At 32.5% G+C, this 127808-nt stretch overlaps 15 protein-coding genes and 1 pseudogene across 21 annotated transcripts; 5 read left to right on the top strand and 11 right to left on the bottom strand.

The window, feature by feature from the left end:
- Window positions 1-12808: 12808 nt before the first annotated feature.
- LOC129303301 (wound-induced protein 1) lies at window positions 12809-13744 on the bottom strand. The gene has a single exon (XM_054942521.1). The coding sequence runs from the start codon at window positions 13476-13478 to the stop codon at window positions 13146-13148; it is 333 nt and encodes a 110-aa protein (XP_054798496.1). The 5' UTR covers window positions 13479-13744; the 3' UTR covers window positions 12809-13145.
- Window positions 13745-21452: 7708 nt separating this feature from the next.
- On the bottom strand, window positions 21453-24225 carry LOC129303331 (uncharacterized). 2 transcript variants are annotated; one of them, XM_054942584.1, is made up of 2 exons: window positions 23963-24225; window positions 21453-23652 (listed from the first exon to the last, which is right to left on the bottom strand). In XM_054942584.1, exon 2 carries the CDS (start codon window positions 23580-23582, stop codon window positions 21960-21962), a length of 1623 nt encoding a protein of 540 aa, XP_054798559.1. In that variant the 5' UTR covers window positions 23583-23652; window positions 23963-24225; the 3' UTR covers window positions 21453-21959. The 2 variants fall into 2 exon arrangements, with proteins under 2 accessions (XP_054798559.1, XP_054798560.1); XM_054942585.1 differs by having other exon boundaries at window positions 21453-23595.
- Window positions 24226-28851: 4626 nt separating this feature from the next.
- Window positions 28852-33685, bottom strand: LOC129304234 (alpha-soluble NSF attachment protein 2). The gene is made up of 9 exons (XM_054943927.1): window positions 33286-33685; window positions 32628-32677; window positions 32451-32523; window positions 31742-31821; window positions 31415-31566; window positions 30222-30381; window positions 30091-30138; window positions 29747-29827; window positions 28852-29120 (listed from the first exon to the last, which is right to left on the bottom strand). Exons 1-9 carry the CDS (start codon window positions 33428-33430, stop codon window positions 29040-29042), a joined length of 870 nt encoding a protein of 289 aa, XP_054799902.1. The 5' UTR covers window positions 33431-33685; the 3' UTR covers window positions 28852-29039.
- A 4539-nt stretch (window positions 33686-38224) lies between these two features.
- On the top strand, window positions 38225-40401 carry LOC129303345 (amino acid transporter AVT6C). Its single transcript, XM_054942616.1, is given in 6 exon segments — window positions 38225-38654; window positions 38964-39113; window positions 39186-39389; window positions 39496-39964; window positions 40050-40069; window positions 40072-40401. Coding segments are annotated over 6 exon segments (1308 nt in total). The 5' UTR covers window positions 38225-38293; the 3' UTR covers window positions 40176-40401.
- A 3709-nt stretch (window positions 40402-44110) lies between these two features.
- Window positions 44111-44707, bottom strand: LOC129302543 (protein LURP-one-related 14). Its single transcript, XM_054941484.1, has one exon. The coding sequence runs from the start codon at window positions 44705-44707 to the stop codon at window positions 44111-44113; it is 597 nt and encodes a 198-aa protein (XP_054797459.1).
- Window positions 44708-49931: 5224 nt separating this feature from the next.
- LOC129301820 (uncharacterized) lies at window positions 49932-53707 on the bottom strand. Of its 2 annotated transcripts, XM_054940422.1 has the most exons (7): window positions 53402-53707; window positions 53177-53243; window positions 52768-52875; window positions 52578-52676; window positions 51425-51550; window positions 50789-50946; window positions 49932-50097 (listed from the first exon to the last, which is right to left on the bottom strand). In XM_054940422.1, exons 1-6 carry the CDS (start codon window positions 53429-53431, stop codon window positions 50801-50803), a joined length of 576 nt encoding a protein of 191 aa, XP_054796397.1. In that variant the 5' UTR covers window positions 53432-53707; the 3' UTR covers window positions 49932-50097; window positions 50789-50800. The 2 variants fall into 2 exon arrangements, with proteins under 2 accessions (XP_054796397.1, XP_054796396.1); XM_054940421.1 differs by lacking the exon at window positions 49932-50097 and having other exon boundaries at window positions 50571-50946.
- On the bottom strand, window positions 50432-50540 carry LOC129304281 (U6 spliceosomal RNA; annotated as a pseudogene).
- A 15344-nt stretch (window positions 53708-69051) lies between the features above and the next one.
- Window positions 69052-70699, top strand: LOC129304142 (transcription factor SCREAM2-like). Of its 2 annotated transcripts, none has more exons than XM_054943812.1 (4): window positions 69052-69300; window positions 69855-69983; window positions 70120-70290; window positions 70402-70699. In XM_054943812.1, exons 1-4 carry the CDS (start codon window positions 69223-69225, stop codon window positions 70495-70497), a joined length of 474 nt encoding a protein of 157 aa, XP_054799787.1. In that variant the 5' UTR covers window positions 69052-69222; the 3' UTR covers window positions 70498-70699. The 2 variants fall into 2 exon arrangements, with proteins under 2 accessions (XP_054799787.1, XP_054799788.1); XM_054943813.1 differs by having other exon boundaries at window positions 70381-70699.
- Window positions 70700-74085: 3386 nt separating this feature from the next.
- On the top strand, window positions 74086-77433 carry LOC129303963 (uncharacterized). 2 transcript variants are annotated; one of them, XM_054943561.1, is made up of 2 exons: window positions 74086-74375; window positions 75256-77433. In XM_054943561.1, exon 2 carries the CDS (start codon window positions 75389-75391, stop codon window positions 77171-77173), a length of 1785 nt encoding a protein of 594 aa, XP_054799536.1. In that variant the 5' UTR covers window positions 74086-74375; window positions 75256-75388; the 3' UTR covers window positions 77174-77433. The 2 variants fall into 2 exon arrangements, with proteins under 2 accessions (XP_054799536.1, XP_054799537.1); XM_054943562.1 differs by having other exon boundaries at window positions 74086-74447.
- Window positions 77434-77572: 139 nt separating this feature from the next.
- LOC129303957 (BTB/POZ domain-containing protein At3g56230) lies at window positions 77573-79092 on the bottom strand. 2 transcript variants are annotated; one of them, XM_054943552.1, is made up of 3 exons: window positions 78649-79092; window positions 78289-78465; window positions 77573-78212 (listed from the first exon to the last, which is right to left on the bottom strand). In XM_054943552.1, exons 1-3 carry the CDS (start codon window positions 78826-78828, stop codon window positions 77763-77765), a joined length of 807 nt encoding a protein of 268 aa, XP_054799527.1. In that variant the 5' UTR covers window positions 78829-79092; the 3' UTR covers window positions 77573-77762. The 2 variants fall into 2 exon arrangements, with proteins under 2 accessions (XP_054799527.1, XP_054799528.1); XM_054943553.1 differs by having other exon boundaries at window positions 78654-78821.
- Window positions 79093-80195: 1103 nt separating this feature from the next.
- LOC129304232 (uncharacterized) lies at window positions 80196-80956 on the bottom strand. Its single transcript, XM_054943925.1, has 3 exons — window positions 80797-80956; window positions 80626-80719; window positions 80196-80518 (listed from the first exon to the last, which is right to left on the bottom strand). Exons 1-3 carry the CDS (start codon window positions 80840-80842, stop codon window positions 80353-80355), a joined length of 306 nt encoding a protein of 101 aa, XP_054799900.1. The 5' UTR covers window positions 80843-80956; the 3' UTR covers window positions 80196-80352.
- Window positions 80957-87926: 6970 nt separating this feature from the next.
- Window positions 87927-92364, top strand: LOC129304076 (protein NRT1/ PTR FAMILY 5.1-like). Its single transcript, XM_054943713.1, has 4 exons — window positions 87927-88194; window positions 88499-88716; window positions 89204-89763; window positions 91056-92364. The coding sequence occupies exons 1-4, from the start codon at window positions 88080-88082 to the stop codon at window positions 91888-91890; spliced, it is 1728 nt and encodes a 575-aa protein (XP_054799688.1). The 5' UTR covers window positions 87927-88079; the 3' UTR covers window positions 91891-92364.
- A 572-nt stretch (window positions 92365-92936) lies between these two features.
- Window positions 92937-93748, bottom strand: LOC129304077 (uncharacterized). Its single transcript, XM_054943714.1, has 3 exons — window positions 93511-93748; window positions 93337-93430; window positions 92937-93239 (listed from the first exon to the last, which is right to left on the bottom strand). Exons 1-3 carry the CDS (start codon window positions 93554-93556, stop codon window positions 93074-93076), a joined length of 306 nt encoding a protein of 101 aa, XP_054799689.1. The 5' UTR covers window positions 93557-93748; the 3' UTR covers window positions 92937-93073.
- Window positions 93749-106943: 13195 nt separating this feature from the next.
- LOC129303278 (peroxidase P7-like) lies at window positions 106944-108761 on the top strand. Its single transcript, XM_054942493.1, has 4 exons — window positions 106944-107233; window positions 107592-107783; window positions 107873-108038; window positions 108126-108761. The coding sequence occupies exons 1-4, from the start codon at window positions 107021-107023 to the stop codon at window positions 108515-108517; spliced, it is 963 nt and encodes a 320-aa protein (XP_054798468.1). The 5' UTR covers window positions 106944-107020; the 3' UTR covers window positions 108518-108761.
- Window positions 108762-113402: 4641 nt separating this feature from the next.
- LOC129303279 (LOB domain-containing protein 15-like) lies at window positions 113403-115549 on the bottom strand. Of its 2 annotated transcripts, none has more exons than XM_054942494.1 (3): window positions 115342-115549; window positions 114754-115003; window positions 113403-114633 (listed from the first exon to the last, which is right to left on the bottom strand). In XM_054942494.1, exons 1-3 carry the CDS (start codon window positions 115353-115355, stop codon window positions 114232-114234), a joined length of 666 nt encoding a protein of 221 aa, XP_054798469.1. In that variant the 5' UTR covers window positions 115356-115549; the 3' UTR covers window positions 113403-114231. The 2 variants fall into 2 exon arrangements, with proteins under 2 accessions (XP_054798469.1, XP_054798470.1); XM_054942495.1 differs by lacking the exon at window positions 115342-115549 and adding an exon at window positions 115092-115242.
- A 4856-nt stretch (window positions 115550-120405) lies between these two features.
- LOC129304237 (uncharacterized) lies at window positions 120406-121505 on the bottom strand. Its single transcript, XM_054943930.1, has 2 exons — window positions 121383-121505; window positions 120406-121217 (listed from the first exon to the last, which is right to left on the bottom strand). Exons 1-2 carry the CDS (start codon window positions 121400-121402, stop codon window positions 120638-120640), a joined length of 600 nt encoding a protein of 199 aa, XP_054799905.1. The 5' UTR covers window positions 121403-121505; the 3' UTR covers window positions 120406-120637.
- Between the last annotated feature and the right edge of the window lie 6303 nt (window positions 121506-127808).

The following is a 127808-nucleotide window of genomic DNA, read 5'->3' as shown; positions in this document are numbered from 1 at the left end:
TCAATTGGGACCCAAAATCATGAGTTTTAAAACTCAAAAGTAAATTTTGTGCAGAAAATGACAAGTGTGCTACGGCTTACAGCATATGCACCACGGCTTGTCTTCTCTATGCCATGCGCCATGGCACATTACATGAATTTGACAGCACAGGGAGCAAACTTCCGACACATCTAAATCTCCGTCCGACATTCAATTAAGGTGGTTTCAGTGTCTACATGGAGCTTTCTCTTAACTCTAACTAATGACACTGGTTTCGCACTCAAACTCATTTTTCATAAGAAGTTGGATACCAAAACCCATTTTAACCTTTTTTTTAACAAAATTTCACAAATGGGTGTCCTAACTTAACTACTCGTGCTAGTAGCTCACACCAATCATCTGACCATACTCAATAGACTCTCGCAGGCCCATGCAATGCACCACACACAAACAAAAATACTCATATCATAAAATCACAACTCAACCCCAATTTTCATAAAACATTTAGGGGGAGGGAATATTGCACAAAATCATCAATTTCATTCCAAATCTTTCAAAATACATATATATCTACTTGCACAAGTATTTTGCCTTATTCAAGAGTTTACAACCAAAACTCACTAACTTAGGGCACAAAATACACAAGTAAGACACGAAATCATGCAAGTAGTCCATAAAACATGTCAAATGATCCTAGTTGGCAAGTACATCAACAAATACACATGAAAGTAACAAAAAGAGGCATAAAGAGAATTGCTTTACAATCCTAGGCCTTGTGTGCTTTCCCCGATTTGGATCCGATGAGCTAGGTCTTGAAAATATTGAGAATTGAAAGGTGACTACAACCACTTAGTAATCAAGTTTCAATTAACCTATACAATTGCACATCAGTTGTAATTAGATGCAAATAAGTAAATAAGCACAGATATCATAAATAAACACTCAACTATGGTTCACAAAACTAACAACCATGTGACCAGGCTTACCATAACACACTTTATCATGACATTTTACCAAGCATAACACAAGGTCACAAAAATAACAATCATGCACCCTCAACACATGTCGGACCACAAAACTAACAACCATGTGGCCAGCCTTATATGCATGATCATATGCCAACCTTATATCCTCTCGTTACCTTCAACACAAAACCGGTAGCTATCACATGGCTACGTCCTTCACGGACTAACCCTGCCTTCTACTTGTGAGGAGTTACCAGGCCAGGATTAACTCACTTACTTATGTAATTTGATTTCCCCTAATACTAACAACCATGACTTGTTGTACCCCTAATATAGCCTCCTCATAAACCGGTGAAGACTAGTTAGGTTCAAGTCCCTCACAAAATAAGTGGAACAGTCCTGAATCAATCATGGGATAAGGGCTACCTTCTGATTTCAATGATTGATGCCAAGGCTAGTTCTTAGTTCCAACAGTCACTATCAATACCACATGGATTTAAATCAATCTACTCCTCTCCCTAGATGAACTCCCACCAATCATCATGCTATTCACATTTCTCACATAATATGCATTTTAACAATCAATTTATAGTACACGAACTCACATAAACTCAAATACTCCACAAACTCAACACATAATACATTGCAATTCTCTATCCATAATAACAAATCACAATCAATTTTGTAAAATATAAAGGGTGGTATAATCAAAATTATCTTTCCAAAACCATTTCACAAGTCAAACACATTGTCAATATGCATCATTGATTTAAATCATAAATCACATTTCACAAGAACAATTAACATTCAACTATAAAGATTAAGTTTTTCTTGGTTACCTCAAACCTTTAAGAGGTCAAAGGTTTACCCCTCACTTTACCAACTTCTCAAAGCTTCAACAAGCTTGAATGGTAATAAAATGAACCACACTACAATCATACCACAAGAATATCATTATTGTCTCAATCTTGAAAGTTTATTAACATATAACTTCACACACTCTATTTTATCAACCCATAATTACTATTCATTCATACCCAATAGGCTCATTAGATTCTATTAATGCACATTATCACTAATAACACCTCAAATCATCATTAATGCAAATAAACCTCTTCTAACTAATATCTTTATATTAATTGTCAGATATTAAATACTCCCATAGACCAACCACTTCTAAAATCATCAATGTGGTGTTCCAATACTTTAAAAAACTTTCATTATACTCATTCTAACCAATGGAATTGGACCCATAATTTTATAGACTAAAAATTCATCTTTCAACTCAAACCCTACATAACTTATCATAAATGAGGGAGAGAAAGGAAGAAGAAGGCATGATAAACTTACCTTAAGTGTTTGAGAGCTTCAATCTAGCCTCAATGTGATCCTATAATGTGCCCTAGCAGAGCAAAAGTAGAGCTCTTTGGTTTTTTTTCTTTCCTCTCTTATGTTTCCTCACGCAGATACAAACTAGATATATCTGATTTCTGGCCATGCACCGCTGCCCTCCACTACGGCACATGGTACAGAGGAGCCTATTGCATTTAAATTTATCTCTGTGCACTGTGGTGGACTGATCATGTGCCACAGTATGTGGTACAAAAGATAATTCTTCACTTTTTCTTCCTCTTTCCTTGCTCGGGTAGCCAGCCATTAATTCAGAATCACTTCTAGGGCTGAAATCATCATAAATGCACCAAGTGAAACCCCTCTAACCACACACCTTATTAACTTACTAATTACTCTCATTAGATTAATAAATCAAGATAAAATGTTCTCAGATATTACAAGCTTGGACCGAACATGTGGTTTGGTCCTGTGGGTAGCCTATAAGTTTAGTCTAGAGTATCAAAGGTTCGAATGGCTATGGTCATGCATTCTATTGGGGTGATGTTATTGATCAAATTCATGTGTTTATATACTTGCTTTGATTACTTGGTTAAACTTGACATGTTAATTAATAATATAGATTATCTCGATTACTGATATTTTCATCTCACCTTATGGTTACTATTTTACAGGTTTAGAGTCAAAAAAAAATATAAGGGAAAGAGACAAGGAAAAGCTAGCTTTCTCGTCACACTTCGTAACACCTCACATGCCTTTGAGTCTATGTACATCCGTGTCTTAAAGTTGCCAAATAGGAATGCATGTAATTTTGATGGTTGTATTTGTATTATAGCATATATATGTTGTATTTTAGTCCCAAATTTGTACGTGTGGTTATTTCATGGCAATTTTGTAGTGATAAGTGAAAATACTAGTACAAGTACAAGGACATTACATATATATGGTGATGATGTAAATTTGGTGTGATATATGAAATTATACTTGTATAAAATTCATTTAATTATAAGTAAGCCTAATTGGAATGTGTAATGCAATAATATGTTATTAGGCTCAAATAGAGATACAAGCATATGTGTGATATTTTTGTATGCTGTGTGGTGATGATTTAGCCAATTAGTGATTGTTAGTGGTTTTCATGGTATTTGGCCTTATTATATGAATTCAGGCTTCAAGAGGCTTATAACATCCTATATTTTTACATCCAATTGATTAAGATTAATAAGGGTAATTAGTGAATTGATGAGGTGTATGGCCAAAGAGGTTTAATAAGTGTATATGATTGTGATTTTAGCCTAAAGGTGAGTCCAAAGTGAAGTTAAGCCATCAGGGCATGGAAGGAAGAAGAAAAATTGAAGAAAGGCCCTTTGTGCCACATGCTGTGACGTGTAGATGATCCGCCACGGCATACAGAGGCAAAACCATGAAGAAGAGCCTCTCTATGCCATGAGCTAGAGTGGGAGGCTATGTGTGCCACAACACATGGCTGAATTTATGCATAAGTCTGTTCATGTTTTCATGAAAACTAGAAGAGGAGAGTGGGAGAAAATGAGAGGCACAATGTTGTTTTGCTAGAGTATGAACTTGGAGACCATTAGTGTTATTGTGGAGCTTCCTAACCTATAAGGCAAGGTTACGAAACCCATTTCTTCCCCTTTCCTTCCATTGTTATAAGGAATAAAGTTAGGGTTTAAGTTGGGAGAGTAATTTTGAGTCCATATGAGTTATGAGTTTGAACTCATTAATTAAAATGAATATAATAGGAGTTGTTTAGAATATGTAAACCCTACATTAATGGTTTTGTGAGTGGTTAGTGGTTAGAAGCCATTAATATCCAAAAATTAGTATTTATTGAGGTTGTTAGAAGTGTTGATGACAATTAATAGCAGTTTAATGACTTATTAATGATAATATAGGTTAATGGAACCTAGTAAGCCTATTAGATATGATTGAAAGTGAGTTTATAATTTTAGAAAAATGGAAAATGTGGAGTTATAGTAGTGAAAATTATCAAAAGTGGAATAATAATGATATTTTTATAATATGATTGTAGAGTATGGAACCATTCAAGCTAAGTTAGAAGTTTTAGAAGTAGTTATATTGAAGGGTAAACCTTTGACCTTATAAAAACTTAAAGTAACTAGAGGAAATCTAGTTTATATAGTTGTATCTTAATTAGTTATTTGTTGGAATTAATAATTTAAAACTTATTTGATATGTAAAAACTATTGATGCAATACTAGCAATATGATAAATTTATGTGAAATTGTTTTAGAAAATAGAGAATCTTATGCATGTTGCATATATGTGATTGGTGATTATCACCGATATCATGTCATTGTGAAAATGAGGAAAATGTGATATGTGACATGTGGAGTATGATGAATGTGTGAGTGAGGATATGTGAGTTGATCGGTGATGAATTATGTCAAAATGATGTGTTAAATGTCAAGATGTGCATAGCATGATCAATGGTAGGAGTTTACTTAGGGAGAGGAGTAGATTGGTAAATTTATGTGAGCTTTCCTTAGCACCGATCATTGAAATCAAGAGGTAGCCTTTATCCCATAGTTAATTCGGGATCGTCCCATTTGTTCTATAAGAGATTTGAACCTAACTAGTCTTTATCAGTTCATAAAGAGGCCAGATTAGGGATACAACACCCCATGATTGTTAGTATTAAGGAAATCATGATACACAAGTGAGTGAGTTAAGCCTGGCCTGGTCCTATAAGTAAAAGGCTAGGTTAGTCTGAGTCATGGACTTAGCCACTGGTTTTATGTCATAGGGAACAGGAGAGTATAGGACTAGCATTAATCATGCATTTACTTCTAGCCACATGGTTGTTGTTATTATGGTCCGGCGTGTTTTAAGGGCACATGGTTATTATTTCTATGACCCTATGATGTGCATTATTGATATATATGTAATACATGTTTCAGGCCTTATCACAAGGTTGTTATTGTTGTGGTTGAGGCTAGATTTGCCTTATGTGCGTTATATGTAAAATTATTGCCATTTGCATTTGTTTTTAGTTGATATGCAACTTATAAACTAAGTGGACCTTGTTTACTAAGTGGTTGTACTTACTTCTCATTTTTTAATATTTTTAAGGTCTAGCTCATTAAACCAAGATTATGGAAAACGTGCCAAGGCTTAAGATTTCAATGTAAATCCTACTTATAGGCCTCTTTATTTGTTTATGTGTATTTAATGTTTTTAATTTTCCAACTAGGACTCATATCATTATTTTGATATACTTGCATTACCATTATAAAAATTATGTGTATTTTGTGCCATGAGTTAGTAATATGTGATTGTAAAGCTGAGTAAAGTAAATTTTTCTCCCCCTTTTATTTTTGTGAAATTGGGAGTTAAGAGTTGAAATTATGACACATACATGTTGATTGAGTTGTGGTGTGTTACACGAATCCAAAATAGTCCATTGAGAGTGGTTTAAAGGTTGATGTAGGCTTTTGACACATGTATGTAAGTTTAAACACCCTAGTTGTGCATATTTGTAAAAAATAAGTGAAATTAGTGTTGGGTGTCCAACTTTTAATAGAAAATGAATTTAATTATGAAACTTATGCCATTAGCTAGAGCTAAAAAAAAGTTCTCTATAGATACTAAAATTACCTCAATTAAATGTTAGACGGAGATTTAAGACACATCAGAAGTTCGTCCATATACTGTCAACTGACAACAAAAGTTGTTGTAAAAAGATCACACAATATGCTATGGTGCATGGCGCCTCACACTGCAGTACATGGCACAGAGGCTCATGAGCTGTGGTACACATGCAGTTAATCACGGCGCATGTGTCATTTTCTGCATAATTCATAATTTTGAGACTTTATGCACATTTTGATTCTCTTTAATTTCTAGACTTCTACGATTGTCTTTAAAGCTCTAATTTAAGAATAATGGAAGTGTATAAGAGTATTTCGAATGTTGAAAATCTTAGGATTCTATGTTATTGTCAAAAATTTGCATGTCCCATTTGTAAATTGTTAAAGTTTGCTTATTCCATTTATGCAATTGTGAAAACTTGGTAATCTTCATTAGTTTTAAACCCTTGATTTCCTTGACTTTTGGAATTAATGGTGATAAGTATGAGGAGATTATAACTTGGAAAGGGCAATCTTATAAGGCCATTGTGCTTGACATTTTATATGTGTTTGTTTGGTCAATCAGGTATATAATAGTCTATTGGACTTCATTTAAGCCCTAAGTTGAGCTAATGGTATCAAGTTTGTGATTTGAGTACTTAGATGCACCAAAATGGTTTCAAAATCTGACTCTTACATCTGAGTTGTCAAAATTCACATACAATCTTATATCATTAGTTAAAGTTTTAAACAAGCTTCGTATAGGTGTTTATCGGACTTTGAATGTGAAAATAGTACACATCTAAAGTTGGGTTAGAAAAGCTATCATGAGAGGGCATGTGCGACACAGTGCATGATACAAAAGCAAGGATTGCCCTCTCTATATCACGTGCCACGCTGCATGGATTACATATTGCAGCATCTATGCCAGAATGGGTAAAACTAATAATTTTAACCCTATTTTCTTTTAGCTTGTTTTATTATTGCTTCTATGCTTCCTGTAATGTTTTAAAACTTTAAGTTGGAGCTCAAACGATGCTTTTGAAGGGTTTTTAGAATCCCAAATAAATTTAAAAGTATCTTCTAAATTAAATGTTATTAACCATTTTATGATTGGATATGCTTAGGAGGGCTAAGGTTCCTCCTAATAGCATTATGTGGAGATTGTTGGGTGGTGATTGGTGATAATATTGAGGTAGACATTACAAACTCTAAAACCTGGAGTTGCAACACACCCGCATGAAGGAAATCTTTATTAAATCATGTGTTTTGATTATCACAAAACTAAGAGAGGTGTTTGTTATTTGGGCATATTTTAAGAGCAATTAAAGTGACAAAACCTTCTAGAGCATGAAGATCAAGAGAAGACTTAGATTAATAGGTGTATTTATTTTCTTATATTGGATTCAACGAAAAAATTATGAGAGCTTAATCACATCTCTGTAATGGTGAGAATAAATCATGTTAGAACCAACATTAGGCTTATAAGTCCTTTAAATTTAAGTGTCAAATCTTTAGCATGAACCTTGATCTATTGTGCCAATCCACACTTGATTTTGGGATGATCCATGTGTGATTTGGCTACTCTAAGTACATGATAGGACTTAGTAGATGAAATAATTTGATAAATGACAAATTGTTTGTTACATGTAATAGTATATTTTGGGTGACTAAACCCCCATTTGCATGTGTTTAAATCAATCGATATACAACTGTATAGAGTAGATGTACCTTAGTTACTAATTGGCTAAACTCATCCATCTCTTTCAATATTTTACAAGTTCTAACTCCGGTGTAGAAAAGGAAAAGACTCCTATGGCTTAAGAATATAGGATTCTGTTTGTATAGCCTCTTGACCTCATTTTATTTTGTGTAATAGTTTAAATATTACCAATTAGGATGCATATTGTTTACATTTGCACTACATTATTGTTAATTAATTTGAGATGTAATTTAGGCCTTGGAATGTTGTGTGTAAGTTGTTAAGTATTTAATAGGACTAAAATACTAGTGCAAGTGTAAGAATATTGTTTTTGATTATAATTATGGATGTTGATTACAAAATACAATGTTAAGATTTCCCTTTGCTACTTTTGATACCATAGGGGTTGAGGAGTGAAAATGTACTATGATTAAAAATATGTGTATGTAGTGTGTTATACAAGTAATTCTAAGTCTATTGAGTATGATATGGGTGTTAGGAATGACTTTTGGCATATACGTGGGGTTTTGAATACTCTTAAGTTGTGAAAATTGTGAAAATGGTTAAAAATATGTTTTGGTATCCAACATTCTTGTGTGACTTAATTTGGAAGTATAGCACATACCATTAGCTAGTTTATAAAAAAAGTTTTCTATAGACACCAAGATCACCTCATTCGTACTTCGGATAGAGAATTGAAGCACATAGAAAGCTGCCTGAAATTGCTATAAAAAAATGTGTAACATGCTACTACACGTGGCACAGAGCATAACAGCCACGGCACACTACCCTGTTTTTCACTTGGAATTTCCTTTCTACAAGTTACAAACTTGGTAATCCTTTTTAGGTTAATCCCTTGATTACTTTGGATATGATAGCTAATTGTGATTAAGGGAGATATTACAACTTGATATTACAATACCTATATGTTAATGCCTTCACTTTTTTTAATCATAATATCCCATATCTCATTGACCAAGTGAAGTGTAAGGTTGTCTGTATCACAACCTCTCAGCATATTATAGATAGGCTCTATAAATTCCAAAATATATGCAATTTTGTCCGACCACATGTCATTTAAAATAAATTCGTTTACAGTTTGAGCCCTACACACATCATCCTCTCTATAAGAGTTCTATTGATCACTAATAACCATTCATTGCAAAGAACATTTCAAAAGTTTTAATCTTTTCGACATCACTATAACGGAAGCAAATCATGTTTCAGCAACAGCAAGGAGTTTCAAAAGTGAAAAGGTATTAAACATGACCAATCTCATAGAGTAGTTCATGATGAAGTTCTTAACAAAAGAAACATCATCAGCAACTTCAGTAATCTAGTGACATTCTCCATAAACAATCTCACTTCTTTCAATATTCTTATATGCACAAATGCTTTTCAATGCAAGATTCAAAGTGTGCACCACATAAGGAGTCTCAAAAATCTTAGGAAACAATGATTCAATTTTCATTTCAACAAACTTATAAATAGCTACATTATCTGTTATAACTTGAACCACATTTTCTTCACTCACTTCTTTAATAACTTCTACCATCCTATCTGTTATGTAGTGTTTGCTTTTGATTTCCCTAGAAGCATCAACAGCCTTTATAAAAAATGCACCTCCTTCAATAGTGACCATAAAATTAATTAAAGGCCTTATTTGTGAATCTGTCCATCTACTGGCAACTATACTAACCTTTTTTGCTTTTCAAGTCGACTTAATAGGTTTAAGCAACCTCTCAATATTAGCTTTATCTTGTTATAAGAGAGTTGTTCTTAAAGCATTATATCTAGAAGGGATAAAGCCATTAAGATTATGGTTCGCAATAAACAAATAAGAGTACACATAGTTAGGATTTCTAGAAAGATTAAAAGGCAACCTAGAAGAGTAAAACATTTTAGTAATAAGAGCTTTAAAATTATCTCTATCTTCCATGTTGAACGTTTTTCCTGAAGCTCTAAAATTTCTTCTTTTTAATGAAGAGTTTTCTTGGGTTTTATCAGTGGACAATGGGACATACTTCACTTTCACTCTTTTTTAAGCCTTTTCAACAATTGCTTTTAATTCACTCAAATATTCATCATTTATTTTTGGATACATAGAAATTCCACCCCTCAAAATTTTCAGCAAATGAGATTTTACTCTAGAGCATGAACTTCTAATCACCTTTTGACAAAAATTACAAGACTAAGTTTTGTTTCCACTCCATTTCCTTTATCTAATATCGTGACATAAGCCTAAAGAGGAGCATAATCATCTTGTAAATAATCAGAAGAAACAAACTTACTTGGAATTTTAAAAGTAGAACGAGAACTATTTGGTATTGTTGTTGACATCTTGAAGCATGTAGAAAAGCAAGTTGCTTGTCTTGCCGAAAGTTGATTCTACTTCCCTAAAAGTAAGTTAGGGTTTATATTATAAGTTTATAACTTTTTATATCATATTACATTCCCATACTTTTTTATATTATAATTAAAAAATTGTTTTTTTATTTGTTTATTATATCTAAAACTTATTTTTAAAAAAATTTTAATCTTTGACTTTAAAAGTAAATCAAAAAAAGATACTAGTAATACAAAGTTTAATATGGTAATCTTTAATTAAATTTAATTTCTTAAAAATTTTCTTGAAATATAAGCTTTAAAATATTAACTCACAATTTTAAAGTATTAGGTACGCATCGAAAACTATTTTTTTAAATTAAAAAAATAAAATTCGAATACTTTATGAATATGTATTGAAGAAATATTAATAAGTATTGATATTGAATATGATATCAATATGAATATGTAAAGCAATTTGAAGCATTGATGGGTAAAAATTATAGTGTAGTGTGATTTTTTTTTGAAAAAATAACAATAAAATCTTTCTAAAATATATAAATGATAATATGATTTTTTGAAATGCCATAATCTTTTTAAAGTTCTTAAAAAATTTTCTATTATTAATGAATTTATATAAATTATTAAATTATTCTTGTTGAAAATAAATTATTCACAAGTTTTGTTTAAGTATTCATAATTTTTCTTCTTTTATTCACTACAATACAACAATAAATAATTAATTTAACATATGAAATTGTGATTTGCTATTACATTATTGTGAATATAAGAATAAAAATTGTAAATATTTAAACAAAACTTGTGAATCATTTATTTTTAACAAAGATAATTTAATAATTTATATAAATTTATTAATGATAAAAAAAATTTAAAAATTTTAAAAAAATTATAACATTTAAAAAAATAAAATTATTATTTATATATTTTAAAGGTTTTTTATTTTATCTTTTCTTTTTCGTTTAATATATATATATATATTTTGGTGTGTGGAAGAAATCATAGTTTGTCGGAGAAGAAAAAGAAAGAACACAGGGATGTGTCCTCTCTGGCACTTCCTCTTTTTAAGCTTCAAGCGCTTTCGTCAGTGTTTTCCTTTCTGCAAAAACAGACCCAAAAAAAAAAAAAAACAGTCATCTCCTGTACTTTTAAATTTTTCGCTTTTAAATTTCAGTTCTGTGTCGAGCAAAAAATTTAAAAATAAACCCTATTTTAACCTAACAAACAGGAATATACAAATTAAATCATTTGTACTTTCGTTATACTCATAAGTTTATTTTTTTTCAATTAAAAAAGCGTTGAATATAAATTTTTTTTAGTAAAAATGCATTTTAGGCCTTTTAATTTTAAACAATGTTTTATTTTTAACTTTTAATTTTATAAAGCATGTTTTTTTCAATCATTTAACCTCAACAATATTAGTTTTATTTAAAAATATTGACATTAAAATTTTTAAATTTGATAAAAATATTCACAAATAACGACATGTTAAGTTTAATATTTTAAAATAATAATAATTGACATGATAAATTGTTATATAAAATTAATTATTATTGGGTTATAAGACTGAAAAAAATATTTTATACAATTAAGAGATCAAATTAAAATTTTATATAAAATTATAGGATCAAATGTTTCTGTAATCTTTGTTAACAATAGCGTGTTATGCATATGACTTTCATAAGGTTATAATAATTTAACAATACTACTTGCTAATTAAATTATAAACTACACGTATTATTATAAAAAAATTTATATTTATCAACTAGGAAAAGGGATGCCCGAAGAATTTCTTCTATTTTTGGGAGAGCCCACCCACAGTGATTTTCATTTGAGACTCGGGCTTTGACTGCGTCCGAAGGGAATACTTCCGGAGGTCCATGGCGAGAGGGTGGAAAGAAAGGAGAGTTTCGTCATTTTGCCTGTTCTAGGAATAATTCTAACGCTTTAAAGGACTAAATTGTAATTAATCAGATTCAAAGGACTTATTTGATTGACCGTCAATGGGAAAAAGGATTTATTTGATTGACCTCAAATGGGACAAAATTAATAAATTATGATTAGCCCTTTTTTAATGAAATTAGTAATCTAGTTATAACTTAAAACATGATTTTCCTTCATCACATATAGAACTGCCAATTAAAATTAATTTAACTTTAAAAAACTAACTCTTAAAAGGTTAAGATCTAAACAAACAAACCTTAATAAGTTTGATAATGTTTTCACATTTTTTTTACACCCTCAAGATTGAAGGATAAATCCTCAAGACCTCAACCTTTTTATTTACTTTTTTTAATTTAAAATTTTAAAAAATATATTTATAATCTTAAAAAAATTATTATACATAAAATTAAGTTTAAAAAAATAAATTTAAATTAATTTATACTATAATAAATAAAAAAATTTAAATATTCAAGTTTAATATCAAATAATAACATTAAAATTAATATCAATAAAAATTAAATTTAATTAATATTATTAATTAAATCTTAATAAATGAATGAAACACAAATAAATTTAATATATTTATTTTTTTAATTATATATTTAATCTTTTATTTTTTTATAATATATTATAATTTTTTTAAAAAAATAAAACTTTAAAAGATTGATCCTAATTGATTAGCTTTTTTATTTTTAAATTTGAAAAAACTGACATTAATTATTTTTAAACTTAAAAGAATCTCACAAATTCAACCTTAATTTTGCAACTCTAATAATAAAATTCAAGTAATTTTTGTTGATCAAATTTTAAAATAATATTCTATATACACAATTATTTTGTAGTTCATTCCTTGCAAAAGTTGCGTCGCGAATCATGTGTTTTTCCCAACATTATTGTGATTAGTTACAGCACCGTTAGTAAAACAACCACGCGCACATTTTATTAATGGACCATCAAAATACCAGATTATATTTTCGTACGGATACGATATCTGGGATATACCCATCTTCGTTCCAAACAACCCTCACACTACCAGAAAACTACGAGACGCCCAAACACCCGAAAACACACCCACGAAACAACGGCGAAACTGGGAAGGTCTCACATCTCTCCCAGTCCACGACGCACCAGAAGATAGTGTCCGTAAACCTAGCCAGCCAGAGACAGACACGTATGCACGGTGCCGTCTTTTCTTTATTGTTGTTGTTATTATTATTATTATTATTTACTGCACGTGACAACGACGCGGATTTATATCGCCAGGACGAGTCCCGGCACGGATTTCCCGGCCTGTTGCGAGACGCTGCTTTCCCACACAAAGGGACAAGGATGCCTGGCCGCAACGGCAGTGATCTCCGACGTCGGAGAAGAGTTAGAATCGCCGACGCGGGTGACGGCGAGGGAAGTGTTGAAGTACTCCCTGACTTGGGTGATTATCCCATCAGTAACGGTCCAGGCGTGAATCCACCAGATCGAGCGATTGTTGTCGCAGCCCTCAACTATGACGATAGGCCCAAAGGAGGCGAGAGATTGGGGAACGAACCGGAAGGTGTCCGAGGATGGTTCGCCGGTGAGCATGCGCATCAAATACTGGTCGGACGGCGGACCATGGAACCACCACTCTAGATCAGGCGCGACGAGCTTGACCACGGTGTCGGAGTCTCCGGAGCTTAAGGCCTCATATAGCGTGAGAACCAGCTTCTGGTTGCTGGGATCAGCGTCCAGACTTGCCGTAGAATTAGCCAGTTCTTGGGGAATGGGAGCTGGTGAAGGTTTCTAGCAAGAGCAGGGAAAGAGTTTTCGGGAAGGGTGTAGAAGATAAACCAGAGGCGCTGGTTGAGAGCTCGGAATAGGGGCAAGAGGGATTTATATAGGAAGGTGTGTGAAGCGAACTCGGGATTCACTGCATCCAGGTCTATGATAACATGGAAGCGATTCCATATGATGGCGGGAAGACGTGGAACATCGGGCGGTGTTCCGGAAGTGTCGAGGAGTGATTGGGCAGTTGAAAATGCCATCATACATCGCGATCGGATACTATATTGATCAAAAGTCAGGGAAACGTATCGGAGAATTTCATTTCAGGAGGACCCCACGTTGGTTAGAGGGTTACGTTATTGTGTTAATTTAATACGCTAACACTTTTTCGGCGAAAACCAGCATTGTCATTACCTTGAAGGAGTCAGATTTTCCCTTTTTTCCATGGGAGAATTTCGACTGAAAGCTAAGAATATAATTTAATTATTACTCAATTTTAAAAACTTTAAAATTTCAGTTCAATTTCAGAGAATTAAAATAAAAATAATTTTAATAATAAAAAAAATTAAAATACCCTTCACATATTAATTTTATTTAAAATATAAAATTATTAATTATGAATTTTTTGATTTTATTTATTAATTTATCAAATAAGTTGTAAATTATATCAGTTTGTCAAACAAAAAAAATATCAATTATTAAATTATTAACTTTATTTATTAATTTATTAAAATTAGTTATAAATTATATGATAATTTAACAATTAATGTTCAAGTCTTTTATGATTATTGATAGATCAATTTATGTAATTTACAACTCATATTGATAAATTGATAAGTGAAATAAAAAATTAATAATTAATAATTCTATATCTTGGACAAGATTAATAAGTGAAGGGTATTTTTATCTTTTTTTTATTAAAATTATTTTCACTTCAATCCCGCTGAACTGAACTAAAATTTTAAATTTTGTATTTTATTTATAAGTTATTTTTAACATATTTCATTGAAATCAAGAAAAATTTTGAATCTCATTAATTTTGTCTTAAAATTTAATAAATTTTCATCTTTACCTCTAATAAATATTATTAAATCTTATTATTAATATTTTTATTTAAAATATTTAATAAAAGTAAAAGTGTAAAAATAAACATTAAAAATTAATAATACCTTATAAATAAAACTAAAAATTTTTTCACTCCTTTCCCTGTCACTTTCTCTTCAAAGAGTTGATCAGATTTATTTTCATTTATGCTTTATTTGTCTGCTTTTATAAATATTTTATAAACACTTTATAAACCTCAAATCCAACAACTACATTTATTGATTTGTAGTTTTTTTATTATTGGACTGACATTTTACAAATAAAAGAAAGTGTAATGGGAAGGAATTTGGGATGGGGGGCATTTGTTGGTCCTGGATGGTCCCCTACCCTACAGCAGCGAGTCTAATGAGATGTGATGAGTCGATGAGAAGAGAGGCAGAGAGAGTGAGGGAGGGAGTTACAGCGCTGCAACAACTAGCCAAGTTGACGTGTGACATCTATCGAGAGAGACCATTGCTGCGTCACACAACCCAAATTTACCGCACGAACCAAACAACCAAACACGCTGAGAACAAAGCAATGGTCACATTTATTTCACACCATCTCGAGCCCCCTCATCAAAAGTTCGAAGACAACATACACTTGGGCTCTCTTTCTTCTATTCTAATATTCTATTCAACGGTCGGCACCGGCCCCCACAGAAAATAGTGACAATCCCAGTTTTTTTCCCTTTTTTTTTTCTTTTTGATGAAGCAAAACGAATCCACGGAGGAAGGTATATTGGCGGCAAATTTTTCCTATTTTCACTTCAGTTTTTAGCTTTCGGGATGACAGACAGAGAATCCGCAAGTCCGAAACGGCAGCTGAGAAATTATAAATGCGACTTGAGAAAATGACAGGTGTTTTGGGAGCTGAGGGCAGGGCGGGGACCACATCCCCTTCCGTGGGACCCACCCAACTCGATGGATCCAACCAGGCTTTTCGTCTCTTTCTTCGCGAGTTGGCCCCTCTCCTCTCTCGAATCTGCATTCCGTGCTCATCAGCGTGCTCATTAATCTTGTGAGTGATCATAGCCTTTCATTTTATTTAAAATAATCTCTACCTTTAATTTTAAATTAATTTTTAAATATTTTAAATATTATATTTGTTAGAATAAAAATTATAAAAAATTTTAATATTAAATCTGAATTATTCTCGATGCTCATTACATGATGAGCACTATCATACACGTCAATCTTGACAAGAACAATTCAAATTTAAATTTTTTTATTTTATGTTAATCAAAATAAAAATACATAAAAAAATTAAATTTTTAATAAATTTATTGATAATCAATCTTAACGTATGTTTGGATAGAAAAGAAATGTGCGATTTCAGCTTGAAATTAATTTTTTGAACAAAATCACCCAAACAGAATAAAAAAGCAGAAATCGATTAAAAAGACAAAATGCGCATTTTTCCATAATCTCCTCCACCAGCTTATTGAAAAAAGTTTTCAAAAATGTTGAAAAAAATTATAAAGAAAGGCCCAAAAAAATTACAAAAAAAATGCATAATTTAATAAAAATAAAATTAAACTCTCTTCTTTTCCTTTTTTTCTTAATAAAATTTAAACTTTGTATATTCAAAAAATTAATATTTTGTATTTAAAAATTAAATTATATAGTAATTTATATAGTTAAAAATTAATTCTGATTAAATTATCCAAACATCTTCAATTCTATTAAAATTAATTTTAGAAAAACAGTATCTAAACAGATTGCGTTATAATATAATCAATTATGATTAAAATCTACCACTTAATCAATTATTTTTATAATCTATTATACCCAACTAAAATCCAAACAGACCCTTATTTGTTCAGATTTAATCTGAATAATTCAATTTAATATAAATTTTTTTATATCTTTTATAAATTGACTATACAGATATATTTTAAATAATTCAGATATAATCTAAATGATTTAATTTAATATTAAATTTTTTTATAATTTTTATAAATTGACTATCTAAATATATTTTAGATATTTAAAATTCAACAATAATTTTTTTATAATTTTTATTTTGACAAATATATTATTTAAAATAATTAAAAATTAATTTAAATTCAAAGGCAGAGATCATTTTAAAACAAAATAAAAGGTCAGGATCACACACAAGGGTGATGAGCACCAAATGCGGGTCTCTCTTCTCTCGCCAATAATTTTAATATATTCTTCGTTCGAGGGGTCCATTTCTCAGTGAAACCCGCCTCCTTGGAATAATTTAATAATTTATCATTGATTGTAGTTTTCCTTTCCTACAAAAGTTTTCAAGGAAGCAAGAGGCCGGAATTAGAATTCTTGTTGATTTTGAATAGCACTACTGCTAGGCGCATCGTGTAGTGGAGGATTGGACTTTAACTGTGTCAGTAACTTAGTATGATTTTGGCAAATTTCCATGAAATCGAAATCGAACACTAAAGTGGCAGTCAGGATAACGGAACACGTCAGATTTCATTTTCCTCGCTCCCTAAGTGGAAATGAAAAATTACGGTGTTCATGGATTCGACTATTCCCTCCTCCACCTGATTCAGCAAAACGACTGCATTGATTTGTAGCCACACATATACAAGCACTAATCCCCACAATGTTTATGGAACGTTGGAACATGCGAATATGGTGGGCAATATCATCACCGCGCATCGAGGCGTATGCAGATTAGGACAAGGTCGTCGCCCCCCCTCGGTCCCCAGAAACCAGGTTCACTGAATTCAACAAAGCCTGTGCTTTTTCTCCCCCACGTTTTATTGTACTTTTATGGCTACAGAAAATAAAGTCTACACTTTAGGTTAGTACTGGACAAAAGACGCAACAAGACTGAACTTTAATCTAATAGATTAAGAGTCTGATCTTTTACAAAAATAATTAAATTAGATAATTTATAATTTGATTCGATCTATTGATAACTTAAAAATTAATAAGATAAGACTTAATTGCAAGAATTGTAAGATTGATTATATTAGTCCAATATTTATTTAGTTTTTTTTACAAGAGACAATAATCTATTTCAAACTAATAAACTCAATTAAGATAATAAAAACACTCATAATCATAATAAATTCATAATAATTTTTAACAGTGAGAAAAAAGATATTTTTATTACAATTCAAATGATTTCAATTTACAATTTTAACAAAGATAACACTCAACAAAGTACAATAACACTATATTATAATAACAATTTAGAAACAAACTCAGCAAACCTTTATGCAATCATTCCCTAAGCATCAAGTACCCTTAAGCGTCTATCAAAAATAAATTATACACACACATATAAAGTGATTAGTAAGTATAAAAATACAATATATAAATTAAAGTAAGAGACATAAAATTGAAAATATTACCTGCAACATTAACAACATCATTAGTCTCTTAAAAATTGTCAAACTCATGAAGCATAGAGATAAATTCTCAAGAAAGATTGCCCTACAACTAGCCAATTCTAAACACAAGTGAGTACTTCAATCATCTTAAGAGATAAAGAACTTCTATAATCATCAACAACACGTCCTCTAATGCTAAAAGCTGATTCAAAGGCAATTATAGATATTGATATAGCCAATACATCTTGCTATCAAGGAAAGGACTCTATATTTGGTAGAATTAACTTCCACCATGTTAAGATATCAAAATCGACATCATCATCATCATCATCATCATCATATAGAAGGATGTCTTTAGATGCACTAACAAAAAAGTATTAATACAACTCTAATTGAATATCAACTGATGAACTTTTTTGTTTTTGGGATGCCATCTACAACCAAGGTCTTTTGTTAACTTTATTTGCATTTAAAATGTTGGTGTCAAGAGCATTTGGAGAGTTAGTACTACTAGAACTACTTGTATTAGGATCAATTGTTATAGAGTATTCCTCGAATAGGTGATACAAAGTGTCTTTTATCTTGTTCTTCATGGACATACAAAGGTCGAGGTCAGGAAAAAGCTAATCAAGCACATGGTTAATATGGGCAAGCTTGTATCAAGGATCGAGAATCACAGCAATAATTAATAGTGTTCAAATTATTTGCTGCCCTCAATACTTGTCATACTTACTATTTATGCTCACAGACATCTCCCTAAGAAGAGGGTCATTACTTTCAATATTCTCATCTAACAACTCCTAAATTAAAGTGATTTGTTTTTCATTATAGAAATAAAAAAGAGATGAAAGACTACTAGTCTACTACAATTGATCTTAATTGATGAAAAATGCTCTATATACATGTAACTAAACCCTCCCAATAACAAGATAACTTGAATTAATTCCTCCAAATAACAAAAACCACAATAGATTGCTATTAAGTTCAATAAAACACTACCTAACTCTTAAGAACCAAAAATTGTTACCAGTTATGTCTTAGAAAAAGTGTGATCAAGTCATTTAGAAATTATAGGCTTTTAATATATGCAAATCAGTTTCCTCAAGGTACACAAGCAACCATGCATATGATATCATAAATTCAAGCTTGAAAATGTTGATGTCAACAGTGACACATAGATCTAGTTCAATGGTTTTCAATAGATCCAATGATCGGGTAGAGTCAGAAAAAAAAACAAAAGGAAGAAGAACAATTTGCTTGAAAATGCCAGACTTAAGTCAAATGATTGAGACAAGTTCAATAGTAAGCAATTTCACGACCAAAAATGCCAGACTTGGGTCAATGACAAAAACAATTTGATGAACACTCTGTGGATTCTGTAACGAGCCAATCTCAGATTAAAAAGGCATCAAAAGAGAAGAATGTGTATGAACATTCCTTTTCATATGTCTCTATTCTCCATTTGCAAACAAATTAGAGGTGTGATGTGCTCGAAGGTGTGACGAGCTTGACGATGAATCAAAGGTTAGGGGTGATAGAGGGTAAGGGCGGGGCAATGGTGCGATGTGCTTGACAATGAATCAGAGGAGAAAGGTGATGACTTGGTCCAGATACGAGAGGCGATAGGGCTTCTAGTTTAGTTTGTGAGAAATTAAGAAAGAGAGTGGTTCGAGTTCGAGTGAGAATAGAAATGACTGAGTGAGTGACAGTGACTTAAGGGTTCTAGCGTGTAAAACTTCTGAATTAATAATTCATAAATTAATTTTAATTATATTAAAATAATTATATAGGACTAGATCAGACTACTTAGTCCAGATGGTTAGTCTATAGTCTGGTCTTATTTAAAAAATTAGTCTTGTCTTTTTAATCCTATAGAACCAACATTTTCCAAGACCAGACCGAACCACGTTTTCACGAGTCAGATTGGACCACAAGACTTTTACATAGCCCTACTTTAGGTATTCACCAAAAGAAGCATAGTGCTCATCACCTCATGAATACAATCCAGATTTATCATTTTTATTTTACATTTTATTACATATTTATTAAAATATAAAATTTTAATAAATTTATTTTATTATTAATTTAAACAATATAAATTTGATTTGAATGGTTTAACTTAATATTAATTTTTAAATTTTTAAAAATTAATTATTCAAATGTACTCTAGATCCGATCTATCAAGAGTATATCTAGATAGTCACTATCCAAAATATATTTGAATAGTCAACTTATAAAAATTTTAAAAAATAATATTGAATTGAACCACCCAAATTGAATCTGTATTATCTAAATTGATAATAAAGTAAATTTATTAAAATTTTATAATTTTTTATAGTAAACATATAATAAAAATAAAAAATAAATTCTATAAAATATGGACGGTCCGTCCATATCACTTGATGAGCACCAAAACCAAACCTACACTTGAGCTAACTCCTTTATTGAAATATTATATTATTAAAATATTTTGTTTTAAGTTTATCAGTATGAATTTTAAAAAGATTGTTTTTTAGAAATGGTAGATATTAGTGTTTTGAAAAATTTTAATTAATACCTCACTTTTTTTTATTCAAAGTGATTAATATATAGGATATTAAATTTTAAAAATAGAGTCCCTCCCTAGCATTGGAAATGTACATGTGGAAAATAGGGGGAAAAAATGCCCAGGCTGAAAACTTAAAAAGCATTGAAGATGCGGAAAAATACCTCTCCAGAAACCAAAATTTCGCTGCGTTTAATCTGAGGCTGGGATTTACTGATTTAGTACATTGCCCCAAATACTTTAAAATCGAGTGCCTTGATTTAAAATTATCAATGGAATAATTTACCACAGGTATTCCATTATTTTGCCTTATGTTAATGCATAAATTAAAATCAAGGTCTTGCGTACGGAATACTTTAGGTTATTTAATGACTATTAATTTCTTTAAGATTATCAAATTATTACTCAATTTAATCTTATTTATAAGTTACATTTTAAAATGTTCATTTGATCTAATTTATAAACTATAGTGTAGCTTTTTAGATAATATTTAAAATTTATTTCTAAAATGACAAAAAAGTAACATGATATTATTTTTTAAATTTGTTATATAGAAACAAATTTAAAATTCTACACATTTTTATACCTTATATTTTTTTTATGTCGATATTAATGATATTGATAAAAATAACTTGAACAAAAAATGGAAGAATACTTAATATTTCACTGTTGATAGGGGGGAGGTGGATTGGGGCTCCCTCCTGTACGTCGGGGGGGGGGGGGGGGCGTCACCTCTGCTGATCACTCAAGACAAATAATGGCCTACTCAGGCAAATGCAGATGACAATAGACCCAGAGCCAAAAAACAAAATGCTCGTTTAGATCACTACTAGCCACCGACACCAAGTTCATCATCAATATTACATGGCTTAAGGAAAGAATGTCACGAAAGTAATGTAATTACATTTGGGATTCATAATTTCACCATTGATGTAATTACTGGTGAGAGCAAGCCACATAACCTAGAAATGTATGACAGTCTCTCCCTCTTGATAAGAAATATATCAGAAGCAACCTCTCGTGATCCTCAGCTCATTTGCTCCGTTAAATTATGCAGACATCATAATGGAATACTCTTTGTTGATATTCATAATATCATGGCAAACCAACACATCCCTGCACCTTGACAATCTTCATTTTCCCTCAAACACAACCTTGTAATAATCAATGTTAAAGGTGTCGTTTTCGTTACTTTCATTGACCCAGGAAAAGCGTGCAAAAAGGAGACATTTAAATGTCAATATTCGAAACTCAAGGGATCTTCCTATTAAAAGTCACTTTGATACAAGCAAAACAGATCTCTTTCTGTTTATTTTATATATATATATATATATATATTATATACCTTTGGTGCCTAAGGGCCATCTCTTCTTATAAATGCTGGAACCGGTAGGTTCGTTGCCCCATATTGACCTCTTTCGAAAGAGTTGTCATGTACAGTGGACAGTGGCGTGTCTGAATGCAAAGATCCAGATGTTATGGTCTTGGAAGGGCAAGAGTTATTACCCAGAGAAGAACTTGTGTCAGATGGGACCAATATTCCATCTTCACAAGGCAATGATGAAATTGAAAGCTGGTCACCAATATCCACTTGCCTTCTGCAGAATTTGTCCTCTACAACATCGTAGGAATTCCCAGTTCTTGCCTCCTGAGCAAGAGCGCACCAGCAACAGCAGAGCCAAAATGTGCAGTCAGAAACTGACGGTTCACCGAAACAGAAGGTATAGGCAGGCAAGTTGAACCTCTTTCTCATTTGGATCCTCCAAAACCCACCGTACAACAATCCAAGAAAACAGAGAATAATTCCAGTAGCTACTAGAGCCTCTCTAACATTGTCATTATCAATGTCAACAGCAGCCAAGATAAAAATCCAGAATGGAGCCGTACAGAACAGGATAAAAGTAGCAATGTGGACATACATGTTTCCAAAACCAAGTCTCTCCATGTTCCTCCCGAACACGCAAAAAGTGCAGAAGAGTGAGAGATATGCAGTAGAGATATCCTCCCAGATGTCAAGTATTCCTCCTCTCCACTGTGGTTCATTCTCAAACACCCTATCATGTCCATCTCTTGTTGCAAATGAATATTTTTTCTCCAATGGCTTTTGACATGAAGTTGTTTGAAGCTGTTTTTCTTCATCCATCTCAAAATCATAATCCCTACCAAGGGGGCTAAGAATGGCATAAAGACCCGCAATAGCAGGTGCCGCTATTGCTAAAGATATACAAATTCCAACTCCTATGACAGGTCTCTCAGATCTTTTGTACCCCAAGTTTAGACTACAAAGTGCATATTGAGCAAAACAGTTCACATGAAGGAGAAGAACCACTACCATCATATGTGCCCGTTCATGTGGTTTATAGGTTCCATTCTTGCAGTACACCTTTCTAAGTGTGAACATATCATTTTGTCTCCATCTGGACAAAAGTACAAGATGATGGAATCTTTTAGGGTGCTGGTATAAACACATGAGTGTAAACAGTGCATTGAGTATTTGGTTGTTAATTTCAAACCATGTGTTTCTCTGAGACTTCTTTGGAAGCACACTGTTCAACATCCCAGTCATGACAAGGAAGAGAATTGCACCTGAAACAGCAACACAGATGATCCACGCAAAAAGGGCCATGTTCATTGGGTTTCTAATCCATTCTTTAAACAAATTCTTGAGGGAAACCCAGTCAAGTTTCTGTGTAAACATGCCACTAAAGCGTTTTCTGAAGCTATATGTACCAGAGGAAGTCACAGATTGTGAAAACTGGTTGCGCTCGGTTATGGATTTGACTAATACAGAACCAAATTTATGGAACTTAATACCGCTAGGAAGATTAGAGCTCAAGGTGTTTTGGAACTTTCTCGCAGGATTTTCCCCGCTTGTCTTTGGAGAAGCTGAAGTTTCAATTTCAGCAGAATCCCTTGCTTCAGTATCATATGTCTCCTCGATTTCATCTTTGGGATCACTAGTATCGACTGAAACCATTCTCTAGTCAAGTCTGAGCTTTCCAACCAAAATCAGAACGGTGTCATCAAGGATTAATGCAGCTGAAATACTGCGAGAAGGATGCAGGGAAATCTATGACTCAGCTGGGTTTTCAAAGCCAACACAAAAATGCGATAATGGAAGCAGAAGGCAATTGATGCAAGCATTTCAACAACGAAGACGAGAGACCAAGGATAATAAGATTTGGTATGTATTAAAGATAATCCAATTATCTAATTATGAAGTTCTGTCAATCAAATAAACTCGTAAATTTACAGGAAGAACTATACCAATGCTGCTAATGATAGTCAAAGAAGAAGTTTATGGAAAAAATTAAAGAATTATAACTCCAAGGAGAGGAGGAGGAAAGTTGAACATACCTATAAACTGACTCAACATGAGCAAGAAGGTGCAGAATTCAAAAGGTTTCGTCTGAGCTATTTGGTGAAGTTCACGTTCCATAAATTAATGGTAGTTGAACAATATGCACCAAAAATGGAACCGAAACTCCAACTATAAGATGAAAAAATCAATTGCAGGTAATGAGTTGGCGAAGTAAGGATGATTAGCAGGTGACACCAAAATGCATAGGATTGATTCTCCAATGTAAGAAGAATGCTCGTCGCTTTCTGCAGGAAAGAAATGCTTGTTTCCACTCAGCAAAAGAGGAAAGCATACAAGGACAAAATAAATAGGAAATTTTTATGCATGGAAACCTTTCATTAAATAATTTGAATTCGTCATAGAATTTTTTAATAATTTAAAGATATTTTTTAACCAAGGCTTTGAGTGAATTCTTTTATCTTTTGGAGTGAATTTCTTTTTTTTGGGGGTGTTTAATAAAACCCCAGGAGAGGTTCGGCCGTTTAAGTACTTAAAAATAATAAAAAGATTTTAAAAGGTTATGACATAATTAAATAAATAAAACTAAAAATATAAAGTTGTCAACAATAATTTTAACATTAATATCACATCATTAAATGAGAATCTTATATATAAATATGGTATGAAAAGTAAATAAAACTATAATTAGCTAAAGAAAAAGAGAAAGAAGGAGAAGAAGAAAAAAAAGAGAATAATGTAATATGAGTATAATTGTATTTAAATATATCAAAATCATGGGCTTGTTATCCAAACATCTAAATTGTAAAATAATTATAAATGTTTATGTAAAAATTATTACGACATATGAATATTTATGTAAAAATAAAGATTTTTACAATATCATGACTAAGTATATTATCTTGTGATAGATTTTTATATATATCATTAATTTGGCAATATATGAAATTGAAATATAATGTGTCTTGTGAATGTTACAGTATATGCATATGATTCACCAAATGTTATATCAAAGCTCCGGTGTTGGCAATATTTTTATTCAAAAAATAGTTGGTTTAGGTGGTTAAAGAAAGATTTGATCTCATGATCCCGTATATAGCAATATATATATAAGCAGTAAATCAAATTTTCAACTACTTTCATGTCATAACATAATTGTGTTGTTAATTCCTTAATAACATTTGTTATTTTACTAATGTTACTTGTTAATCTAACATGAACAATTACAAATTAGGAGCTATAACATTACATGTATTTTACTTATTAAAAGTCCTAATGTATTATTGTTGATTACGAATAGATTATTGTTAAAACCTGAATGAATACTTGTTGATAAAAGATTAATACTTACAATTTAGCTCATTCCATTGGTTTTTCTCACTTGTTAAAACACACCTAGATTGCTATTAATTTCTAATGAATTTATTGTAAAAATCTAAATATATATATATATATATATATATTTGTTGATGAAAAACTAATACTTATATAATTAAACTCATCTTGTTCATTTTTCTAACTTATTAAAGTCCAAATAGACTATTGTTAATTTAGAATAAATTGTTGTTAAAACTTAAATAAATTCTTGTGATTAAAAGACTATCATGTACAATTATGCTTATCCTATCTGCTTTTCTTGCTTGTTAAAATTCAAATGAACTATTGTTAATTTAAAATGACTTGTTATTTATATATTTATTTTATTAAATTTGTGTTTTTTTAAATTGTTAAAGTTTAAAAGATAAAGATGTATTTTTATTTTTAAAATATTTAAAAAAAAAAGTGGAGAGACCTCCTCCCCAACAAAAACAGGGTCATGGGTCCCAAACGCAGATGACCGACCCACCGTTCAGGTGAGAACTCACATTCTCGGGAAGCTTTGTAGAAGAAAGGATAGGAGAACGAGTAAAGTGAAGAAGATTGAGCGAATCAAAGGAAGGACAAGCAACACGAGCAGCTTTTGGAATACAGATACATTCTAACTGGTAAAATTTCGGACTTCTTCCCATGCGCTGTTTTTGATGCAATCGGAGAATGTTTAGGAGCGAATCTATTCTCTATTGGGGAAAGGTCTCTGTGCCCTCCCGTGCGGGCTATGATTAGTTTCATAAAATGCACTTGCGATCCCGGAATTGGGTTTGAATTTGGAGTACGCAGCTACAGCCAGTTACTATGGTTATTGAACGCATACTTGTGTAGTGATAAGAAAGTAAAATTGAGAGCAAGAGTCATGGATTTTGCTGCCAGTTATATGCTTTCGGTTGTAGAGGTTGAGAGTTTTGTTGTTCGAGGGAAGATTTTGCATCATGGTTTGATTGCTAGGGTGAGGAATGGTTTCTCATTTTCATTTTGCTTAATAATGTTTCCCAATCAATGATTTTTTTATTTGTCATTTGGGAGATGAAAGGAATGTTGAATTTTAGGTGATCACGGTTGATTTTTACTAGTCTTGGAGTTCTATTCCTATTAAGAGCTTAAATTAAAGGTCTTCCTACTATGATACTTTGTTTCTTGCATGGAAATTGGTAAGGATTTTGTTGTCATTTCAATAGTGGCGTCTAGCTCCTTATGTAACTTGTCTGGTTTAAGCTCTTGCAAATATAGCTGGCTGTGCTTCGATTAATGTGGGAGCTTGGATCAGAGTTCTGTGGTAGAACTTGTAGTAATGCCCGTTTAATCCTGCTTTTAATATCCGTTCTGTGCCTGATCTCTGGATTGATATGATCGTGTTGTCTCTTTTGTATTAGTACAACTTAATCTTGGTTCCTACTTTCTAGTTTAAGTCTCTTGCCAAAAATCTTGATTAATATGATGTTGGCATGATGCTGCCTCTTTTGTTTAAGCACGAAATCAGTATGGGTTTCTAATATGAGTTTCGTGCCAAAACTCATGTGATGGAGCATATATTTGAGCTTTAAATTAGGTTCAAATGTTGTTTAAAATATGGTTGCTGTAACACTGATTAATTAATCATGATCTTGAATATTTTTGAGCTTAAATTGGGTCAAAATGGTGTCTGAAACATGCATGCCATCCCATCTTTAGATGGAATCAACCTTGGTTGTTTTAGCTTGCATTTTAGCATAAATATCGCATTAAAATGCCCTTGCTTGTTTCTCTAATATGGATGGGAGGCTATGATTTGGCATGAAAAGTTAGTCTTGTCATTGGTAAAGGCATGAATTCTAGAACAATGCTCTTTGATCTTACATACCATGCACTTTGAAAGAAATTGATTCTTAAATCCATGCTTTATTTGATTAAATATTAATCTTGAAATGATGTTTTTCTAACGAGATTATTATGTTCGTTATCAGGACAATTGGGGTGCTTTTGTCTCCTCAGATTAAGTATGAGCACCTCTTTGAGCCGCCTGCTTAGATCAGTAACACATCTCTCGGCCACCAATCATGCTCTTCACTGCACTAAAGCCCAACCGCTGGCTTGTTCTGCTCCTGCCTCAGTGACACGCTTCATCTGTTCTACAACTCAACACTTCCAATCACAACAGGACAATTCGGTTAAGGAGCAAGCAAAGGCTCTCCAAGAGAATCACACTACTGATGATACTCAAAGCCAAGAGGAAGAACAAGACAGTGGCAACAACAATGATGTCCATATGAATGAAGAAACCGGTGAGGTAGGTGGGCCCAAAGGACCTGAGCCAACCAGATATGGTGATTGGGAAAGAAATGGTCGGTGCTATGATTTTTGAGCTCCTTCAGTTATCTAATAAAATTCGTTCAGAGTCGGCTGTTTTGGGTTCTGGATTTCCTGTTGGTAATAGATAGTTTGGCATCTTTTTCTTCATTGCTCTGCTTTCGTGCGTCACTCTGCTAAATTTTATGCTAGTGAACTCGATCCATTATTGGAAATTCAACACTGTATGAAATTGAAGAAGTAGAATAAAAAGGTCAGGATTTGAGGGTGAAAAGGCAGTCTTAGTGGGAGTTCTTGTTCCATATGGTTTGTAATCTTCAAGGTTATATGACCGACTTAAACAAGAGTCGTATATTCTCAGTCCTCACAATCTCTTATGGCTATGCAGGTGAGGGGACAAGGAAGTCTGTTGGTGCTATAATTGCCTGCTATGTAAAAGTGAACGTCCTTCTTCAAATGCTAAAGCAAATCGATTTGAATCTTTATTTAGCGTTAGTAACATATGATGATATTAGAATTTCGGTAATACGATACCTCGTGCTTCTTTCTTTTATATCAAACCTCGTACCTCTTTTACGGTGACAAATGTTAAGGGGCGTGAACGTAAGGTGCGATGTAGAAAGCGGAAAACAGTGGTGGTTTGTCATATCTTCTGCCATATCATTTTTTTGATTTTTTGGTTTTTTTGTTTTTTGGGTGGTTGGCAGAAGGCTTGTATTTCTCAGAAGTTTTCCTCCCAAAAATGAAGGAACTTTTAAGAAAACATGTATTTTAAAGATTTCCTCAAAGGACGAGACATGATATTCATGTATTTTCTATACGTGAATCGTTGTCCTTATAAAATTAGCCACTTTTCTTTCTTTGGTGTTTTATCTTGTTATTCCAATATGAATATTAAATAGAGAAAATGTTTTAGTTTTAATTTTGTTTTATCTCCATTTTTTTCCACGTCGTTCCCTCCTCATAAAAACAAAGTATTAAACCATCTACGACTGCGTGGTACAGTCATTCAGAATGTTTTTTTCATTATGAAGGACGAACAATGTGTGGAAAGAAATTCCTAGCATGATTGCTATTGTGTTCATCATCGGGAACCTGGACCAAATATAATAGGAATAGCACTCATGCATTAGCCCGAGTTACAAACAAGTTGGGAGCTTAATTAATTCTACAGGTGAGGGTAACTGGGAAAAAACACATTAGCATCCCTTCTTCCAAGACTAGCATAAAGCAAAGGTTTGTAAGTCCAATAAAAGAGGATACAAAAAAACATAAAACTCGTGCTCATCATGACAAGCTCAATTCTTGAATTCAATCATACCACCACTTCAAATGAAATCCAAAAATAGAAGTACAATTTATGAGTAGACTCACAAGCAACTGCACATATAATATGCATATATGATAATACAATGCAACCCATCAAACATTCAACTCAAAGACAATAATATTCAATTAGGTGAGATCATCCTCCTCCAATTCTTTAGATTTCAGCTTTTCCTTCACCCTCAGAAGTAGTGTCGTCTTCCAAGAATCCTGCACAACATTCAAGCAATCAGGCAATGTTGACAAGCCAACAGTTGAGAATTCACAGAATAAGGACAAACGGTTAGTATTAAATATCAATATGTTGAGTCAATTGCAGTTCACGACGCATCTAAACCCGGAAAAGTATGACCACAAACAATGAGAAGCATAACATCCAGAAGCAATAACTGTTGAGTAATCAATATATCTATTTAAATTTACAAGAAATTGCACTCCAAAGCCACGAAAAAGGTGGCTCTCCTTAAGTTCCATGAAAAGCATGATACCCACAGTATAATATTATTTTAACTTCATGAACAGAAAAACAAATAATTAATTATCTTATCTTATCCCCCATAAAAAGAGAACCAAAAAACTACTCAAACCACCAGCTGAAATGTCCAACCAAATAAACATTTCACAATTGCAGTTCAAAATGAAAACTAGGGTCAGTTCTTTGGAACTGTGGGGATGCTGTCCTCGTGTAATATACAACCATTCTATTCTGTTTTAAGAAATTAACGCATAAATTCAAGCATTTAAAATAAAAAAGGTTGCTTTTCGTTTCAGCCTTTAAGTTAGAATGAACAGTACAATATTAAACTAATAGCAACTGTTTCTCATTTTATGCTTACCAGAGGGGTCATGCTGTCAAACTCTTTGACAACATCAGTAAACTTCCCAACATCTTCTTCATCAATTGAAGCAGCAATATCCTGCCACAAAGGGGGGAAACCTTTAATGTGAGTGTTTCATTTCAGTCACTTAGGTTTTGATCGTTCAACGTGATAATCAAAATGTTAATATAATAACCGTACAATTAAGAAAGGATAATTATATCACAGTAAAGCACAAAACATTAATAAAAATTAATAAAGATATTATAAAGATGAAGACAAGTCTTGAAGGTCCCCACATTCTAAACCAATTAAACTGGTCATGAAAAATCAATAGTGAAGAAGCTAACAAAGAGACCAACCGCTAAAAGTCTATATTCCCGTGTTCCTGAAAATGTGGGATCCAATTCCTGCAGAAACAAATACAAATCCAAAAAATGAGCGACAAATGAAATCCTGATCTCAAAATGTTAATTGTTCAAAAATCTTGGACCTGGTATCGCTCTAGTGCATTGGTGATGGCAACAACATCCCCTTTACAGAGTTGGCAAATGCCAGCATTAAGAAGATGCCCTTTAACTCCATACTTCAACAAATTATTGTTCAGAGACTGGCGAGCTATTTCTTCATAAATCTCTATTGCCTTCTGATATCTAATGAAATGAAATAGAACTAGTTAATATTCATGTTTACCAAACAAAAAACAGCCAAGATAACATTCTTTCCATGTTAGAAAAATGAGTCAATCTTTACATTAATCTATTAATTTTTGCCCTATGTGAGCATATCATCCACATTATGCAGGAAAATCTAACAACAAACATTAAGGAATCATATCTTTGGCCTAAAATATTTTCCCCCAATTGATTTGTTTCTAAACTTATAGAAATATCAAAATAAAAGCAATCATGAAACTGCTGCCACAACACAATATCATTATTTAAGAAGCAATGAAACTGACATGGATACATCACATGACAAGTTATATTGTGTTTGAAGTGCTGCGTCCGTATTGCACACATGGATACATCACATGACAAGATATATTGTGTTTGAAGTGCTGCATCTGTATTGCACACACGGATATATCACATGACAAGATATATCGTGTTTGAAGTGCTGCATCTGTATTGCACACATGGATACATCACATGACAAGATATATTGTGTATGAAGTGCTGCATCTGTATTGCACACATACAGCCCCAGTTTGGAAGTACCCAAACCTCATAGATCATCATGCTTGTCAGTGTATGACCAATACCAAAAGCAGCAATGGAGCAATTCCACCCCCCCAGCACCCCCCCAGTTCCCAATGCAAGGTGTTCAGTACAGAGATATCATCCCAAAAACCAACAAATGAAAATTTCTGAATATGCAATTTAAAGCAGCCTGCAATCACCCAGTTCTACAGAATCTTCAATGGCCGTATTAAACAGTGATAGAGTTCAGTCAAGATTATATGCAAACAAATAAATTCCCACAGTAAAAAAAAAAAATAGTCACTTGATCAGATGTAAGTGAAAAAAGTAAAGAAAAATGCTAGGTGACACAAGGGAAGGACACAGAAAAATTGCAGACTAAAAACAAATACACATAAGAAGAAACATACACCATGGTGAAGAATTATAATACCAGCCTTCATAGTCCACGGAGGGGAAAAGGATAATATAACAGAAATCTTACTGTTCAAGCTGAGCAGCAAACTGAGCAACTTTTTGCTTGCACTGGTTTGCAGAAGTTGTCACTTCTTCATTTGCAAAAAAATCAGCTGCTTTTTCATAGTAAACGATAGCCTGCTCAATGTTCTGTTCAGACTCATGCAATTCGGCAATTTCCTGTATGTGTGAAAAATTAAACCCTAGTTAGGATATATTTAATTTTATAGTAACTCCTGTGTGTCATACCATCAATGTCTAGGAACAGGGTTATTGAAATGGAATACCAGGCACAAGAATATCTAAGAGAAGGATTCCATACTTTAAAGCTGACAGACCGTGCAGCGATTAATACCTTAAAATATCTAGCAGCCATACTGAGTCTTCCAATTTCACAGAAAGCGTTCACTGCTTTGTCCAGGCAAGATACAGCCTCTGCATATGGAAAAGAACCAAAAAAAGAGCTCAATATACAAATTTCTGTCTTTTCCCACATATGCAATGGACAACACAATATCATTCTTCACTGCTTTAAAAAGCCAATATAGATAATCAATACAATAATGAATAAGGTTCAAAAAATGATGAGAAGACAGCCAATCAAAAGATAACTCATGGGCAGTCATCAAGAGAAACAGGCTGATTAAATCAAACTGACAACATCTTGCACATGGGGAAATTAACTTCATCACCTCACTAGAATAAATTTAGATAAAAGTATGTACCCATAACTTTGAGCTCAGTCCATTGAATAGGTGAAGTCGAGAATCTAATTTTAATTAATGGAAATGGGACATTCAAAGAGCAAGATAGCAGCAAATTTACTAAAAGTATTTCACAATGCATGAAGGCTGTAAATAGTTTATATGATTTCTATTGAAAGTTTACACCAGAAAGTAGCAAGTCTAAGGAGAATCGACCTCCATGGAAGAGGCATGAGCACCATTTAAAGTATAAATAAAAAATGAGTAAAATGATTCCCATGTGCTAGCAGCATTAAAACTGAGTAGCGTCATTATCACTCAGAAAAGAATACTAGTGTATGTATCCAATAGCATACATACCATTTATATTAGTCTTTTTATAGCAATGTGCAGCATCAACATAAGCTTGGGCTGCTTCATGCTTACTTTCCACCTATAAGCATAAAGACAACATTGCCATTATATGCTTATGAAAGAGAAGGGATGCAAAAGGGACATAGATGGATAGGCCATTCTAAAGGGGGGGAAACCATCTACCTTGATGTAACAATTTGCCAGCTTGATGTATGTCGAACCTGCTTTATCCCCTGAAATGCCACAAATAGAATGACGAACAAACTACAGAATAGTTTCAGATTTGACTATACGATTCATCACATTTACACATTAACTAAATCGGTTACCAAGGGGAAACTAATTGATCATAGAATTGGCAGGCTCAATTGACAGCAGGACTAATCAGTTGCAAATAGTAACCGCAGCTAATAGTGATCAAAATGTTTATAAAGTTCCGAAAATCAGTGGATGATCTCCCAAATCTTGAATGTAATTTAATCCTCCCATGACTTAATCGAGGTCAACCTTATCCGACAATTTATGATGTTATACAAACAATTAATCGATTAAGAAAATTGTTCATTCTTCGGGGGGAAAATCAGATAACAAGTTTGTAGTTTAATTGATACACCTATCCTGGACAAGCCATTTCTGCACTAGGTCCAAATCCAGAGCGGAAATCGGCCATTTGGCAGCAACAAGAGCAAAAGAAGCGAAGGTACTCTGATCGGTATTAAGTGTAAGACAAACAACGAAATGCAAGATGAGAAAAAGGAAAAAGGAAATTAATATACTCAAAAGTTACTCGGAAAACAAAGACAGAACGAAATAGAGATTAGAGATAGGGGAAGAAAATTACATGCTTTAGCGAGCTTGTAGGAATTGGCGGCTTTATCGAAGAGATCAGCAGCGTCCTCATATTTGGAGCCGAACAATCCCCAGCTATTAAGCTTTTTTTCTGCTTTCGCGTCGAATTCCTCAGCCCTTGCTAGCTGATCCGCCATTTCCCCGATTCCTTCTGGTCCTTCGAGAATTGATCAATGTCAGATGTTTGTAAGTTACAAAGAAAGATTGAGGGAGACAGCAGCGAGCAAGGAGAAAAGTATTTGTTTCCTTTTTCTTTTCTTTTTTTTTTGGATCAAGACTCAAAAGGAATGTTCAGGCCTAAAATAAAAGGAAAGATTTTTTCCCGAGCCCGACTGTTCCGATTGTTGCTTGTTTTCGCCGCAGGTGGAACCGGTCCGGGGAAAACGATGTCTTTGTCAATTTGGGCTTTAGGTTGGGGGAAAGAAAACGTTATGGAAGGCAAAGGGAATATTCTTTGGAAAAATAGAACGGAGATTAATTGGAAAATTTGATTTTCTTTTCGAGGGTAAAATATTAATTTTCTTTTGTAATAGAGGAAAATATTATTTATTTTTGGACAAAAATTACACTGAATGCTAATTATAAGAATATAGTAGACAGATATTACATATCTTGATTTTTTTGTAAGAACATATCCTGATTTTTACGTAATGCAAAAAAGATTTCTTTTCCTTGTATGTCAAACAGAGAGCCTATCTATGTAACATTTCTTCTTGACTCTGAGCTTTTGAAAACCACTTAACCCCTCATGCTACATGAAATCTGATCAATATTTGTTCTGAATTTTATATTGTATATTAAAAAGGAAAAATATGAGCCTGTTTGGTTATTATTTCACAAATAGTTTCTTATTTTCAAAAATAAAAAAATTATTTGGAGGAATGTTTTTAAATCTAATTGTTTTTAAAATTGTCATCATTTTTTTTAAAGACAAAAAATAGATATATCTTAAAGTTCTTTTCATTTTATTTTTCTTGTTTTCAAAATATATCACATTTAATTATTAAAAATTATAGTTATCTTAATAAATAATTACCATAAGTCACCATTTTTTTTTTGAATGATAACTTAAACATACTATTACTAATTAATCCAACTCATACGAATAAAATAAACAAAACAAAAAATATCATCTTTCATCATCCTTCATCTCTATTTAAAAAAAGATGACTAATGATTAAAGATATAAAAAGTATAATTTAAATTATGCAACCATTTCGCTAGGCTATCAGCAGTGTGGTTAGCCTCCTTATACATTAAGTTAGAGGAAATAACCCAATCCAATTGCAAGGATGTGACTTCATTGATAATATCTTAGTAGGGGTGTAAAACATCTAAACCTCTTGTAATGAGATTTAAAGCCTCAACAATATTAAGATAAACATCAATCATTTTATATCCACCTCTCCAACACAACCTAAGCACATGGATAAGACCAATTAATTTAGCAATAGTGGGGGTATATTATTCAATTTGCAGCTAAAACCCCACACCCATTCAATCTTATTGTTGTGAAGAACACCACTACATCCATTATAACCATTTGAAAGAAAAACCTACCTATATCAAGTCTAAAAAAATCATCTTTTTAGGATGAGACCATTTAGCCTAAATCATTTTAGCATTATTATGGAGAGTAAGGCTGCTTTGTAAATTTCTATCCTCACAAGCTCCGTAAAAACCACAAATAACATTTTGAGCACATACATCCTTTGAGTCATTATATAGGCACTTACACCTATCTTTTAAGATGATAATCATCACTATTGATTGATTTGTTAGTTTTAATTTTTTTTTTAAATTAACACAACCAAACAAATTTTCCTTTTGTTTTGTTTTGAAAAATATTTTTAAAAATTGTATTACAAAACAGTTTTTAAAAATAAAAAAATGACAATAGAAACTAAACAAGTCCTATATATATAAATTTTTACAGTTTTATGTAGTTTTAAATTAGATCCTTGCAATTTATTTTATTTTATTCAAGTCCTTATAGTTTGATCAATCATATATGTTTGTTAAAATTAATAACAAATTATTACATTTCACAAAACAAAAATATTCTAAGAGTTTAGAGAAAAGTTAATTTAATTATTTTAGCCAAAATTGAAAAAGGAAAATTTAATTTAATACACCATTTACATTTTTATGAAATTTTTATCAAAATTATATATATATCTATATATATATAACATATTTAAAAGACAACTAAATTATATAATTTTGTGTTATAAAAACTATGTAATTAATTCTAAAGTCATATAATTATTTAATAAAAATATAAAATTTCTTAATTTTATTTTTTTAAGGGAAGAATTTAACCTTTAAAGATTAAAAAATTTAACTAATCAAACTATAATGGCTCAATTAAAATAAAATAAATTATAAGAACTTAATTTAAAATTGAGTGAAACTATAATAACTGGTGAATATATTTTTTTCTATTAAAAATGTTGATGAAATTTTTTGTAAATATAAATCATTAAATTATAATTACAAATAATGATATCATGATTTATGCACATATTTTTTTTGCAAGTAAATCTATAAATTTTCACATAAATCTTCTTATAATAAAAAAATTTATTGATACACTTTAATAAATTTATACTTCCTCTGTTTAAAAATATAAAGTATTTTTTGAAAAATTAGATATTAAAAAATGTAAGGTATTTTTAGTCTTTTGAAGTGTAATTATTACCTATTTTTCAAAAATTTCACTATTGATAATAATTTTATATTTATTATAGAATATTTAATAGGAGTAAATATGAAAATATATAATTAATTTAAAATTAAATAATTACCTTATTAAAAAGTGAGATTTAATTAAAAATATTTTATGTTTTTTAATAAAAAAAGTATATTCGTGGCCGCTTGTGAAAAATGATAGCTTTAATGGGCTGCCAGACTCGATGAATCTAGGCTGAACGTCAGGCTCGCGAAACAAATGTAGGCTGAACGAAGGAAGGTAAAAAAAATTAAAAACAAAAAATCATATGGTGTGACTGTGAGCCCTGACCCTAAACTAAGGGCCTGACCAGAACCCAATTTATATATGTAGGTTCTTAATTAAATTAAAAAAAAATTATGTACAAATTCTATAGAACAAATTTATTCATAAATAATTATCATGAAATTTAAAAATTATTGTTAAGTTATTTTGGACCTGAGTGTAATTTGAATTAAAGTGCAAAAATAATATTACCTTTGTTAAAAATGCATTACATCAATAAAAGTAATTTACAATTATCATTTCTATGTTTTACAATTATAACTTCACAAATTTAATAGTTAAATAGATCATGCATTATAAATTTAATATCAATTGTATTATCATCTCATTGGTAATTTACAATTATTTTTATAGTATTTTACAACTATAATTTTAGATATTTAATAGTTAAACTGATCAGTGTTACTAGTAAAGTCTAATACTAGTTGTTTATAATTATTTTATTGATAATTTATAATTATCATTTTAATGTTTTATAATTATAATTTTACATATCTAATAGTTAAATCAGACATATATTACTAATAGAGTTTAATAATAAATTTATAATTATTTTATCAATAATTTATAATCATTACTTTAATATTGTACATTTTAACTTCATATATCTAAATATATAATAGATTCATTGATCATATATTACGAGTAAGGACAATATTATCTTTATACTATAATTTTAAATTATACTCGAGTCTTAATGACCAAACCGTAGTTCTTAAACTTCTTGAAATTTATTTTTAAATAAATTTGTTTTACAGGATTTATACATAATTTTACCTTCAAAGTGTGACTTGGATATAAATTGTGTGTGTGTGTGTAATTATATTACATGCTATGGCTGAGGATTGGGTAACGTGGCCCCGCCCCCGAATGATCAAATTTGGCCCCAACCACCAAACAACAGCACTGGAGTGGAATCTCTCTCTATTTTTTTTTATGCTTGTATCAAAAATCGCAAAGGTTCTGATTTAAAGTGATTTTTTCAAATTTTTTTATTTAAACTGATATCAAATCATAACAATTAAAAAATTTTAATCCAAAAAATGAAGAGAAAATAAAAGAAAAAGAGAATAAAGAGAAATCAGAGTTCCCTTAATTTCCCAGCACAAGAGACACCCACATCACTCTATCGGGCATTCTATTTAAAGTATCGTAATTTGTAAGTCTGTAGCACTGACACTAGAACAACCCACCAGAAAAAACAAATTTTGAATTTGCAGCTGTTAATAATATCTTTAATGCAAAAAACAACATCATCTACTTATCTAATTATATTCTCAGAACTTGATTAAGTTATAAATTTTCCTTGTACAATCATTTTTCAGGCCTGGAATAATTTAGATAAACGTGGAGTTCATAAATCATCCAAATACTTTGTTAATGCTTCATATCCAAAATATTACAGTTGAGAATGGGATCTCCCATTATTGATGTTAATTTTCAATTTAAAATAAATTTAGCAACGAAGATCATTTGCAGGGAGTCAGCGGCATGCAGGCAAGACCATAAACAAGCCTACCAACTGTAACACTAAAAACCGAGATTATCAGGTACAATGTCATATGACAAAAAAAAAAAATATAGTAATGATAATAATTTAGAGGCCATGAAAAACAAGATGAGAATGAAAACACTAAAGAGTTATCCACAGCCCAACAAGTTCCCCGTCAGACCAAAGAACGCGCTTCGGTCAATGAGATCCTTCACAATGACCCACTTCTCGTCCACATTCATTTTGGTGCTTTAGTTTCTCACTCTTGTTGTGATTGCCATTTTTGCACTTTCCTATCCCAACACTGCCCTACTCATATTTTCGCCTCACCAACTTTTACTATGTGCATTTTGGTAATTCAATACCCGCAATAATGAACATGCTTCAATTATTATTCATATTTTATATAACGAGTTGTTCGAGTGTTAATGGACTACAAGACGATGCCATTCTCCGCGCTGCTTCTCTTCACTTCATAAATTAGCCGTCCACATGTCGCCGGCCGCCGGGGTGCGCGTCCCTCTCTTGCCGGGAAGCAAAGCTGCAGTGAAGCCAGCCTCCGTCTCCGGCGCCGTCTTCAATGTGGCTACGAGTATAATTGGTGCCGGAATTATGTCCATTCCAGCGACGCTGAAGGTTTTGGGGGTAATCCCGGCCTTCGTGCTGATCCTGGTCATCGGTTTCCTTGCCGAAGTTTCAGTGGACTTCCTCATGAGGTTTACACATTCCGGCAGCACCACCACTTATGCCGGCGTGATGAGGGAGGCTTTCGGGCCGGCCGGAGCACTTGCAGCCCAAATTTGTGTAATGATCACAAACCTCGGGTGTTTAATTATGTACCTCATTATCATCGGTATGTGCGCTCTTTTCTGCCCGCTAGAGAACATGTCTAAGAACAAGACATAATATCTGATATTGAAGGAAAATACTTCTAACTTTTCAGTTTGAAAAACAGCAAAAAAGCTGATTGAGTTCTGTCTTGATGCTCTCAGTTTCAAAAGGGTGTCAGGGAGACCTTAGACGATTTGGCCGCAAAACATAAATCAGCCGTTTTTTTGTTTAAAAAAAAAGAGAGTTAATTTATGTTAATCCCATAATTATGTTACTGTCTCTAATTCTTAGCCCAGAAATGAATGGTGACCGATCTTGACAAACTGAACAGGGGATGTTCTCTGTGGAAATTCACCTGGTGGTGAGGTTCACCTGGGGATTCTGCAACAGTGGTTAGGAATTCACTGGTGGACTTCACGGGATTTTGCTCTGCTCGTGATAGTCTTCGTCATGCTTCCATTGGTCCTGTATCGCCGCGTGGGTCAGTATCATTCATTCGCAAGATACCTTCAACACTGGCTTAAAATTGAATGTTCTGTTGTTTAATTTTCAGAGTCCTTAAGGTTCAGTTCTGCAATATCAACTCTCCTAGCAGTGGCATTCGTTGGCATATGTTCAGGGATGGCAATCACTGCTTTGATCTCAGGAAAAACACATCCTCCGAAATTGTTCCCTGAATTAGACCACCGCACCTCCTTTTTTGATCTATTCACTGCCGTTCCAGTCATCGTCACTGCCTTCACCTTTCACTTCAATGGTACTTAATTAGCTAGCACTCTTCATGTTACTTAATTTTTTTCACTTTTCTTCAAAGAAAGCCTTGAATTTGAAAGTCTCTTTGCTGACAATTGGTTCACTTGCAGTACATCCAATTGGATTTGAACTTGCCAAGCCGTCCGATATGGCAGTGGCAGTTCGAATAGCATTAGTTCTGTGCGGTGCCATATATTTTGCAATAGGCCTATTTGGGTATCTTCTGTTTGGGGATTCAACGCAGTCAGACATACTCATCAACTTTGATCAGAATACTGCTGGGTCTGCAGCCGGTTCATTGCTCAACACTCTTGTCCGTTTAAGTTATGCTTTTCACATCATGTTGGTGTTCCCTCTCTTGAACTTTTCTCTGAGATCCAACGTAGACGAGCTTCTCTTCCCCAAGAGGCCTCTGCTTGCCACGGACAACAGAAGATTTGTGATCCTCACTCTGGTGCTTCTCGTCCTCAGCTACCTCATCGCCATTGCTCTCCCTGATATTTGGTACTTCTTTCAGTTCGTGGGATCAACCTCTGCAGTGTGCCTCGCCTTCATCTTTCCTGGTTCTCTTGCTCTTAGGTAAATAACATCTCACATTATCGTCACTGAGATAACATTTTTGAGTTTTTCCTATATTTTCTTTGATTTGTTTCCAAATCCACAGGGATGCTCATGGTGTATCAACGGGAAAGACAAAATCACAGCACTCATGATGATCATCCTGGCTGTGATTACAAGCGCGATCGCCATATCTACCAACATATGCAACTTTTTCGGTAGCAAGTCATAGAATTGTTTTTTTTTTTTTATCATCAGGGAAAGATCGAGAAGGCAAGCATGCCAATATGTCAAATTTGTAACTATGTAGTACCTTCGCATGGATTGGTGATGGTACATATCTTTGGCTTCTAGAGTTTTGGTATATAAAATGGACAATATGACGGTGTAGGATTGTCAAAGGTCAAGCGTGAATATACAAATGGATCCGGATATCCAGCCGATTGGCTGTAAGTAAATTCGTGGACATTTTTGTTTTTTGTTTTTGGGTAAAAGAGGACATTTTTGTCATTGTAAAAGCAATATTTAACTGTACTCTATAATTTGATACAGATGCGACGGCGAGCAAGCGTTGCATTTTTTTTTTTTTTTTTTTTTACACGGTGGATGATCCGCACTAGTATTGTATCATGGATACTATTTCACCAACTTTATGCAACATGTCACGTGCACGTGCTAAATTAATCAGGGTTTGCTATAAAAAAACGATAATAATGGAAGGCCCACGCTTGATTTTTTTTATAGTAATTTTAATGAACGAAAGCATGATACTGCAAGTAGTGATCATTCATAAAATAAAACTAGTTTTGCAAGTAGTAGGATGTGACTAAGTGAATTTAATTTTGACAAAAAAAAAAAGAAAACACAATAAATAAATTTAATACATATTGTATGACATATCAAGAAAAGACAAATGTGTCCCACGGCCACATGGGCTGTTAAGTGTTAACCACTAAAAACAAGAAGCTATCGTTGATGATCACAAGTATCTGATGGAGGACGATATGCTGTAATTTTTTTTTTTTTGTAATTTATGAATAGTATAATTTTTATCATTAAAAAAGTATATTGACTATTGACTATGTGACCCCGAAATAGAAACATTGAGTTAAATTGATGGTTTAGCTGTTGATAGATTGATTTATGCTCACAAAGTCACGAGTTTAAATTAGTGGATTATTTGTCCATCGAGCATTATATTTTTAATTTGGCGTTCGAAGGATTTAAATTTATCTATAAAAAGTCATTCTCTGTTTCATTTGATCGATAAGAACTTTTTTAAAAAAAAAATTCCAATCTTTTGGTGTACCATCTGAACTTAAAAAAGAGGATTAGAATATCAAATTAGGAGAAATTATTTTAATATATTAAATTGAGAATAAATTGATGATTGAACATTATATATATTTTCTAGTTTATTAGGGTGAAAAACATAGATAACTTCACGTAGCTTTTTCCCTTAATTACCGCTAGAAAAGATCCCCACCCAGACTATGGTGAGAGAGAGAGAGAGAGAGAGAGAGAGAGAGAGAGAGAGAGAGAGAGAGAGAGAGAAGCAATTAGGAATTAAGAAATTAAGAAAAAGAAAGAAAAAAATGAATTGCAAATTTTTACATATGGCAAAGCACATGACTTATCATTGTTGATGGAATAGGTACAGTGAACCAATAATGTCTACTGTGTTGTGGACTTGTGGTAAAAAAAAAAAAAATTATATCTAAATTTCACGAGTTTATTATTAAGAATAAATTATAAATGACTTCGATTATTAATATCCTTAATTAAATTATAAATATAAAATTTAAGACTTGAGAGTATTTCATTAATTTTATGAGATTTTTTAATAATAGATTCTCTTATGTGAGATTTAAATGTAATTTTTAAAAAAATAATCACCACTAGAAAAATTGAATTTAGTCCATTTTTCGTAGCTAAATTGTATTTTAGCTACGAATTTTATCCCTCGCTAAATTTGTAGCTAAAAAAGGGCTCACTAAATTTAGTGAGGAATTGTATTTTCCTACTAATTAGTGAGAGATTTAGCGAGGGATTCATCCCTCGCTAAAATTAGCTAGGGACTGAATCCCTTACTTGCTCCTCACCATATCATATATTCATCATGTTTATGTCAAAGTCAAGGTTTAAACCTTGACCTCATATCTTTCAAGTTTTATGCTTCTTTTTTTGCCAGTTGAATTGAAAGGCACCTACAAGCATTATATGATAAATTAAATATATATATATATATTATTTAACTACATAAATATATCCAATAATATATTATAAAAACACACACATATACATATTAAATTTTATTTTAATTATTAATATGTTAAAAATATTTATATTTCATTTAAATTATTCTTTATATTATATTTTTAGTAAAATATTATTTTATTAATAAAATCAACTTAAAATAAAGAAAATATTAAATAATTTTATTATGAATATTTTTGTTATTTTTATATTTAATTATTATTTTTAAATGAAAATAATTAAATGTATAATTAAAAGTCATTGTCAAAAGTAATTTTTTTTTGTAATAATTAGCTAGGATAGAATCACTTGCTAAATTCCTCGCTAATTATTATTTTAGAGAGGGAATTAGCGAGGGATTGTAGGGATAGAATCACTTGCTAAATCCCTCGCTAATTATCTTATTTTAGAGAGGGATAATTAGCCAGGGATTGACAGTTCTTCGCTATTTTTCTCGCTAATTCTCTTATTTTATAGAAGGATTGATAGTCTCTCGCTAATTTCCTCGCTAATTTTAAGTCAAGCTACGAAATCAACATCTCTCGCTAATTTCTTCACTAACTTGTATTTTAGAGAGGAATAGATGATCCCTCGCTAAATTTCCTAGCTAATTTACATTTTTCTAGTAGTGAATGTCTATTTTGTGGCCGTTGAATTTTTTTTAAATGCATTGGTGTTTATAAAAATTATGACACTAAATTTAGACTGTGTAAAGTAATTTAGACAGTTAATTTATAAAAATTATAAAAAATAATATTAAATTTATATCATCAAGATTAAATTTAAATTGTCTAAATTAGTGGAATAAGCAGGTTTAAATTTTTTTCATATTTTTATTTTGAAAATGAAATATGAAAAATAAAAATATTTTTTAACTGATAATTTTCAAAAAATAAATTTAAAAAAAAATTATAAGTTAAAAAAAATTTTAACTTTAAACTGTCTAAATTAAAATTGAAGGGGTCCATTACAATTATGTTAGCAAATTAATTAATTTTGCTGGAGTGGGGAAGGCAATAGCATACCGCAAATAATTATTACTTGGATACCCTTTTTTTATTATGATATTTTCCTTTTCTAGGCTTGAATCTTAGTTTCAGACTGTTGGATCAGCGCAGAAATCATCCTTATGGTTCAGAATTTTGTTATAAAACTAATAAATTTAAAAGTTTAAAAATGAATTGAATATTTTAAATGTGACAATGATAAAATCTAGCATGAACAGGGGCGGAACCAGCTTTAAAAATCAAGGAGGGCCAATTTTTTAAAAAATAAATGTATACTTAATTTTTAAAATTAATTTTATTAGTTAAAATATATTATTATATTAATTATTAGAAGTATAATTACATAAATATTTCAAGAAAACTAAAAAAAACACAAGATACCATATATCTAAATAACTAAATATAATATATATTTTTATTAAAATATATTCTTTTTAGTTCTATTTATAAGTCACTTCAAGTATTTTTATCAAAATCAAAAAAAAGTTTACACCTCATTAACTTTCTCTAAAAATTCAACACATTTTGTACTTTATCCTTATTAAATATACATACTTTAAAAGTAAAATACTCTAGTAGTAATATCATTCCCAACATTTAACATGAGTAATGATGAGAATAGACACAATATTTATTAAGGTATTTTATAAATAGAATCAAAATAAGTACTCTTTTTGTCTTATATATAGGATCAAAGGAGTACAAATAAAAAAAATGTATGCATATTGTATTATATACACATAATACCTTAATTAAAAAAAGATATATGATGATTTTTTTTTTTCTTTTAGAGGGGCTGCAACAGACAACAGCCCCCTCTTATACACTTTTCATAACCGGAATTTCAAACACATATGGAAGTATATGAAGAAGTTAATTACAAATGTTTGATGAAAAGCCAAAGCTAAATGTAGTCATTAACGGTGAACATTACAAGTAACGCAAAGATGAAAGCATAATCTACCCCACCGTTAATTTTCACTCTGAAACTTTCTTTGAAGTTGAAGAAGCTTCTGGTCGGCAAGCCTTCCGTCACCTGAGCAATGACACCATCGCCTCTATAAACTCTGCATGAAAGGTCAGAGTAAGTCTTCACAAGTTGAAAACTGGACGTCTTATTAATGTTTTCATCATCATCTCCATCACCATGCTCAGCCATGAACGCGTCAAGGTGTGCCTTCATTTCCAGAGGGTGCGATCTTTCGACTCTGAATATCAGATCCTTCTTCTCGGAGCTCTTGCCTCGATGAATCCTCCACCGATGCCGTAGCGTCGCCAGCTTCACCTTCTGACGCATCGTCAGGACCAGCGAGCCTGAAGCATCACGCATCACCCTCTTCTTATGGAGGCTCAGGCTTGATCCTTCCACTTTCAGCAACAGCTTCCCATTCGTATCAGTCAGTTCGTATTGTTGGCGTATCAAGAATCTGTCGTATTTCTTCTTCACTATCAACTCTTTTGTGTTGGCGTCACAGAAGCTGTCTGCAACCACGCTTGCCATGCGAAATCCATCTCTGCTTCACGTTCACAAGTTGCTTCTTGCTGCATATTAATTGTTTGTGATTAAGATAAACTGAGCTTGCTAATTGTTGTTCATTTTGGTAGTTCTTTTTATTTCATAATTTCTTCAGCAAACGTACACTGAAACTAATATAGGATCAGCCAAGTGCTTGTTTCTTGGAAAATCATTACTTCTTTGAATCACCGGCTGCCTCGACTAGTCTACTTAACGCGGTAGCAAAGTAAGACAAGGGACCTATTATTTTATTTTATGGTTTGGATTTGGAGGCTACCATATCTGACCACGTTATGGATAGAATACTCTCTCATCAAACCAAAGAATGATATAGTTAACGTATTGAATATGTCTTAAAATGAAAAAAAAATTCCAACTTTACATCTATTATAAAAATGGGAGAGAATAATACATAACATATGATGAATCATGAAATTAGATTTACAATAAGGATGAAATTAAAATAATAATAATAATAATAAATAATTGTCCATGTGTCTTATATTAAGGATCACTAAATTTTTTTAGAATGTATCCTATAATAGAGATCGAAAGGAGTTTATGCACACTTAAATAAATAATATTATTTAAACATAATATTTTCTCACAAAATACCCTATATATAAGCTATTTTCTCACAGAGTATATATGCTAACGTTTTTTTTTTCTATTCATTAAAGATTCTTTTCCAAACCATAGTTATTCTTTTTTCAATTTTCAGGGATTAAGGGGTAAAACGGTCCAACTATTTGCAGGTCTTACACATAAATTCATGATTTGGTATGTTACGAGGGAGGGACGACACATTGTAACATCGCTAAAATCCTCCACTAAGTTAATCACATATATTTGACACATTACGATGGTTATTAAACATTGATCATATAAGGTTGCTATGGAAAAATAAAAATTCTTTTATTTAAAATAAGATATCAAGTTTTTATCATTTAAATCACAAAAAATTTAAGTCAAGATATATCTAAATCAAAGTTATAAAATATATGAAAGTATGAGATATTAGTTAAACTTAAAAATACTTGCAAATGGGGTGAGCAAAACCGAATTGAAATCGAAAATCAAACCGAATCAAATCAAATTTGATTTGGTCTATTTGTTTTTTCAATTCGATTTAGTTTTTTTATTTTAAATATTTTGATTGATCAGTTCAATTTGATTAGTAAAATTTAAAATTGAATAGACCGAACCAACCGAATTATATATAATTTATTAATTTATAAATTATATTTAATTTATAAATTATTTTATTTTATTTTTATTTTTTATTTTAATAAAGAATAAAAAATAATAACATTACTTGAAACCCTATTTCAATCAGTCACTCTCAACCCTATTTTTTATAAATTATTTTTTTGATTATTCATGCCTTTATAATATTTGGGCTTTATGTCATATGCATGTAATTAAAATAGGCTCATATGAAAAAAAAATGAATAGAAAAAAAGGCCCAATTTTATAGTATTTGTTTTAATATTTAAAAAAATGAGCCTAATTTTAATAGCTTAATATGAAATCAAAAAATTGAATTAACTGACCGAACCAAATTATCAAATTTTGGTTCAATCTTTGTTCGGTTTGATTGGTTTGTTCGGTTCGATTTGATTTTCATTTTCAGTGTTATTCAGTTAATCGGTTTTGCATATTTTAGGATTGAACAGAACCAAACCAACTAATGCTCACCCCTAATTGCAAAGGACAAAAATGTTATTTTCCTACTATACGAGTCATATGCCATGGCTAATGGCACTTTTGTTGTAGCTAACAACACAAAGGCCATTTGCTACAACTGATGCACTTATGCATTGCAACGAGCCTCCCTTGTGTAGTGCACCCTGACAAAAGTGGCATTTGCTCACGATATGCTCCACTGAAATGACAACACTTTGTTGTCATAGGACAGATCTACAGGCCAAATTTTGACACACTCTAAATTTTCATTTGATGTTTTATTGAGGTGATTTAAGTAAATTTCATTCAAAAAACTAGCTAATGGCACTATTTTCTTTTCCAAATTATCTCATACTAAGAAGTTGAATATCCAAACACAAACTAATCACATTTTATACGTTTTCACAACAAAGGTGTTCAAACCTTAACCAAAGTGCTAAAAACTCACAATATCACCTAAACCAAACTCAAAAGTATCTACAATGACCTATGCAGCATACCATAATGCACAAATACATTCAAAATCTCATTTTCATTCATTAATTCCATATTCATAAAAAAAGCAATGGGGAGGTAATTCATCATTTAATCACTAAATTAATCATTTGCAGTAATTCCAATAACCCAAAATATATTTGTACAAGTATTTTAGCTCTAACTAAACATGATCAACCCATACAACTTGAATTAGGGCACAACAATAAACCATAAATGTATGCAATGGTGCAAGTACTCAAAATGATTATCCTAGTTGGCATTATCATATTCACTACACATAAAGCATAATAAAGTTGAGACTATGCAATAGGAAATTTGAGTTCCTAAACCTTTTGTGCTTTTCCCTTATCTTGTTCGGAGCTAGCATGTGTAAAATATTAAATAAGAGATGAGTATAACTATTCAATAATTAAGATAGTCTAAAATATGCTCTTGTAAGTCAAAATAATCACAAGCATGCAAATTGAGCAAGTAGAAAACAACTTAATATCATTAATCACATTTTAATGCAATGCATGATCTACCATTTACTCCGAATCTCCATCATTGCTGACTAAACCTATGGGTTACAAAATAGATAGGAGCTAAACCCATATGACTAGGATAGTTCAAACTCTACAATCATGAGGGATGACCCCGACTAAGGCCCTAATATTCTCATTCTCAAACCATGAATTCTCTCATCTCAAACTTAAGGGTGTCATAATACCTTATTACCAACTTTGCTAGTTGGGGTTTAACAGTAAATCCCATTATCACCTTTGATAGGTGGGATTTAAAGGTAATATATAGAACCAAACACCAAGGCCTCTCGATGTTGGTGTGATCCATGTGAACGCAAATCACTACTCTATAAAGGCAACCTCTTGCTATTTGTATGATCATGCAACTCATCACATGCTAAATCACATAGCATATCACAATATCATCATCATAATGCTCATATTCATCATCATTTACCAAACTTAAAAGTTGAAATCCACTTTTTCATATTTCACAACTACATTAATATATAAAACCCCACTTGTATATTTTGAAATTAAAACAACATACATATGTTTAGAGATATATATATATATATATATATATTTCGAAGTTTACAAACACTTATAATTAATTAACAAGTAATAACAATCAATAGAGTCCTCTGCTTTAAACCTTTGAGAACTTTAAGGTTACCCCCTAAATACAACTTGCTCCCGAGCTAAACTCATGCTTCCTAATGCTTCGTGAGGTTAGTCTACAATTAACATTAACCGCTATTGCTAATAATCATAAAAAATAACACTTTTAACTTCTAATTTTACACTTTAACAACCAACTTTCCTAATCCACTAATTGAATCTCACAACCAATGGGTTTATTAAATCTCATTATTTCATTCAACTCTCATTAATTTAAATAATTATTAATGTAACATCCAACAATCCAAAATAATCATTCAGAGAGGCCTAGGATTCATCCAAAATGGATTACTAAAGCTTACAATCTTGTAAAAACTTTTAAACTAAATGTAAAATACTTAAGCAACTCTTATTAGTCCCATTTAGACCAATGAATTCAAACCCATAACCCTATGTCTGAAAATCATCATCATAAAACCCCAAAATTTACTCCAAAATTGTGTAGAGAAAAGAGAAAAGAGTAGGGAAGGTTTGCTTAAATGAAATCAAGCTTTAAACACTTTCCAAGTGCTCTAAAGTTGTTGTTTTAGCAAATCTTTTACTCTCTCATCACTCCCTCTTCCTTCTTTCTTTTCTCGTTTTGCAACTTGGGTTTGCAAGTTTTTTATTTTAAAATTTTGTCCATTTGTTGTAATTTATAGAGCCTTCGCCACATTGAATGGCATAGAGTAGCCCCTCAATGTGGGCCCAAGTGGCCCAAAATATTTTTGAATCCATTCCAATTGAAAATAAATTCAATAAATCTTTTAACAATTCCCAACCATCCTTAAATTAATTAACACTCAATTTTATTTATTTAATTTTGATTAGTTCACTTAATCTAATGGTTAAAAATTTAGGATATTACATGCATAATATATGATAAATCATGAAATTAAATTTATAACAAGAATAAAATTTAAAATCATAATAAATAACTTTCCATATGCTTTGCGATCAATGAATCTTTTTAGAATGTGCCTTGTAACAAGGACTGAAAAGAGTACACATATATTTGAAGTAATAACATTATTTGAATATAATCTCTTCCCACAAAATGTCCTATATAAAGGTATTTTCTCACACGTATATATGGCAACGTTCTTTTTTTTTTTGGTTCCTATTCACTAAAGATGCTTTTCCAAACCATAGTTATTCTTTTTCAATTTTCAAGGGATTCAGGGGTAAAACGGTCCAACTATTAGCAGATCTTTTTTCCCCCCAATTCATGATTTGGTATGTTGGAGGAAAATAAAATAAATTTTCAATATCCTTATCATTAACATTTGATTATTTCTCAATATTTTGGAGTAGCTGAAGACTCGACATCGCCAAACACATTGGCACTTTGAACGAGTCCGTCCCCTCTAAAATCTATATCACACTGCCCGTTTAAGAGCCTCAGATTTTCCAACTTCAAACTACGCACACTGATTTAAATAAGGTTACTGACATTTTTTTTATCTCAAATCTTCTATCCAACATACATTCTGAATTTGAACAAGGGTTTCTCGAAGTCTCAAAAAATTCGCACGCAAAACAATTTAAAAAACAACTTTGTCTTAAACATTGAGATTAACTCCTCTTCGTCAATAAGTCTTAAATGTTGAAATTTCTGGTACACAAGATTTTTTTTTTTAATTGGCCGGAATTCTGGTATAAAAGATTGACTCCTCCTCTTCGAAGAAACTCATCAAATAAACACGATATATCACCTCATAACTTTCAATTGGTCATTTATTGATCTTATTCTCAGAGGAACAGCCAATTTTCTCAGAACAACCATTTACCCTAACATCCATGTAAGTACTTCAGAAATTAGCATGTTGAGGGGGAAAGCATGAATAATCTGAAACTTCTCATGAATTCAGTCATTGATATAACTATAAAAACTATATAATGTCACACTATTTATGAATCATAAATAATATAATATAACTCTCCCATTGGACTTCATGTTGTGTCCATTGTAAATTTCTCCACCAATTATGACAGGCCCACATCTAGATTTTGTAAATCCCTGGAGACCTGAAAATGTTAACATATACAAAACTGAATATGGCATATTTCATTATGAAGCTGCTTCGTGCTTACAAAACTTTCGGTATATAAGATGATAAGAACAAGATGGTTACTGCCATACTGCATATAAAGCTGAATCATATTAACAGATGTAAAATTCTAAATTTTTTTGGTTTTAGTCAGAAAAATTTAGATGGTTCAACCGTGCAAATTTAAATTTGTATGTTCGGCAGTTTCTCTTGGCACAATTACAGAACATAAGTTTCAGCCTAATGTGACTGCAACATGCTCCAACCTACAAAAGTAAGTTTGAAAAATCCAACTATTTGTTGGATTTGACAAAAACACCTTTCTCGATTTGTGCTAGTCATCCTTGCACAAGTGCCATGCTAATTTTCTTTGTATCATTCCAATTTTATCGGATGCCCGCGAAAGTTATCCAAATAGGCCCTTAATTGTGAGAAAAAAAGCCAAGCCAATTAAGCATGAATTATCACATACCATCAATAAGAATGGACAGCCATTGTATTCCATCTGTCACTGATGTGAACCAAGAGAAGCTTGAACAACATTACTCTTTATTAGATTTGAACTAAGCATAACTAGCAGATTCTGCTCGTTCTTATCCATACATTTACGGCCAGCTCATTGATTATAATACTACATGTTTTGAGCCTAATAAAACCTGGGCAACCACCTCAGCCAAAAGTCATGATCGCCCACCATATTTCTGCTCTTGGAATCTTTTCATCAAGGAGAATTTGAATCTCTCAATATCTGCATCCTCAAGTGAATTTGGAGTTGACCTAACAATTGTCATTGCTCCAGCATGACATAAGGATGCAAGAACTTCATCTACAACAATGAAGAACAATTAGCCCAACGGAGAAAGAAGAAAAGATTAGCAAATTCCACTCTTGCATATCTCAACCTCATGATAATCTTTCTACTGAATTATTAGATAATCTGCTATGTACTGACAAAAGCAGCCACAGGGCTTTCAAAAAAAAAAAAAAACAGCTTCAGGTATCATTAGCATGCAATTGCCAAGAGCTCTTGCCTCGTACAGATTTAGTAATTCAAAATCAAAACGAAAGTGTTTGTCTTCCTCTTCATCAAATGCCTGTATTGTCAATTGATGGATGTGGATGACATTACTCAAAACATGTCAAGGCTTTTTAAACTACACTGCAGACTTGGTTCATACAATTGGTTCTCATACAAAATATTATAAGAATAATAAACAAAACCGTAAAAAGCATGGCTAGCCCTAATAAGCAAAAAGTAGAAGCCATAACAGAAGACCTAAAACATTTGGATCTCAAATCACTACCTGATCGTGAGAGTGCATCCAGAGCCTTCAAAGCTGATTTCCGTGTTCGGTCGTCATTAGCCGTGTTCAACATGCTTAAGAGCTCTTGGGCTCCACCCATCTCAACTATCTTCATCCTTCTTCCATCTTTTCATCAAAAAGAAAACAGAGAACTTCTTGATGTTATATATGCAGGTACGCAAGAGTCTAGATTCTAGAAATAGGAGACTCAACATGTAATTACTAAAGGCCCAAACTGAATGAATTATCAAGGAAATTTTATGAGTTTCAATTTCCAAATAGAATTCAGTTTTAGTTACTGGAGCGTCAATTCTAATTTCTAATTCGTTTTTAGTAACTAGAATGTCAATTCTAATTTCTAAGTCATGAAAGAACTACAATTTACAATAAGGTAGCCCTTTCAGTAGTCAGATTTAACAATAATGAGACCTGTAAACACGGGGGCAGTGAGAAAGTTGTACATGACTGGTTTATCCAGTCTGAACTTTGGAAGCAGACAGGTTAATTTTTGGCTGTTATGTAGCCGTTTTAAAAAGCAGACATGTATTATATATAAAGGTGGTAATGTGACAGTTTTAAACAGTATTGAGAGTCGTTCTGCTGTAAGAAAGGTTTAAAAGGGTTAAACAAAAAAACAAGAAAGAAAGGAGAGGCACATGGTGAATTCTGCAAAAGTGTCGGTAGGATTTTTAGCTTCTCATATAGCTATAGGGGATTTATTAAGTTGCCGGCTTTGTGATTGCAAGAATTATTCTCTTTATCTAAATATACAAGATAAACTAACCCAGTAATGTTCAACGTATAAGAACAAAGTTTACTTGCAGAACCTTCATATCTAAGTTCAAAGTCTCTAATCTACTAACTCAGTTGACCCAAAATTTGCTTTTTTTTCATAAGCTATTTGAGACTGTTCCAAGCTTTAGCTAATATAAAGCAGGAAGATATTGAAAACAGCATTGATATACCCGCAAAAGGAATCTGTTTAGGCAAGGGCTATCTAAGTATCTAACACACTCAAGAGTGAAGACTAGCACACACCACAAAGTGCTTCAACATTATTCCCAAAGGTGATACGTGACATAAGTGTAAATGTGCAATATTAACACATTTAGCTGGCAAAGTCTTGCGGAAAAGTATAGAAAGCATGGATTACCGTCAATTGCAAAACGGGTCAACCTAGACGCTCCCATCCTTTTAAACAAAGGGTCCTTGACTCGCAAAAGAGATACAGACTGTTGCATGAGATTATCTCCTATAGTTATATATAATAGGAATATAGTCAGCTTTGATCCAAGAGAAAATGCAAGCATTACAATTAAAATTTACATCTAGAATACAGATACCCATGAAAGGAAAGAACTGGTATGCCACCACAGATGCTGTCCCCGCAAACAGCAGTTTCAAGAGCCATCCAATTTTTCTTTCAGCTTCTTCTTCAACGGTTAACTCCTCTGGAAATCAGAAGCGATTCAGGTGAAGTTGTTCCAACAGTGAATAACTTAATTGCACCTCAGAATAAAACCAGATACCCAAAAATTCTATTCATATTTCATATTTGACGATTTCAATGCATGGTTCAGTCATATGACTTCCTGTATCACAATCTTTTTTTCCCCGTAGAATATGCTCAAAGTAGACAAGTCCTAAAATTTCTGGCTGTCCTAATCTCTGCATAGTGTCCTCAAAATTCTGCTCTATAAACGAAAATGTGGGTACCAATAAGAGATTAAATACTGAGAAATACAGCATTACCCTTGCCATTGTAGGATGAAAAATTGCGAGATCGTAGACTGACCCCAGGTCTTCTTCTACATAAATACTGCAGCGTCGTAGAATGAATACAAGTAAATAATTAACAGAAGAGCACCCAAATGAGGAAATTATCCAAGAAGTTGTTAAAGGTACACGAAACAAAAAGATCTAGATAGAAAGTTTAGGCGTTAAACATGGGAATGCAGAGATTAAATTGCACTTTACATTAGCGAGTTGAACTGGTATGGCCCGCATTAGGTCAATTATCAGCTCGCTCTCTTTCTTCTACGAAATCACAAGTTGGTCAAGCAACTTTTGGGTTGAACTTCCTCAATTACACCGAGGATGGGGCTGATAATTGTCGATTACGCGAATTCACACAATGACATAATAGAGGCAAACTTGAGGCCAGAGATGATAAACATCAATGTCGATTGCTTCATCTCCATCAGCGTTCAGACTTCCGTCCGCCTCCCCCCATGGAGTCGCGTCAGTCTTGTCAGCCTCAATCGCCTGGAGTTTGGGGAAGAAGGACTGTTAGGGTTAAAACTTAAGATCCGATAGGGGCAGAAATGGTCAATAAAATATTTATTTGAGGGCATAATAGTCGCAGACTTTTATTCCAGAGAACTAGCACACTTGACAGTTGACACTTTTCTTAAATTTTGGTGGAAGGAATTCAAATGCACCAAACATGCCAAAAATAAAAAATGTGACTACATAAAAGACAGATCGAACGAGATTTCAGGTTTCTAAGGTTTTGTCCTTTTTATGAAAATGATAAAATTAGGTATCTCAAGGTCTAATTTACTCTTAATATAACTTGAAGTTGAATAGAAATAGATTAATCTTATAGGATTAAAAAATTGATTTTGATCTTGTTTAGTATCTTACTTTATTTTTTTCTTTTCTCATCTATAAGAGAAAACAATTTATTTCAACCTAATCAACTCAATTAGCATAATAAAATTACTTATAATCATGTAAAATTTATTACAACTACAATTATAAATTTATAACAATCTCCAACAATAACAAAAAGTATTTCAATTGCAACACATTAGGATCCAAATTAAACGACCTTTAATGTGTCTAAAATTTATTACATGAAGTTAAAAACAAATTTTATCAATAAAAGGGAAAGATTGAGGTTGCTTAATGCTAAAATTTTGCTCGATATTCATGATTTCATAAGTATAAAATACAAAAAATTACTAATTATTATTATAATAAAAAAATTAATTTATTATAATAATAATGATTAATAAATTAATTATAATTATATTAAATAAATTTATAGGACAAGACCGAACCAAATGGTTCAAACATTCGATCTTTTGTCTAGTCTAACCTCAAGAAAGAGTATTATTTTTTTTAATAGCTTTTTTTATCCTAAAAGATTAGTTTTTATCTGAATCAAATTAAACTGAGTCATCTCGGGTTGGATTGAATCAAATGAGATAAAAGAACTTTTGCACAACTCCGATCCTAAGCATAGCAATTATAAAGAGTCAATCATTTGGATTAGTCAAGTTTGTTGACTTCTGACTCTGTTTGAGTTTGTTTTATTTGGACTCACACAGATCCATTTGAATATACATTAAAAAAGCATATAATTAAATGGCCACCCTAATTAAGCTTTCAAATTTCTTCATGGCCTAAGTCTTAAGAGTTTAATTAATATTTAATATATATCACATGTTAAGAAAAAAAAACTACATGATAAGGGGCTTGAGCAAATTTTTTGACATTATTTAAGTTTGATCCTAAAATTTTTTTTCAAATTTATTAATATTCATCACGTCAAGTTTAACTTGAATTAGGAGCTATAATTCTAAGAGTCGAAACTACAATAGAAACAAAAAAAATGGTGTTGTTTATATCTTTCTTATGTGTAATGTATTATGTTTAGGATTCATTCGATTTATGTGAATTTCACTTTAATTTTCTTAAATTTACATTACAAAATACAATATGTCACTGTTTATAAATGGTAAGTAATGCTACCTAGATTTGTTTTCATTACCGATAATAAGAGAAATATGGTCTTTTTTTTTTTTAATATATGTGTGAAGGCACACTTCTTAAAATCCAGCATTTAAGCAAAAAAAAAAAAAAAAAAGGGAAGCAAAGCAAAACCACTCAGGACCCAGGGTCCGAAATAGTGTAGCCAGCATCCTATGACATCCAAATCCAGGGAAACAATAGTATGAAGCCCAAAGAACGAAGCCCAGAGGCCCAAACGGTTTGGTTATCTTCAACCTTCAATTTCCATACTTTGGGCCACGTGGAGTCTGAGTTGTCATCCTAAAATGGATTATATATATATTGATTTTTATGCCCGAGTAAAATTTTTTTAAATAGAGTTAATTAACGATCAAATACATTAGAGCCAGCAAGTTAACCCACAAGCTTGAATTTGATCTAAAGCCTGAATAAAGCTTAGTCTTGAGTCTATTAATTAAAAGCTCGATCTGCTTGAAAATTTATTTAAAACCTACTTTTAATCATTTATAATTAGGTTAATTAATATGTTAATTACATGTTAATTAATATGTGTTGAGTATATCAAAATCTACGTGTGTACACACACAACTTGATTTTTTTAAAAGCAAAACGGTAAGCCTATTTTGAATTATATGTATTAATTATTAATATTAGCTATTAAATAAGTAATTTTTATATAATTTAATATCATCAATTTAAATTATGTGTGTTACACATTCATATATGATTTACTTTTATGTATATAATTATGTTTGTATATTTTACATTCACATTCATATTTATACATAAATGAATGAATGTGATTGTTCATCAAGCTCATATGGATCAAACTTTTAATCTGTGTGAATTTAAATTTGGCTTTTTTTATTTTGCTTAAATATGACATGGCATAGCTTACAGTACCCCTACCCTAATGTTTCGTCACTTTATTGAAAGTTAAATTGTTGGGGGGGGGGTTAATTCTTTTTTAAAATGCCATGACTTTATCACATCAAATAGTTAAAACCTTAAAACTAACTCTTTACTATATATACCAAATATTATTGAAATTAAAATAAAATGAAATGAACTTCATCTGTATAAGGATAAATGATCAAATTCATCTTTAATTTCTTTTTTTGAGAAACATTGATATTCTATAATATCAAAAATTTATCAATTATTTAATTCATAGCATCCAACACTCTCCTGGTTAAATTTATAAAAAAAAGTTCCTTCCTTTCTTTTCTCTTTTTTCTCTTCCTTTTTCAATTCTCACCATTCATTAAATTTATAATTAAAATAAATTTATTTAATAAAATAAAATAAATAATAGAGGTTGAAAAAGGGAGGAAAAAGGAGAAAAAAGAGACAGAGAGAGGGAGAAACCCCTCTCCCCTAAATTTAAGCAAACTGAAGTTTATTTAGTATTGTGGGGCCCACTTGAATTGCAAAGGTGGCAGTGCCTTCCTGATTCGTTCGCCCCTCTCTTCTCATTCGTTCAGCCTACACTAATCTCGTGACGCCACTCTTGCTCCACCACAGTTATGTTGCATTCCCTCTCGCTCTCAAACTTCCTTCTCTCTCATCTCACTGCCACCCCCCCTTTCTCATCTCGACTCTCATAGTGTCATCATATTTCGAAGGAAGTGTGACTCTCATCATCGACTTTCACCCACGAAAAATGTGCCCTGTTCCGACGGCCAGAACCAGAACCATGAAGCCCCTCTTGTCTCCACCACCTTCTTTCTCATTTCACTTCTCTTTCTTGCAGGTAATGCCATGTCGAAACTTCATGAGGATATATCGGTTGGAATCATGATCTCAACGCCTCTGATTCTAGCTATCATGAAAGATGTCTAAAGCGCCGGCATGAATCAAAGAGGACCTGAAGAAAGGGAAGCACTGAATAATGAAAAAAATTACATAATAATGGCATGTGTCATATGCAATACAAACAAATGGAAAAGATTACTCTTTACTAACAAGACTTTCTAATCACACAGGTTTACAATTCTGCAGAGTAGATACGCATATGCACCCATTGACATAGAGCAGGGAGAGAAAGAGTGAGAGATACTAATTATAATTTGCATGTACTTGAAGTCAAACTTGTTATCATGCTCACCATGACTTTGGAAACTATTGCATATGGTCATCAATTGCTATCTTTTCTATTCACAGCTCATCAGTACTCACAAATTATTGCTGGTGGTTATTTCCCTTCATGCCACAGTGCAATTACGGTTACTGTTATTAGTTACATTGAAGTGTGTTTATTGCTTATATGCAGGCAAAATTAGGTTTTGTAGCCAATTCCTTTTATAGTGGATAGTCAGTTGCTGAGTTTTTCTTCCATATAATGGGAGGGCGAGAAGGGCATGTTGATACTGCGGTGGGCTTCATATTTTGAGTACGATATCCACAATATGCCTTTGTTTTTCCATGACAATATGCCCTCATGAAAGTACTTCCACCATGAGCAAATGACATGAAGCATGCAGAGAGGACCTGCATGTAGCCGAAGACTACATAGACTATTTCAAAGTGGGTGCCCTTAGGACCGACAAAGTCAGAGAAGAACTCGGTTTAACATCCTCTGGAGTAAATTAAATGGATGACGTTGCCAATTGCAGTTACTTGGCCGCATGTCCGGGAGACCTTCAAGGATCCCAAAAACACCATGTTGCCCTCTCAGGTTGGCAATGTCATCTACCAAAAGCAGCTCAGAATCTAGCTAGGTGCACCACTCACCGAACGCACAAGGGAAGAAGGCTGGCCAAAGTACATAACCGTGAGATTTTGAGAGGGCAATCAAGGGTGCGGGGCAAATGGAGGCAGAGATGAGGCCGGAGATGGTGGAATCATATAGAGATGAAATTCAAGATGAGGGAAGGAGTTGGAAATGGCGGAACAAGAGAGGGAGGGGTTGGAGGAACATACAAGTTGTAGAGCTTTGATTGCTTGGTGTCAGGTTTTTTATGTGGGCCTTGTATCAGTATAAACGTCCATTTCATTAAAATAGACAAAAGGTGCTAGATGCCCTTTTTATTAACTCGTGAAGTATCTTGTACCATCCCATAATATAAAATATTATATACTCCTCGAAAAAAATAATTTAAAGGTGAAAATAATTTTTAACTGTTTATATAATTATACTAATAAACTTGATATAGTACAACACAAATAATCAATGGTGACAATATCGCACGTTATCATAAAAATACATCGCCAGCATCAAGGACTTCATTAGCAAATAATACTTAAGGTGATTCAAATCAAAACAGACACGATAACAATCTCAAGAGTGAGGACTTAATAGCGAGAAAGTAAACCAATGAAGACCCTTCAAATAAATCATACGGTGACAAACCAACTAATACAAATTAAGCTAGCATATGATTTGAACTAGCTAAGAGGTGAAATGTGATATCTCCGACACTTGCTCAAGATGCCTCGTATGTAAATCTGTTTTGTTACATTTAACAGGCTTCTTGTTCAGCCACAAACTGATAGATCGTTTCCATCAGTATCATGTTGGTTTGAAATGCTATGCAACAATGAACAAGTAGACGCAAAGAGGTAAAATGGTTGTGAAGAGTCTCTCTCGGAGAGAAAAGACGCGAGCTAGGCGGTGTCTTGGATGGATTGATGGTTGGTGGGATTATCCTCTGTACATGTGAACGTGAAGGAGGAGGAGGAGGAGAAGGGACAAGAGAAGCAGACGTGGTGTGAATAATAATATTGTAAGACGAAACTGTATGGGCAGATAGATGGTATTGATGATCCGTGTTCAAAGGTTGCCCCGTGAAGCCTCACTGCTGGCACATGTTTTTGTCACCATCAATGGCCTCTTCTCCTATATTGCTGTCACTGTTTCCCCACTGTACTCATCTAATAAATTTGTCTCCTGCTTTCATCTATGTACCATATCATCTTCCCATACACATCACCATTTATATGCGTTAATTCACGGATTTTGGATTCAATCAGAATAGTGTGAGTATCAATACCTTGTATTATACAAACTATTTTGTTTTGTGTGTATAAAGAAAGATATAGACTATAATAACCCTAACAAAATTTAAAATAAATAAATATATATATAGGTTAACTTGCTTAAATTGTGTTTATATTAGTTATTAGGATAAATATAACAAGTTAGAGACTTAGTCTAGTGGTAGTTGAGCAATCTTTTATATATGAAGTCCCAAGTTCAAATCTAGAAGAGACTAAAAGAAGAGTTAAATTTTTCCTTTTCTGGCTACGCGAATTTACCAAACTGCCTTTAGTTCCATCAGATTTTTAAACTCTTTCTTCATTCTTTCTCGATTATTTTGGAGCAGAGGGAGAGTTGAGAGATTTGGACCGAACCATTGCTCTGTCACAGTCGATCTCTGCCTTCTCTCATCTCAACCACTGGTCGCACTGCTGTTTGTGTGAGTCAACAGTCGCCGGCATGAGAATCTATCGTTGATTTGTCCGTAGCTGGCAGAAGTTGGAGCTTGTTTTTTTGCTACTGAACGTCGGCCGAAACCTCCTCATTCTTCCCTGCTTTTAGCTCGCCATATACCACTGTGTGAGTTTGTTAGTGGGGAGGGAAGTACGCAAGGTTTGGGGTACTCGTTAGAGGTCTGTTACTGAAATCTATTTCCCCTGTTTAGCGTTCAAGAATTTTCTTTTCTTCCCTTTGTCCATCCACCACTGTCCAGTGTAACTGGGTTGAGAGAGAGATTTGGGAAGCACCATCATTCGCGTGGGTCGCTGTTGACGCTGCTGTTCATCCACCTTTGTCGCTAATCCAACCCTTTTTCTTCACTATTCATAATCGTTCTCCTTCCTCTGTCCGTGCGTGTTGATTCATTTAAGGTTAGAAGCTTCAATCTCTTCCTTTTCCTCGTAACTAGGTGCGTGTGAGTGGCTGGGTGGTATTAAGAAAATTATAAATCTGTGTGTGTGCTCTGTTGTTGCCATGACCAAAGAAAATATATATATATATATATATGCATTAGTATTGAAGAATGATGGTGATATATATGGGTCATAATTTTGGAGTTAAATTGATTTTGTTGATTTGGTTGATGTTAAAAAAATTTTTAGAGTGAAATTGGAAGAGACAAGCTTGGATATATTGTTGGTGCCTATAAGATGTCATTGAAGGGCTTGTATGAGGAAATAAAATTTAACTTCTAAATATTAATAGGAATTATTGTTTTAGGAATTCACCTGTAGATTTGTAAAAGAATTTAATTATGGGCTTGTATGCAGTCATGTGTATATTTGGAGTTTGTTTGATTTTAGGTGAATGGTTGAAGGCTTAAAATTAAAGAGGTAGAAGTAATGCACCTAAGGTAAGTGGGGCAAAGATTGGGAGAAAACTCCTATTCCAAGAAAATAGAATAGCATGGCTAAAGTTTTAAGAAGAAAGTTAGAGGAATAAATGATAATGCTTGAACTAACTTTAAATCATAAATTTGGTTTTGAATTTTAGATGGTGATTGATAGAGATTGTGTTATAAATTAAAAAGTTATTAAAATTTTTTATGTTTATACTTTATAGGGTGTGTGAAAGAACAAGACCCTGACAAGAATTAAAAGAAGAATACTTTTGAGAATTTAGAACTTCAATGTGTAAGTGAATAGCATTCCTTATAATTATTTGTTAAAATTTTGTTTATTAAAATATTTCATTTTTATGAATTATATTAGCTTTAAAAATTTTCAAACAATGATGAAGGATAGTTACATTATGATTTGTGCATTTTCTTAAGAAATATATTTCTAACATTGATGAAGGCACCTTTGTTTATTGAATTTCAAAAATTTCTTGGTTACATGATTTGTACAAGTTTGTACATTCATTATGATATATCAATTTAGCAAGTTTCATATATTTAAAATAATTCATGTGAGTTTGATCTTGAGAATGAAAATTTAGTTTAAAAAAAATAATAATTATTTTTCTCGCATGTTTGAAATGAAATTTTTAAGAGGACTCTATATAGAACACTACTGCTAACGGCGGTTCTGTTAGCCCGTAGCATGTTGTGATTAAACACTAGCTAGTTCGTTTCGTGAGCTTTACTCTCATGTTTGGTATTCATGGGCTTTGTACTCGCATTTATTTTTGTGGTATGAGCTGCGTTTAGTTATTTACCCTCGTGGATTGCGTATCCACATTTATTTCGTAGCTTTGGTTGTGTTTGGTTACTTGCCCTCGTGAACTGGTGTGTCTGTATTTGCTTTCGTGGCATAAGCTGCGTTTGGTTATTTACCCTTGTGAATTATGTGTTCATGTTTGTAACTCATTTTGTTGAGTTCTCAAAATTTTACATGTTGATTAAAGTGTTTTCCAAACTTACATAATTTTGGCTAAGAATTTTATCATTTTAAAATTATATGCGAGTAAGTTGTTTCCTTGAGCATTATAGCATAAATGGTTTTCAACTTATTTCTATTTTACAATTAAGGTTATGACTTACAGGTTATAAAATTTTGAGGGATTATTTTAATTAGTTGGCACCATTATTAGAGTTGTTGATTTTAAATTTTAAGAATTTTACCATAGAAATGCTATTCATTGAAAAACTTATTTTGGTTTCAGAACTGTTAGCTGATGCTGATTCCCCTTGACCTCTAAAGGGTAACCTAGCTATAATAGGTGGAAACTTTTGATTGGTACTGTTGCTTTTAATGTAAATATATAATTTGTATGTCTTTTTGATTTAAAAAATAGAGTAGATACTCCACATAGGTTGTTGGTAGACTTTATTTTGGTTTGTACATTGGTTGCTAGATAGAAGGAGCTATGCTCCTAATTTATACCACTATTTGTAAAAAAATTTGTTGCAAAATTTTTAAGAGATTCTAATTATAGGGGAGGTTCTGCCGAAATTTTTACAAAAATGTTGACACTTTATTATGACATTTAGCTTAAAATAAAAATATATATGTTTTAATTCTTATGAAATTTGACTAATTTTCATTCTTTTATTTGCAAAAATGGAATAAATTTTCATTTCATGGCTTATGGGGATATGTAAGTGGTTCACACCCGTGTCAGTTACTCTCTATATTTGGGGCGTGACATAGACGTAGAGTATTAGTATTGGTATTCTAGTGTAAACCTCAGTAACTTTAACAACCCTAACTTTGAGATTTAAACGTGCTAATTATATACTCTCATAACCACTGATGAAATGAGGATTGGTTAACCACATTTTCTGTTTCCACTAAATTTTCAAGGCATTTACATTTTTGGGGTTTGGAAATTAAGATATAAATAGAGTTGGAAATTTGGATTGACTTAAAAATGAAGAATTTGAAAAAAAAAATGGTTTTTGAGCTCGGACTTAAAAGCCTTAAAAAAGGACTTGAATAAGGGTAGATTCTTTTCACCGATTTTTTTTTAAATTTCCTTTCTAATTTTCTTTTTTCTTTATTTATCTTCCTAGTTAAACGAAGAGTAAGTCTTGATGATTAGTGTTGGGCTTCCCAAAATCTATCACATAAGGAAAACATGAGTTTCAAAGCATATAATTAATTTAACGTGCGGTTATGTACAGTCGATACAGACAGCGACTTTTTTTATTCTCCTTTGAACGTAGGAGACCAGAAAAAGAGATCTTTTGTTTGGCACAAAATAAAAAGAGATCTAGAGAGTGAGTTTTTCTTACTGAAAGTGACCTCTCTTCTCACTTGTTTGGGAAAAAAAAAATTGGTACCATATATATATATATATATATATCAACTATAGTTTTTCTAAGTTAGATATTGATTCCGACTAATATATAAATCAAGGTACATTAGATTATATAGGCGTAAAGTTTTCCTACTGGCAAAACAATCGAACTGGCAACAAAGTACACCTAATTACTTCAAAAATATTAAAACATGCTGTGAAATTTTGCTCCGAGCCAAATAATTAATACTGTGCCAGTAACCTCTTAATTTATTCAACAAATCACAAACGGACATTTTTCACTTTTGATTTTGAGGGATTTTTTAAATGAATCAAATTCTGAAGTTAGAGAGAGACATAAAAAGAGAGGTATTTAAGTCCTATAAAGATGAGATCAACTCACATCTTTGTTGTACATTGTCCACACTAGTCGTTGACGCTCTGCTGTTTTTATTGTGCGTTGTAATGTTGAATTAAACTTTGACTTAGGACTGTGATGAGTCTTGATGTGTTATTGTATTTGTTCACTTAATCCTTGTTCTCCATGCTTCCCAGTAGATAATAACATCATATAATTTATGTATAATTAGTCTAAATATAATGAACTTGAAAAAAGGTTATGCTGAAGGTAATAAATACACTTGATATATTCTTTAATCAATAATTATGTGTTGTCAATGAAATGGAAGGAAAAACAATATATCAATATACAATATAATTTCTATAACAAGTCATACTTTATAGTACTTTTCATAACTTATAAATAATAAATTTTGCATTATACTTTTTGCAATGCAAAAAAAAAAAGTGTCTAATACCATAATAATAACCAAAACAATAGTGTTATGCGCGCGCGCGCACAGAGAGAGAGAGAGAAAGAGAGGGGGGGAGCCATGGTAAATTTTGTCCTGAATTTTTCCTGTAAGAATTTCTTATGTATGTGAGAAGTATCTCACGAAGAACTGATAATAGGGCAAAGATTATCATTAGCTCTTTTATTCTAGCAATGGAGGTAACACCTCAGGGTGCTTTTAAAGCCCGTCTCACTTACAAAAGAAGTTCTCTTAAAGACTGATTTGATAGTGCCATCCTGAAGCCTGTAAAGAATGGAGGTTTTCTCGTATGAAATTGTATTTTATAGTTATTGATCCACTCCAATAGCATCAATTAGATAAGCTCCTCTATGGGCATATGTCTTGGAATTTGAATGATTGATGAGTCACCTAACTGTTTGCAACCATGTACAGGGCATCCCTAGTTGAGTTATGGAAGTTAAGATCAAATGAATGATCTTGTAACCTGTAGATGATTTGATGGTGGAGAGTAGCCATGGTGGCCTTTGGGTGTTGTTCAGCTCTATGGATCTAATCTAAACCTTTAATCTTGTAGAACTTAGGAGCTATAATGAGAACTACACTTCCTTAATTGAGAGTAGTCAGCATGACACCAATTAAAGCATTATCATATTACTTATAAGTAGTGTCAAGTAAGGCTACTCTGGCTATGGCTATGATACCTTTTCTTAGGTTTGGACAACCTCTTTTGGTTAAGGATGATTGGTGTGAATCAAAGATCTAATTCCTTAGGTGAAAGAGTTTCTTTTATGGTACAGCTTGTAAGGGTTAAGAAAATGTTGTTCTGTAGGTGGGACATGGGCATTTTCTAGTATGGTGGAGTTATGGACAGATCCAGAAGCAACTACGTTGGGGGGGGGGAATGCTAAATTACATAATAGTGGGGGAACAAAAATAATTTTAGCATTTTTTTATAAGCAAAAACCATGTAATTTTTGCAAAATTTTTGTGACATGGCGGGGAAGCACCCCTCTATGCCCCCTAAATCCGTCCCTCGGTGGAGTATTATATAAAGTTTATTAATTGTGGGTAGATAAGCCTTTAAATTAAGAAAATACTTTTGGCAATTAACAATTACCTAATTAAAAAATTTCAGGAAAAGGGCAGTATAATATCTTTCGCTTAACAGTGTAATATACTTTATAATTCATGTCTGTTACTTATTGATCAGGCATGTACATGCACATATAGTATGGCATCATTACAACAACTCGTGATCATACATTTGGAAGTACTATATAGAATCCAAATTTCTGTCTCCTTTTTATATTATACATCTGCCTATTGATTCTTGAATTGCCACCACCATTCACAACCGCCCCCCTTTTTCCACGCTGTCCATGAAAAACAACATGCACAAGCACTTATGACTCGACTTTGTACTCCAAATGAATTTTTGTTTCCATTATCACATTGACATGTGAGTGTACTTTTCCAAAGTGCCAACTCACGTGAGTTTTGATAGCTAGCTAGCATCTCACAAGAATCCTAAAACTCCATGCATTACAAACACTAAATATATATGTTGCAGTAACATTTCACAACAAAGCGAGCAAGTGTATATATATATATATATAAACTAAAGAAAAAGAAAACAGGGAGATAAAAGAATATTTATGAATAATCTGGCTGCAGAAAGATCAATATTGGTAGATGCAGCTGATTTTATCCTTCGCAATATATGCTCACTCACTCACACATGTAGTTTTGCTTTGAGCAAGGTAGATAATGTGCAGGGCTGGCTCTGTGAAAAGTGTGAATTCTGCAACAATAATGTTTCATTTTCACATAAAGAGACAAACTTCTCAGATTCAATTTACAAATAACTTGGAATGTCACGAGAAACTTTTCTGGATTAAGAGCACTAGAATTTCTCTGCATAATTGGACCCCTTTCAATATTTTCTCTTTCTGGTTTTATTCTTGCCCCGTTTGGTCACGTGACATTATACAAATGGACATCAAAACGCGTACAGGTCAGTAGCATATTTTATATAATCATTATTCCTATCCTACTCCTGACATATCACTGCCCAATTCTGCATGATTTCTCAACTAATAATGTTCATTACCTATATATATATATATATATATTGTGTCTGATATGTCAATTAGACATTTAGAATTATACATATAGTACCAGTTAATTAAAATTGGCAAGTCATATTCATCATGTGACATGCGAGTAAGTGTAAGAACAATCAAATCCCATCACAGTCTGTGAAGGACGACACTGTTTTTTAGTCCTCAATCTCCAGCTGAAAAGGTTGAGCTAGGACCCAGTTGTGATTAAGATTTAAGGCCAATTAATTAGCATGATAAACAAAAGAGCATGAGGGCACACAATTACGGAAAAGCGAAAGAGAGAGTCGTGACTTTGATGATTTTTCATTCAGTCTTGAAAGAAAAGCAAAAGTAATTAATCTTTCATTTTGATAATTGATCATTAACTGATCTAATATGATCCCACGTATCGATTTGATCGAAAAATGACTAAGGTAACAATGGGTTAGTTTATACATCTTGTATATCGATGAATTATGCAGTAAATCATAGCAGCTGATCAATTATTGAGTCCTGGATGATATTGAGTGAAATGAATCGAATGAAGATACAGTGCGGTTAAGGTTCATAGCTAGAGTAGTAGACTGGGGAACAGGCTCCTGAAATGTGAGGACAAACTCTGCTTACCTGTATGAGATTGTATTTTTGGTAAATTATCAGAACACCATCAAATATATAGTATATATAGAGATAACAACTTAGACGCCTTCATATCATTCGACCTTGTATAACCTCAGTATTGTGCAAATTTTTGATGATTTTTACATCCTGCTGTACCTTCTTTCGTGGGCATTTGCTAAAAACAAACACAATTTAATTAAACCAGTAAAAACAATAAAAAAAGAACTCATAATTAATGCCCTCGTGAGCCAATAATGCAGAGATACCACAAAACAATTAGAGGCTATGGAGTCTGTGCCACACCGCTTGAAACCTGGGAATTGTGAAATGTACTTGTGGTACTTTTTATAGGGGTAGCTTGTAAAATCACACTTAAAAAGAGATTTTTAAGTTATTTAAATATGAGTAAACTTGAATTGATGTAAACAATCTTGTACCGAAAAAGTTAAGATTAATAATTAATATATAATAAAGGAGAAGAGCTCATAAATTTAAAACTTTGAGGTTGAGTTTAGATATATTGTGATTCCGTTACTCTTTTCTCTCCCCTTTCTAATCAATCATTATGCCTTGCCTAATAAGATTCAGAGTAACCAAAAAAAGCAAAAAAAAAAAAAAAAAGAAACACAGAAAAAGAAAACGTCTTGGTAAACGTATGCTTCTTCTCTTTGATTGAGAAGGAGGAGCATAGCTATCTAGGCGAGCATGAAATGATTAACGGACAAGGTGGTAGAGTTGATTAGATGAGCTGAGGGAAGGGACAAGGTAGGAGCAGAGTATGAGTATGGAGGATGTTGTTTTCTTGTGATGATTGATGGGCACGCATGTGAATAGAGGTGGGTACGTGATTTGTCCTTGTGACAGTGGAGACAATATCGGAAGCAACAAGAAGATTCATCACCACCCTCTCTATACTTACATTTGATACGATCCATGGTAGCATATATGTATATTCATTTACACGTAGTAAAATTTATTGTGTGTGTGTGCGTGCGTGTCTGAGTTTTGTAGATTTTAGTTTCTCAAAATTATCGGAGCATGTATATTTAACAAAAACCATAAACATTGCTGAACTGTAAGCAGATAGTAGATTAATAAAAACTTTGCTATTATTATGTATATCCAACAGGTCAGCCATTTCACCTAAAAGCGAGAGACTATGGCACAGAAACCGAATAGAAAGTGAAAACTTTGATTTTTTATTATCTAGTTTGAGTTCTTACACAAAGTGAGTCTTAGAAATTCGAACAAAAACAGGCAAACAGCTAAAACGTTATAAATGTAAATGTTAGATATTTTATTGGCTTAATGACGGGGTAACAGAACACGTTTTGGCTTCATTCCTGTAACTCTCGTGTATCAGTTTTTTTTTTTTTTTTGTTGTCCGTTTCAGTCTGTTTCAGACTAATTGCAGTTGGGGTAATGAAGCTTGTTAAGTTAATAGGAAGAAATTCACAAAACAAACTATTGATGATGACCTGTCCTCCGACAGTCACGTAGTGATTCTTTCACAAATCATTCAGGCATTTGCCCTGCTGTAATCGATTAAGCAATTCACAGAAGAACTGTTGAACATCGATCATGCGTGCATGCATGATGCATGATGGGTTTTTCCCCAATCATTGGCACTACTATTATTAATGAGTAAGAAAGCAGGCAGTGACTCAGTGATTTAGTTTATTTTGAATTTGATTCATGCTGCTGAATTCATGGACCATGTCTTCACGGGAAAATCCTATTCAGATTCTGTGCATGGGAACCTACGTTTACATCTGAAGCTTTGGACATAATTGGCAAATAACTAAGATAATTAGATATGAGTAAAGGGAACTGATGAGATCTGTTAAGAAAAGTGATGTGGGTGGATATAGAGCAATTTAAAATGGAGACTGAAGAGGGAAATGAAATTAGAAGAGAGAAAATCAAGTAGAGATAGCAGTGTCTTTTTCGATGGAAAGGGAAGAATGGCACGTGTGGAGAGAGAGAGAGAGAGAGAGTGAAGAAAAGGCCCCGTGAGGTGTGTTTGGAGGCATTCCAAGGTCACAACCAATCAATATTTAAATTTTGCTTCTCATTCACTTCTTTCGATGGCCTATTTTCACCATATCACGAGCTCATCATTCCTCTCCCTCAATTTTAATTTCGTCCTTTTTCAAAATCTTGTTGCTTCAAAATAATTTCCCTCTTCCATTTTCCCTTTATATCGTTGTTGTTTGTGTGTGTGTCCTCATGACCTTTCCATCGTTCTAAAACACTAGTTCTAGTTATAAGTAAACAGTACAAGATTATTTCATACCTTTTAACCTCTGTCATTATTAACTTTTAATATTACATTCGAGTTTTGTTGGTCTTAACTGAGAGTAGCTTTTTTAAAGATATTTTATCCATCCACGCGGGCTAAATGAAAACAATTGATGGGCTATATATTAAATGAAATTAAAACTTTTAATTCAATCCAATATGCATGGTAGACTTTGCAAATGAATGGTTTATAAAATTCAATAATTTCTAAGAGCTTAACTCATGAATTACATATATTGCATTTAAGCATATGGCCAATATATTAAGAATGCGCATAGAAGAAAAATATGATAAAAACAAATAGGAGGAGGGGTATTCTTGTAAGTACAGGCAGTTCCATGTTGTAGTTGGTCTTGTGAAGAAACTGTAGAAGTCATGGGGAAGACGAAATTAAAAAGGAAATCACATGGACATGAGAGCTCATCCCCTCCTCTTTTATAACTCAGAGCTATCAGGAGAGTTGATAGGAAAATTAGAAAAGCATCAGAGAGAAGGGAAAGCCTGGAGCTTCAGAAAGGAGAGAGTAAGAGAGAAGCCAACATGGCTTCTAAGGAGCCCAAGAGAGCAGCTCTGCACCAGAAGTTGCAGCTTCTTCGTTCTATTACTAACTCTCATGCTGTAATTCGATCCCTCTTTATATTATCTTTCCATATTGAATTTCCACTTGAATGTTATCAAGGAAGCCAGACTATCTGCTGAAAAGATTTACCTCTCTCTCGTTCCTCTTCCTATTTTGATTCTTCTTTTGTCAATGGAAACATGGATTACGTAATGGTTTAATTATCTAAATCATCCTTCAATTCATGCTAATTCCCACACACTCTCACACATTGATTATGTTTTATTCATTTTGATCCCCGAATCTTTGGCAATTGCTTTCTGGGTCTTCGATATGTTGTTTTTCTCGATATTATAATCCCATATATATCTAGGTAAAATTAATATTATCAAACTAATTAATCAGTTTATATGTGTAATGATGAACCAAAATGTAATGGAATTTGACAGTTGGAAAAAAAAGCAGTTCATGAGTCCGCCCTAGACATATATCTCTCCTTTATCTCGCAAACTTTATGCGTTCCAATAATCTGCAATCGACATATTTTAAATTTGGTTCTTACTTTTTGTGTTCTTGGATTACTAATATATTTATTTTTTGTGGTAATTGACAGCTAGACAAAACCTCGATCATATTGGACGCTACAAAGTACATCGAAGAGTTAAAGCAAAAGGTAGAAAAACTGAATCAAGACATAGCCACTGCAGAGACTACTTCAAAAAACCAAAATCATATGCCTATGGTATTTTCTTGAATTTATAAGTTTTCCATATCTTTTTGTTTCTATTTAACTTCCCTAGTCACAATAATAAACTAATCCAAAATGTGATTAGTAATGTACTACTAATTGTATAATGTGAACGGATTAATTTGTGCAGGTTACAGTAGAAACCCTAGAGAAGGGATTCCTTATAAATGTTTATTCAGCCAAGAGCTGCCCAGGTCTTCTAGTTCCCATATTGGAGGCCTTCGAAGAGATGGGTCTCGATGTGAAGGAAGCTAGGGTTTCATGTTCAGACACTTTCAGATTTCAGGCTGTAGGAGGAGAAGTAAGATTCACATTATATAGCAATTGATTGATATATATGTATTATATATATATATTTGTTTGAGTGTGCGCATGCTTCATTATTACACAGATATGGTGGAATGGTTTGTAGGAAGAAGAAGAAGGTGACAGCATGGATGCAGAAGCAGTGACGCAAGCTGTGGGAAGAGCCATTGAGAATTGGAGAGAGAGTACGAGTCAACAGTAGCAATGATATTGAAGACCGGTAGTGTGCTATTTTCTCTCTGGTGCTTAAATGCACTGATGCTATAGCAATTAGGGTTGTTTTTGTCTTTTTCTGGTGATATATATAGCATTGCTTTCTCTTAATGCACTGAACTTCTCTCCAAATGTGTTGGTCCATGATCAAACACTTGCTTGGTGCAATTGCCAACACTTTGAGCGGTCAACTTGACTTAGCCGCGAGCATAATATATGGATAAATAATTAATTGTTGTGGAATAGGAGAACAAATCGTTAATTACTAATTAAACTGGTGCATTAAGCATTATATATTACAAATTTAATTAATTATTCCTTGTGCGATTGTAGAATTATAACCGTTATTAGATATAAAAATTATGCGTCTTCCACTTCTTTCCCCTCATTTTCTTCTCGTACGTGGTGGTTCACGGAATCGCCTGCCAAATCACTGACAATTTTAACTGGAGGACAATTTGTGCAGATCCATCTATGTGTATCTAATAAGTTGGATTCAATTAATATTCAACAGGCTAATAAAGTAATAAATCGTTAAAACTCAGGGAATTAAGTTTAGTGGAAAGGGCAAATTATTTCTGCAAATCAAAGTTGAAAAGTGTATACTCCTTCATTGAAAAAATTACAAGATACTTTTTGATCGAAAAAAATTCATGTTTAAAAATATAAAATATTTTATTATTTTTTAAAGTAATTAATAATTTTTTAAAAAATATTCTTAATAATATGTGGAATTAATGAGATTTTTATATTTATATATTAAGTTGCCCAATTAAATATATGGCGAAAAAAGTTACCTCATTAAAGAGTAAACATGAAAATAATATATAATTTTTATTATGTTAATTGTTTTTCAGGTGAAAGCTAAGTTAACTAAAAGTACCTTATATAATTTTGAGCGAAGGGAGTAAAAATGCAATCAGCACAATAATTATAATTATTACTGTTATTATTAGTAGAATTATAAATATTAATCTTGCCAAAGTTATTACCTTATTGATTGCACGCATTAGTATATGTATGCAATCAAATAAATGTAGTCTTGGTTGATCAGGAAAAAAAAAGTTATTCTAGGGAAAGATAATAAATGTGGGAGATAAATAAATTGAAAAATTACATTTATGATCAAAATAAACTCTTCAACTAATTACGCTTACAATTAGAACCGGAAACGAATATATCATGAAGGTATTAGTTTAAATCATATGAAATATTGTTATATACTCTCTCCGTTTGAAAATATAAGATATTTTTTAAAGAGTTAGATGTTAAAAATGTAAAATATTTTTAATCTTTCAAGATATAATCATTGTCTTTTTTTTTTCAAAACTATTCTTATTGATAGTGACTTTATATTTATTATCAGATGTTTAATAGGGATAAATATAAAAAAATAAAATTAGTTTAAAAATAAATAACTACTTTATTAGAGGGTGACATTCGATTAAAAATATTTTATATTTTTAAATGGAAGGAGTATATTTTTAAATATTTTTGCAAGCATTTTTCTAGCTATAAAAAATAATTTCTTCACATCAAATTATAAGATACTTTTAAATAAATTTTACATATTAATAAACCTTATTAAATATACTTAACAATCTTATCTTTTTAAAATAAAAATATAAAATTTTAAAAATACCTATAATTTAATACATTAAAAATAAAAATGATGAAAAATAATTATAAAAAGAGAAAGAGAAATATAGAAATGGGTGCATTTAATAAAATTTTAATCTACTCAACGTGTATTATATTTTTGAACAAATTTTTTTTTAAATATCCTATAATTTGAGATAGAGAGAGTATTCTAATCTTTGATGAGCTTTTGTAACCAATTACTAAATACTAAAATATTGATGCTGCCATAGCCTTTGCAGATTCATCTTTTTATTCAACCCTCATGGCGTGCTACATGTGACGGTCTGGTACGAGATATATAATTTCCTAGACAACTACATTAATTAATGAGATTAATGAAGAAGATATGTCGAGTTGATCATGTCACAATAATGAAACTTGGGAATTTGTTTGGAGGACTTTGTTGGTTGTTGAAACTAACAAAGATTCAAAAAATTTTATTCTTTCCATTCAAAAACAAAAAATATTTTTAATCAAATTTTATCTTTTAATAAAATAGTTATTTATTTTTAAATTAATTTTATTTTTTATATTTACTCTTATTTAATAGGATCTTTCACCTTAAAATAATATAAAATAATTTATTTAATAGGGACATTTTTATAAAAAATAATATAATAATTATATATTAAAAAGTTAAAAATACATTATATTTTTTAATATTCAACCTTTCAAAAACATTTTTTAATAGAGAGAACAACAAATAATCGGTTGGATTGATAGAAAAACAAAAACTTTCAAAAATAGTGTTTCTTTTAAATAATTTTTAAAGGTTTTTTCTTTTAATAATGTACTTTTTTTATTTTTCTTTCAATTTTCCTTCCATCCAGCCAAGCCTAAGTCATTTAGATGCAGGATTTTATAATGAGCCAATTATTTTGAAGCCCTCGACCACAAAATAAAATAAAATTTGGCAGAGCAAAGTGACATTGTGGTTTGTTAAATTATCGATGGATATTGTGATATTTAATTTTTTTGTGATGAACTCGTGTGATTTTGTTCTGTTAAAACCTTTATAGTTACCTATCATCACAAAGCATTGAAATGTGGGAATTTGCAACTGGTATATCAACCAATCAATTTTTAATATGAAAACTTATAAAAATCTAGGCTGCCCGAAGAATTCAAATCCCCCGGAACACAACTAAAATTGTAAGATTCCATATATGCAATTCAATCCTTTGCATTTTCCTTAGCATTTGTTTGTTTTAATGACCAAAGGCGTCCTTAATGTTACCATTCAGAGTGAGTGACAAACTTGGCATGTTTCGCATACTTGAACGCTGGATGTTTTAGAGGCGACTCATGAATGTTCTTTATTTAATAACTTGAGTTTATATCCCTCCCATGTCGGGATAATTAGATCTCACACACGCCTACCAAGAATAAGATTTTGTTTAATTTTTATAATGATATCTTCATTATTACTTTTTAATATTTATAAAGTCCGATTGTTATTAAACCAATTAAATATTCGAAATTTAATCAAAACATTTTTGTTAAATAGTAAAAATTATACTATAAATGTGATCACTTTATATATTCTATCCTATGAGTATAAGTAAAAGATTATTCCATCCAGGTCCCAAAAAAAATTCAATCTTCATTATGCATCAAATAGAAAGGTGAGTTGAAGATCGAAAATAAATAAAAAGTGGGCGGTAAAAATTGTTATCCAAGGTGGGATCCTCATTTAATTATCAGATCAGATATTCTGTATGATTTGATATTAATGGGCGAGTAAAAAAAAAAAAAGAAAGGAACTAGACATTTAAATTCATATAGACATGTTTTATTTCCTCAAATATTTAATTGGCAAAAAATCTAAAATTTTGAGTCGTTCAATGCATCATAATCATAAGTATCAATCATATAAAAAAAGTATAAATCATATAAATAAATAAAAATACCAAAAAAATACTATCTATTTCGTAATCTTATTTCCTTGGATATGGATCGCCGCTGCCCCAACTTTCCATTGCTCTATGCACACCCTGCCTTTGTCCGTAGAAGACAGCCGTCGATCTAAGCAAAGGCGGTTGCCGTCCCGGTGAGCGACGGAGGTCTAGTCAGAGGACGCCGTCGATCTGAGCACTTTCTTTTTCCTATTTCGATTTCATTTCACATCGCAGCTCCAGGGTTCGACCCCCTTTGCCCCAATTCCTTTTGCGTTGCGTCCTGCCTTCACCAATGGACGACCCACTGTCGGTCTGAGCGCCGCATGAGGTTTCAATCTTTCTCTCCTTATTTGTATAGCCCTGTGGATGCTGAGATTTTATGAACTATTACTCGTCTCAGGTACTAGTAATGACTTTTGATGCGGTAGTATTCATTTCAATCGGCTGGCTGATCCTATTCATGGCTTTGCAGTCTCCAGTTAGTATCCATGTGAAACTAAGAACTGGGGTAGTTGACTTGTGACTGAATTTGATTTTCTTCCTTTAAATGAATAATAATAGAGAGTTGGCAATGCAGGACAGAGAAATAGAAAACAATCAGATCTGTTGACTTGCCGTGAATAAAATTTCATGGCAAAAGCGTTTTATTTTTCAGTTATTTTGAATATATGGGGTATTTCGTATATCGGATAGTTTTGGATGCAGCTGATAGAAGTGTTTGATTGTTTTTCTTCGGATTCAGATAGCTTAGGTGTTTTGGGTGTTATGGATGGCAGTGGATACGAATAGTGGAAAAAAAATTAGCGGATAACCGCCGTTTGCCTTTCCTACTTATATTCTTTTAGGTCAAGCAGGTGTTTTTCCAATTGCCCACTACTAAGTAAAATTCATCAGTTTTTTCCCCTGACCATTAACTAACATTTATCATTTAGAGTGTCTCTTTGAAGATATTCTTTTAGGACAAGCAGGTTTCCATTGCTTATGAATTTCTTAGTAAAAATCATGTTTCTTTGGTTTCTTATGTGATACTTGGAAATTGGAATTTTATTCCTCTAAGAAGACTTTCAATTCAGAGGTATATATCTATAAAATAAGTTTTAAGCTATAATGTTGATTTGATTCCTATGTGTCCTGATGGGTCCTTTGAAATCTTGTCCTGTTGTTACTATCTGTAAAGTTTCAATTTTTCCCCCTCTCATGTTCTGCAGAGTCTGTACTAGGCAGGAAGATCAATATGGTGATAGTTTTTGATGCATACTCCTGGGAGCCTCTAATAATTCAAAAGCACGATGGGGACCCTTAAAGCCACGTGACATTGCTCTTTTCTAGTTTGGTGGATATATGGCTAATCATTCTTTAGTTTTTAATGACACGCCTCTTGATTTAGGAGTTCATCCATTAGTCATTGGGCAAGAGTTTCCAGATGTCGAAACATGCAGAAGAACAATGAAAGATGTTGCTATTGCTATGCATTTTGATCTTCGTATTGTTAAATCTGATCGCAGTCGATTTATAGCAAAATGCTCTAAAGAAGGGTGCCCATGGCGTGTCCATGTGGCAAAATGTCCAGGTGGGCCAACTTTTACTGTGAGAACGCTACATGGAGAGCATACATGTGAGGGAGTTCACAACCTTCATCATCAGCAAGCATCAGTGGGTTGGGTTGCTAGATCTGTTGAGGCTCGAATTCGGGATAATCCTCAATATAAACCAAGGGAAATCCTTCAAGATATTCGTGATCAGCATGGAGTTGCTGTTTCTTACATGCAAGCTTGGCGTGGGAAGGAGCGAGGCATGGCTGCCCTTCATGGAACATTTGAAGAAGGCTACCGACTTCTTCCTGCATACTGTGAGCAAATAAGGAAAACAAATCCTGGTAGCATTGCATCAGTTGTTGCCACTGGACAAGAAAATTGTTTCCAACGCCTCTTTATTTCTTACCGTGCCTCAATTTATGGGTTTATAAATGCTTGTAGGCCACTTTTGGAGCTAGACAGAGCACATCTCAAAGGAAAATACTTGGGTACATTACTTTGCGCTGCAGCTGTTGATGCTGATGATGCTTTGTTCCCTTTGGCAATAGCTGTTGTTGATGTTGAAAGTGATGAAAATTGGATGTGGTTCATGTCAGAACTGCGAAAGCTTCTAGGAGTGAATACTGATAACATGCCTAGACTTACAATACTATCTGAAAGGCAGAAGGGCATTGTAGATGCAGTAGAAACACACTTTCCAAGTGCTTTTCATGGTTTTTGTCTGCGCTATGTAAGTGAAAATTTCCGTGACACATTCAAAAACACAAAATTGCTGAACATCTTTTGGAATGCCGTTTATGCCCTTACGGCTGCTGAATTCGAGAGCAAGATTACTGAGATGATAGAAATTTCACAGGAGGTTATACAATGGTTCCAACATTTTCCTCCCCAACTTTGGGCTGTGGCATACTTTGAGGGTGTGCGATTTGGGCATTTCACACTGGGAGTGACAGAATTGGTGTATAACTGGGCCCTTGACTGTCATGAGCTCCCTATAGTGCAGATGATGGAACACATTCGCCAGCAGATCACATCTTGGTTTAATGAACGCCAGGATATGGGCATGAGGTGGACATCAATGCTTGTACCATCTGCTGAGAAGCGAATTTTGGAAGCAATCGCTGATGCTCACTGCTATCAAGTGCTCCGAGCTAATGAAGTCGAGTTTGAGATTGTGTCCACAGAAAGGACGAATATTGTGGATATAAGAAGTCGAGTGTGTTCTTGTCGCCGTTGGCAGCTGTATGGTTTACCGTGTGCACATGCTGCTGCAGCACTTATTTCTTGTGGGCACAATGCTCATCATTTTGCCGAACCTTGCTTCACAGTAAAAAGTTACAGAGTCACCTATTCACAGATGATAAATCCTATTCCAGACAAGAGTCAGTGGAGAGAACTCGGAGAAGGAGCAGAAGGTGGAGCTGCCAAGGTGGACATCATAATACGTCCACCAAAAACTCGTAGACCGCCTGGGAGGCCTAAAAAGAAGGTCCTTAGGGTGGAGAACTTTAAACGTCCCAAAAGAGTTGTTCAGTGTGGTCGTTGCCATATGTTAGGACATTCTCAAAAGAAATGCACAATGCCCCTTTGACAAAATTTGCCCGTGTTCCTCCAACTTTACATCTTCACTTTGTTGTTTTAGGTATTTTGATTTCTTAAGGCTAAATAGAATGAATCTAGCGTTTCTGTTGTAATTTACATGTATGCCTTAGGCCACCATTCAGGGTAGCCTCGTGGTTTTGCTATGTATGGATAGGGAATGATACCGTTGCTCTGGACAGAATTATTTGTATAAAGATGCGGCAAACATTTTATCATAATGTTCTTCTAGATGGATCCGAGATTGACTCATTGCTTCTTCAATTATCAGTGGACCTCACTGAGTGGGTGCCATAAGCAATATGCCTTTATTTTATGCCACACAACAGAAATAATCTCCAACACCATCTAAAATATTGTAATCTTTAATTTAAAATTATAATCTTGAGTATAGTACAGAAAGCAACATACCTTCATTTTATTCACATAGCTTGGGCATTTTTCAGTGAAGGGGTAAACATTATCCAAAGCAGTAAGAACCCTTCCATACAGTTCTTGTTGATTGAACAAGATTTTTTTCAAAAAAGAAAAAAGACACAACAAACGAATTATGATGGAAGTGTGATGAACTTAGACGATCATCATTTGATATTATTGGCAACCTTCAACGATTCCCTGGAAAGTTGCACGGTTAGATGAGGGCTTCTGTGCACAAATGCTTCATATTGCAAGGACAAAACTATCTCCTGAATGTTTTCAACTAAGAACTTCATAGTGGTGTCCTTCAACTTCTGGTTGGAACAAGTGTCTGCAATCTCCAACACATCAAGCGCATTAGAGATGCTTAGTGAATTCAGCATGTACTGCTCGCATTGCTTCTGTAAATAAGCGATCCCATATTTATCAGCTGCGAGTGACAAGGCAAATACATGCTGCTCCAATTTTTCTGGACCCAAGCTCCCTCTGTAAAGAAACTCCAGAAGACTCTCTAGCTCTTCACAGTTCAATTCGGGTATTGTAATGTTGTTAGTAGGTGCAGCTTTACATTCATCTGAGTCCAACATGTTCTTGAAAACCTCTGACCTTGTCGCCTATAACATCATGAAATGCAAAATACAGTTACTGACGCGATCATGAACCTAAACATGCGAGCGCGTGCGCACTCACCAAAACGGCTTTATGGGAAGGTATCGGAGACCCATGATTGCCAGGAGTGACCGTTATATCAGTGTGGATTTGTGCTCTGAATGCATCAACAAAACTTTCAAGGAAGGCTGCTTGATGTTTATGTTCATTCATCTGATCTAACTGCTGTGCGTACCATCTTTTAAATGTCGAAAGTGACTGCGCACCGAAGATAATAATCTCAGTTTGGTTTCATAAATGATTGGAATCATTGCAGAAATCGTATGACAGTATTCAATGATAACAAGGTTTGTGGAAACATCATCATGACGTAAAACTGAACAACTGAAAGCGATAAACTTAGTTGTGAGCAAAATACAAGGCGCGATGAGAAGAGCTTGCCTTACACGAATTATGGGAGGGTGAAGCAGGAGAAGCATTAGGACTGTCCATGGTTTTATCAGATTCAATCTTGTTCATCATATTGAGAATGCTTCTGGCTCCTTCATAGCAAGCCCCACATATGGTATTCCTGGGTGGCCTTAATATCAATGGCATTGTTGTGCAAACAGAGCAATCCATCTCTGATCACTTCTCTTCCTCTTTCCCTATTGTTTCTTAAAACCTGAAGAAATGGAAGTTCCAGTTCTGCCTCTGTATGTAAACAACAATATATATAGTTCCATTATTGTGTCTGTTGGGAACTTGGGAATTCCCAACTCATTATCCTTTTACATGTAACACACAATCATGATTATTGTCTGAATATATTAGTTTGCAAGTAATCTGAAATGTCCAAGCTATCCCTCTCTTTCAATTTCTTAAGCCGAGATGGTGAGGGAGAGGGCATGCTGGGGCATGAGAAAATGAGAAAGCAGTTAAGAAGTTTGGTAGTGCATCTTTTTAGAGTGATAGAGAAAAGTTGTTAAGAAAGAAAAGAGGAATATATAGAAGAAGGAATCAGACAGTTTGGAACAAGACTTTGCAACCACTTTTCACAGCACAAATTTGCAGGCCAACCCTTATAAATATGTTTATATGCTCCTTTAACAACTTCCGTGTCCATTTGTTAATAATTTTGGGTTCCAATAATAAAGCATTGATTAAGACTTATTTATGCATTCAGTATTCACATCACAAGTGGTCTTTGGAAAGGCCAACCTGGAATAGTTAATGCTCATTTGGGAGAATGATTAGATTAGATCAACCAAACCCGCTTCTTATTCTATTTCACACTTTCTTGGACTTTTTCAAAAATGATAGCATGCATGGATTAATAATATTTTAATACCTGTAATAATCATCCCCCATTGTCCATTGAGTAGAGTTGAACCAGCTAATGCAAAATCGTTTAGCCAGAAAAAAAAAGAAAGGAAAAAAAAAGTAGCGGAAAAATGGACAATCGTTATCCATTGGCTTGATCCTTATCTTCTTTCAAATATTGATGTCTTGATTAATATAATTATTTGTTTTCAAAAATCCAACTGATAATTATTAGAATTTAAATCACAGTTGCATATATGTAATTTTAATTGCAGTCAAAAACATAAATCATTAAATCCACTCACAAATAAATAATAGGACTTTCCTGATTTCAACCACTACTTAGAATTTCAAATAAAATTTGTGGCCAAAAAATTAAGACAATCTGAGTCATTTATTTTACTAATTATTGATTGAAACTTGCTTTTATCTTTTATATTGCAAAAAGTATCTCCCCATATTCCTATGTAATTAGATTAACAACCTTCCTTTGCATAAAATTGAATATGCATATTATTTATAACTCTTATGAATAGTATAATACTTTATAGATTTTGTATTGTATGTGATATTTTGTGTGAGCATGTAAAGCCAAATACATTTGCCAAATCCAATCATAACGATCTGAAATCAGGTTCGTTGAGATGATTATGTGGTTGAAGCGTGAAGAAGAGAGAAGCAGAAACTTGTGAGAAGATTGTATCTACATTAAAAAGTGGGTTCTCACAACATATCCAAACTCCAAAGAGACTGATAACTTTATTACAAGATAAAAGGCAACAACGATAATAAATCAGTTGGGAAACTACTTAGACAATAATCTTGTATCAGGCGGCCAGTGAATTAGAAAGGAGATAGGAGCTCCCATTCAACAAGCCTTCTTATATCAGCATGGGCAGTGTCCACCTGTGGTTTGGGGGCCTCAGAATCAGAAAGACGACGCTTCTCAAAGTAGTGATAAGCAGCAGCACCAGACAGCACCGCCAGTGTTAACGCCTGAGCATGCATCCTTCATCATAAACCCAAACGACCCCAATTAATTTCATCAAAGTTATGAGTTAACACTTAAACAGAGCATGAAAGCCACATGGCCACATCCTTATGGATATATTATACCTGGCGTGAATGAGTCTCAGACTGGGTTTCATGGCAGAGGCTTTGCGTGAATTAGCCAGGAAGGATGCACCTATTCCTGTCGCCCATACTGCCCCTGCAATTCCAATCAACACCCCATGAGCATGCATCATGAAAATTGAAAAATTGGGATGAGAATATGATAAAACATACCGATGGAAGCGAGCTTGTGTTCTGAAACCCAGGAATGAAGTGACATTTTGGGTTGGGTGTTAATGACCGGAAGATGTTTGAGGAATTGACAAAGAAAGGCGATGTGAGGGAGTTTGATTAAGTGTTGAAGTGAGGGGAAGGATGGTTACTTATAGAACAGAGCCAGTGTTGAATTGTTAAATTTTGAAGCAGAGGCATGGCCCCTCGTTTCAGACTGTTACAGACGGAGGGAACACTGAAAGCCCCAAAACCAGAGGCTTCACTTTGGCTGGTTTTTTTTTTTTTTTTTTTAATTGTGAGTGGGAAAGTGCGTCAAGTTCAGACCAGTTCATGTACGCATTTGCTTTTGATGGCCTCTTGGTCTTTCTTCGCTGACATATTCAGGCAGGTTCAGTTGTGAGACAATGGATTTATACATGATTCTCAGTTTCTCACTTCTCAATGGTCGTCCTTGACCCCAAAATTCATTAATAACAAAACTTCTGTCTTCCCACGTCTTAATTGGCCATCTGCTTTTGGATTGAGAGTGGTCGTCACATCACATGCCATCCAAACTTGTTTGATTAATCATACGATGAAGGATGATATTGTGATGACATGATTTAATAGAAAGATGCAATCCTTGGATTAAAAGAAGCGGTGGGCAGCATTTTTTATGACATGTGTGATGGATGCAGTTTAACACGTGTCTTCGGCTTTTCAAAAGCCGCACATGCCTGATATCACACAGCAAACCGGTGGCAAGCTGTGTGCGGCCAAATTCGTAGTGTTATAAAATCGTCTCAAAAGTCTTTTGATAGCAACTTTACTGTCAATAATGGCCCACAGATTGTAAATTCCCAACTTTACCGTCTCAATCACGCAATCACTGCAATTTTGAATTATTTAGCTATGTCAAATTTTAACTCACAAGTTAGCTTATATATACTTTTATAAATTGATGAAATTTGAATAATAAAATTTGATTCAATGATACCCCGCTGCAATGAACCACTAGAAGCCAGTCATGCTAAACCAAAGCCGTGATGCTAAGTGGCCTGCATTAGATTTGTTATCAGAGGAAAAATTTACTCTCTCTCTATTTAAAAATATAAGATATTTTTTTAGGGGTTGGATGATAAATATATAAAACATTTTTATTCTTTCGAGGTGTAATTATTTTTTTTTAAAAAAATCCTATTGATAATGATTTTATATTTATTATAAAGTATTTAATTGGGATAAATATAAAAAGATAAAGTTAATTAAAAAATAAGTAATTACTTTATTGGAGTGAGATTCATTTAAAAATACTTTACATTTTTTAACAGAGAAAGTGATTATTAGTTCCTATAATTTTATCAAATTTTACTTTTACTCCCCATAATTTTTTTAATATTTTGAGTTTTTATAATTTCAATAAGATTAAGTGGTATTGTTGCTTGAGTCTCTGTATAGAGACCGAAAATACTAAAAAAAATATATAAAGGCTAAAAGTAAAATCATTTAAAATTTAAGGATCAATAATTGTGTTTTTCATTTATTATATAGTTAAACTGAGATTTTTTCATGTCACTTTATATGTCTCGCTCGTGTGTGAGTTCACTATAGGAACAAAACTGTAAATTCATGCATTCCTTTGTTCAAATTTCAACCGATGAAGCTTACCCTGACCTTTTGTTGTATTATTGATTCTCTTTTATTTTCAACTGCTGAACAGCCCATTGCTTTTCTTTTTCTTGATAAAGCCATTGCTTTTCTATTATTGAAGCCTGCCCACATCTTTCCTCGACAATTTCTTGTGCTTCGTTTTTTGATATGAAAAACAAGCAAAATGAAGGTGAAAAATTTTGAGCATGCAAGAGATTAATTAGATTACATATATTTTTTTAACATGAAAATTTATGTAAGTTGGGTTTTCCGAGTTCACCAGAACTCTAAAATTAACATATGTTTTCAGGTTTACAGAACATTTGCAGAGGTATTTACAAATTATTCATCAACTAAATTATCAAATTAGTTGCAGGTTTGAAACCCATGATCTTGTGAGTTGCATACCTATTTTGACATAAATACCTATTCACTCCTCCATGTTGGTTAGATGATCTCCGTTAATCTCCTGTTCCATCTGGTACGGTGAAAAAAGGGCGAATTGAAAGCCCATTTTTTATATGGGCCTGTGTTCATGTGAAATCCAACACATTACATATTGACTTTTATGCTGGTCTATGAACACTATAGGCTTTCTGTGATAAAAAATTGTAACCACAGAAAAAATATAAAAATTGCTAGACATTGCCCGCCAACTAAATTTTCATATATTAGCGTTGAGCCTAAAAGTATGTTCTGACTCTTATGAGTTTTCAGAATTTAACTCATTTAAATTTTTATTTATAAAAAAAAAAGAATTACCGGTACTAATTTTACCAGCATATATTCTCAGTGACCAAGAAAAGAATGGGAGCAAAAATCTAAATACGATTGCTTGATTCATAAGCTGTGATAACAAACTGAATATCGTGTCTATTGACCCGCCAGACATTCAAATCTACGGTCGTAGTGGGGAAGGTGTCAAGGTACAGCTATTCAAATTTCAAGAGTGGATTAATTTATATCCACTTCCAAACACTCTATCCATCCATAATTTTTCACCTATCAAAACTTACTCCGCTCTGAATATAATAATTCCTTTTGTTTATTCTCCCAACAAAGCTGAGCACAAGACATCAGTATCAGCAACACCATAAAGCAAGACATTCTCGTAGCAGACAATTAGGATAGAAAGTTGTCATTATCAAGAAGAACATCTACTATCTTCATAAGATTGAAAAATATTTTCTAAAATGTAAAGCTTCCTCCTGACTTTCTTACGTTCGGCTGAATATAAAACAAACATATTAAATCAGTTACAACGATGCATATCCACCCAATGAAATGGAACACTTTGCTACCATTTTAATCATATGGTTGATCTTGCATGATATGATTAATCCACAATACAGATGAGGTACATTGAAGTGAAATATGGAAAAGATGAAGCCCGTGACTCATCTATAATGGGTTGGTTAGATGGGCTTAACCTCTATTCTCAACTCTAATTATAAATAACATGTATTCACCCACACACAAATTATTTTTAATGTTTTAGGATGTAATTAATATTATGTTTTTGAATGTTAAAAAATATTAATATTGTCATGGTGCTGGGTGGATGTGCGCTCTATTAAGAATTGGCTTTTTTTCTTTCTAGAAACTACTCTCCACGTCACTAAGAAAAAAGAACTGGTTGAGGTTGGAAGCCAAACATGTGTGAGAGATTAATATCCAAGCATCTCAATTAAATCCTTGTTATATATATATATATATATATATAGATTTTCTTGATGATGCAGACCCTCCTAAAACGCAGCAGCGGATAGGGAAGATGGGGAAGGTGGAATTAATGAATTGGGTCCTTTGTGCTCCTCTTAGAGTCAATTAAACAAATCTAAAATAAGTGAGAAATTTAAATTTGAAAGTAATATTATAATTTTGATTACTGTTATTTGAATATGATGAAATTTATGGTTTTTTTTTTATTAATGTTAATCCAGCTAGGGATTTAGGTAGGCGTGCGTGTGTGCGTGCGAGAGAGAAAATTAAAGATTAATTGATGAGTAGGAGAAAAGGAGTTGACTGAGTGTAAGCCTATAAAAGTGGTCCACTGACCACAACTTTGGTTTGACCAATTTCCTCCTCTTTTTTCTTTCCACGTCAAACGCTATGATAATATCCTCTTTCTTCTTCCTTCCCTGCCTGCCAACCAAAACACATGGCCATGGTTATTTTTTATTTTCAAAAATTATTTTCTGTTTTTAAAATGAAAAAATTAAAAAAATTGTCTGGGTAAGTGTTTTAACTTTTAAATTTGAATATTTTCAAGCTCAGTCTCAATTTTTTTAAAAAGACAAAATTTATATACTTAACATTATATATCTAATATATTTTTATCCAATCAAATTAAGATATAGGAATTTTAATGTGTTTATAATATTAATAAGAATATTTTATTATAGAATAAATAATTCATAAAATAAATACATATTTTAATTTAATTAAAAATAAGTAATTTAATTATATAAAGCTAAGTATATAAATTAATTACCTTTAACTATGACTAATAATGTCATCAATCATTTTTTAACTCTAAAATTAATTTTAATTTAATATAATCAAATTATTTTTTAGAAAATTAAAAATTAGTTTATAAAATAAATTTAAAAAAAATATGAGAAAACCATAAAATAGGCAAACAGATAGCTTTTTACAATTTGTGGACGAACTAACTAATAATTTGACGGCTCATTGTATCAATGAAGGTCAGATCTAACAAAAAGATCTAATTCCTCATAACATAGGAAATTAAAATTTGAATCTCTATTGAAGGAAATGTCCACACTGAATACTTGATTCCATTTTAAGGAGAATTGTCTCTCATAAGAAGAAGCTTGTAATAGCAAAAAATAATATAAAAAAAAATTGACATCCCATATTCCCACCCATAATTCTAGTTGCCTGCTTTAACCATTTTTATTTAATTTAATTAGAAATAGTTTAAGTTCATTAAAAAAATAATTTAATTGAGATTTGTTTGTATACATGGATATTTTTTGTAATATTGACTTTTTCTCGCCCTAATAATCGCAATACCCTGCAAGTTGTGGGTGAGATTGCCAATGATATTCCATATGTCTCATTCTAACCCATATTAGCAACACAATACAAAACATACATATCAAGTCCTTTTAAGAGATAACGATGATTATCGTTTGTGGAAATAACAATTAAAAAAAGGATAATGATTTGGGAACCAATTAAGAGAAGAGAAGAAATGAGCATAAGTGTCCATATAATGAGTCCCACAAAAGCAAGGAAAAGGAAAACACAGAGCCTCGCGTCACATGATTTGAGTGGTTAATTTCCTACCAAAATGCCAATTCCTTATTAAGAGAGAGAGCAATAGTGTCCATATCACTCAGTTTCAAATGACTTCACACCAAACTAAATAGTAATTAACTCCAGTTAACTATCTCGATCATTCTTTGTCAAGGAACGAGTGACTTGTTAACGAGGGTTTTAACTATTTCAGTAGCTTGCCAATTGTGAAAGTGATCTCCAACAGTTATCTCAGTGTCAAGCTACAACTCGTCACCAATAGAATCATAGATGGCCAAATTAATTTTCGTCTCATTCTCTCATCCAGACACTGAACTAGTTGTCGCTTCATTTCTTGTCTCTTTCGGTTTTCCACTGAAAGCTATTCTTCGATCTTATGTGCCCTTACTCTTATGCAACAAAACAGTACAATTTTGCACTACACTATTTTATTTTTTTCCAAAAAAAAAATCATCACAAATATATAACTACAACGTTTGTAGACTACAATATACTAGAATCAATGTCTCTTGATTTTTGTAGAAGTTAGTAATCAAAAGAATAAAATTGGGAAAGTGGAACGTTGCAGAAGGACATTAGAAAAAAAAATAATGTAAAAAGACTAGCCAATTCAAGTAAACCCAGCTTCCATTACGTATATGATAAATTATATATTTTAAGCTTAAATCCAAAAACACTTGTTAAAAGTACCACTTTTCCATGAGGCTGAGTTAAATGCTCATGGATAAGACATCCAGATATTTTCATCCATTACTGGTTGCAGAGAAACATGATATACAGTCATGTTATTTATTAGGACATCTATTATCTATTAATTATATTAAGGCCTTAATTTATTTTTAAAATGTATACATATGAGAAGTTCTAAAATGAAAAATAATTCAAGGTTCTGGACTGCCACTTTTTTCACTCAAACATTTTAATTTTTATAGTTTTTCAAATGATTGGCCGGTCTTCAAAATAATTTTGGATTGAAAATATCTTTAATATAAATATATTTAATTTATAATCTTTGTTGTTCTTTTTCTTATAGTTTTTTCCCCTTGTTTTGACTGCTGGTAGTCGGTGTTTCAAGTAAGAACTATGCATTTTGCCAAAAAAAGAAATGTGATTATTATTCACGTATTGCACTTGTGAGTTGTGACGTCAGAACGAATGTGGATGAGTTTTTGGCTTCAAGCACCTTCTGCTTGGCGGCATGCCTTCCCTGTTTATTCATAATTAAGGTGCCTAAATAATCATAAGATAATTCAACTCATTCAAGCTTTTTATTAAAAAAAGAAGAAGAACCACATACTAAAGAGTAGATAATTGTATAAAAACTTGCAACACTTCCACTTGGCAAAAGTGAATAACGTAGCCATAAGTGGGACAAATGCGAATTAATGACTAAGCTATATATACATATACATGCGTTATCTGAAAATTTTGAATATGTGATAACCGGATTGATGTCCGATTCGTTCAACTATTTTTTCATACGAAGATCAAGTAACAAATATATACAATACAACGGAAAACTGAATAACTACAAAGTCGCTAAGGAGAAAGCAGCAGTAAAAAAGTCGGAAATATAAGTTAAACTAACCCAATTAAATATATTATATGTTTATGCGACTTCCTCATAATATGCAAGTGCCTGCCTTCTTTTTTTTAATTAAAAAAAACTTTTATAAGTCTTCCAATAAAATAATATCATTTCTTGTTTTGTGTTATGGTTATTTCATTAAAGGACAAGACTCTCAAACAAAACTTGATACAAATTTTAAAATATTCACCATAATCGAGTGAATATGGTCATATCAGATTCACTGAAAACTTTATCAGAAGCAAACTCGATGAGAAATATGTCAACTTCTATCATAAGTAAAACATTGATCAGATCATACATATTCACACGTGTATATTTAAAAGCATTTAATTACTCGCATAATAAAGTCAACCCAAAAACAAATAAAATGGAGCCGATCGAAACGAGAAGTGGGAGACATGATATCATGATGACAAGGCAGTGTTAGAAAGAACGGTCGGTGCAAATTGGCAATGGGAAACCCTTGACATCCATTGGCCGCCTGTGGGACACTAAGCCCACAAACGAATTAAAGCATTGTATTCGTATTGTGATTAATTATGCCTAATCATGATTAAGGTGAAGATTCAAATTAAAGTATCGATCTTTCAGTGGTTTATCTATTGTGGCTGCCCGCTTTTCCATAATCTAATCTTATCGAACGAACCTTTTTGTTCTATTATTGCTCCACTCTTTCTACAGCTTTTACACACACATACACGAACATCCTGAGCATTAATCTATCATTATTTCCTCCTTCTCTGGCTTCCATTGCCTTTTAACTTTCTTCTTTGAAGAAATGTCTTCAATGGAACCCGAATCAGACTATACCAGAGATGGCACTCTTGACTTTCGTGGCCGTCCTGCCCTTTCCTCTCAGACAGGCAAATGGAGGGCTTGCGCTTTCCTCGTTGGTCAGTATATCTTTCTACTCATATTCTTCTCCTTTTATTTTTTTCTCAAACTGAGAAGGTTTTGTGAAAAATCTATGTCTAGCCTTAAAGTTTCTCTTTTGTCGTCTGACTCCATCGCATGTTTCGCTTTAGTTTCCTGTCACATTAATCGCAAGTCTGAACTGATATACATGCTAACTTAGCTTGTAATATTTTTAACTCGCCGACCAGGTCGTGAAAATTTGCGGAATATGTTGATATCTGGTTTTATCACGTATCAATTATTGGATTGTCCTTTTTTTCTTGGATATATATGTTGCCATAGGCTACGAAGCATTTGAAAGGATGGCTTTCTATGGAGTCGCTTCCAACCTGGTCATCTACCTCACAACCCAGCTCCATGAAGACACTGTTGCATCTGTGAGGAACGTGAATAACTGGTCAGGATCTGTGTGGATAACACCGATTTTTGGTGCCTACATAGCAGATTTCTACTTGGGTCGCTTCTGGACTTTCACTTTGTCATCTCTTATTTACGTCTTGGTAATTAAGCTATCATGCATCTAACTGCTATAATTATCTTTTCAGCATAAACGATGGTCTCTGGCCAACCTAGCAATTAACCAATTAAGCCAAGAAACTCTTCTTCCTATACATGATTGGCCAGATTTAGAATCTACTGCTAAATTGCGTCTACATGTTAATCACCACTATCTTCCAAACAAAAGAAGACACACACCTGTTTGGACTTTATTTTACGTTAGCTACCACCAGCCAATGCGGATGCTCATTCTGCTATGTAAATGATGCGGCAGTTGTCCTAGCACGCGCAGGACAAACCCTTATCATTAATATAGCCCCACCATGAAAAGTTATTATCAACTGGAACTACTGAAAAATGAACTGATATATAATTTCATTTATGGGGTGGTTGATCAGGCAGGGAACGATCTAATTGTGTTAAATTAGTTCATAAAACATGGGTTACACATTACGTATAGAACTCATCAAGCTTATTATCATATCACAGGGAATGACTCTTCTGACCGTAGCTGTTTCCCTCAAGAGCTTGAGACCAAACTGCACCAGCAGCATCTGCAACAAGGCTTCTCGCTCACAGATTGCATTCTTTTACTCAGCACTCTACACTATATCAATTGGAGCTGGTGGAACCAAACCCAACATTTCAACCTTCGGTGCTGACCAGTTTGATGATTTTAATCCCAGTGAGAAAGATCTTAAGGCCTCATTCTTCAACTGGTGGATGTTTACCTCGTTCCTAGGAGCTCTGATTGCCACTATAGGCCTCGTCTATGTGCAGGAGAACTTGGGATGGGGCCTAGGCTATGGCATTCCAACGGTTGGTCTGTTACTATCCCTACTGATTTTCTTCGCAGGGACCCAAACATACCGACACAAAGCCAGGACGACAACCAAGAATCCTCTCAGTGACATAATTCGAGTCCCTGTTGTTGCCTTCAGGAACAGAAAACTCAAGCTCCCTAGTGACCCCTCGCAGCTTCATGAGCATGAGATTCAACATTACATTAGCACTGGAAAACGCCAAGTTTACCACACTCCATTCTTTAGGTGAGCAATATTTACTTTTCATCTGTCTTAATTATTGCTGACACAATTTTATGGAGATAATGTTATAATTGGAGTGAACTGATGCTATATATAATTACATACAGCTTTGAGCCCAAAACATATTTCTATATGAAGCAGATTAATAATGCATGCGTTAATTTGTTTTTTACGAGTGGTGTACATAATGACTCATATATATTACTCTACATATATATTCCAAGTGGTAGGGGACTATTTTAGCTGAGGCTGAGCGTGCTACTAGTGGCCTAGTGGGATAGTGTACTGTGAATTTTGGAACGCACATTAAAGCATCTTCTCCATCCTTATCTATAACACCAGGCCAACAAGGGATCGTGTGTGTGTCTGTGCGTGAGTGTGTGTTTCTGTACTGTGACCTTGCATTTATTTATATTAATATCTGTGGTTAGTTTAAACTCAGGAACCAAATATATATATATATATATATATATTCCTGGCAACAACATACTACGACTAATTCAAAAGGAAAAATCGTTAGAATAAAAAAAAATATATATTCATCGTATCTTAAGATAAAAAAAGATTGAAAAATCTTATTTACAAAATGAAGCATGGTAACTTCACCGTCTGGGGTGAAGTCCTGATACGGCCGCCACTACCTAAAGATTCGAGATTTGGTTTCTTGCGTAGCCACGAAATCCGCTAATGGAAGTGTGAGGCTTTTCTGGAGGCATGGTGGGTCATTCACCTCATCAATCAATTCCTTCCATTTACACAGTTCACACACGTGTGTCCAAAAGGCCATCTATATGACTGGTGTCATCTTTCAACCAACTTGCACTCCACTGACACATTATATAATGTCTCTAAACCGACATTTCATATCATCAAAAAGGGTTTTCACGCCAAACATGCACGCACTCAAAACATACAATGAAAAACATGGCACAAAAGAACTGAAACTCACTACTCTACTGCACTATATATAGCTTACATAGCTGAGTGAACAAGCTGTATTGTTTGAATTAATATTGGTGCAACAACATTCAGTTTAATTACGGGAATACGCAACTCTAAAAGAATAAGAAGCACTTTCCACTTGCACCATTTGGGATATATAGGTTAGGCCCACATTTACTAAAATAGGAAAACAAGCTAAGGATCGAAGCCTTGCAAGATTATTGGACCTGTGACCTGCTACGTAATATATACAGGTCTATTTTGTGTGTTGGTGTGTGTCAGGTAGATAATGTAGATATAGTTATTTTGAACATACTGACCATGGATGAATTGAATGGAACTGGTGTACTCAGGTTCCTGGACAAGGCTGCAATAAAAGAAGGCTGCCCAAGTTCCTCAAGTACACCCTTGACCGTAACCAAGGTGGAAGAAGCCAAGCTTATCTGTGGCATGATACTGATATGGTTGGTGACACTAATTCCCAGCACCATTTGGGCACAAATCAACACTCTTTTTGTGAAACAAGGGACCACCTTGAACAGAAACCTCAGTCCTGAGTTCAAAATTCCAGCAGCCTCCCTTGGGAGCTTCGTGACCCTGTCAATGCTCCTCTCCGTGCCAACGTACGATCGGTTCTTCGTGCCTTTCATGCGCCAGAGAACAGGAAATCCCAGAGGGATCACACTGCTTCAAAGGCTGGGAATTGGGTTTTTGATCCAAATCATAGCCGTTGCAATTGCATACGCTGTTGAAGTTAAGAGAATGCACGTCATTACAACACATGGGTTGGTAAGGCCTAAAGATATTGTCCCTATGAGCATTTTCTGGCTGTTGCCTCAGTACGTACTGATTGGAATAGCAGATGTGTTCAACGCCATAGGATTGCTAGAGTTCTTCTACGATCAATCCCCAGACGAGTTGAAGAGCCTCGGCACAACGTTCTTCACAAGTGGGATTGGTGTTGGGAATTTCTTGAACAGCTTTCTGGTAACCATGGTGGCGAAGATTACAGGAAGAGGTGGGAAGAAGAGCTGGATAGGAGACAACTTGAATGATTGTCACTTGGATTACTATTATGGGTTTCTGTTGGTGATTTCATGTGCCAACTTATTGGCGTTTCTTTGGGCCTCAAGTAGATACGTTTACAAGAGGGAAATAGTGGAGGTGAAAGCTGAGGTTCATGTGTGATTCAAATGAAGAGCAAGCCAACTTTGGATTCATCTCTAGAATCACAAGTATCAAAAATTTAGGACTTCCAATATATAATACATGCATGGTCCAAGCTTTTAACGAAAACTAGAGGAATGGTGTATGGGGCTCATTAAAGGTTTCATAGAATACGTGAATCTGATCGCGAGAAGGATGTATATTGTGATTTATTGGACTTGCTCTGTTGCTCATCAATTGAATCAGAAGTAACATGCATGAGGTTAGAGGGTTGGCGTAAGGTGAAGCCATGAAGCTATACAAGAATGTCTCATTCATGTAACGATGGAATGAACGTACGGTGAGCTGAGTTTTGGCAGTTTTAAATTTATTGAGCTAGCTAAGGTAAAAATTGTGTGTGTGAAATCATGTTTGAGGTCGTGCTAACTAGCAGTTAAAAATGTGAAGCATTACGAATTTATTTGAATGAGTTGAAGTATTTATCATTTTTCATAATTTCATTTTCCTCCTGTTGCGAACCTGAGTTCATTCCGTAGTTCCAAATTCTTGCTAAATTAAAACACCCGGAAAAATCTGCGAAGGCTCGTCCTGTTTATTTTTATATAATCTGGTATACAAATAAATTCAACCCGAATAAAGAGGTAAAAGGTTATGCCAACTTATTCTAGGTTTATATGACACTATTTATTAAATCTAAATGATTTTGAATTTAATATAAATATGATCAAAAAGAATGTGCTGGAAAGAAAATTTAAATTTGAATATAATTTTGTTAGTGGGTTGATTAAACATTAGACCGGTTATGTACTTGGTCTATCAAATAATAGTAATATTCGATATTGTTTGAGTGGCTCCGCAAACTGCATGAACTACAGGAAGCATTTTCATAAATTTTAAATCACGCGGATTAATTAAAAAAAGTGAGGTATCAGGGTTTTTTTTTTTTTTTTAAGTTTTTGGTAACGAATCAGTACAAACCTTTAATTAGGTTCCACGTGGATGATTATCTTGTTGAAGGGAAGGCTGAAGAAGAGAGAAGCCGCAGAAACTAGTGAGAGAAATGAATGTACATTGGAAAACGGGTTCTCATTATAGTCGAAGGAGAATGATGGCTTTCAGAAATAAGATAACAAAAGCCAGACAGAACGATGCATAAATCAAACGTGAAATTATTCACTGCAATGATATGAGATAGACCCTTGAATTAGAAAGGAGATAGGACATCCCATTCAACCAGGCTTCTGGTATCAGCACGAGCAGTTTCCACCTGTGGTTTGGTGGCTTCCGAATCAGAAAGACGACGTTTCTCATAATAGTGATAAGCTGCAGCACCAGACAGCACCGCCAGTGTTAAGGCCTGAGCATGCATCCTTCATCAAAAACCCAAACGACCCCAATTAATTTCAGCAAAGAAATGTGTTAAAACTGAAACAGAGCATGAAAGCCACGTCCATGGAGGTATTATACCTGGCATGAATAAGTCTCAGACTGGGTTTCATGGCAGAGGTTTTTCGCGAATTAGCGAGGAAGGATGCACCTATTCCTGTGGCCCATACTGCCCCTGCAATTCCAATCAACACCCCATGAGGCATGCATCCTGAAAATGGAAAAACTGGGATGTGAATATATGATGAAACATACCAATGGAAGCGAGCTTGTGTTCTGAAACCCACGAATGAAGTGACATTTTGGGTTATGTGTTAACGTCCGAAAGGTGTTTGAGGAATTGTCAAAGAGAGGCTATGTGAAGGACTGTGATGAAGTGGGACGTGAGGGGAAGGGAGGTTATATATAGAGTAGAGGGAAGGGATAGAGAATTGGGAGATTGAGATGTGTGACATCTGGTGCTTGCCGTTGATTTTGAGCATGGCCCCCGGGTTCAGACTTGAGACTATGTTACCGAGGGAGGGAACACTGAAAGCCTTAAAACCAGAGGCTTCTCCTGGGCCGGTTTCATGTGGGTGGGTGAGAAGAAGCACCACATACTATGTATGTGCTTTTGTCAAATCCCTTGCTTTGCCTTTTGCTTTGCTCCATGTTTTATTTAACCAAAATAGAGGCAGTTTCAGTACGTAGGTCCCTTTTTTAATTTTCTTTGATCAGATCTCAATGGATCTATCATTCTCGATTCCCTTCCTCGGCCCAAAAAATTTAATAATAAAACTCTTGTATTCCCATACTTTTTAACAATCTTCCATTGCGAATCAGTTTATAATTTAGAAAAGTGAGCGAGGTACCCTCACATGTCATCAGAAATTGTTTGAATAATTGAAGATGCTATCTTTTGGTGAAAAGAATCCTTAATTGATGTACTTTAATTTGACACGTGTCACATCTTTGTGTAAAGCAGCACATGCATGCATGATGAAGAACAAAACCGTGGGAACTGGGAACAAGTATAATAAATTATGGCCGGTGGAAGCCTTTTGGATGAGGGCTGAGATCATTTTAGTGATATTCAAAATAATTTTAAAATGATAATAAAAACTGCTTGAGTTGTTAATAAACAGAGAGGGAAATGGGTAGCAGTAGCATTTGGGGAAAACAATTTTTTTTTTTTTGAGAGAATATTTGGTGAACACACGTTGAACAAGGAAAATTGTGTTACATTATGCATTCCCTATGGGTATCTCCCAGAGAGATCGGAGAGCTTAAGGTAACAGTAAGAGGTCACAGAGAATCGGGCTGCATTTACATGTCAATTTCTTTGTATCCTTTTTCCCATGCATTTTTTTGCTTGGGCTACATTTCTGCCTTACAATTAATTTACGCTTATAAAGATTAACTTTACTTTTTCTGAAAAAACACAATGATCTTAAAAATTGAATATAATATAATGATAGTGACTTTACTATCCAGCAGGCACGGCCACCAGATTATTTATCTGAGCAGATCACAGAAAGATGTAAAATGATTGAGAAGGGCTTCAGCGAGATGGAAAGATGCGAAACGAAGAGCAAGAAGGAATTAGAAGCAGCTTGGTTCACAGCAACAATAAATAAAGGAAGCAATTGTTGTGATCATCTCATAAAATGAAGAAAGGCGACATTTTTTGTTTTTTGAAAAACGTTTTTGTATTTTCAAAAATGAGTTTCTGGCTTTGTCAGCGCTTTGCTCAGGTCATTTCCCTTCTGTACTTTAACTTTTTATTTCTTCTTTCTTTTTTGCCAACCACTACTTCAGCTTTTCCTGCTCCTACAATTAAACAAGACCGAAATTGTTTAAAGAAAAGTGACGTGACCTTTTAATGTGTCAAATGAAAATATTTTCATCCTAAATTATAAAATATTTTTAAATAAAATTATGCTCCTTCAATTCTATATGTTAATTATATTTTAAAAGTAAAATTTAATTCATTTTATAAATCATTAATTAATAAATTTATTTTATTTTAAATTACATTTCTTAAAATATTATCAAAAAGTAAGAAAAAGTAAAAAAATAATATTATATTTTTTTTAACTTTTTACTTGAGGGTTGTATTGAGATTTTATTTACTTTTATTCTTTATATTTTAATTGTATTGGTATTGATAATGTTGGCTTAAAAAACTTATAAATAAAATTGGAAGGAGTACATACTAATAAAATTTATTAAATATATTTTATAATTTTATTTTTTATAAAAATATAAATTTTTAAAAATTTTATTCATTTAATATTTCATTCATGAAAATATTAACAAAAAAGATAATATTAAAAAAATATTGTTAATAAAATTTTATTTTTATCAAAGTTTTTTATTTAAAATATTAATTTTTTTTAAATACCTTATAATGTAAAATAGAGGAAACAACAAATTATTTGGCAAAAAAATAATATAATAAATGTATACCGAATTTTAAAATCATTAATTTAAATTAAGCTCCACAGGTCAACTTGAATAACAATTAAAAAAATTAATATTTTTTTATTTTTAAGGGCAAGCGCTTGAAAAGTTGCCAGATTAAACCTAATCCACACAGGCACAAACATGAATAACCTAGTGTGAAGCCAATTCGCCCACGGTCAAAAAAAAAAAAAATCTTTAACTGTTCCCCCTCTCCACACCAACTTCTCCACTTCAACATTATATTTTCCGAATCAAATATACATACTTCCTGCCCTGAGGGAGGAATTTGATCTGCTAATTTTGTTTGTCTTCCTAGTCTATTCTCTCTTCTCAAGCCTCGTGCTTGCCTTCTCTGCGCGCGCGCACTTATAACCGTATCTTCCGAAAAATATAATGATTTGTGCTAGTTTTCAAAATCAATAGATCATTTCTTGCAATTTCCTTTTGATTTCTCACCAAAATTCTCTTATCAGAGATCATCTTATTTAAGACACTAAATATAAATATCTTTTTTAATAAAATTTTAAATTTTAATTTATCATATTGTGAGAGATTAGTTCATCCTACTAAATTCAACTTTGTTGATTTATTTCTTCCAAACTTGCATTTCACTGTTCAGTATTCGGGCTCACATGCTGGGCCACAATATAGAAATGATACCATAATCAATTGTAACATCCTCGAAATTGACAAAAATGATCCTAAATCTCTCGATTCTGCTTAAACAAATATTTCTGCCAATAAACAGCTTAACTTATTTCCGAGTCATCGAAATACCTTATTAGTTCTTATACAATACTTCATCGCACACTAAATCTAGTCCTTGACAATTGGGCTTGGGCTACCTAAATCATGAAATCATGACATAACATGTTGCCTTACGCATACTAACCAGGAGACCGAAGTTCGACCAAAACATTCGAGGCCCAATTTCATGTTCCCTTGGATGAGGTAACCCAAACTTACATTCCCTCCAATGAAACTTCTTAAACCCATAAACACAATGGGCCAGAAATCCTCATGTAGGTTGCCATTAGCCTATTATATCCAATCACGCGAATGATTGAGGCTCCTTTTATCCTCTCTTTCTTTTTTTAAATTTATTATGAGAAGAGTACATTCGCACTAAAAATGTTGAGATTTAGGGTTCATCCAATAGATTATTGGTTGCGCGCTTCCCTTTAAACTGACCCTCAAGCAATTACAAGCACAATCATTTTTGAGGTGTCATAATATTTTCCTGATTGGATAAAACTAGAGAGTATTTATACCAGGCAATAAACAGCTTAACTTATGTAAAAACAAGTTTAGATGGCTCCCTATTTGATAAAAAAGTGAATGAAATCGATAAAATCATTGAAAGTCATCAAGTCTAATTAAGTACTTAGATCACAAATAATATCATCAACAACATTAAATCAACAGGTAGTTAAGAAATACTCTCTCTATCTCTATATACAAGGTATTTTTTAAAAATTTATTTTGTCCTTAAATATAAAGAGTAACAATAATTTTTTTAAGTAATTAAACAAGTTTATCCTTCTCTTAAAAAATAAAATAGATCATTAAATATATGTTTTTCCTACTACATCATAATATTAATCATGATATTATTAGAGATAAAATTGAAAAATTATTGTGTTTTTTATGTAAATTTAATTAAATAATAAATTTTTATTAATATATGATATTTAATTAAAAACATCTTAAGGATGGAGAAAATATCTATTAATCTAATGCCACGCTTCTCGAGTCAATGCCCTTATCCAATTTCCTTTCATCTCTCCTCGCAGCGAACTTAATTTCAATGTCGCCCACAATAATGACACTCTCCTAATTAATTCCTACTTTAACTACGTCAACCTCTCCACGGTGGGGCACCAACCTTTTTTGGCACCACATATCACATATTGTTTCATTCAGTCGTCAACGCACAAAAAGATAAGCAACAAAGACAAATTACTGTTACTTTCAAAAAAGACAAATTACTGTTACTTTCAAATATTATTAGCTAACTCACTCACTCTCTCTCTCTCTCTCTCTCTCTCTCTCTCTCTCTCTCTCTCTCTCTCTCTCTCTCTCTCTCTCTCTCTCTCTCTCTCTCTCTCTATCTATCTATATATACACTCCTTTGAAAAGATAAAACAATGCCACGACGAGTTTGATCTCGTATCAATAGATTAATTAAGCATTAATCTAACAAAGAGCATGGTCTAAAATCTTCACATTTATTCATCAAAAAGATCTTCACAATTAATGCGTAGACTAAAAAAAATCAGATTTAACGGCTTAATTATTAACTGAATTATAAATTACCGTTTCGATTTAAAACAACAATATAACTAGTATATATTGCATACGATTGTTTTTATCCTACACTATAGAAATATGTGCATGTATGACTAAACTATAATGCCCAACAACTAATTATATGTTTGGCCAAAAAAGACTAATCAATTGAAATTTAACGCAACGAGGCCGGCGAGCTGCACATGGCTTTTTTGACTAATTCGATTTTAAATAATTAATGCGTATCTAATCTTTATGACTTAGAAGTAGAAATATATATCAACCAATGGAGCGTGATGAAAGGGAATAACTTTGAAATAATGAACCAGTTCCACAATGTGAAACCGATCAACAGTCAGACATATGCTCTTTTGGAAAACTCCAGCAGGCAGCTAGATTCCATAATGTTCCATTGCAAATGATGTTAGAAGCGTACATACGTCAATTCTCAATCAGTTTTAAAGCCAAAGCAAAGCAAAATGTTGTTTTCAGAGAAGAAAAAACTCTCATGGAATGCCAGAATTTCTACGGCCTGCTGTATTAGCTTAATTCGCCTGCCTAAAAGATCCCTAGGACGAACACTTTATTTATAATGGTTTTGAAAGCCACATTTGTGATGGTGATGCGTTGAATTCCTGTGGCGTTGATTAATTAGAAAGATATGGTTAAACGAATATATGATCTTTACGTAGGACCTCGTGTTACCATTGGAGGAACCAAATGCAACTCTTTCTAACCACTCCTGAACGGTAAAGCTCCTTAATTAAACATCTTTTTGAACCACTGGTGCAACGTATACTTTGAATATGTGTCTCATTATACATCACATTCTCTTAAAATAAAATAATTCCTTGAGGTTGTTAAGCAAAGTGTTTCTGTCTTCTATTACAAATGAAGGATGCGGGAGATTCTTTACACTCTTGATGATCTAGACTATGCATGCACATTTCGAAGTGAAGTAATTTTGTCCGCTAACTCACTTTCAACTATAGTATAATTATAGAAATTTAAGTTAATCACCTTGGTTGAATTGATAAACCATTAAATCAATACCTTGATCAGTTTAAGAAAATGTTTTATTCATTACTAATTTGATTGTGATTACAATTTTAGTCATTAACTCTGAAACCAATATCTTAATAGATTCAATGATGAAATTGATTTTCAATACCTTGCTTTTAACATGTTAGATTAACAGAAAGAGGCTTGCTTATCCACAAGTCTACTTTTTCTAGCAGAAGAAATTTGAAATGTTTGTTTCTTTATTTTTTTTCCGATAATAGATTTACTACTTCACGCTACATTACTTAATTTGGTTATCGGAAGAAGCGGGGCAATTATCAACTTTAATTATTTTTCATAGAATTATACATAAGTTTAAATTTTAATAAATATAATTAATGAATATAGATCCCTAAGTATTATAATCCTCTCAATTGTTATTATAAGAAACATCTAATTATTAGGATAAGTATATGAACGAAGTTAAATTGATGTGAAAGTCTCACATCCAATAAAATTAAATTTAATAATTAATATATGATAAAATTAACTCTTGAGTCCTTGAGTTAATGTGTCTTTTCATTACTCTAGTTTATTTGCTCTCTTCCCTCATATACAGGGTCAATGCTCACAGAGCTGGTAAAAAATTATACTAAACTTTAAATAGGGCCAGTCTTAAAAAAATTATAATTAATACTTTACTCAATGACCCCTAATAAACATATTTGTTTATTCTAAAAATTTCTTACATAAATACTTTTTCCAGACCATAATATAAAACACTTTTTAGAAGCTTTACTTTTTTAAAAATATAGGTCATTGGGCGACTTTTATAATTATTTTTTCAACCATACTACTATTTTATTTATTATTGTTTTTGAAAAAACTATACATTGTAATTTTAATTACTATTATCAATACTCTTATATGAGGAATTTAATGAGGATATAGTAGGAAAGATGTACAAAAATTAGAAAATTAAGGTTTCAAGTAATATATTTTGAGAATTGTGAATTACTCATTAAAATACCCTATATTTTAGTCCATAAGTACTAACTGTTAAAAAAATTATAACCATGGAAATACTCAAGTTATTAATTACAAGGCTAAAATATATAAAACTCTCTTAAACTTTAAAATAATTATATATAATTTTTTTCACCTTTAAAAATTTAAACTTAACCCTTTAACTTTTAATTTTATTTTTCAAAACCTCCTGTCATTAATTAATTATTATTTTATTAATATAATTATTGCTAGATCAAATTAATACATACACATGGCACATGACATGAAAAAAATATTTATATTATTTTCCAACACAATTTAAAAAGAAAAAATTATAATTTTTACTTTTAATATATATGATGATACTTTCATTTTTTTTAATTGAGTGATATTGTTCTTATTATTCACAGGGAACATAATTTAAAAGAAAATTTATAATTTTATTATTTTTATAAAATAAAAAATTTTTATATTAAACAATGAAAAAAATCCAAAAAATGTCACTAATAATAACCATATAACTAAAAATTTATCCATCAATATAAGAAAACTATGATATTTTTTTTCACAAAATCGATAGAAAACACCCATAGCAAAAAAAAATAGTATTTTATTCTAAAACTGCACATATTCCATTTGTAACACACTAGTAACATATTTTTTTATTTGAATAATTATTGAAAACTTCATTCAAAAGAAAAATAATAACTATAAAGAAATAAAAGTAAAAGTTATATAAATAAATATGACTCCTGTCAATAACAGTTTTTAAATATTTTTCTTTTTCTTTTTTTAACATAAAAGGTTATTTTAATTAATAAAAAATTATAAAATTATAAATTTTTTATTAAATTATATTATCTGTCAGTAATAAGTATAATGTCACTCAACTAAAAAAAATAAAAACATCATCATCCAAGTTAAACATAAAAATTACAATTTCACTAAAATAATAAAAATATTTTTTTATATCATGTGTCTCATACATTGCATTAATATGACATGATAATAATTATATTAATAAAATAATAATTAATTAATAATAAAGGTTTTAAAAAATAAAGTTAAAAATTAAAAGAATTAATTTTAACTATTAAAAGATGAAAAGGTTACATGTAACTGGTTAAAGTTTAATAAAGTTTTATACAATTTACCCCAATTGCAATGATAATGTTTACGGAGTTGCAATCATTACTTTATAGCTTGACGGAAAAAATGACAGCTGTGACAGGCAATTAAATAATATTGACCGCAACTTTGGAAACAGTAATCAAGGACGACGGAGATCCTATGCTGATTTTTATTATTATTATTTTTTTTTTTACAGAAGTAAGATGTCCGTACTTAACCTGGAAGTATAGATAATGACTTTTAAAAATTGAAAGCTTATTTTGTTGTATTTGATGTAAGCTAAATGGTAAATTATATTGTATTATAGTAACTTAAAAGAAACGTTACTTTCATATTCCTCTATTAATTAATTTCAGATTTTAGATGATAATTTTCTATTAAACTTTCATTCTTAATTTAAAAGTGTATTGAAATGAGGTCATGTACATAATTTATAGATAAACTTGTAGTTTTCAAAAATCGTTCCTTTTTTTTTTCCTTGACTAAATTCTGAAAACCTTCATTCCAACATAGCAAATTAGCAATGGATACACAGACAAGAAGTCCTAGAACCATTGTAGCAAGGAAAAACTGGAAACTAAGCAAACTAAAACAAAAACATCATACTCCCCCTTCCAAGAAAGATGGTTTATGTCAATAAAAGACCTTGATCTTTCCAACCTAATATTTATTTTGATCCGTAGCAATATTTTATGTCAATAAAAGACCTTGATCTTTAATTATCATTTTTAAAATATCAGGCCGACCTCAGTCATTGTCGTCTCCCTAATCCTACCTATTTTTTAGGCGACCATCAATATATCATTCAATTTGCATCCACTAACAGTAATTAAAGAAAAAGGAGGGTTAAGTGGCAAATCTGTATCTAAATCATGAACCCAAAATGTTTGAATTCTAAATTTATTTTTAATATTTTTATTTAATTTTTAAAAATGATGCAATAACATCATCATTAGTAAAAGTTAATTTTGATCATTATTTGATCAGAAAAAGATATAAAAAAATTGCAAAAAATAACCCAAAAAAAAGAGAAAATGACCCAGAAAATTTTATTGATCTTTTTTTTTTAATTTATGATATTCTTTTTTATTATATTCTGATCAACTAATCTACTATTTTTAAAAGTTGAAGAAAATATTATATTAAAAATAAGTTCAAAATCTCATATGTTTAGCAACCAATCCACTCTTTTATCCATTCAAAAACATAGATTCCAAACATCATCTCAAATTTTTTCTTAAACATCAAATACCTTTCCAATTTATCGTCCTTCCTAATTAGATAGGAGCCAAAGTGCACTGTGTGAAATTTAAGATATAAGTATTGATTTATTAGATCTTTTGTATCTGTGGTATATTTTTGACCAAATAAAATTTTGTTGCGTTAGAAAACAAAAATTAAAATGGGAATTGGTTACGGCGCGCCAACGTTTTTTCCAAACCAAGTTACAAGGAATCAACTCAGTCAACTTTTTGCCTACAATGTAAAGTTAAGTAGACATTATTAGAGATAACTAATATAATTAAAATTGATGGGAGAATAGATTCCCCATCTTGACGGATGAATCCTCCCACAATATTCAACAAGCCAAAAGGTTTTATTCAAAATCTAAGATTTTTTCTTTTAAAAATAGGAATAAGATTTTTTTAATTATATTTATAAATAAATAATTAACTACATCTACAATACTACATCAAGATCACAATATAAGTTATTATTAACTAGTTTATATTCCTAAAAAAACATGGTTAAAATTTTAATTTTTTAAAAATTTTCATGTATATTCCGATATACCTCTGAGTGTAATATAACATTTGATTTATTCAAAACACTCTCATTAATTACTCAATAAAATAAAAGTATAATTGAAAATAATGTACAATATTTACCTCTATTTTAGATAAAGTGAAGTTCCTAAAAAAACGACTCATAATATAATCCAAAGGAGTAGTATTTGCATATCTCCAATCAAGACATTCAATAATTGAAAGAGACAATTATATGCCACTCGGTTACTCCTTGATGACGAAAGATTTACTACGATCAGGTCCGAAGACAACAAGCTGTAATCACAAATATAAAATTAATCTAACTCTTCCAGAAAGAGCCAAAATTAACCATAAAAAAAAAAAAAAGCGCGCGCACACTATAAGTCCAATATAAATAGAGATGGCCTCCCGCTACCAATATGAAGAATTTATTAATGAGTACTATAAATATTTTTATAAGTATTTTTTAAGTTTTAAAATATACTTTAATTCTAATGAACCCTTAGGCCCAACTCATAGCCAAAACTTTTCTTAATTAATAAATTGGGGGGACGACCAAAAGAAAAGAAATACTTACACAGAGTAGAGGGGGCTGAATATGATGGAATGGTACAACATTTTTTTTTTGTTTGGGGTCATATAAAAGACGTTTGTGTTGATTTGCAAATATTTAGATATTGGAATTGGAGATTGAAGTATTAAAGGAGCTGTTGATGGCAGTGAGATGCCTACTAAACTTGAAATTTTTAATTCTCAATTAGGAGCCCAGGCTCTAATTGATAGTCATGCATGAAATAAAATACCATCAAATTTAACATCCCAGCGCGTAACCTCAACCAAATGATATATTTAATCTCACATCAAAACTTTCATTTAAGATTAGAGAAGAGGAATTTTTTTAAGGTTCCAAATAATAATTTTAAGGAAAAATGACATTAAAATCCTTTTGAATTATGTAAATAACATTTTAATATATCAAAATGCCATAATTTTCTTGAAACTCTTAGGGATGACTTTTCTATTATTAAAAAATAATATAAATAAATAAATTGTATTTAATTTAAATATTAATTATAATTCATAAGTTTTGTTGTGAGATTTATAACTTTTTTTTTAAAATTGTAAAAATTCAACAACAATTTATGAGTTTATATTTAAAATTTTAATATTTTTTAAGTGTTATAAATATCAATTATCATCCACAAGTTTTATTTTGAGATTCATAATTTTTGTAAAAAATTATAAAAATTTAATAGCAATTTACAAGTTTGAATTGAGGATAATTTAATTATTTATATTAATTTTTTAATAATAGAAAAGTCTCCAAAGTATTTAGAGGAATTATAGCATTTTAAAAGATTAAAATGTTTAATTCAAAAAAAATTTTATTATCATTTTTTAAAATTTAATTTCAAGATTTACCCAGATGCCGACTGTAATTAACATGCAATGGCTAATGGCTTTCCAACTCTGAGACTTAAGCAAACGTATTAAAAAAAAATGAGGGGACGCAAATCGAAAAGGTTGATGTGGCTGTACTTGTACGACTTTTCCTTGTTTTACCGCCCAAGGGATGGCTCTGATTCCATGACCCCAACTACTAATCAGAAAAGCGACAAGTAGATATCCCGAAATAAAGCAAGATATATAAAATAAAACTATAAAAGCCCACATTTCATTTATACAACTTTTAAAATGGGAAACTCAACTGCTCCTTTTGACACAGCCAAAACACGTTGAGAGAGAGAGAGGGGGGGAGAGAGAGAGAGAGAGAGAGAGAGAGTCCATGCGACGTGATGTAGGATTGGAGGGGAGTCAGGTCAAATTTGGACAATCGAAGGAATGTCTGAACTCTCAACTTTTGCTCCAAATTAACCAACTTTGAACAGTATATAATTTCGATCCTAATTATATATTATATATTACTATACTATATTGTACACACATCTCGTATACCACTTAGCTCATCGAATGCTTTCTCTTCCTCTTTTTCTTTTTAATAGAATCCGATAATAAATTAGTGGTCGTGATTAATTTGTAATGCAGTTTTAAATCGTACTCTGTATGTTAATGGCTGCGAACGCATAATATGGTTTTGTGGAGGGATGTGATGGCGTGATCATAGCTCCCAAATTTATATACAATCTTTTCTAAATTTTTTATATCGATTACACATATTAAATGAACTTTTTTTTTTCAATAGGACCAGATAGTTTTCAATGTAAACAATTAAAGGGTGCATTTTAGGAAATCCAATGCATATTTTTTAATAAACAACAAATTTAACTAATTCATTTAATTTTTATAAATTAATTAATTATTTTCTATGTTTAGTACCGGATGGAGTATTACTAAGATACTATTCACATACAGCTGCTATATATATATATATAGAGAGAGAGAGAGATGAGCGCTGGCCTTAAAAATGAATTGAAGTTTAATTTCCTTGGGAATAAATATACGACTGGTGCAGGAACTTACTAGAACAAGGCTTACTTTGAGGACGGATCGGAGAGGATGGTTGTTGGGTCGTCGCATTTTGACCCCATAAAGTATAAACCACGCGTTGCTTCAACATGGCAGTAATGTAAAGCCTCCCCCCCGCCCCCAACCCCCCCCCCCCCAAAAAAAAGCAAAAAAAAAAGCCAGTATGCCAGCATGACACATAATTAATTAATTAATCATGGACTTTTGTAAAAGCTTACCAAATTAAACTCTACTCTGCAAGCAAAAGATTCGGTACAATCAATAAGAATTTAATTCATAATTCATAAAATTATGAGATTAAATATCATTGCTGATGTGAGAATTTTTTTAATGAGCGATCTATAAATATGTCTATAAACAGTGATTGACCTGTATGCATTTGAGGGTGAGCAGTTGGTCCCCTCAATTTTGTGATTCCTCATAAAAAAATGGATTGTTTTTTAATTTGTCCCTGCTGATATTTTAGGTTTGACAGTCACCTAGATCTAGATGAGCAGTTGGGGTGCAAAATTTATTGGAGAGAAGAAGTATAGTGGGATATAAAAGTTTAGGTTTAAAATTTTGGGAGGAGTGAAATTGACGGTGGAATTACAAAAATTTGGAACAATGAGTAGTGAGAGAAGATTGATATTTTAAAATAATTGAAGTATCATGAATCATTTTTTTAATAAGATTTTTATTTGAAACCATTTAATTCTTATATTTTTAGTGAAAACACTTATTTTATTTTATTTTTAAATTTTTCTATAATTTTACTAATTGAAAATAATTTGATCTTTATATATTCAATTTAATTCGTTGTTTAATTTTTTAACAAATCAAGTTTGTTATATATGTTAGGGACTTCGCTATTATTAAACAAGTTGTGCATCTAATAAAACCTAGACCATATGGTTCTATAAGTTGGCAAATTAAATTTTGCTATGATAAAGTATATATCACTCGTGTCTTATCAAAAATAATTATGCTTTCCCTAGTCCCAGGTCTTAGATCTATCACTGTTTGTAAATATTTACTATTTACTAAACCTGAAGGCATGCTTGGTGAAGTTACCAACTTTTCTATGTATCATAGAAGTTTAAGCCAAGTCAAAAGGTGCTCAGGATCGATGGTTCGGTCTTCACGCTTTTGCTTTGTGCGGTTTCTGGAACCTCTAAAGAGCCAGTCAAATTTCGCCTTCTAGTCTGAATTACTGCTCTGATCTGCTGGTTGTATCGCATGAAGAAAATAATATTGTTATGCGTATAGCACATCAAAGCGTTAACAACAGTGGGACCCCAAAACCTTGACAAATATGCACTATTTACCAACCACTTTGCTTCAAATGAACAATAGTAACGCGGGTTCTTCTGGTATTTGCGTATTCCTATAATCATTGTCAAGTATGAAACAGCGTTAACCACTTTTGAAACTCGGCAATATTCCTTCATAGTCACCCATGCACTTGTTTGTCTACGTGTTAGGTCACCTGCCGACCCAAACCACCTTGAGATCTGACCACAGCCAAGTTCCAAGCCCATCCTCATCTATATATATACATACTCAGTAGCACTCCACTGCATGCACAACACTCTCACAATTCATTCACAGCCCACAAACTCATCTCAGTTGAGTAATTCCTGTAGCGATCGAATATGGGTTCTTGGAGGTCAATGAGTTGTGTTCTGGTTGTGATGGTGCTCCTCTTGGGGAGCACTGTGAATGCTCAACTTTCTGCCAACTTTTACTCCAGATCTTGCCCTCACCTCCCCAACATTGTCAACAACGCTGTGCATTCCGCCATTGCCAAGGAAGCACGTATGGGTGCCTCCCTCCTTCGCTTGTTCTTCCATGACTGCTTCGTCAATGTAATTTGTCTCTTCAACTTTTCTTTCATCTTCATTTATTATCCCATGTACTCTGAACCCAATTGACTATGAATCAAGTTCCACGTGTCATAGTTAATGGAGATTGACCCAAAGAATCTCATTTATGTTTTCTTCAACTTATTAAAAAAATAATTAATAAAATACTCTAAGGATTTACACTTGTCGTCGTTATCTTGAAGGAGTCTCCATCCTCTTCCTCATGTAAGTTGTGTTGTAAGTTTTATGAGAAGAAATTCACCGTGAAAAACATGAAAAGCATCATTAAAGTAGTGAAGATGATGGTGACAAATTATAATGAAGCTCATAAAGGGTTGGTTGGTATGTTTAATTATGGAAGGGATGTGATGGCTCGGTTCTGCTGGATGACACCTCCAAGTTCAAGGGAGAGAAGGGCGCGGTGCCCAACAAGAACTCAGCTCGTGGCTTCGAAGTGATCGACGCCATCAAGTCGGAGGTTGAGAAAGCCTGCCCCGGCGTCGTCTCCTGCGCCGACATCCTCGCCGCCGCTGCCAGAGACTCCGTTCACCTTGTCAGCCTCTCTCTCTCTCTCTCTCTCTAGTCTCTTCTCACATTCTCATTAAACATTTCATGATCCTCACATACAAATGATACTTTCAGCTTGGAGGGCCTTACTGGGACGTGAAGCTCGGAAGAAGAGATGCAAGAACCGCCAGCCTCTCTGCTGCAAACAATGGAATCCCAGCTCCCACATCTAACCTTAACCAGCTCATCTCCAGATTCTCCTCCCTCGGCCTCTCCACCAAGGACTTGGTCGCTCTCTCTGGTATTTTTCCTTTCCTTTCTTCCCAACATCATTAATTTCCTCGATCGTCACTTTCTTGAGTTTCTTCTAACGTTAATATATATATAGGTGGGCACACGATTGGACAAGCGAGGTGCACCAATTTCAGAGCGCACATATACAACGAGAGCAACATAGAAGAGGTGTTCGCTCGCTCGAGGCAATCCAACTGCCCAAGGGCTTCGGGTTCTGGGGACAACAATCTGGCGCCGCTTGATTTACAGAGTCCCACGTCCTTCGACAACAGCTACTTCAAGAACCTGATTCAGAAGAAAGGGCTTCTTCACTCTGATCAGGTACTCTTCAATGGCGGATCCACCGACTCCATCGTGCGAGGCTACACCGCCAACCCCAAATCTTTCTCTGACGACTTCGTTCAAGCCATGATCAAGATGGGCGATATTTCTCCCCTCACTGGCTCTCAGGGCGAGGTCAGGAAAAACTGCAGGAGGGTCAACTAATTAATTACTTTCCTCTTTATGCCTTGATCCATTTGCCATCTAATAATCGAGTTGTTTTGCGCTATCCTTCATTTCTTTGTTCATTTTATTTGACTTAAGTGTGCTTATTTTAAGATGTAAGCGTCCTTCATTTTGATTTTACAATACGTCATATGTTCTCTCTTAATTTTCCTGATATTGCGTTCGTGTGTTTTTCCCTTCTTAATTAACTGTAATTTGAAAGAGACAGTTACTTTACCCTCTATTTGTTTTTATTTTGTTTCTTTCATAGCAAGGAACTGATGTGATGACATCAATTTCTACTGTATATATGATAAGTGACAAAAAGAACAAAATTAATGGATTGCTTTAGAGATCGTTAGCTCTTTACTTGGGAACTAAAAGAACCAAATTAAAATTATGATGATATATTTTCAACCAGAAAAAAAAAAAGTTCTGATGATATATAAAACTAAAGAGGCGAAACGTCTATTCAAATCTTCAATTTATTTAGATCGATTTGATGCATAAAATATATTGTTGTCGTCTTCTTTAAACCAAAAAAACTGAACGACAAAATTGTTGGCTAGATCTAATGGCTGAAGAGGATGATCTTGGACCTTCAAATGCTTGGTTCAGTGAAAGCTGTAAAAGGCCGAATAAATTGGGCTGAGGAAAAGCCCAATATGTTGGGCTTAAATCAAACCCAAATTATTGGCTTTAGTCATGCCTAATCCTTACACTGAACAAACCCTGTAAAAAAAAAAGGCAGTGTGCATGCCCACACACAAGCGTCACATTTCATATATATCCATCCAATAACAAAAAAATTAGAACGCTTGTGTGATCTGAGATATTGGTTTCCCCAGGGTCATGACCAACAAATATGCTATTCATTTTTGAAGTTACAAGAGAATCTTTTCGCGGTTTGATTTTTCTTATTGAAACATATCGGTCAGATCACAAAGTGATGACTCTTTTTTTTTTAAAGGGGAAAAAAATTGCATTTGGAATCTTACATAAATATGCATCATAATCAGTGAAGCTGTGTTTTTGTTTAAGTGAACACTGGAAACTGCCGGTGAGATATTTAGTATGATTAACGGTGACAACTCCAGATGTATATTTTATAATTATCTATTAGTCAACCCTCATGAAAGTAAATAAAACCATACATGGCGCTGCAGGAAAACCTCAGATTTCTTCCAGGTCATGTGGCCACGAAATTTTTAAGTCCATCGTCATTAAATAAAAGGATCTTTAGCCTGTTTGATTAACTGATTTTTTTTTCCTTAATTTATTTTTTAAACTGTTTTTAAATACTTTTTTTTTATTATATGATACTCATAAAACATCTCTCGGTCATGTTCCTTCTCTTTGACTTTTGTTTCGACTCTGGGGCACTGTATTCATATAGGTTGGAGTTGGGCATATGTATGTGACTTTAATTGCTTTTACTCACCTAACCTAAAAAGGTTTCAATAAAGAACTAGCACCCGCTCTACTTAATTAAAACTAATCAATCAATTTAACAGCAATTTTCGTTAATCATTACTCAGAAATCATGGTAATGATTGAGATGATTGCCTCAATAAATATATATATATATATATATATATCACGCTGCTCGACTGATATAACAGTTATATAAAATTTAATTTGGAGCCAATTTGTTCCCACGATTTTCAAGAGAAATTTCATTTTCAAGATGAAATAAGGACAAATTGCATCTAAGTTTTGTAGAACAGACTTATTTATAAATAAATCTTGTGAGTTTTAAAAATTATAGCAAAATTTTTTAAAATTTGAGTGTAATTTAAAATTAGATTGCAATACTTACATTAATTAAATAATTAATTTATAATTACTTTTTCAGTAATTTACAAATACAATTTTAAATTTTTGCAATTGTAATTTTACATATTTAATAGGTAATTATTTTATTAGTAATTTACAACTACAAATTCTTGGATATATAAAGTTACAGTTATAATTGTAAATTATTGATAAAAATATTGTAAATTATTTGACTGATATAATACATATATGATTAATATAGACATTTATTATCTTTTCATCTCAATTTTAAATTACACTTAGGTCTCAATTGATTTAGTTGTGATTTTTAAATTTTATGGGACTTATTTATAAATAAGTATTCTTCAAAGAACTTATATGTAATTTTTTCATGAAATAAGTTGTATAAGAAGGTTCCCAGTTGGGATCGACCGTGGACGTATGCATATAATCTAACGTGATACTCTGTCTTCATATTGATCACTTTCAAATATGACATCAATACACACACGTATATATATTCTCTCATCATCGAAAGACAGATGAAATAAATAAACTAATTAAATTAAAAGAAAAGTACTTGTTTGCATCATCTTTACTGGACTCCCTTGTTGTTGAGGGCTTGCTTAACTTCAATCTACTTTATATCTTAAACTTATAATTTTTTTTAAACTTATTCTTATTGATTGCAGACATTAATTGAAGGAGGTCTCCATCAATATATATAGTTTTCAGTATAAATGATTAAATAATGTATTTTAGAAAAACTGGCAAATATTATGTACGAATAACTAATTAACTGAACTAATTGTCTTAAGGGAAAATTACATATAGAACCCCTCAAGTTGACTTATTTATAAATATAAGTCTCTTAAGACTTGAATGTAATTTAAAATTTGGATAAAAAATATAATAATTTATAACTATTTTATCAATAATTTACAACTATAACTTTAACTTTTTATAATTATAATTTTATATATTCAATAATTAAATTAAATTGATCAATTTAACCACTGAATATGTGAAGTTACAATTATAGAAAGTTAAAGTTAAAGTTATAAATAATTAATGTTAAAATTTATTAGTAACACATGATTGTTTAACCATTGAATTTGTAAAGTTATAGTTATAAAAAGCTAAAACTATATTTATAAATTACTAATAAAATAATTATAAATTAATTATTTGATTGATGTAATGTATGTTTAATAGAAGTATTATTGTCCATGCAATTTAATTTTAAATTATACTCAAGTTTCAAGGGACGCTTGGCTATGGTTTTTAAATTTCATAGAATATATTTGTAAATAAATCTGCTCCACAAAATTTGTACATAATTTTCTCTTGTTTTAATCTCTGTAAAACTTTTCTAGTTTCCACACGTTTTTTTTAATAAATTAAGAATGACGTGACCATGTCACAGTCTTAGCTTTGCAATTAAGGCATAACGATATGACAAAACCCATTCAACCTTTTTCTTGTCCTCTTGTAATTCCCAGTAATAGAGAGTACATAATATATGTTGCGCATATCGATTGTCTACCCTTGTGATATTATTGGAAGCATATATTAAATTTAATCTTATATATTTTTTCCTTTAACCACCCAATATTTATCGACCACAAACTAAATTTGAGCAGCACCACGTCCTAAAGAACATCATATTATATTTGTTCTACTCAACTCAATTAATGACAACATTAATATATGTCAATCTTGTACTTTTAAATTGTCATGCAGAGAATATGAAAGCACAAATAGAATAAACAGGTCATGGATGGATTAAGTATATTGAATTGATGATTCATGATCGATAAACATAGTTAATGCCTCCAAATCTAATTGCATGATCCGTTGATGAAATCAATGTAGTAATTATTATTGATAATATGCTGGCAATAGGAATGAGAGTTGAGTGAGATCCAAGAGTATGCATGCTCTGTGATCAATAGCTTAAACCTTGGGAGTCCTCCATCACATGCATTCGACTGGTTCGAGACTCAAAAAATAAATGATCCAGCTAAACCCAACTCAATCTACCCAATTAGCTTAGCTTGGCTTAGAAATTTAAATATCAATTCAACTATATATATTATTTATATCTTTCCTAGCTTCCGAACCGAATATATACTGATATTTACAGTCATATATATTATATTATATTGTTCAAGGGCGATGACTTTCAGATTCATTTCCCTTAGTTTTCCCAGGCAGGCAAATGGAGAGAAGGCAAAAAACCTATATAATAGGGTTAATTTATAAGGAAGAAAGTTACATTTGGTTCAAATACAAGGAATGAAGTAGGGTTATGTCAACACCAGAAAGATGCCACGAGTTTAAGCAATCATGACACGGGACCAATACATGTCACATCTCGAGAGAGAGCCCTTTAATAAGGAAAATTATTCTGAATCATCAGCTAGGTATTTGTGTTATTATTTGAATTGTTCACATCATGCTGAAAAAGAAAGGTCTCTGTGTGTGTGTGTGTGTGTGTGTCCTGGATTAATAAAATAGAAAAGTGTAATATTCTTTTCTATGTAGTTCTTGCTTATACGATTAGGTCTTCCTCTTCGGAAGCTGGCTGAAATCCTCACGCCAAGGAAGCCCTTATATGTAGCTGACATCAACATGCTTGTAAATTGATATTTACTGTAACATGGAACCTTGCTGTTTGTCTCAATTATAATCATCAAACATAAATACATTCACATTATATGATATACACCAAGTAAAATTATTTCTTCTTTTTCGTTATATTCTGAGAGAATATTTTAGGAAATTAGTCGATGTACATATATATATATTCCAAGTTAACAGGAGACAGGTTTTCAATGAAATCTATCCCTAATATATGTTCTAAATCTAAAGATTTCGTTTAGTCAATTAATTAACAAAGCGAAGTTCTCATTAATTTTCAAAAATGTCTCCTAGTGCTACTGCTCTATATATACTGACATTTCATGTCTGATTCGCAGGTGTGAATCCCACTTTTATCGGTGCTAATTAAGAATATACAAGGGAACTTTGAAAGATAGTTGACATGCGTAAGCAAGAAAGTAAATCAGTAGAAAACCATTAACTGATATATGAAGATTTTGCTAGAGACGCATTAATATCTGCGTGTCATTTCAATGATCGCTATCATATAATAAGCACCAAAAGCTAAAAATAATTATCAATATCGCCAACTCTTTACTGTTAAGAACAATAAAATAAGAAGGATGGAAACAGTGAAGTGACAGCTAGTATAGCAAGCTATCTAATTAATCTGGAACAGAAAAAAAAAAAAAAAGCTGAGCTGTTTGTGCTTCCCATATTAACATATATATGGTGAAGATCACAAGTTCACACAACCTTACCTTTTGTCTCCCGCAACTTCAGACAGCAATTTAGATACTTCAATGGCACGGATTAGCATGCTTGACGGTCCATATTAAACCAGAGAGTCAGAGATGGCACGTGCCAATTTATTTCCAAACCCAACAATACAAGCAAACTCTCTCGCCCGTACATGGTTTCCAATATTCAAATTGCAATAGCTTCTGTATCATTAATTGTGCAAGGTTTTTCCTTTTTCTCGCTTCATCATGAAGTAATGAAGAGACTATTTGTCTGCCTGAATCTTGAATGGGACTGTAGGGAAAATAATGCAGAAGGGGATGGACAGAAATCACAAACAATGAGGCAAGTAATTAAAAGGAGAGAAGAAAATTTACACTAAATTAACCATGTATAGAGGGGAAAACTTGGGCATAATCATGGATTAATTAAGACAGTATAAATAAAAATAAGAAGAAGAAAAGTTTACAGCCCATAACAATTAATCTCCAATAATTATATTCTCATCATTTTCTCCCTTACTTTATTCCCCCAGCTGGTGCCTAGTAGAGATGGAAAAATAAATGGAATATTATTATTTGATGTCTGGAAATTTAACCAAAATAGGAAATATTATCACTTGAAATTGTGGTATAATTGGTGGGAGGCCTCTGCTGGACTTGGGTATACATGGAAGAAGAGGAATCAGAAGCAGAAGGAAGAGAAGGCGGCGGCGGCAGAGGTGGTGGAGGTGGTGGAGCGGCGATTGACACGGCCCGAGAGGAATTAGGGAGGACAGGAATATGATGAGGGGAGGGTATGATGTTAGTAGCTTCCCTAAGTTTGTATTTAAGTATTTCAGCCCTTACTGCATTAAGTTCAGCTTGTAAAGATTGAACTTGTTGCTGCAAAGCAGAAATTGCGCCCATGCATCCGTAAACTGGGTCTCTAAGCCTCACATTTGCCTCATACACTAGACTATTTGCTGCGTCCGCTCTTTGACTCTCTGGTACCTCCTATAAAATAAAACATATACAAGCCATATATATTCATTAATTTCTTTTTGCTCATAGAGAAAGTTTTATTCTTAATAAAGCAGTTGGTAAGTATTAATCTGGATTGTATATATGGTATACCATGAGCATCTTGGAGACGTTGCTAGCACCGAAGACTTTGTGAACAGAAGCAAATTTCTGGGGCTCATGAGGGGAAAAGTAAGGAGAAAAGGGACATTCCTGAGCACACCTTCGCCTCAAGAGCTTACATGCTGCACAAGGGGTTATGGTGTTTAGGGTTCCAGGAGGGCCCAACATGTGTCTTCTTCCCATTTGCGATGAAACATCTCCCTCCCTCTTGATCTTCTTCCCTATCTCTTCAAAATTTTCCCTGCATAAAGAGCAATCACAAGATTAATCAGCAAAATTAAAAAAAAAAAAAAAACCCTATATCAGACTGTTTTATTTGTGTGCAGTACATAATCTTAATTATTGTAAGGGGAGAAAGCTACTGGAACATTAGTTTGATCGCCATAGCTATATCCATCATAAAAAGAACTAAAACTTAGGTCTAAATATATACAATAGAGTATCCCATATGTTTGAGAAATTTTGACTTAAGATGGAGGGATGAAAGGTTTCTAGTAATTAAAACAGTAGGAAGGTATCTGTTAAGAAGGTATAATTAAGAGATGGAGGGAGATCTATCATGCTTGTGTGACTGATTACCTTTCTCTGGACATTCAGGCATGCTCTCTCGGTTCGGACTATGAAGTAGGAGTGAGCTTGGGAGAGAATAATTAGAAAGAGAGATAGAATCCAAAAGTGTAGAGGAGAGGAAAGGAAAATAGGAGTAGAAAATGAGTGTGCTTAAAAGGCAAGGTATACATAGCGGTCCAGCTATTTTTAATTTCAAAGAAATAGACAAAAAGGAATATATATTACATCAGTTGCATAAAAAGACATAGATAATATAAATAGTTTGCAAGATAGCTTAAAGAGAGTGAGAAGCAAAAGATGAGTGTAATTGAATTTCAGGAATTATAGACTTTTAACTATCAGAATATTAAGTTGTGTACTCTCTGAAAAAGTTCAATCATGAAGAGGAAGAGGAAGAAGAAGAGAGAGGGAGAGAGGGATCGAAGCGTTTTTTTTTTTTTTAAATATATATAATTGTTATGGTGTATATATGCCAGCTCTATTACTGGTTGCTCACGTGTGAGTTCTTAAATGTGTTTGACTTTCTTAATAAACTTTCTGATTCGATTGCCGCCATGCATGTGGTACTTGCTTCTTACTGAGGCCAAACCTCACCAACTTGCTAGTCTTTTTATATACTATATATTATCAAGAAGCTGAGCATGTTTCTGTGTTCATATATTGCCTTCCACTCAGACTTCATGTGTCATATGTTCAAGTGATTCGCCATTAAAATATCAGTAATTAACCAACTTGGATCAAGAGTGTATCAACGTTGACCTGGGATTTTATCTTTATTCAAAGGTAACTTAGTGACTCCATTTTAGTTTTAGATCAGTAGTTTTTAGTATCCTCATTCTTACTGAGGAAATATCTGCTGCCATATATATTTAGAATTCTACTTGGGACATAGAGATTAGTTGAGTATTTTTTTTTTTTTTTGGGGAACTAAAGTCTTCAAAGCAAAGTAATTTCTTAGTTGGATTTCGATTCATACATCATAAACTTCCTGATGGATATAGTTTTGGAATACAATCTACTATTATTTGGGTCTCAGAGAGAAATTAAAACAAGAATTTCCCCTCCCTTGTTTTATTACATATACTTATTCTTAATTTGCAGAAGTTTCTAGTTTTCCTCCTTTGATTGATATATCTTAAGTTCAATGATAATAGATACACTAGCAGCAGTTCATGATTACTAAATTACTTATTTAAACTCTCTGATTGAGAACAATTCTTCTTTTAAATGATCACTGCATTAACATACAAGCATATGACATTAATTAAGGGTTGAGGGAAAAGATTGGACACCTTTCACGATAAGTTGATAATCTTGTTAGTGATAGAAAACGACTTTTGCAGTGTGATGGATAATTGATGGATAGAGATATGCTAATTCGAGACATCTCACCCAGCAAGTTTTTCATATTAGAGAAATCATTAGACACATGTAAGAATCTATAGCACAGTGATTCTTATTTCAAAAGCTCTAATTAATTTTTTTTTATTGCAGTAATAGAATTCCAAATGTTGTATAATATGACTGAGACGCTTAACTGCTGAACTATTTGTCCACTACACTCACAATCACGAGTAGTTTTCCCTTGAAGCACACCTTAACATAATACAAAGGAACCAAAAGCACCATCCAGCTCCTTTTATTTGATATGTGTCATTCAGAATCAATATAGTTAGTCTACCTAGCAGTAATTTATATCACAGAAAAAAGAGAAACCAGAAGAGTTGGCTCGCAGACTCAGACCATATATAATTGTTACGGATTACGAAAACAAGAGTTTCTCTTAATTTCTGGGGAAGGATATTAATTGAGAAGTACTGATCTATCAGAGTGGGTGGTGAAAGAGAGGAGTGTATTTGGAAATTGAAATGGAAAGGGTTGGTATTATATAAGTAAATTACATAAAAGCAATGCTTAGGCTCTAAGCAAGGTGGCACCATCCATTCTTGTTTGACCCCGTATTTTGAGCTTACAAGTCGCCTTATATTTCTCCTCTCAGCTTCCCAAACCTAACTTCAATACACACCCCCCCCCCCCCATACAAGCTTGAAGGGAGGGGGGACCAGTAGAAATCACAGCTCCGCACGTTTTTAAATTTTTCTTAATATTATATAGATAGTTCGCCAGGCCCCCAGAATTTATGAAAGTTTTGTAATACATATGCTTTTTAATCTTGACCCCTCATAAATAAATCACTGTGTATATATACTATTATATGATTAGTTTTCTGCATTACTGCACGTAAACCCAGAACCTATGCCACCACCACTTCTACTGGCTGGCCTGTTAAGAAATGCCAAGTGAGACCTCATAGAACCAAGAGATTCTTCAACGGTGTTTGAAAATAAACCCTAAAATTAAAACTCTTGCTTCTTTCCTTGGATAACATTTTCGATTTTAAAACATGAAACAAACATTCGGTTGAAAATACTAGTCTTTTATGGGATCAATTATGCGTATTAAAGTCTCGACATGGTGAGTACTAGACGCCAACCCTCAACAACATATATTGACGTATGGTCTTACTCTAGTATCACTATAAAGCTTGGATCGTTTGGATTTCAATGGCCGGGTAGCTCTTTTCTTTTTCTCTCCCTCTCTCTATGTCATTAATGAATTGGAGGAGATGGGTTGATCTACCATATCTAATATAACGTACATTTGACCCATAAGGACTTAGATTTCTAATATCATTCAATTCTATTCATATGAAATTCCTTCTATTTATTTCTATTCAGATGTATAAATGCGAATGGATTTAAATTAACATGACAAATCTTGCAGTGAATAAAGTTAAATCTAATAAGTAATATATATATATATATATATAATAAAATGAAAAGACTTATAAACTTGAAATCTTGAGATGTGGTGCTATCTTTTACCAGTTTTAACCTGTTTGTTCTCTTCTCTCATTTCTCCATATTTTAAATTAACTTATAAAATAATGCAATTTTTTTTTTCCATCATGTTAACAAGTTTATTATGGAACTCCTTTGAACGAGTTTTGTATAATATGTTCATGTAACTTTTTGCTCCAAATTTCAAAGCATATATAAGCATGTCAACCTAAGCAGATGACCTCTTTTTAGCCTACGTTAACAATTAGTTGTAAGGTTTTCAATCAAATGATGAGTTGTGTGTGTGTGTGTGTGTTGCCTAAAATTGTAAGTCTGGGATCTATCACTTCAAAATGTGAGCTAATAAATCACATAATCACAAGGAACATCTTGACCTAAAAATTATTCGTATAAATGCACCAGTTGATTTGAACACGTACGAGAAAATACTCTTCATACGGACCAGACGCGCCATCGAATTGAGAGTCTCTTGGACCTGTGTTGTCATGTGGATGCCCAACAAACAACTGAAATACATTGTCCATAATTATTAAGAATTAGCCATATTGTTGATTGGTAGGAGAAAGGGCTCTTTCAAAGCAAAACATAAGAAAAGAGAGACACCCAGAATACAAATATCATTCAAGCCCACAAAGTATACTATTTTTAAGCATCATTTACTGTATGAATATTTTGAATTTTTATTATTATTTGCTAATACTAAAGAGAAATATAATTACATACTGTGAGAGATCAAACTTTTTTCTTTTTGTTAACTTGATGAATACTTGTGCATTCTTTTTTACAGACCAACCATTAAGAGGGTGAGAATGAAAATATATGAAATAGCCTGTCATGAATGGGCCCAAGAGTAATAATGGAGGCAGTGGGCTTGGAGAATTGTGAATAGGTCAGGAAAAGGATTGATGGACTACGGTATTATATTATTAAGTGAAATATATTAATATATATGCAGAAGGGGCATCGTGGAAGGCACAGAGGAACATTTGATGATTTACGCCTGGTATCGACTTCTCTTCTCTCTATCCCCTTCTTCTATTTTCTTCTGCAATTTCGTTTGTGTTAGACTCAGCCTTTTGGCTAATTTTCCAGTTAATACTGTCATTGAGTAACGTTTTCATGCCATAATTTCCCAATTTTGGGTCCCTATCAATCTCTTAGTGTAGGCGATCGTGACATAACCCCTTGCATTTATTTTTTCTTAATATTTTTTTTAAAAAATTAAATAAATTATTGTAACATTAAAACTTCATTTAAGGATCAACTGCTTCAATTCATTATTTTATAATATGCTGAGATTAGATTTAGTTACTTCACCAAGCCGTCATAACTGTCTCCACTATACATTCCATCAGTCATGAATTTTTCCAGCTGGAGCCTTTTTTATTTTTTTATTTTCTTTATTTGTTTCCAGCCAGGCTTGGGATGATTTGAATAAAAAAAACACATGAAAATTAGTTCATTATAACTTTATACTTAAAATAATTGAAGATATCGTTTCCTTATCTATTTGTTGCCATACAATTTTAATATGAGAGATTCAATTATTCATGAAAGGGACAAAACTTGAATGCTCTACAATATAATTAATGAATTCGGTTATCCAATAGCAGCTTTGCTACCTTTTTTTTTTTTACTTTTTATCTAAAAAAAAAAAATCTTGCACCCACAGGTTCTGGACTTGCAGATACCAAACATAACCAGATTTGGATCATCTCTATACTCTTTGAATACATCCTTATATATCTAATTATATCCATTCATTTAATTATTTATCTAATAATTTAATGGTGTCAGATTTATTATTATGATATTAAAATAAATATACTATTCATCTACTGATTATCATAAATAAGTATTATAAATTTATTTTCAAAAGCATTTAAATAATAATAGTAAATAATCTATTTATTTTAATGCCAGAATTAGCAATATGACATTATTAAATTAAATGAATAATTAAACAATGAATGGGATTAAATATGTAGAAATGTATTGGGCAAGAGTATGAAGAGGACCCAAATCCTCATATAACACTATTTGAGATATTCAATCACACGAACTCATAGGTCTTGCAGACGGAAATAACTTTACGGGAAATCAACTGAGAAAATTTCATGCTCTTAGAGCGTTCAACATTTCATATTCAATAAATCACACTTATTTCTATGTTTTTTCCTCTCCGCTTGCCAGAATTTGTGCGCACAGGAAGTATCGAAAAACTTGGTTATTGAAAATTCAAATGACTCGTGATTCTAAAATAATAACAGTTTCTTCAATGACACATGATAATGGGGGAATTGGATTCTTGCATATACATTGTTAATATTGATCATGAGCTATGATCCCCCACACACACACTTTTTTCAAGTGCACTCATCAACAACTCAAGAGACCTCTACAATAAGCAAACCAGGACGTAGAAAATTTCACTAGCTCCATCATCATGCCCCCACCATTTTCAGAAACAAACTCTTTGCATTCCCTAAATTAGGAGCGCAGCTTCTAAATCCACCTGATCTTCTATTTTTGTACCTGAAAGCAGAGCCCAGTTTTGATGTCGCTGACCTCACAGAGAATGAAGAAGGAGATGAATATCCCAGCGAAAGCGACGATGACGACGACGACCAGTAAGACGAAGAAGGAGACACGTGAACCTTTCCAGAGCCTGCGAGTAGTGCCCTCGAAATGCCTGAGATGATACTGCGGGTAGTCTTCTTGTTTGGATTTCTAGGGTTTGGCTTGGACTTGGAGGTATAGGAAGGTGGGGGTGTTAATGGAGGAAGAGAGGTCTCGCTCAGAGGATGCTTCGGAGTTCCTGGTTTTGATTCCCACCTGAAAGGAACTCCGACTGAAGCTTCTCCGTAGTACAGTACCCTCGAAGACGAGTTAGCCATGGAAGCTTCCTTCGCCACAAGCCTCGAGAAGAACCCTCCGTCCTCCTTGATTCTGAAAGACTTCTCAGCCAAGCCATCAGTACTTGGCATCTTCGTCTTCACTATTCTCTCTGCAGATCTCAGATCCCTAAATGGACGTCAATCACGAACCCAGTATTATATTGAAACACACACACACACACACACACACACATGACATGTAAAACTCAAGGAGAGAGAATTAAGGAGGGGTGGCTAGCTCACTGGCTTGGCATCTTTCGATTTTAAAATATGAATTATTAATTGCACGTACCTATTTAATTGTGACCACATTTAATGCCCTGGTTTGTGGTAGATATAACTATACAATTCCCTGGGTTTTCCTCTATTGTTTTTGGAAGCATCTCTTGTGAGAGAACGAGCAATTAGTCCCACATGAGAAAGCTTATTTTGCGTTGAATCTTGGAGTCCTGGTATAGACATCATATTCGGATTTGCTTTTAGATATATAGTTCATACATAAACAAGAGTTAATGAGAAGGGCAAAAGAAGATTTGGTTACAGATGAACTCTAATAAATGAGTACTTTTGGTGGTCCTTGCTTCATGGACGAAAGGAGAAACTTGGTTATAAATATTGGCAGATGAACCAGCCACAGTATAGTCTACTCTATCGCTCTCTGCACTAAATTCAATATGTAGTTTGTTAATATTGTAGTACATTATAATATACACGCACCTCCTATTAGATTAATCAAATCCCACTATCACCATTTGAGCACAAAGTTCAAGAGATGATGAAAAGCATATAGAGAGAATACTAATCACTGATCCTCTGTTATTAAAGATGATTGAATCGCTGGCTATGTATAGGTTCAAAACACTTGCATAACAAAGTTTGAAGCAAGAGTTTGATGTAATAATATTCATGAATCGTGAGAGAATTCAATTCTATATATCTTCTCCCAAGCATGTGTGAAAAGAAAAGAAGCAAACCATACAACTACTTGTGGTCTAGCTTTGTTATTAATATTGGTTGGTTCTTGATGACGAGCCTGATGCTAACAATTCAGCCTCATTAAATTGCAGAGCTGAAATTTCAGTCTACTTCATATTCGGACAGAGACAGTAAAAAGAGGGAATTGAACTCTCTGATTTTTTTCCTTCCGCGAGCGGCGAGGGATTTTGGTGCAATTATTGGTCGTGTCAATAGTCTAAACCTTCATATTCGTTTCGAAATGTCAAGCAAGTGATGATGATCAGATTTCAAAGTGCCCCACAAGATGCATGGCTTTAAATATTGTTCTGATTGATCCAAATAAAGCTACTCGCGATCAAGATGATATGTATATATATGATTGATGTGTCTGCATTAAAACAAGCGTTAATCGAGTACATTATTACTGGTTCAATAACGCACTCTGTTATGTTAAAACTAAAAGCATTGCTGTAATCTTTTTTTACAGTAGAGTATGGGTGTAGTGTATACCAAGGACCAGAGGAAGCTAGTGGTCCAGTTCTGAATTTATGCGCACGAATTTCTTCTTCTTCTCTGAGCTCTGAGCCACATGCCACATGCTTGGGCGGGATCATAAATGGACGATCATTAAGTTCTCTGCACCACTTTTGGGCGTGATGTACGTACTCTGGACTATTGTCGATCCTAGCGAGGGATTAGATCCCATGACTTATATATGGATCAAATTCTTACTAATTGTTTGTAATTATTTTTACTTTAAATGCCGAGAATTCACGCCAAAGAACATTTTGAAGCACTTTTTCTTATTCTATCGGCTGACGACTTAACTTTTTTATTTAAAAGGAAAAAAAATTGGTTTAAAACAATAATAAATGTGCGCGCTTTCTTTTATTTCCCCACCGTTACAGGATCTGTGCTTTCTTTTTAACGAAATGTAGCGATTGACAAAATCATGCTGGAAAGAACGAAGCTAGTTGCTTGGAGGGATCAATTATAAGGAAAGCCATTTAACAAATAAGTATTGGTGATTGCTAGGTGTATAAAAATTGGCGATAATGAAACTTTTGATATCAGCTATTGATCATTTGGTCCTTAAAATCTAATAATTATGAACCGGGTCCCTAAACTTTCAAAACCATGCATAATTAGTTCTTGTGAGATATTATATTATTTTTTTCTTTTAAACCTAAATGACTATTCGTATATGATTTTTTAAATTTTAAGAATTTATTAATTGATAGATATTAAATTTCAAGAACTAAATTATAATTAAAACAAATTTAGGGAACTACAAATTGTATTATTGCTTAAAATTTAAAAGGTTGCAAATTGACAAAAACACGACTAACATTCTATATTAGCTCATTTAATATATGAAAACTTTGTTGCCGGATAATGTGTAAATAATATTTTTTTATTATCAATTTTTAGAGTTTATCTAGCATTAATGAGTGCACAAAAAATAAAGGGCAACAAAAAAAAAATGGTGCAAAACAAAGTTAAAGTACACTACATCAATTCTTAATGTAAGATGAAGTTAATTAACTTTATGCTTTTAAAAATTGTTAGTTATAATCTTGAAATTATGGGGAAAACATTATATAACTTTTCAACTTTACATTTATCTGCAATTAATAACCATAGTAAATTATTATTTAAAATAATAATAATAAATAAATAGGGATAAAATTAATGGAAAAAAGAAGCATGAATTACTATACTTTGGTCTTATATTAAAGATAAGTAGAAAATTGAGTAAAAGAGCAAAATTGACCCATAAATTATAAGTACAGGAGTGCTTAGGATCATAAACTTATTTTTTAAGATAAAGAGGTAAAAATACTCACAACGTTATCAGCTAAAGGTATCTAATATTTTAAAGTAAGAAAAAGGGCAAAAATACCTATAACATTATATGGGTGGGTGCAAAAATGACTAAAATGTTAACTTTGACCTAACACTATTAACTTTGATTGTTAATGTTGACTGTGCATGTTATGTGTCAGTCTTTTCCGATACGAACTAATAAAAGGGCAAAAATATCCACAAAGTCATCGACAACAAGCAAAAATACTCACAAAGTTATTGGCTAAGAGTAAAAATACCCATAATATTATCAAAATTAGTGTAAAAGTAATCAATCCATTAAATCCTTTAAATATTAACTGTTTAGCTGACATCTAAATAAAAGTTGACTATTTTTTTTGCTATATGGGTAAAAATATTTACAAATGAAATTTTTTAGAGGTTAATCGGTCACGGTATGGATATAAAATGAAAAAAAAAGTCATTTTAGTTTAATATTAAATTAAATCATTTGTTTCTTTACTACAGTGGCGAAAATCATTTGAAAATTTTGAACCTATCATGAAGAAAATTTCTTAAGATTGTGACAATGTTCTTAAGGTAGGGCGGCATAGGAAGTGTGCTCATTCTCGATATTCGATTATGTACAACTTATCTTACTATGTTGAATATCAAGTTTTATAAACAAAAAAATTGGGTGGAGAGGGAGGAAGGATGGGGGCAAGATACGTGGAGATGGAAAGAAATCATGTGGCATGGATTTTGACAAAGGTAACGTTATGGATACTTATACAATGAACAATCAACATCTATAAAAATTTATTTGGAAATATTTTTTGTCTACATCAGTAAGAAATAGTCAATTTTTGCTCATGTGTCAGCCAAATAGTCAACATTTAAGGAATTTGATGGATTTATTACTGTTACACCAACTCTAAAAATGTTATGGGCATTTTTGCTCTTGGTCGATAATTTTATAGGTATTTTTGCCCCTTTATTAGTTTACATCAACAAAGACTGACATGTGGCATGTACAATTAGTATTTAATGGTCAAAGTTAATAGCATTAAGTTAAAGTTAACGGTTTTATTACTTTTACACATACCCATATAATATTATGGGTATTTTTATCCTTTTCCTCACTTTAGAAAACTAAGTGCCCCTGGCTAACCATTTTATGAGTATTTTTACCTCTTTACCTTATTTTTTTATATCATGTTCGCCTTCAAATTTAAAAACAATAAAATTTGTTTCCTACTGTAAATAAAAGTAACTTTAACTATTGATTGACTATAAAATGATAACTAGAAAAAGGCTTCAAAAATTATAAAAAAATAATAAAATTTTCTTGATATTTTTATGTGATTTTGGTATTTTTATCTATAATATTTGGATCATTTATATTAATTTTGATGCCCATTTCTATCATTTTATAATTAACTAATAGTTAAAATTAATTTTTGTTAATAATTAATTAATAATTAAAATGAATTTTTATTAATAATAAGTGTTAGATTATATTATTTTTAAAAGTTGAAAAAAAAATTATATAAAAAATAAGTTTACAATCACAGGTGCTCTTTAACTCATAATTTTGGGGTCAATTATCAACAGGAAATTGGGTTTATTACTAAATCTTAATACGTGGAATTTTGGAGCATGAGTTTGTGAATGTAGAGTGTGGCCGCGATGTCAAAATAAATAAATAATGCAGCTTCTGCGGTTGTAGGCCTCAAAACTTGCGTGACAGCTCCTTGAAATAAACACTCCTTCAACCGAACACTGACCCCTTTCATCAATTATCCCCGAAATTTTGTCGTCTTACATGTTATCAATAAATTTTGAAAATCCCCAATTTATTAAGTTAGCCCAATTCTTTTGTTGTTGTTTTTTTCTCAAGGAAAGGCAATTTTGCTTAAAATATAATTAGACATTAAATATAAATATTTTTTTAATAAGAATTTGAAGTTTTGAATTTTGGTCATCCTTTTGGGATTTGGATTTAGTGATCATACTCAAATAGACATTAAATGACTGCACCATTTAAATTATTAAAATTTAGATTAACGATTAAGATAAATTCACTTATTTATTAATCTTAAATGAAATATAAATTCACAACCATTGATATAAATTTTAATAATTCAGATAATATAAGCATTCAATGTTTGAATTAAATACAGTCATCAAATCTAAATCCATCATATTGTAAGAAATTAATCCCTTCAACTTCATCTAACTCTTGTTAATTAAGTTAGCCCAATTCTATGTAAAGTAAATAATATTAATACATATAAGATAAATAATAATGAATTTTTTTTGTCTGTAATGTAACGTGAAAGTAGAATAATTATTTTTTTAAAATTCATGCTTTATTTAGTTATTAAAAAATGTCAAAAGTTATTAATTATTAGAAAAGAAAAGGCTTTCAACATTGAAATTTGACCTTTTCTGTTTTTTTGAGCAAAAGCATGTTTTATTTTTTTATTCTAATAAGGATAAATGAGTAAATTATTTACTTTATTACTTGTAAGTGAGAAATCATGTGTCCATGTATTTGTACATCCCTTCTATTTTAACCACCAAAATTTTGATTCTATTTTTAAAACTTATATGTGTGTGTATATATTTCAAAATAATAATTGCGTAACACACCTTCTCTTTATTTTTAAAATTTCATTTTTCATAAATCCAACCATTATTTAATTATTAAATTACATGTTTTGGACTAAAATATCTATCTTTGACACAATTATTGTTTTAAAATCAAAATATACAACCAAATTTTTTATATGTATATTTAAAAAAATTAATCATATTTTTTACTTGCATAAAATTTATCTATTTAATAATTTTCTTAAGTTAAAATGTATAAGTTGGATAAAATAATATTTCAAACGTATATATAAAAAATTGATGAATTATTTTAATATAATAAATTATTAATTAGAAAATATGTTTATTTTACATTAAATTTTATTAATTTTAATATAATATTTAAAAAAATTTGTTTAAATATTATCATAATAAATTATTTATAAATTATGCAGGTTGGAGAGAAGGGGAGAAAATTAAAATACGAGGAAAAACAATAATATTAAAATTTCTAACACAATTTCAATTCATGAAAATCAAATATTTTATACTAATATTTAACAAAATAAAATATTCTCAACAATGTTAAATTTTTACTCTTAAATCTATTAGTGAGAGATACCCTTTGAGTTTTTATTTTTTTACGATTTATGTATCTCAGTGGGTTATTAGATAATAAAAAAAGACACTATAACCACTTTAAGGCATTTAATAATTCTAAAGCATACGTACAGGAACAATGCTATGCTTGGTTGATCTATTATAACTAATCGTGCAAACAAAGTGTGTGTTTTAGAACATATTAGTGTTGGTAAACTAAAATAATGCTAGAGTAATTTTGTGTTGAAAATTATAAAACCCGGTTAGAAGTTGTTTCCTTTCTTTCTTTCTTTCTTTGTTTTTGTTTTTGTTTTTGTTTTGTTTTTTTTTTTTTTGAATAAACAAAGGAGCAGTTAACTAACTGCTGAAGCTAATACAACTTTTCCTAAGCAAATTACTAATCTCCGAAGGGTCACTAAAGCGAAAGAGTCTGAACCTTGTCAAAGAGCGTTCCGATCCGAGAAGTCAACGATCTTATTTGCCGTAACTCGGACATGCAAGAAGATATCCTCCATTCACCCTGCACGAGGGTGCAAGTTTCCTCAGTGAGATCCTCCTCATGGTGGAGACTAATATTGCCCCAAGTCACTAGTTCCACATTGCCTCATGTGATTCCGACACAATCATAACTTGTCTCAAGCCACTGTCCAAAGCAAGCTTAGCACCCATCGAAATTGCCCTGATCTCAACACTTAGGCTATCGGTATCTACTTGTCCAAGCAAGAACCCCGTGATGAGCTTCCCTTGATGGTATATGAAA

This window comes from Prosopis cineraria, unplaced genomic scaffold, assembly GCF_029017545.1.
Source record: "Prosopis cineraria cultivar Desert tree isolate PC_DT_omini unplaced genomic scaffold, ASM2901754v1 PC2, whole genome shotgun sequence".
NCBI lineage: Eukaryota > Viridiplantae > Streptophyta > Magnoliopsida > Fabales > Fabaceae > Prosopis > Prosopis cineraria.
The sequence above is the reverse complement of the archived record's forward strand: the minus strand, read 5'-3'. Positions and strand labels throughout refer to the sequence as shown.

What these genes read in the sequence shown, in the direction of transcription:
- LOC129303301 (XM_054942521.1), bottom strand. Translation starts at nt 13,478, where the DNA reads ATGCGCATGCTCACCGGCGAACCATCCTCGGACACCTTCCGGTTCGTT.
- LOC129303331 (XM_054942584.1), bottom strand. Translation starts at nt 23,582, where the DNA reads ATGGTTTCAGTCGATACTAGTGATCCCAAAGATGAAATCGAGGAGACA.
- LOC129304234 (XM_054943927.1), bottom strand. Translation starts at nt 33,430, where the DNA reads ATGGCGGATCAGCTAGCAAGGGCTGAGGAATTCGACGCGAAAGCAGAA. An exon ending in TTTGCTGCTCAGCTTGAACA is followed by an intron (nt 30,382 to 31,414) that starts GTAAGATTTCTG and finishes TCATTTCATTAG; the next exon opens with ATATCAGAAGGCAATAGAGA. An exon ending in GGGAATATAGACTTTTAGCG is followed by an intron (nt 29,828 to 30,090) that starts GTTGGTCTCTTT and finishes CCTTTGTGGCAG; the next exon opens with GATATTGCTGCTTCAATTGA.
- LOC129302543 (XM_054941484.1), bottom strand. Translation starts at nt 44,707, where the DNA reads ATGGCAAGCGTGGTTGCAGACAGCTTCTGTGACGCCAACACAAAAGAG.
- LOC129301820 (XM_054940422.1), bottom strand. Translation starts at nt 53,431, where the DNA reads ATGCGGGCCATACCAGTTCAACTCGCTAAT. An exon ending in TACCAGTTCAACTCGCTAAT is followed by an intron (nt 53,244 to 53,401) that starts GTAAAGTGCAAT and finishes ACGACGCTGCAG; the next exon opens with TATTTATGTAGAAGAAGACC. An exon ending in GGATGCACTCTCACGATCAG is followed by an intron (nt 50,947 to 51,424) that starts GTAGTGATTTGA and finishes TCATTGTTGTAG; the next exon opens with ATGAAGTTCTTGCATCCTTA.
- LOC129304142 (XM_054943812.1), top strand. Translation starts at nt 69,223, where the DNA reads ATGGCTTCTAAGGAGCCCAAGAGAGCAGCTCTGCACCAGAAGTTGCAG. An exon ending in CTATTACTAACTCTCATGCT is followed by an intron (nt 69,301 to 69,854) that starts GTAATTCGATCC and finishes GGTAATTGACAG; the next exon opens with CTAGACAAAACCTCGATCAT. An exon ending in TTCAGGCTGTAGGAGGAGAA is followed by an intron (nt 70,291 to 70,401) that starts GTAAGATTCACA and finishes AATGGTTTGTAG; the next exon opens with GAAGAAGAAGAAGGTGACAG.
- LOC129303963 (XM_054943561.1), top strand. Translation starts at nt 75,389, where the DNA reads ATGGCTAATCATTCTTTAGTTTTTAATGACACGCCTCTTGATTTAGGA.
- LOC129303957 (XM_054943552.1), bottom strand. Translation starts at nt 78,828, where the DNA reads ATGGATTGCTCTGTTTGCACAACAATGCCATTGATATTAAGGCCACCC. An exon ending in CCTCCCATAATTCGTGTAAG is followed by an intron (nt 78,466 to 78,648) that starts GCAAGCTCTTCT and finishes TTCGGTGCGCAG; the next exon opens with TCACTTTCGACATTTAAAAG. An exon ending in CTTCCCATAAAGCCGTTTTG is followed by an intron (nt 78,213 to 78,288) that starts GTGAGTGCGCAC and finishes ATGATGTTATAG; the next exon opens with GCGACAAGGTCAGAGGTTTT.
- LOC129304232 (XM_054943925.1), bottom strand. Translation starts at nt 80,842, where the DNA reads ATGTCACTTCATTCCTGGGTTTCAGAACACAAGCTCGCTTCCATCG. An exon ending in ACACAAGCTCGCTTCCATCG is followed by an intron (nt 80,720 to 80,796) that starts GTATGTTTTATC and finishes TTGGAATTGCAG; the next exon opens with GGGCAGTATGGGCGACAGGA. An exon ending in CTGAGACTCATTCACGCCAG is followed by an intron (nt 80,519 to 80,625) that starts GTATAATATATC and finishes TTTATGATGAAG; the next exon opens with GATGCATGCTCAGGCGTTAA.
- LOC129304076 (XM_054943713.1), top strand. Translation starts at nt 88,080, where the DNA reads ATGTCTTCAATGGAACCCGAATCAGACTATACCAGAGATGGCACTCTT. An exon ending in GGCTTGCGCTTTCCTCGTTG is followed by an intron (nt 88,195 to 88,498) that starts GTCAGTATATCT and finishes ATGTTGCCATAG; the next exon opens with GCTACGAAGCATTTGAAAGG. An exon ending in CATCTCTTATTTACGTCTTG is followed by an intron (nt 88,717 to 89,203) that starts GTAATTAAGCTA and finishes ATCATATCACAG; the next exon opens with GGAATGACTCTTCTGACCGT.
- LOC129304077 (XM_054943714.1), bottom strand. Translation starts at nt 93,556, where the DNA reads ATGTCACTTCATTCGTGGGTTTCAGAACACAAGCTCGCTTCCATTG. An exon ending in ACACAAGCTCGCTTCCATTG is followed by an intron (nt 93,431 to 93,510) that starts GTATGTTTCATC and finishes TTGGAATTGCAG; the next exon opens with GGGCAGTATGGGCCACAGGA. An exon ending in CTGAGACTTATTCATGCCAG is followed by an intron (nt 93,240 to 93,336) that starts GTATAATACCTC and finishes TTTTTGATGAAG; the next exon opens with GATGCATGCTCAGGCCTTAA.
- LOC129303278 (XM_054942493.1), top strand. Translation starts at nt 107,021, where the DNA reads ATGGGTTCTTGGAGGTCAATGAGTTGTGTTCTGGTTGTGATGGTGCTC. An exon ending in TCCATGACTGCTTCGTCAAT is followed by an intron (nt 107,234 to 107,591) that starts GTAATTTGTCTC and finishes TAATTATGGAAG; the next exon opens with GGATGTGATGGCTCGGTTCT. An exon ending in CCAGAGACTCCGTTCACCTT is followed by an intron (nt 107,784 to 107,872) that starts GTCAGCCTCTCT and finishes TGATACTTTCAG; the next exon opens with CTTGGAGGGCCTTACTGGGA.
- LOC129303279 (XM_054942494.1), bottom strand. An exon ending in ACGTCTCCAAGATGCTCATG is followed by an intron (nt 114,634 to 114,753) that starts GTATACCATATA and finishes TTTATTTTATAG; the next exon opens with GAGGTACCAGAGAGTCAAAG.
- LOC129304237 (XM_054943930.1), bottom strand. Translation starts at nt 121,402, where the DNA reads ATGTGGTCACAATTAAATAG. An exon ending in ATGTGGTCACAATTAAATAG is followed by an intron (nt 121,218 to 121,382) that starts GTACGTGCAATT and finishes ACGTCCATTTAG; the next exon opens with GGATCTGAGATCTGCAGAGA.